General features: G+C 44.1%; 7 protein-coding genes across 7 annotated transcripts; 2 read left to right on the top strand and 5 right to left on the bottom strand.

Moving 5' to 3' along the window:
• Positions 1–32,053: 32,053 nt before the first annotated feature.
• Positions 32,054–41,952, top strand: LOC126561651 (semaphorin-1A). Its single transcript, XM_050217936.1, has 6 exons — positions 32,054–32,281; positions 37,285–38,028; positions 38,103–39,158; positions 40,331–40,493; positions 40,570–40,819; positions 41,901–41,952. Exons 1-6 carry the CDS (start codon positions 32,074–32,076, stop codon positions 41,928–41,930), a joined length of 2,451 nt encoding a protein of 816 aa, XP_050073893.1. The 5' UTR covers positions 32,054–32,073; the 3' UTR covers positions 41,931–41,952.
• A 4,537-nt stretch (positions 41,953–46,489) lies between these two features.
• On the bottom strand, positions 46,490–55,283 carry LOC126561255 (uncharacterized). Its single transcript, XM_050217219.1, has 5 exons — positions 52,310–55,283; positions 49,613–52,037; positions 49,108–49,334; positions 48,782–49,006; positions 46,490–48,696 (listed from the first exon to the last, which is right to left on the bottom strand). The coding sequence occupies exons 1-5, from the start codon at positions 55,168–55,170 to the stop codon at positions 46,533–46,535; spliced, it is 7,902 nt and encodes a 2,633-aa protein (XP_050073176.1). The 5' UTR covers positions 55,171–55,283; the 3' UTR covers positions 46,490–46,532.
• Positions 55,284–58,045: 2,762 nt separating this feature from the next.
• LOC126560971 (neurofilament heavy polypeptide-like) lies at positions 58,046–66,581 on the bottom strand. Its single transcript, XM_050216920.1, has 5 exons — positions 66,434–66,581; positions 60,418–60,698; positions 60,004–60,198; positions 58,119–59,719; positions 58,046–58,064 (listed from the first exon to the last, which is right to left on the bottom strand). Exons 1-5 carry the CDS (start codon positions 66,471–66,473, stop codon positions 58,046–58,048), a joined length of 2,136 nt encoding a protein of 711 aa, XP_050072877.1. The 5' UTR covers positions 66,474–66,581.
• A 1,729-nt stretch (positions 66,582–68,310) lies between these two features.
• Positions 68,311–70,002, top strand: LOC126562454 (TBC1 domain family member 13). The gene is made up of 6 exons (XM_050218966.1): positions 68,311–68,337; positions 68,431–68,504; positions 68,581–68,706; positions 68,789–69,075; positions 69,291–69,814; positions 69,882–70,002. Exons 1-6 carry the CDS (start codon positions 68,318–68,320, stop codon positions 69,994–69,996), a joined length of 1,146 nt encoding a protein of 381 aa, XP_050074923.1. The 5' UTR covers positions 68,311–68,317; the 3' UTR covers positions 69,997–70,002.
• Positions 70,003–75,372: 5,370 nt separating this feature from the next.
• On the bottom strand, positions 75,373–112,656 carry LOC126562613 (uncharacterized). The gene is made up of 5 exons (XM_050219164.1): positions 112,447–112,656; positions 96,167–96,328; positions 91,145–91,352; positions 77,272–77,467; positions 75,373–75,742 (listed from the first exon to the last, which is right to left on the bottom strand). The coding sequence occupies exons 1-5, from the start codon at positions 112,636–112,638 to the stop codon at positions 75,532–75,534; spliced, it is 969 nt and encodes a 322-aa protein (XP_050075121.1). The 5' UTR covers positions 112,639–112,656; the 3' UTR covers positions 75,373–75,531.
• A 7,988-nt stretch (positions 112,657–120,644) lies between these two features.
• Positions 120,645–122,190, bottom strand: LOC126562450 (LETM1 domain-containing protein 1). Its single transcript, XM_050218962.1, has 4 exons — positions 121,906–122,190; positions 121,448–121,822; positions 121,089–121,383; positions 120,645–121,010 (listed from the first exon to the last, which is right to left on the bottom strand). Exons 1-4 carry the CDS (start codon positions 122,058–122,060, stop codon positions 120,687–120,689), a joined length of 1,149 nt encoding a protein of 382 aa, XP_050074919.1. The 5' UTR covers positions 122,061–122,190; the 3' UTR covers positions 120,645–120,686.
• A 349-nt stretch (positions 122,191–122,539) lies between these two features.
• LOC126561768 (zinc finger CCCH domain-containing protein 3) lies at positions 122,540–124,826 on the bottom strand. Its single transcript, XM_050218081.1, has 3 exons — positions 124,073–124,826; positions 123,227–124,007; positions 122,540–123,123 (listed from the first exon to the last, which is right to left on the bottom strand). The coding sequence occupies exons 1-3, from the start codon at positions 124,807–124,809 to the stop codon at positions 122,566–122,568; spliced, it is 2,076 nt and encodes a 691-aa protein (XP_050074038.1). The 5' UTR covers positions 124,810–124,826; the 3' UTR covers positions 122,540–122,565.
• Between the last annotated feature and the right edge of the window lie 12,678 nt (positions 124,827–137,504).

The raw sequence follows: 137,504 nt of genomic DNA, 5'->3' as shown, positions 1-137,504 counted from the left end.
GTTTTCGCCTCCAGGTGAAGCAGTAGCACGGAGCAGCTCCACGCAGCCGAACATCATTAAAGCCGACCGGCAGTCCCAAGAGCTGTTTTACTTTGTCGAAATAAACATTTCAATAAACATCTCGTGCGCGCGCACGGGTTTTACGGGTTCGCACATTCTCTCTACCAGCCGATTCGATCGGTCGATCGATTTCGCCAATTAATCGGCGGCTCCTACCAATAGCTCCAATTTGTCTTGAGCGCCGACATCGCCGAGCCAAAATTAACCTATCTTTTATCGATGCTTTCCCGATTATTCCCGCATCTTATCTCATCTTTTTTTTGTGTGTCTGTACTTTTGCAGGTGAGTGGCGCATAATGGACCGCCCAACAGCAACACCAATTCTGCCGTTTGAAGCTCACGGGTCAGCTCGCAGTATAACGGACCCATCGTTCAACGCAATTCGGCTGCAAGTGGCAAGTGATGACCTTATTTAACAGCGCTTAACGATTTCGGGATGGGGTTGGCTATTTTCCGGCTACTTACCACTGATGCTTAACAGCGAATTTTTTGGTTCTTCTGGGGCATTATCTCGTCCAAGGAAGGGAATTAGGAAGAAGGGCACTGGGTACTGTTGCTGTCGCTCTTGTTGTGGGTTAATTGGTAGGGAGGGCCGTTATGTGCGAACTGACCACCGGCCTGTCGATCACTCACCATAGTGGTAAGCCTCATAACGGCCTTTTTGAATCGGTTCGTCTAGAAATCAGGAGCATCTACATAGAGCAGTTGTGAGCTAAAAGACACAATGGATCATTGTGAATGTACTTTTTCCTCCCTTCGCCTGGTACATAATGGATGTTGTAGCAGTTTTGTTTCACGTAGTTATGCATTTTACGCGGCGCGAAGTGTGCAGGGTGGATTATTTTCGGGGGCTAACTTTTTACCCAGATAGTACAACGACCTAACCTTCAAGCCCGGATGGGCACCGATGCGATCTTCAAAGTTAAAGTCAGTTTGGAGCAACTACGTTTGCATTTGAGGTTAATTTTAGTGTGGTTTCCACCTTTACAACCACTCGGATTGGATGCCCATTGGCGTTAATTGTTTCTGCGCCGACTCCATCGTCACAACAACCTCCGGTTCCAAAAGATCAAGCATTAACTGCTGGCGAAGACAGCGATTTGCGGGAATGACCATCGGCCATAAAGGATCCCATTAGCCAAGTGTCCATAATGGATGCGGAGGGCCATGATTGGCTGGGCGAGGTCTGGGCAGTAGCAGCTAGTTAGGTATTTTAAGATCAATCTAGACGTAATTTCATGGGTCATCATAGCTAGGCAAGGAAGCAAACCAACCAGCCACAAAAAAAAGAAGCTAGACAAAGAGACAAGCAATCGCCGAAACTGGAACGTCCCACGTCCGTCTTCTGCGGCACGAGCTTTCGTCCAAAATTCTAGACACGTTGAAGGTGGAGATACAACAAAAAATAGGCACACTTTTTCGTATTCTAATTCTCTCTCGGTACGTGCACACGCACCATTATGAGGACTAAATTGTGTTCGCAGCCCCGTAATTAGTATTGGGTGCATCGGTGAAGAAGCAGAAGCATGGGAGGGAACATAAAAACACCCACCCTTCTTGTCGGCAAGCCAGATTGTAATCTCCAGATCTTCTCCAGATGCCGCAATGACGCGTTCGTTTTTTTTTTTCGTTTTGGAGTTTTAAGGGCTTTGTTGGTCAGTTAAAATACTTTTAACAAATCATTATAAACCGACTTGGCGTGTGTGTGTGTGTGCCCTGCGAACGTGCGATCTACAATTTGTTCGTTTCTATACACCGAAACCGATTCGATTGCTCGGATAAAGAATGAGGTCCCCTTCCGTGAGCGTCATCAGTTTAATCTTGAAGAAGCAGGATATCTACCACCTTTAGAGGCGAATCGTTAGATTGGAGATTGAGGATGTGGAAGAGTTTCGTATTTATCGCAAGATTAGCGCTAGAGGGGGGGGGGGGGGGGGGGGGGTGTTATTCATCGATCGCTGCTGTTGTCCTGCGATCGCGTCGCCACACGCGAGTACGTAAATGTGGGCTCAATAATTGCTTTATAATGGGTGTAAAAACCCCCTCCTGGAACCGGGAAGCACTTTTCTTTCGGATGCCGCGCACATGTTTGGTGTATCCAAAGATTAGATGTTCTCTCGTGTGTTGAGGAGTGTGTTTCAGTATTATATAGTCCCCACTGTCGTTAGGTTTCGGGCCAATGCGATGGCGGAAGTTGAAGCTGTGTGACGCATCGCATCGTGTGGAGGATTTTTTTTTATTAGACGACGATGATTTCGGCAAAGTTAAGGTTGGAAGGGATTATGTTTTACGGATTTGTATGAAAAGGGGCGAAGGAAAACAGCACTTCCCACTCTATTTTATGGAGGGAGCTTTTGCGCTACGGGTTGCTTTTAATTTTGAACGATACAGATTAAGGGTCCCAACTGATAGGGTTACCGATAGCTGAAAGATCTCGTCAGCTTATAAGTGCGTATTCTGGTGTAAGCCTCCGAAAAGCACCCATTACTCATACCGGTGGACAAAGATTTCGTCAAGACTATTATTATTGCTAGCGGACAGCGTCAAGTACGTGCACGATTGATGGTGGAGGTCCCACACGGGGTTCACAGTGTACATCAAGTGCATTAAAGTATGCTTTTTTGGTTGGCACATGAAAAGTGGCAGGTAGGGTAGCATTGACAGTCTCACTGTCACGGGGATCCCTCCGCGGCAATGGACTGCGCACTTAACACGCACTTGGAACGAGTCCACTTCAGCTTGGAGCGGGTTGAGTCTTGGCGAGAATCGTAACAACCTGTCGCAAAATCGATGACCGCACCACCAAACGCCTTCTCATCGCCAGATCGTCAGTGCGTTATTGACATCGATTGACAGCCGCGGCACCGCGTTCAAAAACCCGTCCACAAAATCGGCTCGGATCAGTACTGAGAGTAGTGTAGTGGTTGGTGATTTCTCGTTAGTTTTTCCGCCATTTTGACGCGGCCGGTGGTCGGCTTAATTGCGGGTGCCGAAAAAAAAATGGTGGATCAAATTTCAGGGACAATTGTGTATGTGTGCCTTTTTCTCGTGCATGCATACATGGTGGTGCGAGTGTTGGGTGCGCGAATTCGAATGTTTTTTTAACCCTCTTCTGTTGGGTCGTAAAACACAGCACGTAAAAACGCAATTGTCCAAAAAGTACAACCAATACACGTAGTGAAGAAGAAGACTTTGCGAAAATGTGTCGATGTGTGTGTACTTAGTTTTTGAAGGGTAAGTAATGGTGAGTGAGTGTCTTGAAATGGCGACACCAGTGTAAGGTAAACACTCATGTACAACCAGCGCAGAAGTTGGGAACGATCATTACCAGCTAGGGCGATCTAGGCGATCGATATGCAAACCACCATCTACGTATGTCGTGTCTTGATGTGTGTGTGATGCTTTGTCGCCAAAACTAATGGCCGATAATCGAAACGAATCGGAACGTCTCACCACCGTGACTGAAGACAATATTTTTTCTGTTGAGAAAATTTGACAGCAATATAGCTGCAGTGGTCCGCGCCCGGACAGCAGTGTATAGGTAGGGGGTCGTTTGCTCACCGTAACTGCCAGCATATTTGGCCATGATTAATTGCACGTCGTTTTAGTGCGGAGACCTCGCGAGTTCTGTGGGTAAAACAAATACCCAAAAAAAAAAAGACAACAACAGTCACCGATACGGTAAGAGCCATGCCGCTCATGCTGGGAGTGCGTGGTTTGGGAAACCGTGTGATCCCTATCCTACCAAAGGTAGCACAAGGAAGCACACCGAAAGCACCGAGAGCACTGAAACGTTGGTCGGCATGCGAAATGCTGCTCTGATGCTACTCCTCAGGTGCCACCGTGGATCGAAATCTCCCCCCCTCCCATCTGTCAAGGCAAATGTCAGCTGAGAATGTTACTGCTTCTCGACGGTCGCCACCGTTAAACTGCATAGCGACACACGGTGGCACATTTTTCATTTACCCTGCTGGTTTATCCGTTTCATTGAACAATACAACAGCTTCGCTCGCTGTTGTCGGGCGCGTAATTTAAGCAGATTTACGCACCACACGGCGTTTTGATGTTTGCACCGGTGCGCACCAACAGGCCCATGGGAGGATTATGACATTCGAGCTAACGCGCCCCTCTGTCTGTTTGCCGAGTCTTCAAAGAATTGATCAAATTTGTTTTACTGTCCGCCGCCGCAGCGTTTGTTGGGTAGATTTATTTGCAATAACAATCCGTTTTGCCAATATGTGACTTTGGGATGTTGTTTTTTATTTTCGTTACTGTTGGGAGAACAGTGTCTTGGCAAATGTCATCTGGCTAATATAGGGGGGTCCATGTGTTCGGAAGTCAAAAGGCAATCCAACCCAATCCACACGGCATACAAGAGCAAACAATAATTTCGCTTAATTATGTGCCTGTTTTCGACAAGACACATAATAGCCAAAGCACCACAATAGCACACTGTACACACATCTGTTATTTTGAAGGAATGATACTCAAGAGTCTGTAGTTAGTGGAATGAAGAAGACACCCATTTCTCGACATTGATCTTTGCAGGAAAGCATTATTGGACGAATGTTTGCGGTTTCCATGCTTCGCATCTGATTGGCACTGCTCCATATGGTGCCCTGTTTGGGCAAAGAGGCCATCATTTCTAATGCAAATATTATGTATCAAGTTCCTCTCCACAGTTCCTGTCCATCCTTGCTCTATTTCGCTCTGCCAGCAACACGCTAGAGTGTTGCAAAAGCGGATTACTCCGTAAGATGCTGGGCGTAATGCCTTTAGCAGGCTTCCCAGAGCGTGATAATGCTAATTTCGAACGGAACCAACAACTTTACATAATTTACGTATTACGTGCCGTGCTGGCCGGTTTCTTCCTGTCCGATCACACACAGAGTTAAGTGCGTGCGTGCGTGCGTGTGTGTGCATGGAAATCGTAATCATCCTCTACCGGGTGGTGATAACTCACCCTGATACCGGTTTACCACGGGATATACAATTTATTCGCGTTCGTACCGAGAAACGAGCTTTCCGCATCGCGCAATCAAATGATCCGTGGAAATGGGATAAAGGTGTTTGCAGCTTGTTTGCAACTTCTAGACATGCAAAAGGGATGAAACGTGTCAAAGCCGCCGATCACGCAATAGCAGCGGCTAGAAGATGAGCCCGACGATAAGTGTGAAACGCGAGCCTGCAATTGAACGTGTGGATGTATCGAGGAAATTGAAGATATCGTGCTCTCGGTGTCGGTGTTCTCGCAAAGCCTGGAACACCTGGAAAGCTTTCCAGCACCTTTTCGGGCTTACCGGTTGTGGTTTGATAGTCACGTCAAGCGTGGGTAACGGTGTCTAGTCAACGTGTCAGCGTAAAAAGCTGCCGCCTCTTCTCCAACCTCACCTCACAATGACTGGGGAAATTCTGACGATCGCCAAGAAGCGACCTGCCCATATGGGTTGCCGTTTGGAAGGTTTGTTTGCAGCAGAGCTGGAGGTGGACGAATTGTTTATTCTAGCGTCCACGGTCAGAGTCCGTTAGGCCAACATTACCTGTCAAGCCTCCGCTGCGTGCGGTGTTATGACCGGCGGGAAATGTGTGAACGCTTTCCGGCTTGAAGGTTAGTAAGTTGAATTGCTGGAGGAAGCTGAAGAAATTGTCTGATGGTTCCTGTGTGTGTTTTTGCTGGCAACTTCCCAGCATCACGACAAGCAATCAAATAAAGCGAAACGGGAAAACACACATCTGGGGGTGGGTGTAAAATCTCTGCAGGTTCGGCTTTTCGCCATCCTGCCGAGAACGTACATTGTAAACAAGACGTCAATTGACACTAAAATATTGCCCCTTGTCGGAAGTTCTCTCTTTTCAATCGGTCATTCAAATAGAACGTTTGCTAATCCACCTTAGTTGGTGCTGATGATAGGAAAATATTGTAGTGGCCCTGCCTTGACCGAGCCGAGATAACGGGTAGGTTCGTTGCAAGAGCAAAGCACCTGTCCAGCGGGAATCGCTTTGATTGCATCTGTGAACCTGCCACGACCAGTCCGTTGCGCAATCGACAACTCACCCTGCAGCGCTTAAAACGGGCTGGGAAAGGTGCGCCAAAGTTGATGGTTGTGTTGCCCACCCTGTTTTTTTTTTTTTAATTTTCGATTGCATTCCACCAACCCAGGAATCAGGTCCTTTTCGGAGTTGGAGAGTTTGATGAACGGGTTGGAGCAACCTGCTTTGATTGCACTCACTGTGTCGAACTTGTCTCGGGTGGTTAAGTGTTCGTTTGTGGCTCCGTTTTTGGCAAAAACCGTTCGAATGAACCGAAACCAGTTTTCGTTTGGCTAACCTCATCATCCTGCTCCGAGGGCAATCGGCGCAGCACTGGGAGCGCTGATGCCCTCTGGCTGAGAACGTAGCGCCTCAAGAAGTGTTCGATTTTATCAATCAACAACTTTCACACGACACGCCACGGGAAATACTGAGCTAACGGGGGATAAATGTTAAGAAGAAACATAAGTATGTCAATTCCAATGACTTCGTGGACGTGTCCGTCGTGGACAATCGAACCATTTCGCGTGCATTGTGCTGGAAGAGAGAGAGAGAGTGTGTGTCACACGAATCTTCACCGTTTATGTACGTTTGGTAAGGCTTTGTATGTAATTTTGTTACCAGTAGTAAGTCCCTTTCATAGGCGCTTTTTTGCTGGATCATTCATATTTTCCCGTAGGCCAAACGACGAAAGCACACCCCGGCCTGGTAAGTAGGTTTCCTTCGTGGACTCACGCGCGACATTACGTGCCCGGACGGAACTTGGTGGGTAAACGGAGACAAGAAATCAGCGCCAAGTTTGTGCAAGGTGCAATTACACTGCACCATTGCAGCAATCCCCGCTGGTAGGAGAGTACGGGAGGCCAATCACGTTTGACTGTCCAGCCCGGTACTGTGGAGAGCCTTGTACGCCGCTCGGTGGAAGTCGCTGTATAAGAGTTTAATTTATGTGTCTTTAGCTTTCCCCCGATGGCATCAATTTGTTTGTGTGTGTGTGTGCGTTCGAGTTTGTATGTGGGAACGTAGTTTACTTGCACTACGCAATTGGAGTAGTGGTGGACACAAGATTGATGAATGGGCGGTGTATAAGGTCGGGGATAATATGAGCTTATTTATGTAAATGCATATAATACGTAATTGAATAGTGTTTTGGGAAATCTCATTCCTTCCCGAGGGAATACGCATCGTTGCCCACCGTTAAACCGGAAACCGGGTGTATACAGGAAGCCAGGATCGATCGCAATTAAGTGTAACGGAGTTTTTCTTTTGCGTTTCGGTGAGAACTCATTGAATGGGTCAGGATTTGCATCGGTAATTGTTGATCATGTAAGTAATTCAGAAGATAAAGAAGTTGAAGGGTATAGTGCGTAATCATTAGCAACTTCCAGTCGATAACTTCCTCGTTCGATGTTCGGTAACTGGATCTGGAACCTTTTCTTCTTCGCCGCCATTCAGTCCTTATACAAACATGTCGTCTAATGGAGTGCCCGTTATGTTCAGCCCTGTTCCTGACCTATTTCGATATCTCTAAACTGGAATGATCTATTAGAGCAAGTATGTGTGCGCGTGGAATTTGTTCCAACTATTCCGACTAATTCCTTGCCAGCTGGAGATCGCGAAAAAAAATGCCATGACTTCTTTGGCGGCAATGATTTTGTGTTTTCATGGCCCATCTCGCGTACACAGCGTGTGAAGACTGTGCTCACACTGCTAATTTCTTTCGCGCAAATATTTCGCGACCGGGGCCAGTTGCCTGTCTGTGAATGCTCCGATAGTAATTGTCTGATCCGCGCTTTCCTTTTGCCTGGCTGCGAAACGAAAGGAGCGGCTCAATTTCGCGGTGCTTCGCCGATGACCAAGAGATTGTTTAATTACTTCTTTCGCATCACTGTGCCACGCTAGTTGGCGTGTGTTTGGGATGAGTGTGTGTGTGTTTTTTAAAATAGTTTATGAAGGAATGTGTATCGCTAACGGATGGTCAAGTGCCTCGAGCGAAACCGGTGAACCGGCGGCCGCTGTGAGCCACTGACCGAACAACCGAACATGCACCCCTTCGATACACTGACAACATCATCAACAGCTTTACTTTTGCTCCTTTCTCCGGGGCGTGTATCCCACGGTGAAAATTGTTTTGAAACGCGGCAGCTCTTGGAGGGGAAGATCGTGGTGAATGTGGTGATTTTACAGGTCATGTAATGTGATTGTCCTGCGATGTCCTCCAGAAATTGGATGGTTCTTTGCTGGGTTCTTTCTTCGGTAAAGATTTCTTTATTTATTCTCGCTCAATTCGTTCCGCACCAGAACCATTGTTTCTACGGCTTTATGAAGAGTGGAAAATAAATTGGGTAAATAAAATTCTTCAATGACGCTGTGGGGTTTTCCCCTGCTTGATGCTCTTGTGCTCAGGTTAGGACTGTCTCACCCTGGTGCTAAATACCGTACGCAGGGGACGTTTTTTTCCTTCTTCCAAGACTTTTCGCCGTAAGGTGCGACATTTGCGTAATTACCGACATTTACATGGCAGTGACACGAATCAGAAGACCTAAACACGTATACAAAATGGCAAAGATGCTCTCTGCGCAAAATGGTTCTTGGCCAAATCGGATGCAATTTGCATACAGGTTGTGCGTAGCACACGGTGTAGTTACCTCGAAGACAGATGGTGGACGATAGTTGAAGCGTCAGAAATTGAACGAGCATAGTTCCGGGTTTTTTTTTCTTAAAATGGAGGCGAAATCGTTAGAGACGGAGGCACCCTATGGTATAATTGCTTCGGTAAGGGTAAATGGTGGTGGTGTATAGATGTTTACGATGCAGATGCACTTTCACACACGTGGTCACGTGAGAAAGCTCTCTCACTTGACACACATGTCATGTCACTGCACTTTCAGACAGCAAGCGAAGCATTGACTCTCCCCAAATATATTGACGTAATTGGATAGGCAATTTGGGGGCCCTGGTCTCGTTGCCGATAAGTTTGCCATTCGATACCATCGAGTCCTGGCAAACGTTCGTGATAATAATGATGATGATGATGGTGTGATGCCCTGCAAAACCCTCGCTTCGTGCGGACTCTGAAACTCGATACGCTATTCATACTGCTTCTCGGGGACACGGGATCGTTGTGGACCATTTAAAGCTGCCCCGGGGCTATGAATATCGGGGCATATTGTGTGTGTCTGTAACAGGAACCATATGATATCTCCCGATTTCGCCTATGTTTGTGGTGTTTTTTTCGCTACCGTATGTTATATCCGCAAAACAAATTGCACATTGCAGCTCCAAAAACTTCACATATCCGAGGGAGTTTGTGTGTTTTTGTTTTCGGCACAGTGCTTTGGTGTGTTGTCGGTCTACGTCAAGATGGGTTGACGTTTATCGTTTCGCACCGGGTACCGTGGGTTTGAGGCGTGAATTCTTGTTTTAGCATGGCAAGCATGCTCCAAGTCCCATACCCCTTTCGGGACTGTTCAACTCATCAGAAAACGAAACAGAAATTCTTTCCCTGCTGTGTTCCGATTCGGGAGGGAACCAAGCGCCTACATGTGTGTAAGAAACGCACATGTGTGTTTAGCTTTAATTTATTTAACACCGTCAAACATGATGTGTTCCAAATGTTTGAAGGGTATCTTCACCGTGTCTGATGCAAACGAAACGAAGTTTTTTTGGTTCTGCAGAATGGGGAATGCGAATTTTTTTGGTATTTTTGGAACCGGTGAAGATCAACATACAATAAATATTGCTAAAGCATCGTTTCTGATTTTGTGCGCGCACGGATGTCCATTTTCATGTTGTCTAGTTGTCAGTATTTGACTGGATTCGATCGATGGTTGATTGTTTGCTGGCAAAATTATGCTCCAATTAATGTGACTTGACCTTACGCTCAATGAGACGGGCAATTGGATTGATTTTTGCGTGTGAACTCACGTTCTACGGAACAGCCGGACAAGGTAAATAATTTATGTTATGTCAATTTTGATAAGCGAAGGCTATTAACTGACTCCACGGGGTACCGCTTGTGTGTACTTTCCGAAACCTTGCCCTATTGTACGTTTGCTAGAAGGGATACGGGTTATGTGTGTGTGTGTGCTGTTTTCACGATCAACGACGTGCTGTCCTTGGTTTGGGGGCATGCTAAAGCGATGTTGGATTTAACGAGCATCGCACGAGAAAGACAGCAAAACAAAAAGCAATCGAATGTATAAACAACAATGCTACAAGATGCGATAGAGGAACTAAATGAGCAAAACATAAGCTCTTCCGAAACACAGAGATGGATGACGGTTCGCAACGATCCTCACTGCAGCGTTCAGAATCAATGTGATCACGTCACATCACAGCCAGCACCAACGTTGACGTCTCTCTGTCTGGTTGCGCTGCACGAAACCGGACCCATAGTACCGGGACCGGAAGTGGCAGATCAACGCACACAGAAGTGAGCGTTGATCGATGCGTTCGAGCGCGTTCGGTTTCTGTTGAGTGCGCAAAAACAAGACCAAAGCAACCTCGAAAAAAAATGCGATCGTTGTACGCCATCCACACGGGCACACGGAAAGGCGGATGGTAACAACATATCCGCACCCACTTTTATGCGAATGTAGCACCGCAAAAACGGGGGGACAGGTAGAAGGAAGTGTGTCACAGAAATCTAATGATGGACAACGGCTGCCGGTGAAGAAAAATTGTCCACCATTCATCTCGGTGCTCGTTCCGGGGCTCACCATAGCGGGCTGTAATCACCGCCGCCCGCCATAGCCGGTTGCTGAACGAGATGATCGGGGTACGATCATGACCAGTGTGTTCTCGACGAGCATCGCGAGTTTGGCGAGTTTGTGACAAGCAGTGTAGCGAGGGTTTTGAGTGTTGTTGCTGACGAGTTTTCTACATCATTCCATTCGATCCGCATCCATCGAAGAAATTTCTCGGGGCCACTCCTCTATCTATCGGCGCGCGCGTGTCCCGGCGTAATCAATCGCTCTGAATGACTTTATTTCGAGTCGCGTCGTTCAATCCAATCAGGCTATGGTAAGCCTGTACGCGAGTAGAAAACAGATTTTTGTTATTTCTTGGCCGCTCATAAATATTTATCGCGGGAACATGAATCGGGTCGACATCTCATCTCGGCGGTTTGATACGTTTGACATGTTGCGATCCGGGCGAAGCGGTTCGATTTGCGCTGTGCGACATTGTATCGCGCGTGATGTTGGAGGCATCCGAGCATCACCGCTGCTGCGCATGATAATGCTAATCCTGATGCCTGAGGTTGAACAATTTATCTTAATTATAGGAAATGTATCAGGTTGAGCGGAAAGATACCGCGCCGGTTATAGGGTTTCATAGTTGTTCGCTGTCACCATCGTCATCGCGATATAGAAAGTGGAGCGCTCTAAATCACCCAATTCTTGGGTCGCCTGAGTACGTCCAGTTGTTGGGAGTGAGTTTTTTTTAACTACGTCTTCTGGTTGAGGAGGTTTGACGACGAAGCTTTTTTTTTGCCAGCCTGCCACACTCTAGCACTGCCTGTAGATTTTGAATGTAGAAAGACCGGTTCATCGATAGCTTGAGACTGGTTCCTTTTCAAACGATGGTTTAGGTGAGCGATGTACAAAACGACCCGTCTAGGGTTTAGATTTTGTGGATCCAAGCGAAGATAAATCTTAAATTCAAACTACAAAAACGTCCGTCAACTTAAGTCGCCTATTTTATGCGGGTATACATGTGGGGGCAATATTATTCAAGGTAAGGACAGCAAAGCCAAGTCCTTGAGCGCTGGAATTCATCGTTTGAAGGATGGTTTGTTAAGCCTTCGGTCGTGCTGATTGATGTTGAATCATAAACAATCGTGCGCCCCGGTGCATTCGATGTAAACAATTAGCCTCTCCTCTCGAAACGCCTGCACCTGAGCTGTCCATTAAGAATGCAAAGATTCATATGTGCAGCGTGCCCGCTGCAGGAATCTTGGGATGACAGTGTACGTTGGCGAATGTTAATTGTCGGTTAAATACAGCTTCCTGTCGCTGAGGGTGGCTTGATTAGATGCAAAACGATATTGTGACCTACGCCAATTGTTGTCGGTCTTTATTGCGCGTAAGAACACGCTCTAAACTAATCCAATGGAATATTTAAGGTGTTATTTTCTGCCTCTGGAGGAAGTAGCGTGCATGATGGATGTAGAAGAGCACTTGCAAAAAAATATTGGGATCTACAGCACAATCATTCAATGCGTTGATGAGAATCCCTTCACCAAGTGTATAATAGTGCCCAAGGAACTGACCTTACTCGACACCACAATATCTACGCATCCAACAGGAAGGTTGGATAGGACAAAAGAGTTTAATGAATAGTTGTGTCGTGGTTTTTTGGGTCTTTTTTTGTTGGTTGGACATCGAAACTCCCCAATGGGGTTTGGGATCCGACATTCCGAATATCTCGGTCGGCGAAGGTCAGCTATAGTGACCGGGGCCGAGGGGTTTACACCGACCGCACGGTTGAGCACGCGCGCAAGGTGTTGGGTAATGCTGCCGGTCATTAATGCCCAGTCGGATATGAGGGTCACGTTGGCACCTTAGCGAACATTCCATTCTTGAAGACCTCGTGGACCTTCGCCAGACATGTCGTCGCCATCGCGATGTGTGTGGACTTCTTTCTCGAAGCAACAGCAAAAAGGACGATACGAGCTGCAATCGTAAACACCTTGCAACGAAAAAAAAAAAAGGTAGGCCCTCTGTAATGATATACCCTTTAACGGAGGATGGTATGTTGCTCCCCTGCCATTGGAAATGGTGTCGAAACTCCAGCTCGTGCACAATGCACATCCCTAGAGAGATTTAAAGTGGCCCGTACAACCAACATAACATCCCCGTCACCCGTATCGAAGGTTAATTGCTGATTGAAATCAGCTGCTGTCGAACGGGTCAAAACGGCTAAGCAGGTGATGCGGAGGCTAGCAAAACAAAATGGAAAGAAAAACATATATTTCTTCATGCCCAACTATATGTTCAATAAAATGCTTGAGACCTTCTGGGTCTACCATTGTTGTTGGGGTGCTTCGTGGCAGCAAAGTCACACAGTAAACGTCAAGTTTTTGACAGCATCCCTTCGGTTTGGTTTTTTTTTTACTGTGGGGAGCAAGTGGAGGAGCACCTCAGCAGGAATTAATGTCGTCGAAATAAACGTCGAAAACGAAAGCAATGCCACAGAAAAGAGCGCGCTCATTCTCATGAAAATCAAAACATACAAAACATCGTGGAAAAAATATATGTATGGCAGAAGAGAGGTGAAAAACAAACGTTAAATAATCAAACTGACGCGGGTCACATCAATCAATCAAGTACAACAGAACTTGGAGTGGGGCCAACAAGCAACTGTATCTAATGCGATCGTTGCAGGAGTCAGCTTTTGGCGGAACAATATTGGCTCAGCATTAGCACCAGGCACAACCGACAGGGCGGCAAGTCTTTAAGCAATGGAGGAAGTTGCACTACAAACCGTCACCGATTCTTCCGCTCGGCAAGGTGCCTCGTGAAGGTGTTGTTTGGCGAACTTTGAGGCACCAATTAATCCATCATAAAGCTCTGCGGCGTACTATTGTGCCGTGTTGGATTTGTTTTTTTTTTCTCTTGCCGTTCTTCCACCATGGGTGTTTGTAATATGATTTTTTTCGGCTGTCCCATCCAGCAGGTTTTATTGAAGCGTTAGATCAGGCTTATGATGGGGTGTTGCTGTTTTGAATATATTTTTCGGGTCGGAGATACTTGGACGCCGCTTCTCAGGCTATATTTTCGCAGTCGCGTTAATAGCTGGAGAATACGATGCGGTCGTGTTCTCTTGGGATCCAAAACCGGCCAAACCGGACCTTTGCGGGTGTTTTGGTAACCTCCGCAATAAATTATTCATACCAACGGCTCGCTGTTACACTCCTCAAATCGGCGAGTTCAACCATTAGAACCTTCCGCAAGATTGCAAATGAAGGTACCTTTCCGAGACCTGGGCTGTTGTGTTTGCCGTCAAGATCTCTAGCTCGGCTGGGTTCCCGCTTTTATTAGACGACAGGTTGATCTTTTGTCTTTCAGCGTCATCTAAAACCTGCTGCTGCTGCTGCTGCTCCCTCGTTAGGCCACGGGTTTGACAGTTTTGCGCAGTAAGGCTTGTGTCGAGCCAGACACGGTGTCTCCGCCGCATTTAGATGGTAAGGGTTCTTGACGGTCTCTCTCGCAGATATGTAAAGAGGTCTGGATTAAGCATTTGTGCGACGGTGGTGCCATGACGGCTACCTGTCCCGGCACGGAGCGAAACAAACACGGCTTAAGAATCGTTTTGCGCTGTGGGAAGAATTGATCCCGTTTTTAGCGATGCGTCATTCGCCGTGCCGGTTGTATTACAAGTAGGAAGTAGGTAATGCCCACGGGTTGCTGTCAGCTTTTGTGTGTGTTTTTTTTTTAGTTTGCTTGTTTAATTCCATCGAATGGCATATTAACTCCCAGCAACTAATTACTGATACGAATCACTCTTGAGGCAGGTAAGATCAATCTACAGGCATGTTACATCACCGAGCTCCATCGATCATTGAGTGCTGATTAGGGCTGCGTGGTGAGCGTTTTCGGGCTGGTGACAAAGTGTCTCGGGCGAGCTCAGGTCCCTCTGTTTCGAGACCCGTACAGGGGCCAGTTGATGCCGATCGATAGTCGCGAATGGTGCGCATGTTGTCCGGGTTCCTAATGCTTGATTGGTGAATAATTGCATCGCTTATTGGGGTGATTGTATGTGCGCGGCATCAGTTTGCTTGATTAAAAGCCGCTTTGGTGAAACACATCCATAAGTTGCACGTAGGGCAAGTGTGTGTGTGTGTGTGCCTTGGGTAAAGTGTATGCATTCGGCTTGACAGCATGGAATGTGGCACGTTAAAGTGAACTGGTGGTCAGAATGCACCCAAGAAGCGCGACAAGTGATGTGTTTGTGTGCTGGCAGGTGCTCCAATGCACGGGCGCTCTTTTTTGCCATCCTTCCAACCCCCACAACACCGAACGTGACTGGATCCGTACGTTACGCTTAGAGTGTGGTAATTTATTGCACTAGAACCTGTCATGGTTAAAGATTCTGCAGCGGCCAGGAGTGTGTAGTTAATGTTCGCGATTTAATCACAGTGCGCAAAAGGTAGAGTAAAGTACGGTGCGATTGTAGTGAAACCTGTTACCCTTGTTAATGCTTCAGGGGTGGCCACCCCTAGTACTGTAACGGGTATGTTTCTTTACATTTCGAGGTGAGATATAATTTGTTGACAAGCGATCTCTAATGTCCAGCGTTTAGCATATGCGAAGATAGTAGGTTTTGCGGTTGCTGGTTGTCACAGGGCTCCTATATCCAGTGAGTGTAGCGAGTAGCTTGGGGAGTAGGTAATTTGATGTCCAGTTAGCTGTTTATTGTGAAATCCGATACGGGAAAAAGCTTGTTGAGAGAAGATTCTTTTCGAGGAGAAATGATGAATAATGAATGAAATGGACGCTATGAGACTGGGAAGTAGACGGCACCGTGCAGGTGTTGAGCCTCACCACAGATCGTTCGCATGATGGATGATAGCTGGAAGCTCCGGATGGGAAAGAATCTAAAAGCTTCTATAAATCGCACCATCGGCACCAAAAGGCAAACCAGAACCAGAGGAAGAATTTCTCATCGCCATCAGACGCTCGTTTGGGACGATGAATTAGTTTGCATATTTTATCGAGGCCCACTATTTATTGTCATAATCGGTGTTCAGCAACACGGACAGAATGGCAATGAAAGATTACAATATTTTGGACATTGTTAAGCCCTCACCAGGGGCGGGGGAGAAGATTTATGTGTGCTCAGTGGGATGTTTGAATGAAAAAAACGCGTATATTACAGATCAGTAGCTTTTGTATCGAGTTTTGAACTCCGAGGACAACATCTGAATGAACACAAACAGCACACCGCTTTGCCGTGGATGGCGTGGAATTATATAAAATTACTTACATATAAAGTCGTGAGTACACGACGCACCGTACACCGAGATCAAGGCAATGTACATAAACTAATCACTACGCCTAATCCTTCTCCCCGTCGATGGATTCGATCGAATCTCAGCGTGCAGTAGTGGTGTCAAAGCGTTAGCGTTGGAAGTTTCTTGCACAAAACAGTTTTGCAGACCTCGCGCCCGGGGCAACATGCAGCTGCACCATTGTACGCAGCACAGCCCGTTGATCGGTTTCCGATGAGATAAGTCGAAATGATCGAAGGCGTACAGAGGTGCAGATTTATACCTAATCGCCCTCGGACGCTAGACCCACACACAAGTCACGCGTCGCGTAACGGCGTACGATCGCGCCACGTCGTCTGGAGTAGTTCTTGGTGTGGAGCTTCGGGAGAGTATTTAAGGCACAAGCATACAAACTTCTAAGTGTTGTCCGCTCTAAAGACACCCACCCCCACTAGTTTTGCTGGGGTGAGTTGGTGTATCGTGTGTGTGTGTTTGTGTGTGCGCGTTTTTGCACCGGACAAATTCATCCATCCATCGCAAGTACATGGCAAAGTGTAATTGGCGCGCACCTCGGATGTTGGTGTCCAAGTGTGAGTGGTGTACGGGAAGTGACGTTAGTAGACTTTGCGACTAGCGTGTGTTTACTTACGTTCTGCGTCAGTACGCATTTGACAGTTGACACTGGAAGTGATCGCAGTGGAAGAGAGTGTATTGTTCTAGAGGTTTTGGAAATGGTTCTTGGTGTGTAGAGAAACCTTTAATAGACACGTTCCTCAGTGATATCTTCCGGGCAAGTTTGAATATAAGCTCATGCTATCCAGAGTTCATGTGTTGTGTAGAGATAGGCAGCGCGTTAACCTTCTAGCTCACATGATATTGCTCGTTTCGTGCCCTTGTGTGTAAAGCGTAGAGTTCGTTACTCGAGGAGATTGATAACCGTTTTACCCCTCGGGGGCAAGGTTACTTCTCGCCATTTGTCTCGTTGCAACGCACTGTAAAGTTGAGAGTGCCAGTGGAGTGGTCCTGCCCTAACATCGCTACTCTTGTCTCCCTTCGTTTTCCAGTGTAAGTTCTAGTGTCCACAGTGCACCTCGAGAGTCAATAGAATAATTTGAACGATAAGCGAAAATCGTGGCCCCTGGCAAGGTTCATGGCACGCCACGCTACGGATAACTTCCAACTCCTCCGTGACGCTGTGTGTTGGCGTTGCGTTAATGTGCTGTTAATTTAATTGAGTTTACAAACGTACGGGAGTGCGTGCCCTTCCCCCCCCACCCCCACCGGAAAGCAGCTTTAAGTAGGAAGATGTAATGCCGACCAACCAAAGAAAAGTGCCGATTTGTCCCTGTGGTCTGTGTTTTGCGTACACCACAGATACCAAGAAGTTTGTCACGATTCAAAAATTGGAACACCATTTTCGGAACACTGTGCTCGCCCGCGGTTCGGAGATTAACCGATGATCGGGCGTCAAAATCACGAGGCACGGAAATGGCACAAAATTAGAACAATTGTCACGACGATGCGCGACGATCTCTCAGCATTTCATGCGGCCGTCCGAAACGCGGTCACAAGTCGTCCATCATCCGCTCAATTCCGGTGTAATTCAATTTACAGTGACTTCTTCATTTCGCCGCTCAACCACCGACTAAGTGACGCGCGTATACAACCCATTCAACTGTGAGCAGACCACTGTGGAGCTCGTCTTAGGGACGGGGCACGTTTTTCCGCACATTAGACATGCTCCAGTTTGTGCAATTAATTTCCGTTTTCATTTTCGAACCAATTTACATACGCTAGAGAGACACCTTTCGTGGGTGTGGGGGATTATCTTTGCTTTCCGCTTCAAGTGCCATAGCGGACGTCGGGGACCAAAGTGGGCTATTTGTAGGAAAAGGTGTGATTCGCATTGTGTAGAGCCTGTGGTAGAATGGGAATGGGATAGAGATCGCAAACCACGCTGTGGTTTCTAGCTGCTCAAGATTGACATCATTAAGTGGAATATGACAGCCAAAGCACGGATGAATTGTGCGGTTCATTCGGGCAGTGTATGTTGGAAATGGGATTTTAATGAGTCAATCAATATTTCATATTCATCCACCTCGAGCTGGGGGATGCGCGCGGAACAGTGTGCGGATTCAAAATTGGCACGGTTTTATTTCGTGTTTGACATTTGCAGAACGTTCACCGAGGGTCGTAAAATGTGTACCACCGGGAAGGTATATGGCGATCATCCATCGGAACGTTCTAATTCTGCGTTCTGCTGCTGCTGCTGCTGCTGCTGCGTGTGAGCTTAATATTTAATTCTGTGTACGTTTCACAATCCACAACCGCATCTTGGAGAACGTTCTGAGTAGGAAGAACTTTATGGGTGCCAAGAAGCTATGCCGCCAGACTCTTATGCCTTTGTGTTGTGGTAAAAAGCTTCTTCATCCCATCGTAAGAAGAATAATCTTTTAACGATTATATTCATAATTTTATAGCTCACATAAAATGTGGAATGGATTTTTGCGCAAGTCCGCGTTTTTACCGGTGTATCTCACTGCTTAATCATTTGTGACAGACGGTTAAAATGAGATTTGCTTTTATTGTGCTGTACACACTCACAAGCCTTAATGGCTTCGGCCATATTCGCATCGTGATGAAATGTTAATGAGGCAAAATCGTTTAGGTTGATACTTTTGCTTTATTCGATGTAGCTCGAGCAAACTATAATCCGGCATTTGCATTTAGAGTATGCTTTTAAAGCATGTTTTGAATCGTTCAACCTTCCGGTCGGGACAGTAGAACGCGCGAAAAACAGTGCTCAAGAGTTTAGGTGGGTGAAAATTCGTGACTAGCTTTTCCAACTGTTTTTCCTTTTGTGAAAAATCACTGTTTACATTGGTGTAAACAAGACAATATAAATCTTCGAATAAAATTTCACCATCATGTGGTAATTCAATACTCTCCCATCCTCTGTAGAACCAACCAACGCATCAGGGAATGATTGATCAGCTTCGTGTGCCAGGCACATTGCATACTGGCACCCCGACAATAATAATAATAATAATCATGACAAACATCTTCACAAGGGGGAAAAAAAGATTCATCCTGTCTGTCGCGGTCGCTCCCTTCTGCTTCCGGAACTGTGGTGCAGGGCTGTTTGAAAATGGTTGCACATTTCGGGATGTTCGGGATTGATGCACGCGGGCTTAAGTGTACGCACGCGACAAACGTATCGTGTTACAACACGGTGGTGTGCACATTTATTTATTTACGATACGACACCGTCCGGGAGTAGATGCGAGAAAGAAATGGTGCATCATTCCGTACCCGAATGCACCGCACGATCAGATAATCATTCATCTTGTCCCTAATGTCCTCGTAGTAGAGTTGAGGGACTGCTGTTGCTGCTGCTGGCGTTACGATTTTTTCGTTTCTTCATTACTTACGTCTCTTCGGTGCGTGAGCAGAATGGGACAGTAAGAACCAGAGCAAAAAAAAAAGCATCGAGAAGATTTTTTGTTTTGTTTTGCGCAATCCGAATGTCGCATCTTCCTTATCGCTTTTCCGGCTCGTCGTTAACTTCACCTTTTCGTTTTTGGTTGCCAACTTTTGTGCATTTTGTGTATGCATCGGAGGCGCAGCAGCTGGTGACATAAACTAGCGTGGCTCATTTTACCGCAAGGTCCAACGTGGCAACGGAGCGAGCGAAGGAGCCAGCAGCAGCACTGTCTGTTTGTGCTCATATGTTTGAACATTATGTTTAAATGCGTGGCACGTGCACATCGTTTGCTTCGTGCACCAGCGGGTCCAGAAATTGTTGTTGCAGCTTTACCACAAGCTTCAGGCAACGGGGCGAACCGCAAAAGCCCTCAATCCTGCTTGTGGACGAGGCAACACACCTGCCCAGTCTGTTTTTGATGCCCAATTTCTTATTCGTTGCTTGTTACGGGTAACGTAACGTGTGTCCAGGTGATAGTCGAAGCGAAAAATACACACACACGCACCACTTCCGAGCAGTCAGAAGAAAGATCTTATCTGCTTGACTTGGAAATGGAAGGACTGTTTTTTTTCTTTGGAGTGTTTAGATTTTCGTCTCAAGCTACGAAGATGGCCCCAGAGCAGCAGTAGTTCGTCGTCGGAACTGGAGCGTAGCCCTTTGCCCATGCTGATGTTTTCATTTTCGTCCTTTCCTTTTCTCGATTTCTTTGTTTAGGTTCCAGTCCAGACTGTCTGATTCGGGTTTGCCCATAGCCATAACAGTGCAGTAGCGCTCAGTGAGCGCCGCAAGAGACCTCGTGCAAAGAAAAAAACAATTGTGAGAGGTAAGTTAAGATGCTGACGTTGTGGAATAGTGGTGTGGTATAAATTCTATGTTACTAAATCTAAACCAAAAACACCGCCCAGCTGCATGCTGTGTGCGTGTGTGTTTTACCAATCCGTAAAGTAGAGTGACCCAATTTGCTGCTTGCACCGTTTCCGGGTTAAGTCGAGCTGGGTTTCTAGTCGGAAAACTGGATAAGGGCAAGGGATCTAAATTTTCATAGCAAGAAGTGGAAATATGATTTAATTTTCACTTGCAGTGGGGGGTGTTTTCGTTTGAACCGCTCGCACGAGCTGTTTTTTTGGATGAATTTTCTTTCTTTCGGGTTTTGTGTGGCGTATCTTGCCAACTTCACGCGATCGGTTGTAGAGAGTGCCAGATATTCTGCGCAATTATCAGATTATTACGGTTAATCGTGATGGAAATGGATGATCATGAAGAAGATGATGATGATGATGATGGAGGCGTGTACTCTATTGCGAAACGGAGCAATGCGCGCCGAACTGCTGCCCTCCTCCCTCGGACAAGATGGTGGTCAATCCGCGCGAAAACAAGTAGCGCATCGGAATGTAATTCGGTGTGTTTCAGTGATTTTGGAGCTTCTTCAGATGGGTAATGGCGTAAAGAATACTGATGCACCGTGGATTAAGAGATGCAGGTTATGAAGGAACGGAGAAGCGTGCTCTAGCCGGGTGGTGTTGATCTATTAAAACAACCCGGCTAGATCACTGGGTCATATGTACAGATCGTTCAGGTGGAACAGCTTTGAATGGTGGAATGCTATTTTGGGTTGGCGATGTTCGTATGGTTTATTTTACCGTTTCGTATTGGATAATTGTGGGTTTGTTGAGATGGAAGAAATAATAATTGAAATCTATGCCGCCTTAAGTAAACTTTAGCTACAAATTGAATCCGTTATCCAACAGTTATCAAACTAATATCAGGTAATCTTATATTATATAGTCTTCTTTTCCTTGGCTTAATATCTGTAGTAATTCATAGCCATCTTAATGGCTTACTTGAGTCGACTGGCTTGGGTCGCCCTGCGTTAAATGTATCAACGACTTCGATCTTCATACGGCAGGACTGGCGGGCGTGATCTAACAGGCCGCTTAGCCAGAAAGAAGTAGAATGTTAAGAACATAACTCAAACTTCATTCACGTTTATTTAAAATAATTTAAACTGTCACTTTGTATGCAGAGTCAACTGCGCTTAGTCTGTCAAACCTCAAACTACATACAAAACACCTGACCTAAGGTATCATGGAGTCCTATATAATGGACAAATACGAAATTTCTATCAGCCTTTTTTTTGAAAAACTGCCACTAATGTACACAATACGATCACTAGGAACAAATAAAAGCACTTTGTTTGCGCGTTGCCCTCCTCCAACCTTCAAAACATGTCAAATGCAAATGTAAAACATAGAAAAGGCGCGTTTGTTTAAGTTTATATTGTTAAAAATTGACAAAACCACTCTTCAAACCTCTCGTTGGAATGTTTCACGCTTTTCTACCTTGCCGTCCTGTCCTACCTCTACCCCTAATTGCATTCCGCCGCACTGCAATACGTACCTAAACGGTGCGTAATTGTTATTTGCTTTTTTGTCTGTGCAAAGCGTAGTTTGGCATAATGAATGGGGTGAGGCCGTGTGGTTTTTTTTCTACTTCGTATTCGCATTGGCAAAACAAAAGGACAATCGTGTGGGCTTTTCGTGGTTCATATCCGCCCGCTCTCTTCGTTTGTTATGGAGGGTGGTGTTTTGTTTGTTGTCTAAAACTGAACATGTCACCTTGGCAGTTGGGGAAGATAATTGGTGCTAGATGACAGCCTGAAACCGAAAATCTCAGTCGACGTAATTGGGAGAGCTTTACGTTGGTTGCAAAAATGTGTGGAATTCACCTCCATAAGCTGCGTTATTATTCGTTGTACAGCAAAATTGTCTGTTGGATAGTTTTATACGCCAAAAAATGATGTCTCTTTGTTGCATTCTAACATATCCACATCAATCTTATGCAATAGAAATACAATAAAAGGTTGCACAACCACACACACAATAAAATCCGAAACTCTCGGATTTAACCGCGCAAAGCTAACGAAATGCTAACCTCGAAAAACTCTCCTGTGCTAAATCCCCGAAGAGAAGGTTCCCGACTAATTTGCACAGCTCACACAGCACAGCCAAGCCGTTAGCCTGATTGAGGTGCCAGGTGAGTGTGGTGTGGTTTTCGCCCAACCATCCTCTCAGCATGGTAATCTAAATCTCTAAACATACAGACACGCGCGGACACCCAACACAAAACCGCCCCAACCGTAATGCTTGATGTGACATTGCTCACCATTGTGCCTCCCATTGTGTGGCTCGTCGGGTGACATTGAAACACGCGACGCATGCAATATTCAAAAGCAATCCATTTCGAAGTGCAGTAAATTTGCAACCAAACAAAAAAAAAAATCACATGACAGCGGGTGATCGTGAAAAGAGAACCGGGATCGGGAAAGAAAACAAAAATTGTCATGAAAAAAAAAGGTGGCGCGATCGTTGACATTTTGGCGCAAATAAATCCGTTATTCTAATGCGCCTAGTTTTGTCACTAAAAACAGCAGCTTTGCGGCACGATTTGGGTGGTGTTTGGTGGGCTTTTTTTTTTTCGCTGCACCACCTTTCTTTCCTCGATTTAACACAATTTGGAGCAACATTATACCGCTAGAGCGATGTAACGGGGATTTGTGTGTTGCGTGTTGGTCTTTTTTTTCTGCCAGATTGTCCCTCGTGAAGCCATGTGTGCGCTGCATTACGATCACAGCAGGGTGGGGCTTTGGTTTTGTTTTGTTGTTCGCTATTTCTCTATTATTTAATTATGGAAACAACAATCAGTCCCCACATCATGCACACACACACACCCAGTGTGTCGCGTATGCAATCCACGCATATTGCACCCTTCGAAAGAGGAGACCTGAAGGGCTAGCAGAAGCGAGCAGAGGAGTGGTGTTTATGTAAATAAGGTTAGATCATAGCGGCAGTTTTGTATGCGACACCTGTACGCGCGCTGTTGACGGTGTTCTTTCTGATGGGCGATATTGTTTCATGGGGATGGATCGCCTCGATCGATCATCGCCGGTGGTGAGAGTGAAAGAAGCGAGTGAGGCCGTGAATGAAGAAGCTGAAAATAACCCTAAAAACGGGGAGGAAGGCTTTTATGCGATGTAAATCACCTGTCGACATTGGCCCGGCGTCGGAGCATCATCATTTTAATGCATGGTCATACTCGCCCGTTAATGTATCCATTCGCCCAATGCGTGGCGAAGTGGGAGGGGCAGATGTAAATAAATAATGCGCCGTCAGTTTGTTTACCTCGCGCTGCGTTTCGATTCGGAATCGATTCTTAAGGCACACATCGTCTATTCCAGTCAATTTCTCTTTGCCTGAAGTTGCCTTTCGAGAGGTCTTAAGCGGGTAGGGGTTTGCCTAGCCTTAACCCGGTAAGGTAGAAACAAGATATGAAGCAACTAACAAAACTGCCCATTAGGAGAAGCTCCTCGACAAGTTTCTGTATGCAACATGCCTGTTTGTTGACTGTGGCTGGGTGCATGTTTGATTGAGCATTTTTGTTGTTGTCTTCGAGACCCCTTCGGTTGACATTTATCGGCAACGTGCCTTGGCGAGTAAATCGGTTAATTTTACAGTACTGCGGTGCGTCAATAATTATCTTTACACTTGAGCCGCAAAATGGCCATTTTCACATGGCGGCGGCGGTGCGTCGTGGTAAAAGCGTGTTTTAATTTAATCGGAAACCACCGGTGCTGCGCTGTCTGTTTGTCGATTTGCTTCCAGCAGATGAAACCTTACCGGGAGAAGAACTAGGCAAGCAAATCTGCATGAAAGAACAATAGAACCGCGCACCAACTACATCCGACAGGTGACGTACGCTTCGCTTCTCAAGCATGCGCCTGTCTTGTCTAATTTGCGCATAATCATATGTGTACTTGGGACGCGATTCAACGCTTCACGCAGATGTCGTATGGGTATTTATTATCTTCCATAAGAGATGCTTGTGGATGCCTGCAGTAGAGGGTCAACCCAACAAAGTGTTTATTGGCTAGTGGCGTCGCGAGAAGCGAAAAGTAATAAATACACCCAATAAACAGCTCTTACCTTCTCACGCGACACCTCAAATCCCCCCTATCTTTACGTTCCAATAGGAATCCACAATGGATCCACAAGAAGGGAGGAGATCGTTGTTTAGGGTGAAAAGCATGGCGGGATTTTCACGGTCGCACGATCTTCGGTGGTGTGGTGGGCATTGTTTTGTAGTTGGATGAGAAAAAAAAGAAAGGAGCTCAAAAAGAGTGGGTAAATTTATGTTTTGACGCACTACTACGAACCGGTAACGTTCGGTGCGCACCGTCTGATCTGATGCGTTTTCTGTTAGCTTTCGGAATTGTATGGAAATGTGTTTTATGGGGCGGATGGTTGTTGTTTGACTGTAGCGTTGACATGGTAAGCATTTGTCCAGCCGCATTTGATGAAACAGCTGGGAACAGATAATTAGGTTATTAATTAGATAGACATTTGCTTTGTGTTGGGGTAGGTAATCATTAAATAGCTACAAGGAAGCCTAAATGTATGCAATCGTGATGCTATTTTATTGTTGAAAATTTTAATTCAGCTTTTAATTAAAAAACCTTTCAATAACAAAAGTAAAGGAAGCGAGCGCCTTAATGTATGCAATCCTAATGAAATTTAATGTCTATCAGGCTGAGATTAAATAGAAAAGAATATTTTTTTCCAAATTTAAATCAATTTTTTGTAACAGAACCACTAAAGAAACAAATTATGACGTAGATCAGTATATCGCACAAAAAAAAAAAGAAAGCAACCGGAATGGCTAAGAAAAACGGCTCAATGAGCAAATAGTTGATCGAATGCCAACTGTGTCAGAGCTCTGTCCCATGCATCTCATTTCCCAACCTCTTTGGTACGATCGATCGGAAGCTGGATTTGTGTCTTTTCCCAGCTCCAATCCCGGGTGGTCTGCCAGAAAAAGAGAAACAGAGCGGTGAGAATGTGTCTGTAAGCTTTAATTCGGCAAAGGTTACCAGACAGTATGATCACCTTTCGTGTTCCGCCGGTGCTGCTGCTGCATCCCTGGTGCGATGGAAAATGGGGTGTTGCTGGGGTGGTCTATGAACTATTTTTGGACACACAGAAAATTCGGTCGTTCGGATGTTGTTTCGAGCCCGAAACGAAACCGGCATGCACACAATTTGTATGCCTTTGTGGCTGCTGCACATTCCGACCCCCCCCCCCCTTCCCATCGTTATCGACCAAACTGTTTGTGGTGGAAAGGTTTTTCTTTTTTATTTGACACATATATTTTCGGTGTGATTTTTCCACTCGATTTTTCTCTCATTTTTGCAAACATTCATTCGTCGTGGCCTTATTATGACGGCTAGAATTCAAAGCGGTTGAGCAGTATACTCAATGGTTCCGGTTTAGTTTGGTTTCCTTTTTTTATTTTGTTGTCTGTTTTCGAGAAGTGGCAATAGAATATTTTATATTTCAATCCAGAGAAAAACCTAAACCAGGCCATTAGGGCAAGTGCGGGTTGTGCGGATGGAATTCAATCGGCACTCGGGGGAACACGAACAGCAACAACAACAACAAAAAATGGGAGGCCGGAACGCTTCAAACGCTTCGGCCTAAAATTGGAAGTGATCCGTTTTTCAACACGTTCCCCATCATCATCATCATAAATCAGGAAACCGATGGATTTTGGGAAGGGGGGAGTGGGGGTATTGTGTCTCTAGGGATGAATATGAGGGAGGTCATAATTTAGTTGGTAGAAGTTTTGAATTTGTTTGAGGGCAAGAGGAGCAGCAAAAAGAAGAATTCAATTTAAATACGCTGCTTCCCTGCTGCGGACCGTTCGCTTACAGGTGGCACACTAAACGGGCATTAAATGGCAATAAAATATAATGAGTCGTTTAACGAACATACGATATGGGGATGGAACGTTTTTTTTTTTTCGCTTTTTCCGTTTGTTTCATTTTGTTGAAAATGGCTCTCCAAGCTGATGAGAGACACTGGAAGATAAAGACGTAACACGATCGTGTGCATTTGCTGGCAATCGTTAGTAATAAAAATCGTTATTATTAAAGCTGGTTATTGAATAATTAAAACCGGCACGAAAGCTCATGAATGTTTGGGCGAATAAAAAAAAGAAGGTAAATAAACGAAAACTTTCTTCGCGATCGCATGTTACCGTGACATTGAACCGGCGGTTACCAACAATTTAAAAAAATAAAACTCGAAATTATGCACTTTGCAAACATTTTACATCACTCTTTCCCCAACCCTTTTATTCCTTTCCCCAAAAAAAAAAAAAAAAAAAAAAAAATCGGCTGGTGAGGTTCATTGTACTTGGCGGGAAAAATAGGGAAAAGCACTGATGTCTTTGTTACGCTTGCCACAACACTAACGATATGGCCTTTCCCGGTTGTACAAATTATCGTAACCGAAAATAAATAACCAAAAAAAAAAAGGGCACGATTAAATGGCGGAGCTGATATGGCCGGTCGGAGGGATGCACTTTTCGGCAACGGTGTCTAACGGTGAAAGTGTGTGTGTGTGCTGGGAGGGAGAACGTCACGAAGATGTTTTATTTGTTGGCTTCTTCTCCCCCCGTTTACTTGGCGCCCAGTTTTGCATCTTGAGACGTGTTTATATGCTAACGTTTTGTAAGAAACAATAACGTTACCGACGGAAGGTGGTATGGTTGTTGCGTGTGCACACACCATTGGAAGGGTGTACAATCGGTGGGAAGCTTGTTGATTTTTTTTTTAGTTGTTTATCATCTCCACACACACACAAACACTCGCTAGACAACACAACATCGCTTCACTTCTAACGTTATTTTATTATTAGAGTTACGCAGCTCATTAATACCCGACCGAGAGAGGGACTGGCGCTAGTAAAAACTCTCCGCGAATGTCTGTACGGGCTGTAAAACGTAGCGTGGTGGTCCTCCTCATCGTGCAGCATGCATATATGCCGGTTGGTCGGCTACAAAATGGGTAATATGGAAGCTTGTTACAGCAGGGATTTCTCTTGCAATTGTGCGGCGGCGCACAGGTCAATAGCGTGGTTTAGTGAACCGTGAAGGAGTTAAACAGACAACAAAAAAACCGTCCAGTATAGTTACTCATTAAATGTAGCCGGTAGTTAAACGATTGTACGCCGAAAACGGCTGCATGCAGTGCCGTGATGCTCGTACGATGGGCAAAAGGCAACGAATATTAACGTACCTAAAGAAGAAGTTTCGTGCTGCATCAGGAGAGTTTTTATTTTCAAACATTCGTTTTGGGTCGGCTCATAATAAAACAAAGTGAAGGTGATCATCATCATCATCCTCGCCGATCGAGACGCCGCATTAAAACGCAAAAATAATATGCAACGGGAACTGGGTATGACTTTTACGGTTGCCTAAAGGTTGAAAGGGTTTACTGCAGTGGAAAGTATGGGGTTTCTTACCTATTTTAGTTCAATAAAAACTCTGTCATGAATAACTATTCCTTTAGTGTGTGCGAGATTCGAATACAAAGCCATAATTATAAAAAAATCATCTGATGGCTGGTTTTTTTAATAAAATTCAAAAAGAAACATGTTTGAAGAAGATTTCGTCGCACCATCTACAAAATTGAAGACAATTAGATCAAGGCTAGAAACGCCTGCAGCAGTACAGATACAGCTCAATGTTATCAATTAATTTAGCAAAACAATACGCACGATTCAAACTTATCAACACAAATTGCAAATATTCCTGCAATAAATTGGTGCAATGAATCTGCACGCTTCACAACCAACCCTTAGTAGCAGTCACGCCAATTCAACTGGAAGCGTCGCGCTATCGACGACCCAGCTATCATAACACACACATGCATATAGGGAACATAAATTTAAATTACGCATTTGTTCTGCATTCATCAGCGGCAGGGTTAGAAACTGCAGCACATTGTGTCATCCATCCCACCCTAGCGCGGCTAGGGGTCAACCTGTCAAGTGGGCCAGAAGGGATTTTCCCTACACAACAAAAAAGAGGGTTCGTCCCTTTCGATGTGCACGTCGTATCAAATTAGCATATTGTTTTATTTGCAATATAACAACACGTAAAAAATGCACACCAGGTTATGGCTCTCTTGCTGGCTTCATCGCCACAGCAAAACGGTTCCATGAAGAAGATGGATGATACTTTGTGTGCTGCCGGATGCGAAGGAAAATCCCTTCGGCCGGCAAGAAGCGGGAAAATGAAAAAATGGGGATAGAAAAGGTAGCAATTTTTCCCACATGCAAATACTGCACCCTAATACACCTAGCCTGAGAGCACACAAGAAATGACGTAGTTCTCCCCCTTGCTGACGGTTGTAATCCCTGGGATGTAACGAATGCTAATATCGAATTTAACATTCTAATTAAAATGCACCCTAACGTGGACGTTCCCCTTTTGGAAAAAAGGGTTGATTGAAGCTAAAACCTAAAACCCGGAGAAGCCTGGAGAGGCTAAGAACATGAACTAAATGCGTACGGTCTCGTGTATTAATGGCGAAGACGTCTTTTTTTGTGGGAAGTTTGTAGTATGTTTTTATAAGTCGATTAACCTTTCCTGATCAGGAAGAACGGGTGTTGTTGTCAGCAACATGTCGCATTACACGAGGAAAAGGTGTTAAGGGGTTGTCTTCTATAGAGCCTTACTCTGCCCAAGGAGAAATCCTCTACAAAGGCTATACCGTTGGTGTGCTCCATTAGAATAATGATAGCTTCCGTTGCTAGACCTGCGCCTGACATAATATTAATTTACTTCTGTCACTTGTGCAGTTTGTTTTGGAATATCGGGGAAATCGTAATGACGCTGTGGTTTGTCAAAGTCCTCAGTATCCCTTCTCGCTGTTCCCTTGTAGTACAAAGTAATCCGGTTTAAATTTTAACTTTTCCTGTGATCTTAAGTGGAATATCGGATATCATCTTTCCACACATTGTCACAATTGGTGCACATGGAGTTCACGGTGCGTTTTCTGTCCACGCTAAGTGGCAAAACACTTAAAAGGGGTTTACAGTTTGAGGTTAAGGATGTCGGTCGCGCGGGTTTTGCTTTTCCCGGTTTCCTTTACGGCCACTAAAATGACTCGTCTGTTTTTACCGCATGCACTTTCAGGCGTGGGGCATGTGCTTTCGACACCGCCGACGAAGACGTCGGATGGTGACACAGGAATCTTTTTGTTTCATGGCCAAACACCGGCTCGAACACGTGACGAGTTCCACATTCCCATCGGCGGTGGTTCGGGGCTTTCATTTTTCAAGTGCAAGCACAAACTAAGCTGTAAGCATTTATTTTTCCGTCATTCCGGATCGACCAAACCTGGCATCGGAAACGCTATTCGCTAAGCTCCGTAAAGGGTTGTACAAAAGAAAAAGCCGATGCAGAGGAAACCCTAGAAAAGTTCTGATAGTACTAACTGTAAAAAAACTCCTCAGGGGAGAGAGACAACACCACGAAAGGATGTGTAAGGGTTATACTTTGTGTGCAAATGTCAACCAAGTGCGCCAAGTTTACCAGCTCCATGTGAAAAGGTCAGACGAAGCGTGATTTGTTATCGATTAAATGAATAATATTACCCCGAAGGGCGTTCGGTAAAACAAGAACCAGCAAACAAAGGATGGTCAGATGGTTGGATCACCTCAAAACGTTTAGTTTGGACGCGAAGTTGCTTTCTTTCTCGACTACGTTGGAAGCAGGTCCGCACATCGCACACGTGACATCAAATCGAATGTAAAAAAAAGCACACTTCGAACGTTCCCGGTGGGTTCCAGTTTGGAAAAAGACATGCTGACCCACTTCGATGGCGGCCAACCCACATTCGGTGGCCGGAAGAAAGCAAAAAGAAGGTGGTACACGTTTACATATTTTATGCTGATGAGCGGCAGTAGCACCACTGGCTAGACGTGTTTTTTGTGTGTGTGTGTGCTTCTTGTCCGTGAAATAGGATGCATTTTCAGCATCACTTTTACCTAGCCTCGATCCGAACCGAACCGATCGGTAATTAATGCTCACTGACAAGTACCTTCGCCGCGCCAGGTTGTGTGTGTCCAGCAGCGGATGTGTGTCTGGACGCAAGGTTTTCGAGGATTTCGAGAGAGGCAGAAGACTTAAGTACTAATTTTAGTAGCGCTTTCTTTCCCAGTTCCGGTATGATTATTCCCGGAGAGTGTACCAGTCTGGTCCACTTTTCAATTTTCTTGCTGGTGCACAAGACTAAGGGAGGTTAAAAACTGAAGTATCTAATGATATACTCATATGAATGGTTTTTTGTGACTTGGATCGTCTTCGTGTGCAAGTAGGATTTGAGGTTAGCTTGGGGGGGTTTTTTTTTTTGGTGGACGGAAGCATAGGAAGTAATGAACATGGCACAATCCATAATTCGTTAATAGCTCTTTCCGAAAATCGAAGTGATGGATTAGGAGATCTCTCTGTGGTCACAAATCGGGTGATCTCGTTTTTCGACCGAACAACCCTTTTTTGATCCAAGCATATGCTTTGTCGTTTCATTGTCCCTTTTTTAATCCAGCTTCTGCAAGCTACCGCTACAGTTGTTTGGACCAAGACAGTGAGCTGAGGTTTATGGTTGATTGTAGTTTACGATCGGTAAGACACTGCTACAAGAACTACTTGCTACAGCATTCCAGAGGCAGCTTAATCGGCTTACTGTCACAGCCGACGATGGTGGTGACTGATGGAGAGTATTCTTTTCGACCGATAGACATTCCCGTTGTTAGGTTGTTTGTCTGCAATCCATGTAAGGACAAAACGAGGTACAGAAATTTCCGAACACACCTTGAGCTGAACGAATGTATATTTGTCATGAACGCGTACTCTGTGTTACGCTGATTGGTATCGGTACACGAGTGATACAAACCTTCCAGCTTCGAACATTTCTTTGAATCACTAGCTCAACTTGTGAGCTATGGAAATAGGCTTAGGGCTCTGTTTATATTTCGTCTTTGGAAGCTAAATCTGTTTCGTGTGCTTGAAAGTGGGAGGGAGCCCTGCTTTTGTAGTCGATGTATGGCAACGATTTAATGGCACTGATTGACTTCCTTAAATCACACCCAACAAAATGGCAAATAAAGTCACATTCCGCATGCAAACAAATGGGACACTACTTAGGGGCCAGGGCGCCAAGCTGGTAGCTTGAACAACAACAGTCTGACAACTTAACGCCACCATCTAATTGAAGTTTTTTGTTCCTTATTTACCCCCCTTTGCAGGATACACCGGTGCACACAGGTCGGAAGGAATGGAGGCATTCAGGCGGTAACGTTTGCTCTGGATATTAGCTAATGATCGTGACTTCCCCTCCGGCGTGGAATTTTAACCTCCAGTAGCATGCTGTCAGTTTTTGCTGTCTGTTATACGAAGCAATAACGTAGACCCTTAGCAGTCCAGCAGTGGAAGGCCCCAGAAATGAGTGTGAACTCGCATAGCGAAGAAACTACACACTAACCGCACAAACTCGATCTTCTGTACGAGGACAGCGAGGAAGAACGAAACCGCGTTCAATTGTACCTGCACCATCGTAAACGTCGCACGAAGCGGCACAAGTCCCCGTTGGTGGGGTTGCCCTTAGATGTCCGATCCGATACGTAGCGGCAAGTGCAGTGAACGAGAGGAAGAACCACACAGAACAACTAGCAGCAGGATGGCGCAACGGAGAGAACAGTTGCTGATGCACCTGACGAGAAGCGTTCTAGCGACCCTGCTCATCATCAGTCAGTGCATCGTGCGGATTGACAGTTGGGTGCCAGATGTCCAGAGCAAGTTACGCATCCCATACGGTAAGTTTGGTGGGCTGCAACGAGAGCTGCAGGTCGATTTATTGCTACAGCAACCTTTGGTTACACATATTCGGGTACAGTTGGAGCTGGAGAAACCTCTAGCGGCAGCAGCGTGACAAATGAGGCGACTAAACTGACGTGTTGAGTTGGTCGATGATGGGAGCCCTTTCAGAAGGATAGGTGCATCAAGAAAAGGCAGGACACGCTTATTTGGTTTCCAATAATTTTAATTAATTGGCGTCAAAGGGAATTATGCCCAGAGATCCTCTCCCCGGGGCCGAAAATAGTATCAAATGACAGAGCTCCTAGGGCCGGTCTAGCCGTAGGGGAATTGCAGTTTAAAGTTAAAGCCATACACCATAAAATACCAAGCTCCATGGTGAAGTTGTTAGTTGCGTAGGATGGAGTTCATATTGATTGTGTTTAGGTGGGTTGCATCGTATGGTGCGAGGGTTCTAGTTTTTACGACGTAAGGGTCTGCCGAAATGTTCGAATTCTCATCATAGTTCTTCGTGTTGTTTTTTTTATAGTCTATCTCCCCCTTCGTTTTAGGAAGTACTTATTAGAACGTTTTAATTTTACGAGAATTGGACCTGGGAGTTTTATTTCTTTCCCGGAGGGAAACGAATGCTTTTAGTTGTCACTTTACTTGTGGAACATCGGCACCGAACCGGAACCAGTGTTCCAACGGGACGAACGGATCGTGTTGGTGATGTTAAATGTCGATAGAGTGGCAATTTGTGTAGGGTCTAATTTCACTTACGTGACAATTTCCAATCAACCCGGGCACGGGTTTTGATACATTCGACGCGCCGTTTGCGTGTTGCATTTTTTTCCGAAGGTCTTTGTCTTCGACGATCTTGTACCATGACCGTGTACGTATGAGCATATTTGTTCAGGTGTGGTGTACCCGACGGTTGACAGTGGAACGTAATGCAATTTTCGGTTAACCGTTATATTTGTCCATGTTAATGAACCTGCTTTTCTCTCTCTCTCTCCCTGGAACTATCCCTTTCTTCAGCTGTCCCCCATAGTTACCTTGTGGTGTGGTTTTGGTTAGATCCATAATTTATGTCCCCACAAAATGTCATCAGAGTTGTTGGAGTAAAGAGGTTTTGCCTTTGTGATGTCAGCATTTCAGGCGTCGTTCAGGCTCGTTTGCATCGATCCTTTCGCGCGGAGTCACTGCTCACGTCCAAAATACTCCGCTTTCTATTGTTTATTAACAGCGCAAAACTCTCTGATGGCCGGCCTACAAAAGAAGGGGAAAAAGATTTGTAAATATTTGTTTCGTGTTCGTGTGCCACGTTTTAAAATGTGTATGAAAAGGAGAAAACCCTTTCTGACTGACCACTCCTCTTCGGTTCGATACCGATACCTAAGCTGGGGGATCACCGTGGTTGAAGGCGGAGAAGACCATTGGGGTTTGGGAATGCGTTTGAATTTTAATTAGTTTCGGACAGGCCCCGGGTGTTGATCCATTATAGGATACACACCAAAAAAACAAAAAAAATAACAATCCGTCAAAACATCAATACAAAGTTGTGGACCTGAAGAGATCCGACCGAAATTCATCTTACTGCCGCTTGTTTTAGGAGGTTAATGGCTACAGTTAGGCAACGTGTCTCGCAGGGCTGGCTCGTTTGCGTGCATGTTAGCATACATATTTTGACACTGATCGTGTGGGATAGTGTACCCCAGCTGCTGGTACACAAAGGGGGAGTAGATGGGACAAAAATAATACATGAAAACCGCAACGGCACCACCGTCAGAAACCAAAACCCCTTTCGGCGGGTGGTAGTACACTTCGAATGTGCGGTTTTTGCGCGCCTTCCCCCGGGGGCTGCATTTGTTTATGTGCGCAAAGTGGCGCGGGAGTGTTTTGGTTCTCGCGCACAACTTATGCTGCAAACAAGAGTGGTATAAAGTTTCTCTCGAGGGCAAGCGTGATTATTTAGTGCGTGAAGAGAACAACACAACCTAACTTCACATCGTGTCACGCACGGTCGTAGGAAGTCGTAAATCGGAGTGCTGGGGATGGGTTTGTACGTATCTCAAACACTTGACTCAATCCTTCACCGGTGCAGGCCGGTTGTGCAATCTGGGAACTACTATTGCTACTACTGTGCTGCTGCCGACGACCGCGTGTGCTGCTGCTTCCCTGCACAATGGTACAATCGGTCGCTGGGTTTGAAGCAGTGACACTTGGTCCACCGCAGACAGATCAACGGACAGGTCTGGGAGTAGCGGGAAGATTTGTGGTAATGGTCCATTCCAACAAACACACGAGTTGTGCTGAATGTTTGAAGCGCCAATGAAGTCAGATTCGTGAAATCCACAAACAACCCCGCGAACTGCTACAGTGGTCCATTATGGTGAACGGATTGAAGGAATCATATGTGTGTTTATACACACGGGGCACACTCAGCCTTTCTTTCATAACACCATTTAAACTGGTTAGATTTTGGAAAGATTTGAGAGGGAGAGTAAGAGGAATCTCTCATGTGCTGTATGTTTGCTGCTACACCAGACACCCTTTGCAATGTTGTTTTTTTTTCGGGGGCATTTGAGCGATGTTCGCTACTTTTGCATGACCGAGTCGTACATCAACCGTATCGATTGTGTGTTACGATCGATGGCGCGTCAATCGCTCGATGTGTACGTGTTTATCTATTTACTCTAGCCATATCGAAAGCCCTTCAATGTTGACACTTCCCCACACTCGGTTGGGTCATTGTGGACAGGTGCGAAAGGTAAACACTTACCGTGAAACTGTCTGGTGTAACGCCATTTCGAATCCGCACAATTTCCCACTAAAATCCCGTCAGCCAAAGATAAAGGTGTGATATATCGCAACAGGAAATCAGCACTTTATTTCAATGTCTTTTCCCGAGAGTTCAGAAAACACAACAAAAAAAAAAAAAACTTGTGAATGGTGTGGCTTGGTCTTGTGGGAGGGGAGTTACACTTGAGGCTAATTGTTGACAGTAGATTCTGGAGATGAGACGGAATAAGATAAGATTTGTCTTCTGTCGTTCATTAAGTCATCCAGTACTCAGTAGACGAAGAATACCTGCGGAAGTATGACCCAAGAGGTGCATGAAGGTACACACAACAACAAAAAATACATCCCACGAGTTATCATGTTGCAAGAGGAATGATATATACTACACCGTAGATGAGCTATTCATCATCATTCCCATCAGCCCGGTGTAGTAATGCAATTTTATTGCTCTATTCTTACCGTTGGACCATTTGTTCTGATTCCGATGAGAATGCAAACGTAAGGCCTGACGGTGGTCGTGATGACCTCATTATCAAGTCCATGACGTGAGAGCGGTTGTTTAGGCAAGATATAGTGGCCCCAGCTCTACAGCACACCAGAACTACCTAGCTACACTGGACGTGGCACGGGGTGTTGAGATGTGATGGGGGAGGGGGGAGGGGGGGTGATAGTGGAGGCAAGAGAATGGTACGACGAGGGACATCATACGGGAACTTTGAGGATAACTCGAGCGGGGTGTAGACCGTGATGCTGAGAAATGACTATCCCCTAGTTTCTGGATCACTCGCCAGGTCTGAAGATCTGATGTGGGTCACGTGATGGTAGGCATGAAGTCACGGTGTTCTTCAACTTAGCCTAAACCAGCCCTTCATCATACACACTCTTGGAGCGTTGGGTTCTCCAAAGCATTGAGAAATTCTCCATCGCTGCCTTTCTACTTTCACCTACAAGTATGAAAACAGCCTAGACACAGCTCTTCCACGTACGATAGGTTTTTTGAGTGCCGTAAAATTTGATTCGACTCAACCGGTGTTGTATTAGCTGAGGGTTCGCACGGGTTCTGCTACGATCGAATGTGATTCCACGACACACGGTACACGGTGAGAAAGAAAGATTAAGATAGAAAGCAAAATCAAACAGCAATGGTAGTCATGGGACTCCTGCTCCAGAGTGTCGTGTGTTTTGCGGGGAATTGTCGTCATCCCGACCGGTTTCGGATAAAATTCCTCCCCATGCCCAACCAGTGGTGTGACTGTCATATCTCATCTCTCGACAGAGATCCAAACGACTCGTCTTCAACCTATACTCTCGCACGGGGGTCACATCTTGGAGGTTTGTTTAGCTAAATGTCAACGGTGTGTGGATGTGATCGGTCGCGACAGGTCGATTCGACTATCTTTCCCTACAGCAGCTTCTACGTGCATCGGTACGTTTTGACTCGATCGATTCGCTCGTACGACATACATGCCACCGGCTTCGCCCTCCTCTGTTGGACTATGTCAGCTTTTTTTACCGTTTTGTACCTTGTATCGCGCCGTATATTGCTTTTGGCACGCAACCTGAAAACCCGATGGCCATAAGAAGTGAATACTAATCACTGAGACTCCGTGGCAGTACGTGGAGTTGGTGCAAGTTTTAGGTTTTGCTTTACGCTTCGCCATTATAAAGCAGAAAAAAACCAGTTTCGATGAATATTAATATTTTGTATCTATTTTTATTTTCTTTTCTGGATTTTCGGCAAGCATTTGATTTCTGTTGGCTTCGAAAAAAAAACTTGGCGCATCATAAACATCACGCTCAGCAAACGAGAACGAGGACTCGTAAAAGCTCATCTTAATATTCCTCTGATAAATCGCTGCAGCTACCCGTAACTTAGTCTTCTTTAGTGCTTTAAATTAGTGACACTTGAACTATAGCCGGGTGTTATCGATGGCGTTTGCCGCAAAATTTGACACCGCGTGGTGTGTTCCATAGCTCCCCAGCGCATTGTGTGTGGCGGTCATTAATTTTTCGCGCCTAATCTTTTGCCCATTATTCGCATAGTTCACCAGATATTCTCGGACCGACCGGAAATGGCATGCGGCGCTTGTGTTACGTTTTCGTTTTATCATTTTTATATGCCATTCTAGAAATGTTGTGGATTATGGAGGGTCCAGTAGGTTATTAATCGATTTGTTTGCTAATTTAATGTGTTTTATTTTTATTTTCGCTTTTGCAGATGCTACAGTGCCGTCGTTTTTTGGCAATAGCACCGATTACTTTAAGTTGCTTGATCAGAATGAACACACGTTACTCATCGGTGCCCGGAATGCGGTGTACAACATCACCATCGATCAGCTGGTGGAGCTGCCCGGACAGCGGATAAGTTGGCCGTCGTCCGATGCACACCGGGAGTTGTGCACGCTGAAGGGAAAGCACGATCAAGACTGTCAGAATTACATCCGCGTGTATGCACGGGTTAACGCGAACCGGATAATGATTTGTGGAACGAATTCCTTTAAACCACTGTGCCGGTACTATAACATCCTCCCCGGCAATGGTTCGGTCGTGTATGACAACAATGAGCTGGAAGCGCAAGGACGCTGTCCGTACAACCCGCAACACAACAGCACGTACGTGTACACCGATGGGCAGCTGTACTCGGCAACGGTAGCTGACTTTTCCGGTGCCGATGCGCTGATCTACCGGGAACCCCAGCGCACGGAACAGTTCGATAGTAAGCAGCTGAATCAGCCCGCGTTCGTCAGTGCGATCGAGTACAACGGGTACGTGATGTTCTTCTATCGGGAGGTCGCGATGGAGTACATGAACTGTGGCAAGGCGATCTATTCGCGCGTGAGCCGCGTGTGCAAGAACGATAAGGGTGGCCCGTACCCGTTCCAGGACAGGTGGACTACGTTCCTGAAGACACGTCTAAACTGCTCCATCCCCGGAGAGTATCCGTTCTACTTCGACGAGCTACGTAAGTATTGGAAAGGGAAAAGGATTCGGAAGTTATTTGTGTATTCTATAAAATTGTATTTATATCTTCAACAGAGGCTACAACGAACACGATCAGCGGCATGTACGGTGGAATGCGCAACAAGATCATCTACGTCATCATGACCACGCCGGAAAACGCCATCGGAGGTTCCGCAGTGTGTGCGTTCTCGGTGGAAGACATTATGGAAGCGTTCGAAGGACCATTCAAAGCGCAGCGCGATATCCACTCCAACTGGCTACAGGTACCGCCGAGCTCGGTTCCCGAACCCCGACCCGGCAAGTGTGTGGACGATAGCCGCACCCTTCCGAAAGCGTTGGTAAACTTCGTGAAGACGAACAATTTGATGGATAACTCGGTGCCCTCGCTTCACTCGCGGCCCGTCTTTACACGCGTCAGCCTGTACTATCGTCTATCGGCGATTGCAGTCGATCCGCAGGTAAAAGCCCTGGATGGCAATCGGTACGATGTGATCTTTGTCGGTACGAACGATGGCAAGGTGATCAAGTTCGTGAACATCCTTTCGGCGAACAGTTCGGACGATGTGCGTACGGTGGTAATTAGTGAGACGCAAGCATTCCCACCCGGTACGAAGATTAACGAGATGACCATCTCCAAGAAGAATTCCGCGCTTGTTGTGATTAGCAGTGGGAAGATCATATCGCTCCCACTTCACAACTGTAACGAGCATAGCTTTAAGACGTGCCGCAAGTGTTTGGATTTGCAGGATCCTTACTGTGCGTGGGATGATTTGAATCGGGACTGTAAGCCGATCGAAGAGGTTCATGCGGCCGGTGCTTCGATCGATCAGTTCTACCAGCGGTTGGATGGTGAGCGAATTGGTGAGATCTGTCGCAAGTACGATCATCAGGAGCCGACGGTTCACACGTACGAGGATAACGATGTGTACACGCGTGTCGATGGTTCGGGTGCGGTAGAAAAGCCGGACAAATCGTTCGACCAGCGTAATGTGCTGATCGTCCATTCGAACCATGGGACGGTTTCGTCTGTCGGGCCGGAAGATATCGACAACGAAATATCGATGTCGTCGATGGAAGGTGACGAGCTTGCTAACCGGATCATCAATACGCATCAGTACCATCATAAGCCAGGTAAGTCCGGTGGTCGAGGTGTGGGGGGAAGAGTTCTCGTTATCGGGTTAACGGTGGTTGTGGTGAAGGTGGTGGTATGGGTAATGATTGATGACAACCGAGCAGCTGATGATAAACGACTTTAACCTGATTGCAGCGCGTTATCATCTATAAAAGGTGTGTGAGGCGTGGTGTCGTTTCTACGGCTTGTTGTTTAATTTTTAAACCACAGCGAAAGCGCAAATGTGTCAAATGCGAAAGACACTTGTTATTGCTGTGGTTCAGCAGTTTGGAAAAAAAATCGTTGAGGGTGCGGTTTCTTCGCTACTTCATTCAAACTATGACGACGGAAGAAGAAGGTGGTCCTATTTAACTTCGAAGTTTTTTTTTTCGGACACATAAAAACCGTGCGATTTCGTATGTTGTGAATGAAGGAAAACGTTTTCGTATGTTTCTTGCCCACCCGAACAGGGACAGCCAGGGTTGGGTGACCGGCTAACCGGCTGTAGGTTTGTTTTGGCACGGTGTGTCCCACTTTTTCGGATGGTGGTGGGTGCATGCTGGCCTTTGAGTTCATGTAAAGGTGTAAGAAAAAAAATAATTGTGTCCTACGCTCATGCACTTGTCCGCCTCTGTTTACAATATTTTTTATCACCTGTTTAAAGCGTTTTGTGTGACTTTTGGTTGTTGAACTTATTTTCGAAAAAAAATTGTTTAATGGGTGCAGCTAAGTGAGAAACTTTTGCCTGGTAGAATGAATAGCTAGGCTGTACGAAATCGGAAAGTGAAACGTGCAACGACTGCATGTTTATGATGTGCATAATGCAATTTGATTCCGCATCTCGCGGTAGTTCTTAATGAGGTCATGTAAGGGGGCGTCCAAAAATTACGCTACTCCATTATACTCCACGTATACTCCATTTTATGACCCCTTGGTCCAACGTCCCATCGTTTTTTGGTTCATATATATTTTTTTATAGTAAAAAAATTACAGAATTATTAATTCATAAGTCAAACAGTCAATTAACTGGTATCGATTATTGATTTGTATGCAAGTCTCTACCACCGGTCCGCCCCTTTCAGTAATATTTACAATAAAAAATTTAAAAAAAAACTTGACAGTTTATTCAAAAAGTTATGTTTAAGCGAAATTCACTAACGACTTTTGTTACCGGTTTTGTCTTTCGTTTCAGATACATTCGTAAAGGATAACTTACAATTTGCGGCTAGCAATTGGTCCGTGTTTGCGGTGATTCTGGTAATAACGGCAATGGTCGGCATGCTGGCAGGATATATGGTGACGCGAAGGATGAATAAAGGGCTAGCAGGATGCGAGCATCGTAATCAGCTCAATTGGTGAGTTTCAATAGATTTGGAAGGTCTTATTGTGGATTATATTTATTATCTTTTTCTTCTATTTATATCTCTTCAGGCACAGTGGGAAAAGCCTTTCGATGCTGTCGCAAAATCGGACCAGCGGTAAAGATGTAAATCTGCTAATGAACACCACAAACCAGTACCACACACAGCAGCAAGCGATAGTGCAACAGCTACAGCAGCACCATCAAAACAACTGCAAAGACAATATCGATTTCGACTACAAGGATCGAAGCGTCGAGTGTAAAAACTCAACGGAAAACCTCGAGAAGGACATCAGCAAAGGCATGGGCACGCTGCAGAAGGTGAAAAAGACGTACATATGATTACTGTACTACTAAAAACAGCAAAAATATCGTAAACCTGCGAAAACTCTCTCCTTACTTTCGGGGGGATCTGGTGCGTGAACCGGCGTTGAGTGTCATCATTCTTTTCCTGTCTTCGTTTCTTAACGCGGGGATCTGGGGATGCCTTCCTTCATGTGACTTACCTTTTTGCGTTCTCACATCTATCTATGGAGAGGGATAGAACGTGCTGCTACCACTACTTCTCTACAACGTGCGGCGCTTTACATCTTGGTGGTTGGTATATAGATAAAAAACAAGCCTCTATCTGTTTCGTGTGGGATTGTCTGTTTTTAACCAGTGCTCTCTATATATACTCATGTGCATGTTGTGGGATAGGGCGGAAAAAAGTGTGTGCGGGATACAGAATCTCATAGAGATTGGAGGGACGGCTTCATTCCGGTCCATTCCTAGTATACCATTCGAAATCGAAGTACAACTAAGATCATCAAAATTTGATAGTGAAGATATAGGAGTTATAGGAAAGTTCGGTTCGGATTTGTCACTTGCTCTTGCTTTTTGTTGAGATTTGCTATGGTGAACGGAATGGAAAAATGTTTCTTACTTCCTAATTTGGAGCTCTTCAACTTCTTAACGCATGCATGTACTATTATGCCTCACTCTTTCTGCTAAGTTCTGCTAAGTCCTATAACTGCTAATCTGCTAAGTCCTATAACAACATCTGGCAATAACAAGCGATAACAAGCGCTTCCATGTTACTGACAACACACAAAACGAGAAGGAAGCTTCCGTCCAACGATTGTACTCCTAACTTTAAGATTCTTTCCTTCTCAGTGGATATAAAACACCTTTCTCTATGCTCTTTCAATGTTTCTACCATCTCTTAAAAGCTACTGTCTGCTTTAAAACAAAAATTGTTCTCTCTCTCTGTCTATACAGAACAAGCAGTGAATGTCTCGCAATACATTAACAATTGCCTCTTGTCGAAAATGGCATGCTACTAATGAAAAACAAATTGTACAAGAAACACCAATTTTTTACACCAATTTTCTTTTATCCATTCCGTTCCCAACCAAAGCAGACGCGCCACTTGAAGACATTTAAACCGTAGAGAGATAGAGGGGGAGACAGAGAAGGGTGTGTGCAATTGAAGAAGAGGGACACCGAACCGAACAGTTCAACCTGCGTTGAAGGAACCGTACAGGTTGCTTCGTACACTTCGTAGTCAATGGTGGGGCCTCGTCCGGGAGATCTGTGTATATAACCGCATGCATGACCGTAAAATCAAGCAACCAATAGAGAGAGAGAGAGCGAGTGAGGCAGCTCGGCAGTTTTGTAGATTATGCTTAGTGTGTAACGATCACCAACTCTGCTTCAACACATCGCCTACCCCGAACGAGTGTTTTCAATAATGACACGAGAGTGAGACTGTGTGCCTAGCACAACAAGAATCGTTTTTATAAACTTGATCCGTAACCTGTGGAGCGAGGCCTTTCAGAACGATCGTTTTCTTGGTTGTCCTTTAGCAACGACGAGCGACAGAGAGTCGTCCTTAGAAGTGCCTCCAATATGTTTTGTAGCAAGACGCTACCATTCCAGTACGCGTCAAATATCGAAACAAACGAAAAACTAAAAAAACAAGCATCTAAATAATTATGTGCAGCTAATGCGGGTTTTGGTGGGATTTTTTCGGATCCTGCTCTCAGTACAACCCCGGGCCCCCCTTTATGTGTCGTAAACTTATGCGTTCCAATCAAAAACTCGAGCCGAGCTCGTATTGTGTTTAAGGATTAAAGGTGAAGAATAGAATCGAAAATGTAAAAAAAAAACTGAGCCGTTAGAACAAAGAGAATCAACATTTTAAATCGCAGAAAGTGGATAGGACGATTAAAACGATTACGATTAAAATTGCATTAATCCTGTCAATTGAGGTGCAGAGTGCAGTATGATAATTGATCTTTTGTTTTTTATTCATTACATTAATGACAATTTAGTTAGCAGCTAATAGAGATGATAAGGATAGGAAGCATTGTACAGTAGAGTCGACGAGACGATCGTTCCAATCGTCGATCGTTAATTGTAATGAATTGAGTTAATTTTTTAAAAATAAATTTAGTTGCAGCTTGAGTTAGGTGTGTAAGAATTGTAGAAAACGAGCCACATAGTGTTTAGGAAGTCTAGATAATCGAATGTTATATGTCGACCATATAAACGCTCCGGTACACAACAACCTTGAAATAGCTATGAAACGAACTAGATAAGCCGGATAAGAATTATGCAATGATTTACATCTTTGTACAACTGATGATCGTTATTTTATGTTGCTCAAGAGAATCTCTGTGTTTTTATGACATCGTAACTGCAGTGAATCGATACGAAAACACACTTTTGTTTTACAAATAATACTCTCAGAATATGTTAATGTGATTCCGGCGAAGCGCGTGTACGAAACAGTTTTGTTTTTATTTTTTTCGCTATTATGCAATTTTTTTTATTTGTTTTTCGTTTTTGTAAAGTTATCCCACCTTATACTTTTTTTTTAATTTGTTCATTTTCTGTTTACGACACGTTTGAAAATAAGTTCGAAGATTAAACATGCTTGAATCACACTGAAACATAATAATATGGAACAAACATACAGCTAGTAACTGGTTAGAGTGTAAAGCAACAGCAGAATTAATTTATGCCACCGACCTTACGAACAGAACAGTGTTTCTTTTTAATTTTTGTTTTTAAATCTTAGCTATAAACTGTATTGCCTCATCAAACCTCCAACACTGACATACATGCACACGATCGTTGCAATATTATGGAGCAAAAAAAAAAAGAGGGTGTGAGTGGATGAATGAATGTAATTTAGTTTAAGCATTGCTTGCAAGCGGACGATAACGACGGTACAGGCGAAACAATGTGATAAAAATGAGTATTTTAATTATTTTTTTTCGAGCCTTTAAACGTCTTTCCGTGTGTATGTTTTGTATGTGCGTGTGTGCTTGGGGATGTTGTATGAATGTGTGTACGCGTTCGTATTTGTTATATTTTATAGTAAAAGTAACTTTAAATCTAAAGTTAGCCTTAGCAGCAGCAGAGGATCCTAGCGAAAGAAGAAAAGGCCCACAATGAAAAAAGTAGATAACACTATTTTCACAAATGGACGTACACACACACACACCCAATGCAAGAAAGGTGCTTGTGGTGTATTACAGCTGTGCTGTCAAACAAGATTCTTATTTGCTGAAGTAGAGAGATAGAAAACAAAACATCTGTCCGATTTTGTGCCTGTAAACGAGTAGAACCAACAGCAATATTTGCAGGAGCAATAGAAACCATTTTCTTAACTCGGTGAAAAAAAAAAGATATGGTTATGGCGACAGTTAAAGTTAGCATGAAGAACAACATAGATGCCTGGCGATAGTGATTAGGTAATATAAAAAGTGTATGACGTCTATAAGTGCGGCAAGCAGTTGTGACAACTCGAATCATATTGTACATATATACTTGAACGATCGAAATAAAAAAGTGAATAAATCTCAAACGCGGTGTGAGTGAATGAAGCAAAAAAAGAAAGAAATGGGAAAGTAAATCATTGAATCCGGGATCTGAAAATCTGTATCCAAGAAGAATCAAAATTCAGGATCTACGATCTGAGTTCCGTTATCCGAGAAGACGTCCGGGATCGGAGAAGATTCAAGATCCGAGATTCGGGATCCATGATCCGACAGTATTCGACATCCTGAAGACCCGCGGTACGGGATCTGAGATCCGGAATTCAGGATACAGGAAGGTGGGATCTGAGTTTCTGGATTCGGTATCCAGGAACCGGAACTAGAGCTACAGAATCAGGATTGCGGGATCCGAGGTGATCCGGGATCGTAGAAGATCCTAGTTCCAAGATTTCGGGATTGAAGAAGATCGACTGTTAACTCGCACGACAGTGGCCAAGTTTTTGTGTTTCCGCAATAGTGGACGATAACTGGCGAACGAAAACGAGTGCACCGAGCAGTGACGACAAGAACCAGACAAGAGATGGGATCAGGAACCTGGGTGCAGGTATCCGAGGTCTAGAACTCTGGAATCCTGGAACAGAGTTTCATAGTCTGGGATTCGGGATCAGCAATCCATTATCCGAGGAGAGAATTCGGGATCCGAAAGAACCGGGATTCGGGATAATCGTATAGACTCGGGATCCGCGATCGGACAACAGAACCGGAATCTAGGGTATTGTGAACAGGCTTCAACATCTCTGATAGTGAGCGATATACATCTAATCATATTATCGAAAGTGACATAGAATTAATCTACAGCAGACTAGGATCAAAAGGGCAAATTTTCTTTCCATTTTAAATAAAAAACCAAAAACCTCCCCAATCCATCGTTTAATTATCAATAATGCAACTATATATTTTCTTTTCTTGTAAAATTACACATCCACTTCCGCAAGTGTTGTTCGAAGTGTTTCATACTTTCTCTTCTCTTTCGTACCAAACATAGCTGATAATTGACGAAGAAATGGGTGAAACATAAAACTTAAAACAAAAACAGAAAACAACGAAATATTCAACTAGACAATTGGGAAACTCACGGGCTTAACGGCCTCCCTGTAATAACGTTCGCGGACAGGGGACACAACTGTCCAAATAAATCATGCCTTCATGACTTTTTTATTTCGAATTTCGTTTGATTTCCTATCCATCTCTCTCATTTTCGAATCAAAGTACCGTATAGGATATGCGTGTGAGCACATGTTTCTGTGTGTATGAGCGGGTCATCGTGTTAAAGGGATAGTCAACGTTTTTTATTGAGGTTTTCGTAATTATTAAATTAATGATAGCACTAAACTATGACTAGACACAAACTCTCGCCTGTTTCTTCGAGAAAGCACAAGCATTCCTAAGGCATTATTCCAACCCGCGGTTGCAAGTGTTTTTCGATGAAACGTTTAAAAAATGAAACGGAAAACAGTAACTAACTGTGTTGTAACTTATAGTTATTGAAAGTATCAACAGAAAAGACAAAAGTACAGTGGCAAAACAAGAAACATCCGAATGTTATCTTCAAAGTGATTAAAGAGACGCAAAAGAGGGATACACAGATGATGAAATATAAGCAACAAACGGGTATAGTAAAAATCTTCACATTTTCGTTGAAAGACGAGTAAGAAAAATCTGGCAGCAATTATTTGTAAAAAGAGTAAACAGGACAACATTCTGATGTACTAGCGTACTCCAATGTTTTGGGCTGAGGGTATAACTAACCAAGCTTGCAGTGGACAGGCACTATGGGATGTGCTGAAAGAGGTTTATGTGTGAAACGGTATGTGTGTAAAATGCAGCATTCTTGAATAGAGTAGAATGACAGTTAAAATTGATCGTTTTTTCGTTAAAATATTAAACTGATCATGCCACATGACAAGAAAAATGACCTTTGCAACAGCTTTTCTTTGTCACTATTAAAAAGTTCCAGTGGTGATCAGTGGTGATCAGAAAAACATGATGTTTTGTATTGCAAATTGCATACCTTTAGGTTTAGTAAAAAACAAAAAGTGTATCTGCATGTATTTTTGCGTGCGTCATGTGTGTGCTAAGTACTAAGTGTACTATTTATGCCATAATATTTCGCTGTGCTGGGGAAAAAAATGGGGAAAACGATTGTATCAACAATAGATAGAAATTAGAAGATCCAACACAAAACACTAAGGCGCATTTCAGACATTCTACGCACTGCTACCATGCCCGGGAGGGCTAAAGTAATCCCAGTGATGATGATGGACAGCCTTTTCACCGCTCATACCGAGCGCCATCAATCCTGCCACGATCACAATCAGTATGATGATGGCAATGTGCAGATCGCGCTTGTTTTCGTCCTTGCTGCTGGCACGCAGCATCGCCATCAAATCATCGCCAGTCTGCCGGATCGAGGACCCACAGGCTCGCACCAGCTGTCCACCGAGCGTCGGGATGGAGGGTGGTTCCGGTGAACGGGTACCGTGTCGATGGCGACGGTGTTCCCGCTGGAAGTCTTCCTCCGACGTTGATTCACGTTTCGAACGATGGTGACGACGACGACGCTGCGGTGCGAGTGGGGTCATGCCGAGATCCTCATCCGAGGGAACACCACGCATGAGGTAAGAGGCGGCAGCAGCAGCGGCAGCTGACGATGGTGGAACACCGTGATAAGCTAGATAGTCCGGATGGTAGACGAATGGGGTGGCGATCGTTGGTAGAGGAGGTCTTATCGGAGGTTGATCTGTTGGTAGGGTGGATGGAGTTGGCAAAGCTGCAGCACCATCTACAACGTCTACAGAGGGGGCTGCGGGGACGTGAACGCCATTAGTCGGAGTCGGAGATGCAGTAGTAGCCGGTTCTTCCAATTTTGTGACTGCTTCCTGCTGAAGGACGCTCTCATTGACAGTCGAAACTTCTTTAGGTTCCTTCGGAGCTGCTTGGGCTGAGGCAGCCTTCTGCTGCTGCAGCTCAGCCTCTCTTTGGCGTGCCTGTTCCGCCTCTATCGCACGCTGTATTTCCAGCTCACGCAGTCGTTGGTGTTCGAGTTCCCGTGCTCTTTGCAGTTCCATCTCGCGTATCCTTTGCTGTTCGAGATCACGTGCCCGCTGCTGTTCAACCTCTCTGGCACGCTGCAGTTCCAGTTCGCGTGCCAAATGAAGTTCTCGTTCGCGTTCTCTTGCTCGTTCCAGTTCCTGCTCGCGCTCTTTAAGCAGCTCACGCTCCTTTTCCCGCTGCAGCTCACGCTCCTTCTCCTGCTGCTCCATCAGTAACTGTTGCTGCTGTTGGGCCACAAGCAACTGTTGCTGTTGATTCTGTTGCTGTGCTAGCAGCATCTTCTGGTGTTCTTGCTGTTGAAGAATCTGCTCCTTCAGTTGCTGTGTTTGGAGCAACTGTTGGCTCTGTTGCTCCAGCAGCTGGCGTTGCTGCTCTTCGAGCTTTTGCTCCTGCAGTCGCTTTTGCTCGTCGTGCTGTCGGCGAAGATCTTCGAGCTGTTGCTGGTGCAGCTTGTGTAGCTCATCAATATGCTGTTGCTCTGTCGTACGCAATCGCTCTACGATCTCCTCAATCACGTTGGGTGCGATCTCTACGCTGCGCGTGGGTTCCGGAGTCGTCGCGGAAAGTCGTCCATCAACGGAGGTACGTGATGATCGCATCGCTGGTGTGCGAAGTGTGTTGCTCGCTTCCACCGGACGAATCTCATCCTCGCGCGTTAAGCTGTTGGTGCTCTTGCGGAACCGACGCTCGAATGTGTCCGTTTTGCGGGGTTCGGGTTTGCGTTCGTCCGAGACATATTTCTTGACCAGTTCGGCAATGTACTGATCGTCATCAAACTCCTCCAGCGGTTGAACGGTAAGTGACGCCTCGACAATGGATTCGTGGTTTAGGGACGGTGTCGATACCTTCCGTTCGATCAGGATCGAAGCCGGTGTTTCCGGCCGGCTTCCCGAGCGTGAGGACTTGGGCCGCTCGGACAGTGCCTTTGCGTTTCCTTCACGGAATCGGTTCAGTGCGCCCTCTAGCTGATCGCCATCGTGTGCCCGAGCTGCACGCTCCGTCACGGCCGCTATTTCTGCGTCCAGTCCGAAGTCCTCCGAGACGGGATCAGTTTGGGTGGCCGTCTCGACTTCTTCGATGGATGAGTCGTGCACTGGGAGCACCATTCTTTCGGCTCCTCCATCCAGATCGTGATGATCGCTACCGTCCGGGCGGCGTGGTTTACGCGTAGGACGCGGTGGAGGTGGCAGTGGACGATCCTTCATCTTGCTCGCAACGTCACCGGAGTGGAGCGGAGGTTTAGGACCGAGTGGAGGTGCCGGTGCGATCACGTCCTCGTACTGTGCCACGTCGTCCTTGCTAAGACTGGACGATTGTCTGCAACGGAAATACACAGGTGAGTACAATGGACGGAACTCTTGACGCGTTTTACCCAAACTCTTCTAAATATGCGAATACTTACAATTGCTGCTCACCGGTCAAGCTAGTGACGGACTTCCTGCGTGGTGGACGGTTCGGATTAATGGTGCTATAGTTGCGCTGTGGCCGAACGGGTGACACTGAATGATGGTAGTTCGGTAGCGTGTTGAACTGCCGCGGTGGTGGTGCATCGAGTGATCTGGTCGACTTTCGTCGTCGAATCGGTGCCGGTGGACGTGGTGGTGCTTCCTTGCGAACAGTGGCATAACTGGGTGCATTCCCGTGCAATGTGTGGTGCAAAGCGAGAGAAGAGGGTTAAATTAGTACATCATCCATCACCGTAAGTAGTCATCGAGCGTACACACTTACCCATTTGATTCGGAAATTTCGTAAGAATATGAGTCCCTACCTGGGACGGGCGCTCGATCGATAATGCCTCCAATCAGCGACTCTGCACCACGTGATACACGATCGTCATCATCGAGAGCTTTGGAAAGCTGAGAGCGCGAGCGTGTACGTCGTGGTGTCGGTTCAGGGATCGTACCAAAGCTTTCCTCCCGAGCGAGCGGTACTTCCGCACGGTAAGCCATCGTAGTCTGCGAATTAGTGGAATCAAATAGAAGGAAGAGAAAGCGATGGAGGGGAAAATAGAAGCAAACCAAACCATCCAGTTGTGACATGCAGCCCCGGGTGATGATCGATTGAACATTAAGGTGGAGAAAAGAGAAAGTAAACAAACGGATTAGTACACAGTGTGAACATGCTTGGTATAAGACACCTTAGCCCCATGTCACCCTTAACCAAACGCCCACTGGGAAGGACCTTGGTATGGGAAAGCAAAGGGAAGAAGGTTGGAACTGTGCGATCTGGTTACCGTGGGAGGTGGTCCGGAGATGAAGTTATTGGAGATGGACTTGCCGACGGCGAAACCACCGTTAGTGAATGATGATGGTCCTACGTCCGATGGGGTCACATCACGGAAGCGCTTCTTGCGGTGGCGTGTTGGTGGCGTCGGTGGAACAACCGTACCGGCCAGCATGGCCTGTCGTGGCAGGGAACCACTCAAGGCTGCCGAGTCATCGTCGTCGTCCATGTATCGGGCAGCTGCTGATTGAAGTAGCTGTGGCTGCTCACTGCCATACTTGGTGCGCTGGCGATCGTAAAAGCCAAGATCTTCCTCCTCCTCTTCATCCTCAAGACCATAGTCTTGATCGTCCTGGGGGACAGTTTGATCGATCGTTTTCTTCGGCTTACGGGTCGGACGATCCGGTGGGAAGGTGCGATAGAAATCGGTTCCCTTACCACCACGGTACTCATCGGTGTAGGAGTTCTGCTGGTTAGAAACGTCATCCGATTCGAAGCTTGGTTGATAGTATCTTCGCATACCATCCTGATCGCGATCGAGCTCTTCATCGTAGTAGTCGTACCGGTCCATATCAGCCAGCGCATTCTTCGGTTGGCTCAAACCCTCCTTAATGGCGGAGCTGATGTACTCGCCCATCTGGATGTTATCCTTCGAGATACCCTTCTGACGCAGGAAGAATTCATCGTCATCGATCTCCTCCAGAACACCCTTGCGACGGCGCACACTGGAGCTTCCCGAAGATTGGCACTCTTGGTTCGTATACGGTGTTGACGATCGACGCTCCAGCTCCTTTTCGGTGCGCTGCTTGCTCAGCTCTAACAAGTACCGAGCCTGTTCGCGTGCTTCCTGATCGATAGCTTCCTCTTCCTTGGCTACCAGCAGACGTTCCTCTTCGTCGAGGAAGTCCAGATCGTTGCTATTCATGTCGATGTTTTGGCGAATCTTTTGACCCAGCGAACTGGCCCAGAATTGTTTCTCCTCTTCCGAGGCAAGATCGGACTCTTGCCGCTCCATCGGAGGTTTACGCTTCAGGAACTCTTCGTGTCGAGCTGCGGAGAGCAGATGGATTTCGCGATTCTCTTTGTCATATTCCTCGAGCTGCTTTTGCTCCTCAGTTACAGCCAGCTCAGGACCCTCGAACTCAGCTCGTTCGAGTTCTTGGCGCATGCGTCGCTCGACAGAAGTTTCCCGCTCATCCAACTCACTGCCGGTGTACTGCAGGAAACGGTTGCTCTCCGTATCTTCCGACTTTTCGGACGTCCAACGCGATACCAAAGCAGTGCCCTTGGGACGCGTCGTCTTTGCCGATTTGGTAAACTCAAGTGGTGGTGGTGTACCGGCACGTACACTAGCCTGACCACTGGGAACTGACTTTTGACGCTTAAACTTATCGAAAATGCGTGGATACGTGCTGAAGTCGGTATAGTTTACCTTGGTGGGCGTTGTAGCCGAATCACCCATCATCGATGCATCCGACGGTGATGCGGCACTGGTCGCACCGGATGGGGATGGTTCCTTCATCGATTTACTGCGTGCTAGCTTTATTTTCGCAAAGTCCGACTTCATCTTGCTAAAGTCGGGCTTCTCGGTAAGGAACTTGGGCATCTCCGGACGCTTAAACTTCGACATGTCGGGTGTCTTCAGCTTCGGCATCTTTGGTTTGGAAATTTTCGTAAACTCTGGACGCTTAAAGTCAGGCTTCTGAAGCTTCGGCATGTGTATGTTCTTAAGCATGTTACCGGATTTGTTACCACTCTTGGCGGGAGTTGCTTCGTCTTCTGCAACATCGCCGGTAGCTTCTTCCGCTGGAACAGAGGATCCTTCTGCGGCAGCTTCTAGAGTGGACGGTGGTTCCTCATCCTTGGGAACGGCAAGTGTAAAGTCCAGCTTCTCCAATTCAGGAGTCGTTACAACCTCCGGACTTGCTAGTGGGGCCGAATCTTTGTCCTTCTTCAGCTTAATGTTGGACATCTTGTTCTTAAAGCGATCCGTCTGCTGGATAAACTTCTTCTGTAGCGTTTTACCTCCCTCTTGGGCACGTGCCATCGCTTGCTTGCCACTTTCCTGTGCCTTTGCCATCGCCTGTTTGCCGCTGGTCTGAGCCTTTGCCATAGCTGCCTTCATCTTGCTGGTCTTCTCGCTCTGCGGTTCCGATGCAACAGAAGCAGCCGCAGCTCCTTCTGCACCTTCTTGGGCTGTTGTAGCGTCGGATGGCAGGTTAAAGTAGCGATCCTCGATCGACTTCTGAAGCTCTTCCATGCTGATGGTATCGCCCTCATCATTGCCCGGCACACGAAGGAACGATGCGTTGGAAAGCTTACGATCTTGGCCGTCTGGTTGCTGCTGAGCCTTGCTAGATACGGCCAACAATCCATCCTTGGTGGAGGATTTGCTGGCATCGTTAGGTTCTCCGATGGGCTCGTACTCGTGATCACTAAAATCAGAATGCGTGAAAGTGAATATTATTAGCTATAGATAGACAAAAATAGGGAAAATCAACTGATGCAAAGCAAGCAATAAGCACACATTATTCTCATTATGACTCTCAATAGAATATCGATTAGATCGTACATTATTCAGATAATAACATTTCAATTCCAATAATTGTTGAGTAAATTGCATGATCGCAATCCCAGAAATAAGCTCTCGAAAATGGAACACTTAAATGAAATAAGTTGCCTTACCCCGAACTTCCCATTATCTTACCGATGATCGTACTGATCGTATCCGGGAGCCGTTCTTGCCGTATCACCTTTTGTCTTGTAGCGCTGCAAGAGCGTAGAACTCTCGAACCTAGAGCTACCGGCTTCCAGGCTACGCTGGCTGATCGATCTTGGCTGTACTCCTGCACCAGCAGCTGATCCCGGTGCTGTGGAGGCACTCAATGGACGTGGCGTGTATTTATCCAGCAGTGAAGGGCGCATTGATTTACGATAGTCCAAGCTACCCTGACTTCTGTGGAACTCTCGCGAAGGTTCAGATGTCCCACTGCTGATCACCTCCTGAGATCCCGCCTTGGGACCATAGCGCTGAAGAAGCTTCGACTGTCTTGGCACAGAGGAGGTTGATCCATTTCGATCAAGGCTCTGGTGACTGTTGGATAAACCTCGGGCCGAGAATCCTAGTGCCCCTTGACTACCATAAGGTGTGCCACCGGAACGAGGACGTCCGAGAGATAAACTACGCTGGGCCGGTGGCATCTGCTTGGAAGCAGCCACACTGTAGTGATCCAGATGGCTGGCAAGATCGATCGTTTCTTCTTCCGGATGTTTAGACTCCTCAGTGGCAGAAGAACTCGCAGCACCCGTTTTGAGTGCTGCCGCGGACTTCTTCTTCTCATCCTTGATTCGCTTCTTCTCTTCCTTATCTTTGCGTTTCTCTTCCTCAAGTCGACGCTTTTCTTCTTCGCGCGCACGTTTTTCCTCCTCTTTGTGCTTCCGTTCCTCGTCCTTACGACGCCGATCCTCTTCTTCACGGAGATGTTTTTCCTCCTCTTTATGTTTGCGTTCTTCCTCCCGGCGACGACGTTCCTCTTCCTCGCGCAAATGTTTTTCCTCTCCTTTGCGACGCTTTTCCGCATCATCGTTTGCACGCTTTTCTGCGTCTTTGCGTCGTTTTTCATCCTCTTTCAGGCGACGTTCCTCTTCGCGCTGTCGCTTTTCTTCGGCAGCCTTTAGACGTTTTTCTTCAGCGTCTTGCTGTTTCGATTTGCTGCCCACACTACTGGTGCTGTGACGAGAATCGATCGAAGGGATGGGAATGGTTGACAGTTGCTGTTGTTGCTGTTGCTGCTTCGGAACGAACGAAGGATGGTAGGTGAAGTCACGCTTCTTCAGTTTGCGATCCGGTGGGATCGCTTCAATACGCTCGTCTTCGTCTAGTTCGGCATCAGTTTTCATTGCCTGGGGGATAGTTAATGCGGCCAGCTGTTCAAATGCACTTGCAAGCGTATGCTTCACCGGATGATGACGTTGTGCAGCCAACTGCTTCATTTCAGCCCGATCAGTAAACTCCGAAATCTCCAGCTCGTTGGATAGATTACCGGTGGAACCACGGCCACCAAGATGCTGCAGATCGGTCATGCTACGACGACTGCTCATGTCACTGAGCGGTAGCTGTAAGGTAGCAGTCTTTGCTAGCGTCAACGTGCCCTTGGGCGATTGTGTCCAGGTGTTTGTCGAGGTCTTCGTCGTCAGTGAACGGGGATGATCGTGCGATGGAGGGTCAGGATTCGAAGCGCTTCCGTAATGATCCATGCGATCTCGGGTGCTGAACAATGGCGGTGATGGTTCTTTCGATGATGATACGGATTGCTTGACGGATGGTGCGGCGAGTGTCTTCGTGATGGTGGGAATGGCTATACTCACGATGGTTGCCGGCGGTAGTACGGCCGCAGCCGCCGCCATTGGCTGCAGATCTTTGCGCGCCGGTTTGACTGGAGGTGTCGGTGATGGTTTTGAAGCTGGAGTTGGTGCTTCAGCGGACGGAGTAGTTACAGGAGCGAGAATATTGTTTGCTCTACCTGGTGGGACCTGCAGTGGCTGTGTCTCAAAGTGCGGTTGCTTACCGACCTCTGCAGAAGCTGGAGTTGGTGGTATAATACCCACCATGGGTAGTGGTAAAGCAGACGCAATGTTTCCTACCACTGGTTCGCCTACTGCCGACACCATCGGTAGTGTTTCGGGTGTAATCGGGTCTGGTTCCGACTCGGTCGATAGCATTCTCTGGGAGCCTCGCTGTAAGCCTTTCCTGGGACCTCCGCGCGAAAGACTCGACGAACGGCTGCGAATGTTTTGATACTGGTCGAAGTGATCCGTACCATAGTCGGCAAACTCGCTCTGTGAAGCAGCCAGACTCTGCGACACCGAAACTGGCCTTTGGGCCGCGGTTGGTGGGCTCCGTAGGTTTTGCTGGCTACTGTAACCTGCTTGCCCACGGCCAGCCTCCAGGGCCTGGTTACGATCCAGCGACTTACCGAACCGTGGTGTATACTTCGAGAGCAGCGAGGATCGTTGAACACGCTCTGGCTCGAGACTTCCACCACGGGAAAACTTTGTTACCGGCGTGCTCTCTCTACCAGACAGGCCTGTAAATTCTTGCGAATTGTTGATCGGATTGTAACGCTGCAGTAGTTTCGAGTTTTCCAAACTCTTCTGGCTGCTGTAGCGCTGTGGTTCGGTTTGTGAACTGAGTCCACCCGTTTGCGATGATGTTTCAAAGTCCTGTGGCTGATCGTCTAGCGAGTTCGGCTGGTGGTAGTATCGACGGAGCAGCTTCGACTGATCAAGACTACGCTGACTGGAAGACTTTTTCGGTGATTCGTAGAAGCTACCAGACTCGGGCCGTGCGGATCCGCTAGCGCCGTGGCTACCGAGTGGTTTCGGTGTGTAGCGCTGTAGTAGGGACGAGTTCTGTAGGCTGCGCTGACTCGTTGACTTCACGATGTTGGGCGGAGTGTCCAAGGCGGGGCTAGTCAACGGGTCCTGAGAGCCTGCTTTCGGTTGGTACCGGCTCAGCAGCGATGAACGCCGCTGTGGCGGCTGACCGTTCAGGGCTTGCATGGACATGGTTATGTGATGCTGTCTACTCTAGTTCGTTACACTTTCACACTGCTTTTGCTCTTCACACTCAGATGCAGGGAGTAGGAACAGTTCGTTTGCTAAAAAAGAAAACTGATGAGCATGCTAAGAAAACTGCCAAATGCCGCAACTAAACGCAGAGCAAGGGAAAGACACTCTTTGCACCGGATGGATCACACGATCAAGTGTGATCCGTTCCTTAAATCATCTAAAAATCTCCTTCAAACTTCAAAACATTGTAAGAGTTTTGTGCAAGAAATTTAAACAAAAAAATAAACCCTCACACACAAATCACTCAAGGATGTGTGTTCTTTTGCTTGTTCGCAGCTATTTCACAAATATCTCGTACATTAATTCATCACTAGACTGCATCACCTGGGGGATGGCGCACTTGTTCGCGGGATACAGATTGTCCGCTATTTTCGTGCCCAGCTTAAAATTTTCTTCACACTGTCTTCCCTTCAACACTGCTCCTTCCCTTCGTCGGTGGACGACATGTCAACCGGACAGGGTTTGTCGGGACTTATTTTTGGATCGTTGAGGGCAGCTCTTGGTAGCGACCACCACAACATACAAACACACACACGCGTAAAACGTACAATCACACACAAAATCTGCACTTAAAGATGTAGATCACTCTCTTTGTGTTACTTTAACGTTCCCCCAACTAACACGAATAGGTTTTGCATATTTCACTCTTTGTACTCTAAAAGTCTTTTCTTTCCTTCAAGAGAATCTTGTTTCAAACTAATAAAGGTGTAGCTTTAGGAAACTTCACTAACTTCAAGATATATTTTTATATGAGTAAGAGGCTCGAGGTAGGTTTAACGCTGGTTGGGAGCAGAATTTATCCCACGTAATACAAAGAGACTGAAAATTAAGCTTCATTTAACGGACACACTTAAACAATTAGCACTACTAAACTACTAACGATGATCACTACAAATTGAAGCACATCACTGACTGGGATCGGAGCAACATCCTATGCGACCGCAACGAATTTCAACTCCCACCAGGTGAACGTCCTCTCACTTATGACACTAAAGCTCTATTTACTTGACTCGTAGCAAGCACAACTGACCGGAAACAAAATATCGTACTTTCAATGCAAAAGTATGGGAAAAATGGAAAACGTAGCACAACCGTAAATAAATAATAGCGAAAAAGTAGCGGCACGGAAACGAAACAAAAAAAAACGATCGGTTCGAAGTAAAATAAAATAAAGACGATCGCTCAGTAGCAGCGCTGCAGCAGCCCCGTCGTTGTTGTGAACGCCAACATTTTCCGTTCGACACTGGGGATGTGGCTCTGGTTGACGTAGTGCAAAATTTGAATTGCCCGAACACCGGCCAAACCGACTACCCCATTCTCACTTTTCCTCTCTTCAAAGCACCGAAAGAGAACGGATGAATGCGAGGGAAAAAAAGAAAAATACACACACAAACACATTCATAACACGTACCGAAAAAAGATCAACCACCATGCGCCTCCATCGGGGTTTGCCTTTCTGTTTTTGCCGCCGGGATCAACCTCGGTTTGTTGTTTGCCGATCGTGTGTTGATCGAATGTGCAGGCGCTATATTTAAGATGTCGTGCCAACGCGCAAAGTGTAGCTCTTCAACCGTCGTAGCTCATCGTAGGTTGTTGCGGCAGTGGTTTGAAGTTGTAGAGGATACACCAACACACATACATTACTCAAGAAAGAACGAAAAAAAAACAAGAATGCTTTTGGGAGATCTCGCGAGGTGATTTAGAAGAGAGATCTGGGAGAACCATTTATTGGGGAAACTCATTTTTCATACACACAAACCATATTATGATTGATGAAATGAGTAACATAAACGTAACGAGGTGTGCTCGTTTACATTGCCTCCTCTAGAGGATCGAGTGCTTTGACAGCTTGGCTCTCTACTCTGAGTGTATTAGTATTTCTGACAGAGATATTTTGTTTCTCTTTTATTTTGAGAAATAAGAGCGAACTAAGGGGGGAACTGATTTCTATAGAATATTGTTTAAGCAATAAAACAGTAGGACCTCTTAACGGCCATTCTACATTAATTAATTACACCTGCTCAACAGTCAATCGTCCAACAATCTCTGCTTTGTTGTTCGCAGCCATCAATAGTTTACATACCTCACACTCACCAATATCTGCGGACTTGCAGGTTAAGCAATTCGCAGTGTCTGTACAACGCTGTACATGTTTGGTCGCTATTTTACTTCCATCAATCTTTCGACTGTCGAGCGTTTACAGTGAACATCGTCCAAATGGATGTCATAAGGTAGTTGGCATCGTTCCAACTAAGGGTGAGTAGTTGAGTCATGTTTTGCATCCCAAGACGTTTTTTACTCAACCAAGTTAACGCATCCCCTTTAGGGTGGAAGCATGTCAACAGTTAGTCAAAGTGAGGAGGTTCGCTCTCAAATTTCGTCCCAGCCTGAATTGTCTCATTCATAACCACAACCATGAGAAAGGGTTCCTTAAAACATAGGTCATAGGCGTGAGCGCCTAATTTGCAATGTGGACACATAAATTCTACCGCTCACTGAATACATATTGGTCGCTCAACCACGAAAATAGATCATCGGGCTTTTACTGACCGTAGGATACGCTTGCCTATTATTAGCGAACGTTTGCATGCAGACGGTTGAATCTAATCGGTCCCGGTCGGTAGACAGGAGTTTTTCGCACTGTCTTTGCGTTGACGCAATCGCAAACAAATTTTTGCAATTTTAACTTGCTTTAGATCATTTAGTATGCTCTAATATCTTGCGTGACAAATGTGCTAGGAAAGGTACAATTTCATGAAAAAGAACGCGCTATTCATCTTGATCTTGAAAACGGGCACAAAAGCATAGACGACTAGAGACGATTACACGATCTACAGCACGTTGATTGCAAGCAGAAGCGCACACGAAAGCATCTCTTTACGTACCTCATTTTTGACCAACGAGTGTCAACCTTCGGTTGCTCGGTTTCCACCACCGGAGCGGCTTCCGCTTCCGATTCTACAGCAGCCTGTGGGGGCGACTCTTCTGCAGTCGTCTTTTCCGCTTCCATCAGTAGATGCTCTTCGGCGGGCGTTAGCTCTAACTCTTTGCTGCACTCTGCCACCGGTGGTAATTCTGACTCCTTCAGAGAGTCCTGCTTTTTGCACGGTGTACCGCCATCGATACTGCCTGTATCGCTTTCTTCCGCTAGTGTGCTGAGATGCGTACGGCGAGCCTCCTCGTCGGAGGACGTGGAGTCGATAGAGGATATAGGTGCGAGCAGGCCTTTGTTTGCCAACTTGACCGGTTCCTTTTCCCGCTCGTCTTCGGATGATTGCTGCAAAATCTCGTCCAGATGCTTTCGCCGGCCGAACATGTCGTCCACAAACTTCTCATCCTGCAGTTGGAGCGATATCTTGATCTTGTCGTTACCCAACATTTCTCCAATGATTGGATCCAGCCCCTCTTCCTTGATGTGTTCTTGGCGCTGCAATTTTGCATCGCCAGCAGATTCCGGAGCAGCATCCTTTGTCGGTTGCGGTTCAAAATCTTCAATATCTTCGTAGTGATGTTCCTTCTTTTTGCGAGGAGCTTTTAGGGGTGGTTTTGCTTTTACCGGGACGATCGGTGACTCGAGAACTGGTGGTGGTTGTTCAACGACAGCCACAGTTTCCGATTTTGGTGGTTCAATAATTTCATAACGATCATCCTCATCGACTGGGGCAGCCATTGGTGGGCCAGATACCTCCACAACCATGATTTGCTCCTCCACCGACTCCACGGTACGATCTTCTGGATCCTTTGGCAGCTCTATAATCTCATCCGGCACAACGACAGTACTCTTGGAGGCTTCCGTTTCCACCGTCACCTTAACGATCTTCTCCTCATCTACCACCTCAATCACCTCATCACTCGGCTGACGCACAACGTAGGCCGGTATTTCACGATTATTCAGGCGAGGCGATTCCCGCAGATTGAGAATTTTCTGATCCGGAAGGCTGCGAGGTTCCGATGCAGCCTTCTTGCGGCGCAGCGTGTTCATTTGCACGCGGGCACGATCGATCTGTCGATCAGCCATCGATTTCGCACGTTCCAGCGACCGGCTCACGAAGGTGCGCGTTTTCTTGCCCTGCCGTGTGAGACTGTTGCTAAAGCTACGAATAGACGGATGCTCGTCGAGGAAGTGTTTGATCTCTTCCCGAACGGAATGGCGGCTGCCCGATTCGGGTTCGTGGGACGCAGCGCGCTTTCTACTGCGTCTTGGCGATTGTGGTTTTGGTTCGCTTGGGCCAGCCTCTGCGTCTTCGCAGTGTCCATTCGAGGTGGCCGGCTGATCGACCTCCATCGGATGATCTCCGGTGGTACCGTTGGGATGTTCCCCATTCTGTACCTTAACCTTCTTTTCTGCCAACACTTCTTCCTGCTCTACCGCTTGCTCTTCGCCCTTTCGTCGACGATTCGCCGAAGGTGATTCCTGCGACAGTTGGGCTGCTTCCGCACCTTCCTCCGGATCTCCTTTGTACAGATGCGTCCATGGATATCCTCCCTGTGGAAAGTGACGCGTTACAAAATGATAACATTTAAGAAAGAAAAGGGTGTGATTAGTTTGGAGTACCAGTGTGCGAGCGGGTTTCGGCAGGGGAAGCATTTTGACTCTATAATGAATGCCCGGTTAGTGTAAGCAGCGCAGATGAGTAATTATGGACCAGAAGTCCTTCATAATGGAAGAGAAGCACAATAGCATACCACGGCTAAAAAGCAACTTTTCGATGATTCTTTCTGCTCACTGAAAGCGGACACTCAAATTGGCCGATACCTTACATCGCTTACCTGTTCCTTGGACTTCTTAACCTCCTCCCAGAGGTAGGTCTGCGGTGGCACCATTGGCTTATCGCCATGCTCTTTCGACTCAAGCGTAGAGTCTTTGTCACCGAGTGATTTGGCAGCGTCCGTTGCTTCCGCAGGCGATTCCTTTGGTAGTTCAGGTTCCTCAACGGATGGATCGGGTTTCAATTCTTCTTTAGGCTCCGGGATCAATACTTCTTCAGTGGTAACGTTAACATCGGAATCATCAACAGAAGGGATATTTTTTGCGACTTCCGTATTTGGCAAGGATTCTTCTACCAGTTGTTTGATAGGTTCGTCCTCTTTGTTCGGTGGCCTACTTACCGGAGGCTGTGGTTCAACTGTTTTCTTCTGCTCCTCCACAGACACTTCCTCCTCTTCCTCCTCTTCCTCTTCCACCTCCTCTTCTTCCTCCTCTTCCACTTCCTCTTCAACCTCTTCCTCTACTTCCTCCTCCACACCGGTATCTTCCTCCTGTGAGAGCTTCTTCTTAATTGGAACGTTCTTCTCCTTCAGCGTGCTCTCCAGGTTCCCAGCAAACGAGCTCTTATCTGTGGTAGACTTTTCCGATACTGCCGCAGCAACAGCAGCATCCGAAACAGCGGTCAGCTTGGCTACGACTCCAGTCCGCTGTTCTTCCAGTATGGTCGTTTCCGGCTCTCCAGGACTGCGCAGAGACACTGTCCGGCGGGATAGGGATGAGTTGGGTAAGCAAAATAAAGAATAACATCATTAGTATCGCTTATTGCCAACGCTAATTGGTTTTGCGGATGAGAAGGTGTCGAAACGTGTTTAACACGTTTCAGCGGAATTGCGACAGGTATGTGATGTGCGAATGGAGAAGAACTAGCACTGCGGGATACACGGGTTGGTGTGAGGCGAACGTGTCGAAAGTGAAACTCGCGCCTTGACTGATATTAAGCGAGGAAGATGAAATATTGTGGCAGATAAATGTGTGTTGAAATGGGGAATGGAATTTATGCTACGACTCGTTAGCTCCGTAGTTTGCTCTCAGTTCTGTTCGGTATTGAATACACATTTCTCATCGGTTGAACAGCAAGTGCTAATTCCATTAACACTGAGCACTTGTCGATGGGCTATTTGAGGTGGCAATAAACATCGCGTTTAACTAACAACCGATGGGTGAAAGGCACATGAAGCGATGATGGAGGTTTGTGATGGAATGGGAATAGCAAATCAGAACGTCCGCACATTAGCTATTCGCTCACATCGCGCTCGGCTCACATCCAAAAAGCACATCAAATCGACCACAATTATCACTTTTTGACACCGGAAACTACCGAAAACTTATAGGAACTGTAGGTACATTTGCGAAACGCATGGACTATCCGTAGCTTGATAGTGTTGGGACTCATGCTTGATGCTGGTTTTTGGAAAGAATAACAAAGCGAAACATTTATGCGAGGATTGCACGTCTGGCTTCGATGCACTTTGCAGCTCGTTCTCGCACTGGAGCGCCCTGAGAACGAGCTTCCCCCCCCCTCAAAAAAAGGTGGGAGTTTGTTTTAATCTTCTCCGATATAAACAGAGCGAACGTTTGCTCTCAGCATTGCAACTGACGTGTCGTGCATCCTATTCGAACAGCCGGCATTTCGGTCCTCCATGCTCTCCTACCCAACTAGTTTCTATGGTGCGCTATGCGCATGATTGTGGTGAAGCATTACCGTAGTTTGCCATTACGCCAAAGAACAGCACGATCATTTCATCTCCAGTTGTGGCTTTACGAGCAAGATTGTCGAATAAAGTTGATGTGGCGGGCCAACAAACCTCTCACACCGGGCGAACACGTGTGTCTCTTTCTTCTCTCACTATGGACTTTTCTTGGCATGCACGTGCATGGCACAGGGTTACTCGCGATTTTAAATGGAATGCAACTTTGAGGTCTGCAATCTTTATAACAGTGACCAACAGCAAAATAAAACACCTTCTCTTGCACTGTTTAACAATTAACACTCTTTCTCCTAGAAGCGGTCGGCGTACGCACGCACAGCTTCTAGACCAAACCATTCACACTGAGCACTTGAGCCGCATCGGGATGGCCGCCTAATGCGGGGTAGCTAAATATTTACATAATGATAAACTCTGCCAGTATGCGTGCGAGATTTAAATGTTTCCTTGGGCGGTTTTTTTTTGTCTTCTTTTCTCTGTTGATGGTTGTGGGTGTTCAGTTGAAGCAACACAGCGGCCACGCAACACACTGAAACACGGTTGATATTTTTGGACAGATTCCGACAGATATTCAAACATACAGCACACCGAACTTCTTGTGTGTGTGTGCTGTACGAAAATTTGATTCTTCAAACCAATCTTTAACTACACTCGCACGATAGTGGGAAATTCGGTGAAGTACATGTTCGAGGATGTCGCTTTCCGCACTAACTAAGGGTGACGCACAATCGGGCATGACGCGTCCGTCATGCCAGAGCATCCAGACACGTTTTAGTGCTTCCCGTTCGATTTTCGCTAATGGCGTCAATTGACGTATTCGTTCGTAGGTTTTTGTTGAGGGGTGTAAAAATAATAGTCCACCACCCCGGACAGGGAAGAACGTTACCGGAGCGGTACTTGCCGATCGACTGATCGGCGATCATGAACGTTTGCAAGAATAAGGTTTAGTTTGAGAATAGTCTCGCTTCCGGAAAAAAACGCTACTCCACCCAAACAAGACTGACGAACGGGAACGAGTTACGGATGCCGTTACGTAACGCGTCAGCAAAGGGCTTTAAGGCGGCACCGTGCTGAGAAAGGGAAGGTCATGGATTTGTTGCACGGGTTGTGCCAAAATGGTTTTGGATTTTTTTTACCTGCCTGCCATGCCAAGCAGTTCCGCGTTTGGTGATGGGGTACGAGTTTGCCTGTTCCGTACTAACTGTCCTTGACGCATCCCTTGCATAGTGGTTGTGGTCGGGAGCACACACTAGAGCGAGCGAGTTTCCTTACAATCCCGCCGGATGGGTCTGTTGAGACAATTTCGTTCCCCAAAAAGCGACTGAGTAATGTGTTTGGTTATTTTTATCGTGTAAAGACATTACTTTACTGGTTTTGTCTCCTTTAGAGCACGATCATGCACTAAAGAGTGGTGGTAAGCTTACGCCGGTAATGGATCGTAATGATTGTAATCAAAACTTTACGCATTTTTTGGTGACACTGTTGTACACGGAACTGACAATAAGAATTCGTATCGAAAAACACTTCTGTTGGCGAAAGCACGTTGACTGAATGTACCCTCTCTTGGCAAGAATATTTTCTTCGTTCATCAGAGTCTATCAGACTACCGGAAGAAGTCAGACGCGAACCAACCCCACAGATATAATTTGTTCTACCAAGCAGAACCATTCGACAAATTGAATGAAACTGTTCAAGTGTAACGATTTCTATCATAGAACCGATAATCTCTCTAAAGGGCTTGGTACACACATGGTTAAATGCAACGTACGCCTTTAAACTAGCTGTTCGGGATTGTTTCAATGGATGTCGAATTTCGTTGTGGGTTGTTTATGCAGCACGGGATCATTTATTGGTTGTCAGTGCTGTCAACCGGTAATAACGTTCGGTACATTATGGAATATCGGATGCGATCATCCGCTTGGCATGTTGATGCTCTTGTTTATTGATACATGCCGACCGGATTGGTTGTTTGTGTGTTGCTTGTTAACATGTTGCAATGTTTTTCGTTAGACTTACGATAGTCTGACGACTATAAGTCACCGAGTGCCAGCGAAATAGTAGCCGTACTGATACAAAATAGAAACAAGAACTCTTAGGACTCTTTGATAACAGAAAAGAGGACTATGGAGTTGGGCGCGTCTGTCTTTTCTTCAATTGGACTGGTGAGGGCTATCCGAAACTTGGGCTTGAAAACACTAACAAGCTGTTTTTAGCTAAAAAAATGTTGATTTGCGCAGGGATGAAGAACAAAGAATTGATCGCACCTTTGAAGTCGTTCTTCGACAAACTTCTCCACACTAAAAACCTGCCAATTCGAACGAAGCCCAGAATGTACATATGGAACCTTCATAATTCCAGCGCTCACATACGCCTCTGAGCCATTAACTTTTTATAATACTGACAAAACCCGTCACGCTCGTGAGGAATATGTTTGGAAAGATTTTTAGCCGTATTTTTAGAAGGACAATAAAGCTGTCTGTAACGGTGATCTTACCAAAGTGCACCGCATCGCCAGGCTCCTGGTCGTGTCATGAGGATGAAACCTGACAAACCAGTTGGTAAAGTCCTCCTACCATCTACATTGACAGAAGAGGCCTGCAGGTCCTAAATTTTTCAGGAATGATGCATGTGTTGATGCATCCATCAGATAGGCTACGATTTTGGAGTAGACGACGGCGCTGGCTAAGTTTTGCTAAACTTTCATTGATTAATTAACTTTTCGAATATTTGCGGAATGTGGCAATACCGTCACCGAACTTCGCCGAACACGTATATTGAGAAGGACTTAATTTATGGATATCATATAACTTCCCTGCACTGTAAGATGTCAATTTAAAATCGTTTAACACTCCTATTGTTTGTGAATTAAACGATGTAAAATTGCTCACCCTAATAAATTGCAGATTCGTGCCGTGCATCGACAACACTCTCTAATGTATAGCCCATATCAAGACACACGTTTCTCGCCGAGGTCAAGGTCAATGCAAGTCTCATCGATAGACAGTCGGGCATATTTTATGTGCAGTCCTAGCCTTCGTTCGACATAAATCACTGCACGATTCATGGTGACATCTCGAACACCCGCTGGGCCGAGTTTTCTCATCCATCCATCCCAAGCACATTGCTACCGATGCTGCTCGTCGCTAGAAATGAATGAACACATTTTCATGGTCCTTGGGCGAATCGATCTCAACCAGATGTTGGGGTTTTCAGTTTATTTTGATACGAGCTTCAACGTGACCTCGTAAAACTGACAGAGATATCTCTGTTTTTTTTTTCTACGCCTCTGCAAGCCATTATTTATTGACAGAGACACGAAAACAAAAAACGATTTTCGATGGGTTGGTTACTTTTTTTTTTGCTGAGACGATTTAGTCATATTATTTAAAAAAATACTAAACAAGTTTTACGTAAGTTTAATCGTTACTTTTACGATGCTGTACGACCGAAGCGGAAACTATTCGTGGAAACAATTCCCTTCGAGTTTTCAAGCCCCAAGCCCTCCTCACAAAACTATTTACTTGCGGATGCCTTTCAATTACGGTTCCAAGTCGATAAATTCCTAGATCCCGTGCTCGTGGTGTAAATTCTATCAGCGCAGTTTCCAAATTTTTAATTGTCGCCCAACCCGGTTCGCTGAGAACGTAAAAGACGCTAATTTTAGATGGAGTGTCCCTGATCGCAGTGACGGTACTGCTGGGACTCGAGGCCACCAACCATAGATCTTGATTGCTTCGTTTTTTTCCGCCCCATTGGTGTTCTGTGCGGTGTTCGCTGCTCTTGTCGCAGCACAAACTGCAGTGATTTGTGTACCGCACGCACCAACAAATCTCGGATCAAACGAAACGATCGTACAAATCTCTCTTCGGCTGCAGTTTTCCAACCTGGATTGCATTCCTTTCAGCAGCCGACATGTTAAGTGCTCCATCTTTCTTTTCTTTTTGTAGGTGGGTTAATACTATGAGGCGTACGAGACCAGCGAATGACATTCTCTGGACGATTCGAGCGAAAGAAAGAGATCGTTCCGGTAAGAAAAAAAAACATTACCCAACCTACATAAACTGTGTCCTCTGTCGACTGTATGATGTCCAACACTACTGCCTTGCTGGCCGATTGCCTACACGATTTAACCTCCGTTTTGTGCGAGATCACTGCCGTACACCGGTTGGACCGGATAAATATAGCCTTCGGTTGGTTGTGTAACGGCAAAGGATGACACCGGCTTGCGTCGATCTTGAGTGGACCGAGAAGCGCTCAACCTAGACAGCTGAGGCGCTAGTGTGCGTTTGTCTATGGCTAATGGGGGTGTACTTCCAACCAAAAACCTCACGAACGTGTATGTGTGTGCATGCGTATACGCTAAGTAATCGGTAGTCGAACTTATTAATAATGTGCTGATGCGAGATGCAACACGGAGGATGTCTACCGTCCGACCCATTCCGGGCCTGTCCATAATTACCCACAACAACAGGTGCCACGTACAGTAGCAACTGGGCCAAGGAACGCTTCTTGCGCGATGGAGCCATATCGTGTGATCTAGCGAGCAAGCTCGTTGGGAATATGGTCGGTGCATTCGATTTAAGGTCACTGGGACAAGCGGGAAAAGGTCTTTGAGGATCTTTTGGAGAACTCATACAGCTTTATTGAGGAGGGGAAAAGCGGGAAATTTAAGCATTTTAAAAGGGCTTTCAAACAGAGGTCGATCTTCATCCCGGTGTGGACCTACCTTCTGCGGAGTCCTGAGAGGATTTCGGGTCATTTTCCATGTTTATTTTGTTTTCATAAATTTTACACTACACACACATACACACTCGGTTTGCCACGGGATGCCACAGTCCCATCGGTGCACGATCTGGTTATTCCCAAATTAACCTCACTTTCTTTGGTGTCGTTTTATGGCTTGCTCGTGGATACTACGGCTTCACACTTGTGATGTCACTGCAATCGGGTTCAAAGCTTCACCTTTACATTCGCGGATCGTCCCGTGTGGAGAGGTTTTTTTTTCTTCTCGTGTTTCGCTTTCGCTGAACTTCCGATCTACTCGCTCTATTTATTAAATATATACTTCTTTCCCTTTGCAGCGCTACTCACTTATTTCTTATTTTGCAAGCACTGTCGGTATCGTATACTTATTTATAGCGAAAACTCACTAGCTGACGCATCGGCTCAGCTTTTTATCCGTGTTGTTTTCCCTCGAGTTTCGAACACGCTACGGGACCTACGGAAGAAGCACACCGTACCAGTTCTCTACGTATAATGCCAACCGGGTTACTGTTGCAAATTGATGGCGTGTCACTACGAAGCCAGAAATTCTTGTCAGTGAAGAATTCCTCCGTGAACACTGTTCGATTTCCACACTCACACAACCACACAATCGATCGCGTCGATCCTGTTCCTAAAGATCCTGTTACGGGAAAAGATCCGATCCGAGAATTATTCTAATCGATCACGGTCCCTTCCCGAGCCGTTGTTGAGTATCGCGATCTGATCACGGACTGGTTTGATACGTGGACCTACCGTTCTCTCGGATAACCGTGCGTGCTGTGCGTGAGCACCTGCTACAACCCACACGATCGGAAGGGAGAATGTAAGTACGCCAAGCGCAACCGTCACAGGAAGGGATGCAATCGAAAACGGAAAATGCGAGAGCGCACAAAATTGCAAAAGGAGAAAACTGATCGCAAAACAAAACTAAAGTAAAAAAAAAACCGCGGAAATAAAAGCTAATCGAACCCGAGGAAAACAAAACGGGAAAAACTGGGGACCCGATCGCGCACCGCCCGTCGGACGTGTACGTGAGATGTAAATCTGTGCGCCAGAAGAAACGCAATGAGAGCTTGTACGGTCGTTCGAAACTGAACCAGGGGGAGAATGGATTTTCTTCCACCTTTCTTTGAGCGAGAAAAGCACAACTACCATTTCAGCAAAGGAAAATGCTCTCGCCTGATTCTTAAGCGGGAGATCTTTTCAACAAACGATTCGATGTAGCTAAAACAATATTCTCTTTTTGTGCGATTCTCTCACGAAAATCATAGAAATTGTTTTCTCATTCCTAGAAAGCGATCACAGAAAAAATGTATAATTATTTAGTTTTGGTTTAAACAATCTGCAGCTGATGTGATATTTATTTGTAACGATGCCTTCTTATTCTCTATCTCATTTTTAAATTCTAACGTATTACAATATAAACTTTCTCACTTTAGCTAATAATAAACTTACTAGCAGTAAAAAAAGCTTGAAAAAATCATAAATTATCTCAAAATAAAACAACAATTTTCAAATATAACCACGTGCCCCTTAAAATCGTCCTTTTTTGTGTCTATCACTGTGCCCGCAGCATAGATGGTTTGCCTGAGTTTTTTCACCCGGGCACTCAGCTGTCATGCTGATGTTATGATTTTACAACACAACAACAAAGCCGTAAACAAATCTTTGCTTGCGATGCAATCTTCTGTGTGATAATAAGCGCTGACAGTGAGAGTGAAATTTTTGGGTTGCATTTTTTAAACACTGTTTTTTTCTCTCCTTTGGTTGCATACTTTTACGTGGGTGGGAACAATTGGCATCACTGTCTGCATGACGGCGAGTGCGTGTGTCGGTTGGTTGTAAAATGTCGCTGTACAAAATACGGTACACGTTTGAACCCTGCTCTGGCTGGGCAATTTGTTGAGACGATTGTGATTGGCAATTACCTTTAATTGGAATCTACCGTTCCCTTTGTAGTGTGGCCGATCTGGAGAACATTTTGGAGCAGGATGAGATTGATCTGAAAGTGCTTCGCAGCTTCTGTTTCAATGGTAAACGCCCACTAGCGAATTTGTTTTCTCATTGGGCTACCCACTTGTAATGTTTTGTTTTGGAAATTCGTTGCAGGCATTCCGGATTGTAATGGATTCAGATCGCTCTGTTGGAAGCTTCTGCTGGGCTATCTTGGTCCGAAAAAATCATCATGGCCAACGAAGCTAACGAAGCAACGTGAACTGTACAAACAGTTTGTCAGTGAGTGTTTTTTTGGAAGAAAATGCTCCGTAATACCGTTTTGATTCGAGTTGAACTGTTTTATTTGTTTGTTCTATTCCAGAGGAAATGGTAATATCGCCCGGTGAGCAGGATGGTCCCGAGTGTATCGACCATCCGCTGAGTGACGGTCCGGAAAGTAACTGGAGCACCTTCTTCAGGGATAACGAAGTGTTGCTGCAGATCGATAAGGACGTACGTCGCCTGTGTCCCGATATATCGTTCTTTCAGCAGGCAACCGAATTCCCCTGTGAGTTTGTGAAAGAACGCGAACGAAAGCTTCATGTACGAGTCGCGCCGACAACGCTCAGCTCCGCCAATGTAGAGCGAAAGGGTATCGGCATGACAAAGGTAAGCTTATCTGTGTCCCATAAAGCTTGCACGCCTCTTTTAATACGATTAACAATTCCTCACAAGCGTTCTGACTAACTAACACCGTCTGTTATTTTTCCCTCCTACAATCACATCGCTCCAACAGCAAGTAGGTCTAACAAATCGTAGTGATACGTCTTTCCACGGTCGAGCATGCGACCAATTTTGTACAACACTTTCCTTTCCCTTGGTAGATCAATCTCATCACAAAGCGAGCAACGGAAAGCTACGAAGCGATGGATGCCGGTCAGGAAGCACACTGGGAGGTTGTCGAACGGATACTGTTCCTGTACGCGAAGCTTAACCCAGGCCAGGGTTACGTGCAAGGCATGAACGAGATTATTGGACCGATCTACTACGTGTTCGCGTCCGATCCTCATCTCGAGTATCGCCGGTACGCCGAGGCGGACTGTTTCTTCTGCTTCACCGCACTGATGGGTGAAATAAGAGACTTTTTCATCAAAACACTGGACGAATCGGAGGGTGGCATTAAGGGCATGATGGCAAAGCTGTCGAATCTGCTGCACGAACAGGACGCCGAAGTGTGGAACCGGTTGCGAGACCAGGAACTTTATCCGCAGTACTACAGCTTCCGGTGGTTAACGTTGCTATTGTCGCAAGAATTTCCACTGCCGGATGTGTTACGCATCTGGGATTCGGTTTTTGCCGATGACAAGCGGTACGATTTCCTGATCAAAATCTGCTGCGCGATGATACTGTGAGTGTGAACCTCTGATCGATTGCGGGATTATTGCTAAATATGTACGCGTTTTTCCCCATTACAGCTTACTACGGGAACAGATTTTAGAGAACGATTTTGCGAACAATGTGAAGCTGCTACAGAACTTCCCAGCAATGGACATTAAACTCGTGCTGCGGAAGGCAACCTGTCTCGACTAGCGGTTTCGTGCACACGCGTAAGCAATCAAGCTTTGGATGACCTCTTTTTTTCTTCGTATATAATTATTTTTTTTATATAAAACATACACTCAACTCGTTCCAAATAAAATAAGAGCGAATGCAAAACGTTCTCCCTTAGAACTCAGCCTCCCATGGAATGGTTGTTTCGGATGGATGAAAGAAGAAAGGCCGGGTGTTTTTTCGCTTCAACAGTTGCAAACAGTTTTCCTGGGGCCAGCAGTAGTAGATTACGCCAGGGTTTTTGCCGTTTGCAAGGTGCTTTACTTGCACAAATGCACAATTTGTTTGTCGGTTTATACTTTTTACTTTAAATTGCCCTTTTTGTGTGCTATCGCGCACAGTAAAGGTACATAATTTTTCTTTTTTTTTTGCTTACTAGTTAGTTGTTTTGCGTTCATATATCTTTTTGAAAGAATCAATGATCATTATATGTATATATATATGTATGTATATATATAGTTGGTTTTTGTTCTTTTTTTTCTTGTTGTTGTTAGTAATATTGCCACGCTATACTAATAAGTAGTAAGTCTTTTAATTTGTTGTTATCTTGCGCACGAATTTGTTTTGCTTCTTTGTTATCTCATTTCTATTACTCATTTTCTACGCACTTGAAGTTCAATTATTACGCTTTTTGATCTAATAACGTGTGTTTGTGTATGTTGTTTTCACCATTTTTCTGCTTGCTCGACTCATTTTGGTATGTGTTTTTTTTGTTTTGCTTTAACTACTCGGTTTGTTTCTCTTTTATTTCCTCCCCAATTAGTTCCTGCTAAAAATATATCGGCAATGACTCCCTTTTTTGTATATATGCTCTCACTTACAAGCTAAAAATGGGTTGTTTTTTTTATCTTCTCTCTCGACTTTGTTTCAGCCATCGCTTTAAACTGTCTTTGAAATCCATTTTGTTTTGGTTTCCCATCTTGAACCCGTCACACGAGCTATGATGTTCTTTCTTTTTTATTCATTTCCATTTTTTCGGTGTACTTTTCATCTTTTTAAAATAACCATATGTTGCTTGGCTTTCTCTCTTTTGTGTCTCTAATTTGCTCATTGGTCTTACACGTGTTTTTTTTTTTTGCAACACATTTGATTATCATTTCGATACTTTACTTCTTCTCGCACACCTTTTCCATTCCTTTGCTTCTGTTTTTTGTTGTATTTCCTTTCCTATCTACGCTTGGTTGTCTCCGTTTTGTGTTGTGCTTTTAAGGGTTTTTGGTTTACTGTTGTGCTCCGCTGAAGGTTTTGTAGTATAATTGGTTAACTTGTTTTTTTACTGTGAATGTCGCACGTTTGAACCATTTTCCTGTTTTGATGAGTGACTAAATCGATCCGCCCATTTTAGTTTTACCGCTTAGAATAGTGTGATAAATTTGTTCCGTACTTTCCATAGCCTAATTGGTGGTGGGATGTGTTTGTGCTTCGATTTTTTCTTGTTTGTTTGCTTGTGATGCTGAGTGTGGGTAGATTTAACTATTGTTTTATTGACAGTTAGTACCCGGGTTTGGCTCTAACAAGAAGTGTAGGGATAAAAATTGACATTTTTCTTATTTTGATGATGAGACTAACGTTTGCATTAAGAAATAGATTGATTTTAAAAATGATTCAATGTACCATTGTGTCCTAATCATCTTTTTATGCACACGACAAATTTGTACCGTAAATAGACGAGGAATTATAGCAGAAGATTTGTTGATGCTGTTGAATAAGTCCCGGAGCAGAGAAAGTAGGAAAATAATGAGGTTAAATCCAACAATCTAAACAGTGCAAAATGTCCTCCACAAAATGGACTTTTTTACACAAAACTTACCGTCCGTGTCTGACAGTTCAGAAGTTGTTCATGGGAGAATAAATTAAAATAAGCAACAGACATGTCAGGACCGAAGAGACTACAAACTAACCTCAACGGCGACCGATGTGTCTGTGGAAGTCTACATTGGAGCTCATTATTTAAACATACTGCGTCAAATACGGATCAATATTCGTTCAATTTCTGTGACGCTGCTGAGGACCGGAAAGCTTCTTGAACGTAGGATTTGAGCATAACTGAATATCCAGGTGACATCCACAACATGGTGACGAGACGCAACTGTCCATCTGGCAACCTGAGCAGCTGACGTGTTAAGACCGTAGAGACTCCAAACTAACCTCAACAATGATCGTTGTTTTGGTGCAATTCTACATCAGAGCACCTCATCAAATCTCAGTGCATCCCAGATGGAGATTTCCAAGGCTCCAAAAGCCCAAAACACGAGCGGCAATATTTTTATAGAATGCTTGCACGTAGGATGATTCGAGGATTGATCCATTGTGTTATCTGTCTATTGTCCTAATGCAAACGTTCAGCCTGAAAGTTAAAGAGCCCTCTTCACTAGTCTAGTGGGGATAAAATTTGGTAATGATTGAGGGTTGCTATTTTCTGCTTACTCTTTAACGTCCTCATCTACCATTGGTGCACGATCGCAAAGAACCGGGTTTTTGGTGGTGATTTGTTGAAGAAATTTGAGCAAAGGTAAGGTCCAACAGGTGGTAAAAGGTTACAACAGATGTGCGTTTTGTGTTTGTTTCCTTTTTTTCCTTTCCCGTTTCTAGGTATACACGTGTGGTTGAGTTCTGTAGAAAAGTAAAACCAAACAGAAAAAGTCAGAACAGAACAGTTCTCACTATCTAAGTCTTGGGAAATGTCTCACTACTGGTGTTGTTGTTTTATGCTTTTTTTTGTTTGTTTGCGTTTGCTGAACACGACCAAATTCGATAGGAATATTAGTATTACATTAGACAGGGATTTGTTGATGGGTTTTCTGTGTCCTCTAAACGTTCTATAAATCATTTTTTTCATTTTCGCATAAGTTTATCCTGCATTTTATCTACGCCTTCCAGCAGCACTTCAGTTTTCTAACTGCCAGGATGCAGAGAAGGTAAGAGATCTGCATAATATTAGTTTCTAATTATCAGTTCTACATTTCGGTATAAGGTTTACTGTTGCTGATTAGCTTACTCTACTCTTAAGGGTGCAGAGAGCATAATATGGTTCGAGAGCGAGATAGAGAGAGAGAGAGGTGTAAATTGTTTTGTCATTTTTGCTTGATTTTATATATACTTTTTGCTTTCTCTTTTAAGTTTCTTTATCTTCTAGTGTGGAAAGGTAGGTTAGATGCAAGAGTAGTAAAGATTGTGTGTTTGGGTTGCATAGTAAAAAGAGGTTAGATACGAGAGTAGAATAGAATTGTTCCTGCTATAATATAGAGTGATTGTAGTAAAAAACGGTGATCATTAAAATTCGAAACTGTTGCGAAAAACTAAACCCCACTTTTCCGTCCGTACCTCGTCGCACTTTCGCGGAAAAAAGGTTATGGAAGGTAGATTTATATAGTTGGAAACAGGGTAGTTTTGGTGTAATTTTTCAATTTTATCTTACGATTGTTTTTCAATTGTTTTATCAACTTTAATGTTTCACTTTTTGTTTCGTTCTTATCCTTTTCCTAATCACTACGAGCTCAGAGTTGTTAATTTTTTTTGTAGCCTTTTTTAAATTCTTTTTCTTTTACTTATTACTCTTAATTATGGAAAATTCCAATTTTCTTGCTTTTTTCCAACAAATTGTAGTTTTTTGCAACATTCCTAAAATCAATTTATATTGCCTTTTTCATATATTTGCTTGTTTAATTTTATTTCGAAATCTCACCGGATTGCACCGTTGCCTGGCAAGCTTGAGCAAACCATAATGAAATCGTTTGATTTCTTTGGCATCAAACAGCGTGCACATTTTGAACAAAAGTCGACAAGCGTCCAGATATTCAAGACTTTTTCCCCTGATCAGCAACAAACACGCATATTCAAACACACTTCAAGCGAGCATTTGGAGAATCATTTACCTGAAGTCTTTATTTTTATTTATCGTTTTTGCTTCGTATTATAACTCTGAAAACTGCGCAACAATATGAACAGAAAAACGAAAGCTCTACATCATTTCCTGCCCATATGCTCGTTAGTTTCAGTTTCAATTGCGATAGCAAACATGTTTGCAGCACATAAAGGAACCCCACTCGAACGTGTGAGTAGTCCGTAAAAAGGGTTAGTATACCTGGCTGGAAATATATGTACATGAAGTACAGTTCAATCGAAGCGCGAGAGAGTATAATGTACCAGTCGAGAAAAAGAAATGTTATGAAAAGCGACAAAACGAACTCTTCAAAAAGCAAAACATCCGTAGCAAGGCATCATCAAGCAGTGGTTGGAACATGAACAAATCAACAACAACTATTCTCACTGAATGATAGGGCAGAAACGCAACTTCAAACGGAAAGGTCACATACTACATACATACTTTTCAAGCGTCATCATTATCGTCGTTCGAGTCGTTAGCTGCTGCTCGTTTTGTGCGATCCAAGATCCGAGAAAAGTTTGGTGCGCGCTACTGAACCTCCTACCGAAGCCTGGATTCGTTATTCGATGCTTATAGCGCATAGTTGAATAACAATTGTTGACAAACTTGTACGAGCTCCGGCAAAGTTGGGCATCATCAAGCGAAGGTATTTGGGAATCTTAACTCTTAACGGCTACGGCTTAAATAAAAGAAGCTCTACGCAACTGACACGACTGACGGACTGAACAGGAACTAGCAAGATTTTGAACGATCTTTTTCTTCTTTTAACGAACTAACGGAACGCTTTTTCGGGACCACCGGCGTTACACTTAATATGCGCTGTTGGCCCAAAATTTAGCTTACATTTCTTAACGTATTTTATATAATTTCACTTAACTATCGTCACGAAAAACCGAACGAGCAAACTGCGAAAACCCTGCCCATTTGGGATGGCACAGAGATCTTGCAGCACAATGCACCACCACCACAACCACCATCTCGCAACAAGTTTTCTGTACAAACGTTAACCGATCGTAGTAGTAGTAGTAGCAGTAGTAGTAGGCCTATTATATGTATATGTATACTACACAGCAGGAGTGAGGCAGTGCCGCTAATGCCGCCCCGTATCATCATCAAAGCAGCCCAAAGTCTAAAGCGCACGCGAAACTGCCACGACGGGATCACAAAATGGTGGTTATCTGGGCGGAACCGGACGTGTAACTATTACCGTCGCCGATCAGATTCTGCAGATGTTGCTGCGGCAGATGGTGATACTGCTGATAGTGATGCTGCTGGTGCGTATGATGATGGTGATGATGGTAGTGGTGATGCTGTTGCTGTGGATGTGCCGCACCCGATATGCAGGTGATCCGATCCGGGACGATCGAGTCCTCGAAGTCACTGTTACTGCTGATGGTACGGTGGTAGTGTTCTTTCTGCTGTTGCGAGGACGTGGAGCGTTCGTTTCGACGATCACCACCACCGCCGCCGCTGCCACCACTACGATGGCTTGAGGAGTAGCTGGCCACACGCCCTATCGAGTTGCGCTCCTTGGAAGTGCTCGTACTCCCTCCTCCTCCACCTCCGCCACCGCCACCGCCGGAGTAGGAATGGTAGTAGTGTCCCGATGCAGCCATTCCACCCGATTGCTAGGTGTGGGTAGAGTGCGAGTGTGCCACCGATATGGACGTGGTCATCGCGAACGGTCCCTCGTCTTTGCGGCGCTTGTCGAGGGAATCGTACAGCGGGAACTCACAGCACAGGATGAACTTGAGCGCACGTGGTACCTCAGCATAGATTGCTGGGGGGATCGGTATGAGGGGTGAGGTGCACGCTTTGTATTTTCGATACTCGAGATCACTGTTGATTAATGTGTGTGTTTGTTTTGTGTCGTGAGAAATAGAAAGAGAGATGAAGAGAAACATAGAGAGGATTTAGGAAAAAAGATGAATGAAACAATCACACTCACAGTACATAATTTTAATCGGGTCCCACCGAGAACATATAATCAAATTGCGATATTATTTTAACTCATCAAACCACACTCTTAACCACCCTCAAAACTTCTCAAAGGTTTTTACATGCGTTACCTATGTGTCGCTAAACATCACATTCCCATCACTTTCCGGTAGACCAAACACGTCAACCACAACGAGCCACAATAAATAAACCAATCATTTCAATCTTAAACGCTTCCAATTTGCTTCCTTTCATAAAACACCGGGTCCAGCGCACAATCGTGGCAATAAATCGACTACGAAAAACAACCACCCGGATTCCAATGCATGTACCAGTTATGCTCGTTTTCGGTGTTTATCGCGTTCATTACGTGACCAAAAACTTCGACCTAAAAGGCTTCCCATCGAAGAAAGAGAGAAAAAGAGATGGAGAGAGAAAAAAATCATAAAAAGAAGGAAGCAATTCCTTCGCATTAAACCATCTAACTAGCGTGACCAAAGCTGTTCTTTTCTTGCTTTCAACCAGGCAAAAGTAGTTATCGTTCGATTGGTGCTTAGCACGCAATGGAAGCGTTCTGCTCCCAAAACCCGATACACTTTTACTTTTCGATACAGATATGCTACTTCCGAAAGACAACGCGCGTTTGTTTTGCATATTTGTACCGCCGCTAGGCTATTTTCGACACAAAGAGATGCTTTCCTATCGTGTCGTTTTATTTATCTGTTGTTTTTTAAACTGTGCCTACAAGAAGAAATGATTTCTTTTTTCCTGGAATGTTCATTTGTGGTGAAATTATTGTGGCCAATTCCAGGCAGCGACAGGCGGCAGTGCAGAGATGATTCTTTTCATTAGTGGATTTATTGTTTCCTCAGGAGGAGAGGTTTTTCTTTTTCCGACCACCTTTCACCTTGAAGCCAGGACCTATTCATACCTAACTCAAGTGTGACTCGGAAAATGTCAACATCTTATCTACGCCTTAGCGCGATGGAAAACCACCACTATTTGGTGTGCTTGGTGTTCGGTGCAATTCCAAGAAAATGAAATTCATTGAAAGATTACGTTCCTGCACCGGGGTTAGAAAATAATTTACGACATCGAAAAACATAAATCGCTTGTCACTCGCAATCAGTGTTTTCGGATGGCTGGCCCATGCCCGCCCCGAAGGGAAGCGAGAAAGGTTAAATTAACGCACCAGACAAGCTGACGCCTGCCACCGTTTGACCCATCGCAGGAAAGTGGGCGAAGTGGGACGATTTTGTCAAGAATCAACGCCTCGTCTCATCGAATTTTTCGCACACTATTATAAAAATGTGTTGTCCCGTAGCTTTTTGGACATTTGTATTGGTTTGAACTTTTAAGCTTCATTGTTTTTTTTTTTTTGTAACAAGCGATAACGGCGTTTCTGTTTGTGTTTGTGGCAAGATACTTACTCCCGATATTTCTCGTCCGCCGACCGTTCCCGAACCGGTATGCCGGACAGGAAGAGAATGATAAGGGTCGTAAAGATCGGCGACAGGATAGCGACCCATTCGATGCCCTCGATGACGTTCAGCGAAATAACGAAGATGCCCCACCAGATAACGATCTCGCCGAAGTAGTTCGGATGGCGTGACATCCTCCAAAGGCCTGCATGGAACAGAAAGAGAAGAAAGACAAAAAACGCGGTTAAATGAAAGTAATGTGATGCGATGCGGAAAAATGAAACGAAGCCTCCGAACTTTGAGCCCCCGGGATGGATTAATTTAAGAGTGGTGTAGATGATACCGAAGGCAGAGACAGAGTTGGCTCGACGGGATATCGTAATAGCGACAAGACACGGCAATGACGGAAAAGATGATACAAATTTTGAACGATTCAACCGATCGATTGGAAAGGGAAAAGGGATTGGGGAAAGTAAAGAGTAGAAATTATTGGAAGGGATGCGTGTATATTGGGGAAAATGATAGCCTGCAATGTTGATAAGTAAAGTGTGATAAAATCCAATAAATGTCGCACGTGGCAGGTGGTTTTTCCGGATTATTTTGGTCCCTGGAAGTGTTGGGGTTGGTATGAAAGTTTTGTTGCTTTTAAGCCAATCATTTTACCATAATTAGTCTAACAAATGCATAATATTCGCTCCAAACCTTAAAATAACAAAAATTGAGTAAGTGAAAACATGTGCGAAAACTTAAAACAGTTGGGGTAGAGTTTTCAAATTTCCATTCTGATAGCCATAATTAAAATAAAAGGGAACGAACCTTCCTTTTTCTATTTAAGGAAGGCAGGGTCGTATTGCTACAGGACCATTTAATCATAATCGGTGCTGACCTTCAAACGGCAAGACCGGGGTTCATATCCCATCCGGACCGTCCCCTCGTACTGAAGACTTGACTATCCAATTGCATGGTATCGGCAAGTCTATTAAGTCATTCGATGGTCGGCGTGACTTTAGGATCTTTAAGCCAAGAAGCAGAGGAAAGTAAAGTCTGTCTAGCTAAAGTTGAAACACGCCAAGGAAGTCAGAAATAGCAACTCTCAATCCCGGCGGTTTTGATGAATTTTTAGGGTGCTAGTTGCCGATTCCATAGTGACTCCGGTCTTAACATGGTAGGATCACGGTTCAAATCCCATCCGGACCGTTCCTCAGGAGTCCAACTGACTATCCAACTACGCAGTATCCAATAGCCTATTCCATCAAGCTAGTTATGGCTGATATGGCCGATATGGCCTACGGGTCGTTAAGCCAACATGTAAAAATATTATTTTTTAGTTTTCGTTTGCGCTCCTTTCTAGGCCTAGGGCATAAAAATTAGAACGTATATACATAAATCATTATTAAAAATGATGGCAAACAAAGGCACCAGATGATTAGAAATCTTTACATTTAAATTTTGCTTTAAAGTATGCCTATTAAGACTATTTATAAGACTATTTATGTAAGAATAACCATAGAAAATTAGCTGCGATTTCACAAATAATAACTTTAAAATATCCATTACAAAATAAACGATGCAAAACAACAGCAACAATCACATTGTTGTTCACCCAATCCATCAGGGATGATTCATTGAGCTGGAATGATGTCTCAATTTGCTAATCACAACCTTAATTTTTCTCTCATTTCTCATTCGCCCCGCTTCAATCGTCCACTTTTCTTCCATGTCCAGCCAACGAAGAGTTATTGCTTCAGTTCATCACCGGAATACCACCTTTGTGTATTGCTTTAATTTCTCACCGTCACTTCCCACAGATAGTGGGCCACTGCCAAGAGCGCATCACACGACACGGTTGATGGCATAACATCATGCATAAATATTGCTTTTGCTTCTTCCCAGAGGGCGGGAAAAAACCCAACGACAATCCCACGAGTGAGATAATACCATAATGAACATAATGCAGACAGCATAATGTTCCATTAATATGCAATTCTATCTGATTGCTTGTATTTTTTTAATACATGAATATATATATTTATATTCCCATGTCACTTCTGCTTCATGCTTTTTGAAAGTAGCAGAGAAAAAGTGTATTTGTTTTTACTCCTTTTTCACACGGAAACGTCTTCGGCGACCTTCATTTGATCCTTGCATTTGTTTTTTTGCTCTTCTCCTCCTTCATTTCTTATGGATGGACATGATGGATGGATTGTCGGCTGTAGACGTGAGCGTAAAAGAATATTCGCATACCTTGAGTGACAGATACGATACTAAAACTGGTTAGCGCCGCAGCGAAAGCATCTCGGTGAATATTCCTATTTTCGTGACAACCCACGACTCTCACTGTAGGAGCACTGGTGCGAAAGTGAGAAAGAAAGCACTAATGTCTGTTGTTCCGTACTTTTCCGGCTCACTGCTCAACAGTTTCCCCTGCTGAAACCCTTTTACCGAGCCGGTGGATTACGGTTGCGGTGTATGAAGGACCGATATAACTATGCACAACCCAACTTCAAGTAAGACGTCGGTTTATGCAAGGATCTTCCACTAAGCCGAACCGAAAGTGAGCACACACAAAAAACGGGAGAAGGTCTAGCGTACACGAACACGAATATCTATTCACTGTCCGCAAGCTTTCATTTAATTATCTTCCGGCCTCGCAGTACGTGCGGACGGCTAACCCGGGAGGTTAGCCAGGCAAGTCAAGATGTAAAGTGTTTCTTGGGAATCCGTTTCCCCGGGTACGCCCGTGGAGCTTGTTCGCTCGAGTGGAAAATTAGGCACTTGCAAAATAATTAAAAATCACTTTGCAAAGAATGCAACGGTTCAGTCGCACCGGTCCGTGAATGGTGAAAAGGTGATCTTTTGAAAAGTGAAGCAAACGGGTTTGAAGCAGTTGGGCCAAGCTCGTGAGTAATTACTTTTTCCGTAATTCGCAACGATGAATGCGTTTCGAGAATTTTATTTCTGTGTAATGCAAATAGAAATAAAAGCAGTATGGACTGTAAAAAGCTGAGTGCGAAAATTGTATCATTGTTTTCTTTTCTTGAAAATTCGACTAAGTTTTAGCTGGGTTTTGACTAAAAGTACGTTGATTAAAAACTGCAATTTAATCAAGAAAATGATTTCATATGAATTACATTAGAGTTTGGATTCTAAAGTAGAATTTTGGCTTTATTTGTAATATTCTCATCCAGCCTGTGAGTAAATATTATATACAACTCTAATATATTTTATTCAAACTTTATGTAAATTTACTTTGCATTATTTTGTTCCCCACTGCTCGGTTGTTTAAAGGGCGCAATTTTATTTTTCAACATTTCCTTGCCATCCATTCCAATCAATGTCCTTTCGGTTGTAGCACGGCAAACAGAATCTGCCCTCTCCAACGGACAAGACTCAATTTTGATTTATGTTACAAACCCATGTCCGGATAAAGCTCCCAGCCAGCGTGCTGAGAATCTCCCGTACAATACATTGAGCTTCAGCACGACATGGCGCACGTTGTCTGTCCTTCTTGTTGCGCTTCATCCACTTCCCCCTCACAATGTCATGCCGGCAATGGAAACACAATGGAACGCTTTTTCTTACTCTGTCTGTATCGGGTCTCCGCCAATGTTCCAGTTTTTCTTAGCCCGCAAACCATTCCACACAGACAGACGTGTGTATGCGTACCCCTAGCTATGGAACATTGCTGTCCTTGCCCTTGACTAGATTCACCGTTTTCACCGAGCAGTTTAGCAACACGACAGTGGCAAAAGGCTTGAAGGAAATATTTCGTGGCACAGAAACAGATCAGTGCCAGTGGTTCGCTGTGAGTGAACAAGGCAATGGATGTAGGTTGCGGGTGCTCAAACTTTACGGCCTACCGTTGATTGGGTATTGGCCTTTGTTGTAGGTCTTTTCCGGCAAAAAGAAAACACCATCCGAAAATCAGTGCTACCACGACGGGGGAGCTTCCCAAGGGTCTGCAAATGAATGATTTATTTGATGCACATAGGATGGTGGCACACGGGGAGAAACAATTCGGACGAGCAGTTGGATGAAAAGTCAAGGGACCCGGGGGTACCCTGACTGGTTGACATTTTGGACGGTCCCGTTGCAAGGGCGATGAGCGTCTAACATTCGTACCTAGACCCCTGATGACATCTACCTTTCGCCGCAATTGTAAATTCAAAGCAGTAGCAGTTGTTTGGTGTGCTCCAGTGCTACCGGTTCGCTGTGAAGGGCAAGTTCACGAGAGTGTGACCGCAAAATGGAATGTCGAACGGTGTACTTCAACCGACAAGCACGATGGTACATCTAGTTGTTGCTAATGGAGACACCTGGTAGCCCCGGGTGATGGTAACGATGGCGACGCCTGGTGTTTGACAGGATGAAGTGGCTGTACGCGTAGCGATTTATCCACATTCATCCAGTCCCGTGGGGAGTATTGAAGGTTTAATGAGTGGTATCACTCTTTGCTAAATCGAAATGTTCCACCACCCATCGGTCCTTTGGTGCGTACCACACACGCACACTCTTCAGCAAGTCATTCAAACCATAACATTACGCACACTCGTCACATGGTGCGGATGGTGACATATCGTTAAATAGAACAGCGAAAAGTGCCAATTTAGGTGGATTATCGGCATCGGTTTCATCCCTCGGGACGCACCATGGCCTTTCTGCCCTCCCAATCAACAAAAACGCATCGAAAAGAGAGGACCCATTTTGGTGGATGATTAATGAAATAATTATGCAAGGCAGGCTCTCGAAGTTGGTGTGTATGTTGTTGCTACCGGTCGTAGCCACGCATCAATGGTTCGCGTTTGGTGTGTGTGTTTCTGTGTGTGTATGTGCGTATTGATACAAGCTAATGATTACCGGTACTAGAGCACACAATGGTATTAAATAAGCTCTAGGTGATGGTGTAATATGGCACATCGCCACAAAATTAATGTACGATACGTTATCGAAAGCGTGTAGCCTTAATTAGATTATATCCTGCTTGATGATTGAGCTGCTAGGGTCACAAAATATTACGTGAATACATCATATCAGCCCTTGTGAGAACCTCCTAAATTGCCGTTACCAAATATTTGTCTTCTTTTCCACAAGATCGTACAGGAAAGTTATAAAACTATTTGCTCGTTTAATTTCATTTATATTGTTATAAATAACAGCTATGTAAAATTCCTACCGTTAGTGTAACAATCTCCATTTTCTTCAATTTGTTGAACAATGTGCTCATAAACATTATCCATTTACGTCACAGTTTGCCTATGATAAACTTATCCTCCCAAACAGATGCCAATCTTCTATAGCAGGACAACAAGCACAAGAGGTCATCATATTCTTCCATACTTGGGTTCCACTTTACTTCTCTCAACCATTGTTTATGAACACATTCTTTCCGAACAACGTACCTAACGTCCACATTCTCGGTGGATGGGAGTGAAACGAGCAGTGGTGAAGATTTTGATGGAAAAACAAGCATGCTCTTGTGCTGCATCTACATCTATAAACACGTGTGCAGTCAGCTGTAACGGACAGCCAGCCAGCCGGCAAACGTCCAGCCAAACCCCAACGCATACTCTTAGATGCAAAAGCCAGATACAAAAGTAGTGGACGTTGCTGCATCTGATGCTGCATCATACGGTGATAGTTGTTTCCATGCCGAAGAGAGTCGTCGTTTTTTCATTAAAAATAACTTAGAAAATTAAATATTTACTACAAGCGACTAGGCGTCTCCATCGATGTTTTTTGTTTATTTATTTTCATCTGGAAAAAGGAATTAAGAAGAAAAGAAAATTCTTCTCACCAATTCAACGCACAAAATATCAATATTTAACCTCTTAATAGTGACAAACATATCCCAATCGAACGCTTTAAAAAAAAGAGTGGGGATACCAAATCTCGGCAAATGTCTCCTCCACACTTTAAACCATCGATTGGAAACCCACAAAGAAGCTTTCCATTTTACAGCACCATTCCGTGGTACGAGAGAAAGGAATACGATCGTCTGCAATCTAATGCTCATCAGCCGTACCGAATGATGGTGTTTGCATTGGGCACAAATAGCATAAGTAAACATGTGGCCCTCCACCGATACTCGACACCATTTATCACATGCCGCCGGTCATTGTCGTTTCAGTCATTGGAACGTTGAGGAAGCACACACAGACTCATACAGACTCATCAAACAATACAAAAAAATTGGATACAAATGGCTTCGTTTATCATGTCCTAGACTGAACATTGGGACTAAATGAAAGCATTGCAAACAGGAAAAAAAACATACACACACAAAGCAGTACCAATGGCAGTAGGAGATACGGTTCCACCTTTAGTGCAAACGGGACTGCTTTGGCACGATGCCACATACAGAGTGACATAGTATGTGCGCTAAATTTTTCAACAATCTTGTGCATCCATTTCGGTGTTGTTTTTTCGGTGCTGCTCGCTTCAAACGAACAAATAAGCTGCCTCACGGCCTGTGCGAAGCGAATGACAACATGACAACGGAAAACCGACCGTGATCCGATTAGACCGTGCACTGTGGAATGGTTGTAAGAGAAGGCACGGAGAGAAAGGATGCACCTATTTATTGGATCATAAACGAATGGTGCTGTTATTCGAATGCTTCCGCTTCGTTTACCATGGCGCATAGATGGTACGAGTGATCGATTGCAACATGCCGGCAAGCACGTGCAGCCATCGCCAAATGCACGATAGATGGCTACTATTGCAATGTTTGTAAATCCTTCGGAGCGTGCAAGAATGGAGAACGAGTTGTACCATCGAGAGGGATTATTAATTGAACGTCAAACGATAGTCAGTAATTTATGTAATGACGCATATGACGCTTAATTGGTCGTATCGATGCTCTGGCATCAATAGGAGAATTGGTTTATGGTGCTTTCGTACGTTATTTACGATGCACGAATTAATAGTAGCTTTTTTCGCGTTACATGTTACATTGAAAGCTTAAGGCTGTGTATTAGGGGCAAAATTGAATCGTTATACATTTGTTTTTTAAGGTTTCACTTGCCAATTGGCATATTTAAAACACCATTCAAAGAACGTTTGTATCGCTTTTAAAACGTAACATTCTTGGCAAAAGTCTGCACAGACCTTCTGCACCGGCCAGATTGCATTAAGCATTCAGCACCCCACCGGAAAGTGCCATCCCGACAGACAATGACTTTGATTGCACAATGGGCAGTCTTATTACAAACTTCATCGTACTGACATTGCCATTAGCATAATGATAATGTACGCTCGAGCCGAGTACGTTCATATGTAAGGGTGAGTGTGTGAGCTTATTTCTGCATCCTCTTGCAATGCAGTTTATTTTTTGCCTTTTTTTTCCTCGCACCCTGCCATCTCCAACTGTAGCAAGGCCTTTCGTGTTCACGTTCAATCGTAAGCCACGCAAGAATATTTGCTTTGTCGCATGGTTTCCATGTGAGGGAGCGTTTGAAAATGAACTTCCTGTTTAAATGGTCGTTTGCACTTTTAGACGAGAGAGAGGGAAAAAGACTCGTCTACATAATAGCTACATTGTACCGGTGAAGTCATTAAAAGTATGAAGAGAACGGGCAAAAACTGCGTTGAAATTAATTGATGAACTACTATACTTTGAGTGAATGTGTTCATAAGGTTAGCAGAAGCTGTACAACAATCCAATTTGGATTAAATTGATTTTTCTGATAAATGTCGTTGCTGTCTAAGAGAGCAAATATTGTAATATTTATCATCACTTCAAACTTCAATCTGAGGTAGGATTTTAAAAAACCAACGGATCATTACGATAGTTTTTATATATTTTTTTTAGTAAACAGGCATGGAAATTATGAAGCTTCGTCGCGTGCAGAAGACTAAAATTTCGTGTAGATATCTAATCTTACAAGACCGCTTTTCAATTCCATAATAAAAGAACACCAAATTTTTTGTTCAGATGAATTTCAAATTTGTTCATATGAACAAAATTGCTTTATAAGGCGAATCTCGCTTATCGGCAGTCCACAGTTCACTTCCTGGTGTTTCCGACTCGAAAAGAGAAGCAATGAAAGTTTCTTCCATATTCCTGCTGCAAGTTGCTTGACTCCAACAGCAGTAGGGACTCTTCCGAGAGTGGTCAAACTGCCTAACAACAACCAGATAAAGGTAGAGTATTCAACCGATCAGTATCTTCAGACCACAGGTTGGATGCGCGGTCCAAAGACGCATACAACGATATGCGGAACTTTCCGATCGGACCAAAATTGATCGAGCTATCGAAAAACTGGGCGTTGTGGAGGAATCGGGTTGTAGTGTTCTGCAAAAAGATGCGCAACCTCAAGACGCATCCAACGGTATGCCGAGCGTCCAGATCGAACCAGGTATGAATGAGTTATCGCCGATTTTCCATGGGAATGCTGCTGGCAGAATTCCCCCTCACCCTCTCCCGGTGTAGGAAAATCCCTCTTAGTTCCCTTTAATATTAAAGAACCATGTTTTGGAGGTGTTTTTAAAACATACTTAAAGAAAGAATTAAAAATGAGACCAAAAAAACTTAAAATTGAAAGACAATATTTAAAAGGGACGGAAAAATATTTGTCGTGACGGAAAGAAATAATTTTCTAACCACTTTTAAAATTGAATTTTGATTTTTTGGCCGGCCCGAGCTACCTCCTCGACTGGTATGTTCTCCTGTTACTCCTGGTTGAATTTTGCCGCATAATTTCCGGATTTTTGCCACAAAAATCCGACCAGGAGCGACTGGTAGTGACAGGAGAGCATGACTTCGAGGAGGTAGCTGGTACCGGGCCAAAAATTCCAAAATCAGTTTTAAAATTCAAAGTCAGTTTTAAATTTAGGTTGGAAATTTTAATTGTGGAATTCAACTCGTAATTTTGACTCGGGATTTTGAACCTGATTTTAGATTTTAAGTTTGGATTTGGAATTTTTCGGCCGATACGAGCAACCTTCTCGAATTTATGCTCTCCTGTTACTACCAGTCACTAGTAACGGGGTACTACCAGGGGAACTAAGGGAGGATTTTCCAAACACTCCCGGGAAATTTTGCCAGCAGCATTCCCAGGGAAAATCGGCGATAACTCGGTCATTCCTGGACTGATCGGGACGCTCGGCATACTGTCGGATGCGTCTTGAGGCCGCGTATCTTTTTGCCGAACACCTCAACCGGATCCCTCCACCCCCTGTCCAATTATTGTGAAAAACAACAGCATTCGTGTCGAAAATCGGCGATAATTCGCTCAGATATGGTTCGATCCTGGCGTCTGGCATACAGTTGGATGCGTCTTGAGGCCGCACATGTTTTTGCCGAACACCTCAAACCGATCCCATCACACCTCACCTAGTTATTGCAGAAAACAACAGCTTTCACATCGAAAATCAAAGATAAATCGGACATTCTTACCGTTGGATGCGTCTTGAGGCCGCTGAACACCCCAACACGAACCCTCCACCCCTCACCCAGTTATTCCACGAAAAAGGAGCATTCTCATTGAAAACCGGTGATAACTCGCTCATTCTTGGTCCGATCTTCGCGTCCTGCATATCGTTGGACGCGTGGAGCTATCGCCTTTTGTGGAGCACGCCATCCCGATTCCTCCACCTCCCGCCCGGCTGTTCTACGAATAAGGGGTTTTCTGCGGAAAATTGGCGATAGCTCGCTCGTGAATTTCGGTCCGATTTCTTTCAACACCTCATCCCGATTCCTCCACCCTCCCGCCCGGAAGGAGGTTGCTATAGACAAGCTGAATCCTTGTAGTTCTTCATCGTGCCACTGGGGAAGCTTATACGAGACAACTGACGAGACAACTGGGCAACTAAATGAGGCATAGATGAGGCTCATACTCGTTTCATAACTGTTTGGGGGAGAGAAGGGGCGTTAATCATTCGAACGCTAAAGGAATCCTCTAGCCGGCACCAAAAATATCAATTATCAATTGTTGCTACAAATATCAGCACCAAAAAACTAAAACCAACAAGATAATAATATTGATATTTCATCAAACAGCAACGGAGATGAAAATTGTTTCAAAATATTCTTCATAATATTTAACATCTTTTCAGAAGCACATCCCGAGCAACACCTGTGACCTCGTATTTCATCTCACAAGATCACCCTCAGTATTAGGCCAATTATTCGCTTACAAATCCCTCCCATCAAACCCATATCTCGTCTCATACAGCCAGTTGCCAGCGCTAAACGATACCCAGAGCAGATGAGGCTTTGACCCGGCTTCCGTGGCGTGATTCCCTCGACTGACAACATAATCGTTTAAAATCTAAACCGCTCGTTAATGTCAACCCGTTGGGTTGGGGATATACTGCTACTCGAGTAGTGCTCCACTGCTGGAAGTGCTGGCTGCATACCGGTCGGGCTTTTCCACGACGGTCCGGGATTTCATCGCTCAACCCGTCGGACCGTCCATGGGAACGACCGGCTACAGGGCACTTACAGCACAAATCGATCGAGCATCAATTGTATCCGTTTGTAAGCTCACATAACGAGGACGGTTCGTGGCTTCGTTCGCTATCTCTAGTGGGACGATCCTTCCGACATGGCTCAGCTTTGATGAGGATTGATTTGTTTGATTTGAGGTGTAAATGAGGCTACAGGAAAAAGGGGTTGCCGGTGAGAGATGGATGAGGAAAATATTGAAATAAATTGTATCGTAGCGAATGTATATGTGATGAGCACGTAACACCATTAGGGCGGTCGTTAACACGATGAAGGTTCGAAATCAAAATACGATTTTTCCTAAGCTGCACCACTCAATAAAAATATTATTCCAAGCGTGGCTAATCCAATAAGAATTTCAAAAATATACTGCGCATACAATTTTCATGAGAATTCGTTTCAAGTTTTTTGTCTTCTTTTTCAACAGTAAATAGAATTATGCTAAGCAAATGGTTTGTTTTTCAAATTCCCTTGTAGATAGAAAAATAATCTTCTCCACCAGAATGTACACAATCACAAAAATTTTCCTTTTATTTTAATACCCCAAAACCAACTGATGGGTGTCCCTAAACCGTGTGCGAACACCTTACGACTCGAAAAGGATGAACCATTTCTCCATAGGTCAGAATGTGCGCCCGAGTCCCTTGCGGTGTGTTTCTTACGCAAGCTCGAATGCTAAGCTAGCTAGTATGATAAAATCCCATGAATAAACCGACGGTTTGGAAAGTGCGCCGGTACATCGAAATGAGAGGAATCATTTCACAGAAACACATCCCTCAATTTGGTTCAGCCATGGCCAGAGCTTTTCGGTAGTATCTTGTACCTACCGTGCCACACGGATACCGTAATCGGATTAGTATGCGAGATGCCACCGAATGGTAAATATTGATCCACCGATCCAAACCATCTCTGTACGAAGCGGGGACAAAAAATGGAGCGCAAAACCAATTTCCCAGAAATACGTACAATCCATCTTGCACCGTTTTTGTGTTTGCGTGTGTGTGTATGTGTATGTATCTTTGCGCCGAATTACGGTTCAAATATTTTCGGTACAATGTTTTTGTTGCCTTTTGCCTCGCGTTGCACATTGCGCCTACCTGCCCGCCATTCTCTGGCTGGGGCAGGGAAAACACGATCATCCCATTCGTTTCATGAGAAAAACTTTCGAGACATATCTTGAGCCTTTTTTTCGATGGAAAACCCCTTACTTGTCCCTCTCCTTTTCTCTGTCTCTCTTGACTCCTGAAGAGCAAGAAGGTCGCATTATGCATACTACCCATCGGCGTACGGTGTATCAAAATGTGAGTGTGTGTGCATGAACCGAGAATGTGTATACGGTTGTAGATCAGGTCGTCTGTAGCGTATTATGTGCTGCCTAAAGCCGATGCGACGCATTCAATTATGTCGTTGGCGTACAAATTGTCCAGTGCTGATGAGACATCATCATCAGAGGCGGTAGAAGGCGCCTCCCAGCTTCAAGCCGATGACTTGGCTGTGGTTTGTGGCTTGATTGCTCGTTTTTCGCTCGCCTGATTAGGCATGCTTGATTGGTGTGCAAACAATTCGGCAGATGTGGTGAGGCCGTATGCTTTCACCAAAAGCCAAAGTGTACTCTTTCAGGAAGGCAGTCTTGTGTCGGAAACGGTTGCGATAAATACCTTGCTGCTTGAATGGATGTTTCGTTTATGCTCACAATTGTTGCCTCTCAGACTTGCGCATTCATAATACGAGTAAAATTGCGCCAGCATCATCTTTTAAATTTTTTTTACACTGCCAAAGGCCTAAACGTATACAATGTGTTCATGCATCCAATCTAAATTAGATGTTTAATTTGCTTCACACCAGCTGACGCTCTTTAAATTAAAAAAAACATTGTCATGTAGATTGCATACTTTCAGGTGCTTTTTTCAATAAAGCTTTCAGGGCAGAGCATACACTGCTGTACGTTCAATAAAATAGAAATTCCTTTATCTCCTTCATGCTCATGCAAAAAAAAAAAACAAACACAAATAAAAAAGTAACCTCATTCAGCAAATTGATCACATTTTCCCCATCAGCACCGATAATGGACGTCATACCGTGCATGCAAAGTTCGCAAAAACGGTTCCCATCTCACGGGACATTAATTCGCACTTCCCGGAACCAGGTAGAACTCATTACCGATATTAAAATTACGACGCACGCAACGCAACATCGACGGACTCAATATTCCACATTAAAAAAAAAACAACTCTTCCACGCCTGCCAACCGTGGTGCCGATGACAAGCAGCACGACCAAAACGATCACAAATGAAATGTAAATTTTTAACCTCACAAATGGTCTCGGTACGGTGCTCTATCACGTCGCGAATGGAACAGGTTTTTCTGTTTTTCCTTTTCGACTGTTGGGACACCGTTGTAAAGCAGTCAAATTTATGAAACTCATCACACGTCGCTCACGCTCGCAGACTCGCGATAGCTTTGAGGTTTGGCAGCTTAAAATGTAATTTTTAAATAAAGCAGAGAAAGAGAGAGAGAGATACGTAGGACCTAAAAAGGTCACTAATGCGTTCTTGGGTCACGTTGCTGGTAGCAGCAGCGCGAGACGGCCGTGTCCGTGTTTCATGATGAGAATTTCAAATGCCGAAAGAAGCACCACGAATACTACCGTCTGCAAACGAGCCAAACGGGTCGGTCTCTTATCGGGTGGTTGTCGGAAGCAAATCATAAAAAAGCGTGTCACAAATCGCATTGTGCTGATGAGTGAAGCTTTCAAAGTCTAGTTAAACCCGGCACCGACACTCGTTTTTGGCTTATGAGCGGGCTAGAACGTTCCTCAAGGAAACATCTACCAGATTACCAGGGCACTAAACGTGGCAAAGACTTTCTAGTGGTTGCTTATCTCGCTGATATCATCCGGGGATGGTTTGACGATCGTGCACTACGTCTTGTCGCGGGGAACTCTCGTCACAGGGAGCACCGGGCACAGTTTATGGTTACGTCGAAAGATTAATGACGAGGAAGAGAAACGAGAAAATGAGGGAAAAAACAACCAAGCTGTAGATGCCTAAAAGACGCCCGACCAAACGTTTCGCGTCGTATGTCGCAGGGTGATGAGCATGACACCGTTAAAGTGGGCACTAATGAACGACCGGCCGACCGGCTAAACATTAAACCGAAGGTTACACCACCCATTCAAAAAAAGAAAGAAAGTCCTCGCCTTTCCCTGCCGAAGGTCAAGTAATTGTGAGTATTACAATCCACCCCAGCGTCGTACAAGACGACCACGAGAATGAACACCGTTTGGGGGGCTGACGGTTGAATTACAGCAGAGAAAAACACAACAAAGCCTACATTTAGGCGTCGAAAGCGATTTAATTTAACTCCTTTTTATGCGAAAGCTCTGCCTTTCTGTCGGACGGCTACCCCGGGCCGCAGCAGCAAACACAACTTACCATCGTTGCAAAACTTGCCCTGATTGATCGGGTCCTGGCGGAAGGAAAACTTCTGCAGATCGGCGTACGTTTCCGCCAGCAAACCCGTGATGAACATGCCCGTCCCGGCCGAGTCCAGCGTCGTCATCGTTTTCGGTGCTTTCGGGTACGAGTGTCTTGGTGAGTTGATGATAATGACTGGCAGCGATACGACAAACACCCAGACGGCCTGAAGAGAGGGAGAGAGAGACAGGAAGAAAAGTATTAATGGAGCTGTGTGTGTGTTGAGCATAAAACATTAAAAGCGATGGCCATAGAAAAGCGTCGGCGTGACGAATGACGAATAATGAAACGACGAGCTGGAGCTGTTCGGACGATGGAGCGTATTAATTAGTTACCCAAATTGGGGGAAAGCGTATCATTCTAGTACAAAACCTCGGGAACAGTTGTCATGTGGACAGGAATAAGAAAAAGAAGGAAATGAGTTGGAACCAAAATTGTCCCACGGAAATGACTACAATGGTGTCTTTAAACTGTTTCTTTCTCTTCTACCTCTTGTACTGGTTGAATTTTTATACAAAAAAATGATCCTCATCCAACGTACCGAGCTGTTTTAAAGCTGTTGGAAGCGTTTTTCTTAAGCAATTATTTTCCCTATTCTTTCTCACACACACACACATACACACGCATTGCACGCTTCTCTTTCTCTCTTTTGCTAGCGGAAAACTTTTCATCCACCGTCAATCATCCACCGTCCAAGGGAGAAGCGGAACAAAAAGCGAACAGAAGAAAAGTTTTAATTTCTGCGTGAATAACTTTGGCACGATGTAGCTCGAAAAGCGGAAAAAGTTTTCACAAGGAAAATGGCTCGCTTCTCATTCACACAAGATTGAGGAGTTTGGGTGTTTCATTTCATAATTTGCAGCACCGCATGTGGTAATCATCGCCCCGATGATGATGGTGCTGGTGAGACGAGTAGATCGGTGTATCGGTTGGCCTGTTTGTTTACTGTCGAACTGGTTTGGATTACCACTCACCCTAGGGAGTGAAGGGGCCTTTCTTGGTAGTAAAGATACAAGAAATATATGTGATTTAAAATCTCCCTGGAAAACTTTGCCTTTTTCCTTCTGGGTTTTTTCTATTCCGCTTTCTTAGATGTAATGAGGTGAGCTTAACTGTACCGTTGTCGGTGTAATTTATCACGTTTGCTTCATTTGAACAATGTGGATTAAATCATCCGGGCTTTGTGTTGGAAATGCGTGTAGCCAGAATAATCCTGCTAATGGTTATTATTAATTACATCCGAAACTTTGGCATGATCTTAACATTGCTTCCGAGAAAATGAGTTATTTTAATTAAAAATAATACCGTTGGGTGATTTCCAACGATGAAAAACCTCGAGAAATTTAATTATTTCATTTAGTTTCTTATCGAACAGTGCGTAACCTTAAACTCAAGGTTAAAGTTCAAACTTAAACCATCAAAAATATTTTCTATTCGAAGCTCTTTTAGGTTTGAACTTTTAAAACCTGACAATTATTTTATATTTTATTTTAAAGGCCGCTGAAAATAGGTTCAATGTCAATTTTGATTTGGAATAGTTCCTTACTCCTGTGTGATTTCAGACCGAAGAGAGAGGCTTCCATACCTGGCAGTTTGATGACGAAAAGGAGGCTACAAAAATTAATTATTTATGCACTTTTGTGTACAAATTTTAGAAAAATAAAAGTGGAAAAGTTTTAGCTCTATTTTTCTTCAATTGAGTAAATCTTCTAAAATGTTTTGCATCACATTTACATGTCTAGTTTAACAACCACAATTAGTGATGTTTTATCCTGTTTCACTCATTAAAAACCACGTTGAAAATTTATCTTTTAGGATCACTCTATCTCATGCATTTAATTTTTCAATTTCAATTTTTCATTTAGTTTAAATATGAAAATATTTTTACATTATTTATTTCATATTTTTTCACTTTCATCTTCGTTAATCTGTATATACATTTCTGCTGAATTGCTACCCTTTTAATAAACATTTCAAAAGAGGTCAAAAGTTCATGCTTCTGGTATTGCTTGCCGAAGACCTTCCCATTTCTAAGAACAATTTAATATCGTGCTTTTAGTTAGTTCCTATAATTTACACCATATCAGTAGGAGGTAAGGGAACAAACAGGAGCGAAGCCAAAAGGAAAATGGGGCAATATTGCCACTACTTTGCAGCTCTACAATTGATGCAAAAGTTGCACCAATTACTATGCAACTCCCAGCTCCCATTAACTGTATACTATGCCGGCATTTATTTCCATACGAAACGTGTTACTAACAGCACCCACTAATGGAAAGTACATCGTCCCACTGCCGCTACCGATGTGCTATTGTTAGGTGAAAGAAAAATTCACCTTTCCATTCGGAAGCGCGTGTGTGTGAGTGTGTGGAATTTTCTTTTTAGTTCATGTGTTTGCTTTAGTCTCACAGCCAGAAAATGCATACGGTGGCGCAATATCACGCACGTGCGCTACTCGTAGTAATTACCCGCCGCTGGGTGGTAAATTATTTATACACTTTGGCTCAATGCACGGATATGCTTCTATTCTTTGCCCTGAGTGTTACGTTTGCGTGACCATTCTCCACTACTGCACGTTATCTTTCAATCTGGAGGAAGCCGAACCAGAACGCTGCTAGAACTGTCCGAGTTCTAGGGCGGTGGAAAGCTGCACGCTGAGGATGTTCCGATCGGATTATGTCTGTAGTTCATTTGCATTTGAATCTAAAACTGGTTCGGTTCGGAAGAGTAGAGCATTGTCTCACAACGTGCCTGTGACTGCCAATGCCGAAGGCTACAAATCGCTGAAAATTAGTTAAATAATTTATGGCCTGCAAATGGCTAGCTCGGCACTAAACAACAATGCAACGAACTTAAGTTCAAGTCCCGGAAATGACTGAGTAAGTGTGTGCTGTAGCATACTGGCTTAGTTTGAAATATTTCTTTCCTAAGTATTTGCACCGGCAGAGTATGCGTTCAACCTTCTCCAGGAATTGAAACACATTTCTGGCAGCCAAAAACAACCAAGACAGGAAATGCCCGACGCTATAAACAATCCATTATGCTCGGCTGGTAGGAAAGCTGGGTTAGGAAGTAGACGATATATTTGTTTTCGTTATTTTGCACTTTTTGGAAGCACCTGGGACACCAGCTATTGATCCTTTTCATGCTTGTATATTGGAAGATGTTTGCCCAAAATAAAGCGTATTAAATAATGTGCTGGTGCCTTGATCCGTTTGACATGACGTATTATAACAGGAAGATTGTTTTTTTTTAACCCTATTCTTGTGTATAAATATATAATAAGGTGAAGTAGTAAATCAACCAACTTATTGCAATGGATTGAGGTTCGGAAATTTTCGACTGAGAAAGGATTGTTGCTGTGGGTCATCAATCATTTTTGGGTCTTTTCCCCACTAGATAATACGATATTACGAATAAAGTATTCAATCCTGATATCTTTTTTTAATATGCTTAGTCAAAAAACTGTTTGAAATCTATTAAAACTAATTTTAAAATTAAATTCCAAATATTTACTTCACTATCGCCAAACAAACGCCCATTCCTTGCATCACAAATTATATCACAAAAACAAATACAAAATTGCTGTTCCGGAAAACACTTATTTATGATTCTAATACATTGTGCTTCCTATATACATATGTCGTACGCAGCCACCGTGCTGGCAAATGCAAATGAAACTAGTCATCGTTGTGCTTACGAATTTATTGAAATAGCGCTCTGTCAAAGTGAACGTTGTTTGCTCACGATCGTCAACGAACCCACTCATCCTGCTCGGGCGGTAGGGTACATCGGTGTGGTTGCATTCCCGCTACCATTTGCATTATTGATCCAGCCCCAGCAGTAGAACAGTGTTTGAGAACACCTCCGCCTTTTTTTTTCTACTGAAATTGGCTCCTCTAGTAAGTAACATTGCATTACTGATGTTGGTGCTTCGCGATAGGTGGTTTTCTATTCCACGCGTCGAACAAAATTAATTACACAAGAACAATACAGACTGTAGGCGGAAGATATCTCGTTCATTTCAATCAAATGGAAATGAAAAGTCGGGGTGAGCGATACCGTTCGTAGCGTGAGCTGGGCTGTGTTTAGCTGCTTCATTTGCTCGTCAACATGCATACAAGTGTTGAGCAAATGTTTACTCGTGTATCGATTACTTTTAGCGCTTTATTTTATCCTTACGAAAGAAGGGAAGGTACTAATTATAGCTTTAAAGTGCAAATGAAACATGCATTAGGCGAGAAATCGATGTTGCTTTTTGGATAAAAATCCTCCAGATTTTCTGTTACTGATAATTTATTTTATTTATCTAATTTCCTTAACATACTTCTTCTACTAAGCTTAACGACCTACTTGGCAAAGCCGACTATCGAATGACTTTCGAGAGCTATCAGTTATTAATAATTGGATTATCAGACTTCACCACCGTGAAACGGTCCAGATGGGATTTGAACCTACGTTTCATCGTGTGGAGACAAGCTTCGCTGTTGTTTCATTTAACATTATTTCCCTTTCTTCAGAAGCATCACACGCAAAACTTCTTACATTGCAGCTTCTTACATTGCAGTGAGAAAATCCCATCTACTAATGACGCCTAAATGTAGCCAATCGCATCACACCAATACAAATCCTCGATTTATGAATCAAAATTCCTACCCGTTAAACAGTGCGGCCATAATCTTGGACTTTCCAAAATAATCCGTTTCGCCTCTTCCCGACAGACATTGCGAAAAAATCGGACGAACCGATTTACAAATTGGTCGACAGTTGGAATCGAATGGAACATTCGTTCGGCGCACGACTCTTATCGACACAATGAATGTCACATAAAACGCTTCATTGGTTCTTGACCCGAAGGTGGAGGAAAAAATACAGTTACATTGTGCCACACCGGCCACGAATGGGATCGAATGGTAAAATAAAACATTGAAGCAAATTGTACGGGCACACGCGCACACATACACATACACAGTGACTCACCTGAAACGTCCAGAAGACGGCGAACCGGATCACATTGCGCCGATTGTCCTCGAACTGCTTGTCGCGTCCGATTTTCACGATCCGATAGAGCAGATAGCCGGATAGCCGAGCTCCCCAGAGGCACACGAACACCGTCACCATCAGCTGCCGGCTGTCGTAGGGCTGTAAAGGGAGAGAGACAAAAAAAGCAAGACATTCGAGAAGCATTAGCACACAGAAATGGAGCAAAACCTGGAACATTCAACGGAGGAGGGTTTTTTTTTTCTTCGAAGATTTAATGAACTGGACACAGCGCTGCAGTCGCCAGAAGTTAATGGACTGCTGCTTGGGGAAGATATTATACGATCGGTAAAAGAATCTGGAACGAATCACATCCTTTTAGATGCACACACACACACACACAGGCATGCATTCACTGAAGAAAATTAACGATTTTCCCATACCGCCCAAACAAGACGGGGACGCTTAATGTGTCCCATTAGCAATTTCCTTCCGTTTCGGAAATATCAGCACAACATCAACATTCAGGCGACGGTGACGTTGTTTGCCACCGATCCAACCGATAACGTATTTAATAAAGTCATTTTGTGTTGCGGGCATGGCTTATCGGGAGCAGTGAAGGGAAAAAAAGGAATAAAAATGGCTTATACCACCGCCGCCTGGGGCATGATGGTTGGATAAAATTCGCATCTAATCGATCGAACATTTTACGGCGTCCGGCGATCGGCGTAGAAGTATGGCTGCAAGCGAGGACAAGATAACGAAGCTTCCGACACTATATGCTTGAAATATCAAAGACGGTTATTCGCCGTCGTTTGTAGTGCTTCTTAGAAGCTTTTTTTCAACATCCACACACTGGGGTAAAAAAAAGCTTCAGTACACATTTATGATAATCGATGGTAAAATATTAGTCTAGCTCTCTAGTGTGCTCTTCTTGCCAATGTTTATGCATAAGGGAAAGGATGTGTGAAACCGAAAGAGGGAAAAACACACGAGCCAAGGACTATCCAGAATAAACAGCAGCCAAAGGAATGGTTAGAGGGGTATGATGATGTCTTAAATCCTACTTAAAACCATCCTCAGGAATGGCTTTTGACTACACGCTACATAAATAACCTTAAAGAATTTGCAACTGCTAATGTATGTATGATTTTTGTGTGTGTGTGATTTAAGAGCGGAAGTACTATGCTGATTTGAGTCCGTTCCAAGCTGGGAACAGAATTAGAAATGTGTGCAAAAAAAATCTTCAAAACGTGATTTCCCTTTGCAATTTGCCTACATTTAGGCGTGCCACTCGATATCACCACGAGAAGACTTAATAAAATAATTGAATACACTAACGAAACTTTGTCCACGATCCAACCGATAATAGGTGCTGATCGATTGGAACTGTTTTGTTAGGTAAAGTTTTCTGGCATAGTTCTCTTGCCTCACACGGCCATTTCTGCACTCCCAAAACCTATCGTTAGCAGCTGCACATTGCACATCGCTAGACCCGCATTCAACAAGCAATTGAACAACCGTACACCGTTTTTTTTCTTTTCCCCTTTTGGTAAGTGCATTAGTCAACTGTACTACCTCTTGCTTCGCCATTTTCCCCGGGGCTGTGAACAAGAAACTTTAATTTGAGAAAACTTTTTCCATGAAACTGGTTTTCATTTTACGTCCATAGCTGTGTGCGCCTTTTTTCTGGGTCATCTGGTCAGACATAAGAGGACAAAATAAAAAAAAAACACACACACACACAAACTAAGAGCTTAATAGAGAGAGGGTGAGAGATCAGAAAGTACCAGCAGACAGGCAGCATCGACGGGCGTAGTGCTTACAGAACAAAAGGAAACTTATCCTCCACTGTTGTGCGGGTCTTGGACGGGCACTTGTTAGAGTATTCACACCGGGACTTCTTTTGTTTGGTTGCATCAGGTTTTCTAAGCACTGCTTAGTCCTCTAGTGGTGACAGAAATTTATGAGTGTCTGAATGTTTTTTAGTTTTCTGTCGTCTCAAGTGTGTGAGCGGTCATTTGATCATGTTGAACAATACAATAGAATCAATTGATGGTGGATAATATAAAGTTTCTTTGAGCGAAACAAAAAGTAAATTATGGTGCTCCGATTATCTTTTGGTAGATATCAAACATCCTAATTTTGTCTGTCGGGTACATTTGATTCATTTCGTTGGGAAGCAGATAATTTACTTTTAGATTCCATTGTGGATTCCAACAATCAAACGCCAAAATGTATGCAATACTCATGCTTAAAAAGCTTCTGCCACGATAGCAATGCATTATGCACGAAGACTAATTAAATTTCTTTCCATTTTCAATCTTCTAATCAACATCATTTACATGAATCGGTCTCGAGTTTCCAACCAGACTTGTGGTATTAGTATTTAATTTTCGCACATTAATTATTCATCTCAAAATATTTTCCCCTTTACATTAGTCCGCAATTTTATTGCACTGGATCAGTGCGATCGATATTGGATAAAGTTTTAATTCTTCGTTTCGTAATAATGATTGCAGCTGCCTGAATTGATATGCAGCATCGAACGCTTCTCTCACCCTACACGTTCCACTGCTGACCCTTACGTGAGTTGACTTAATTAGACCATTCAAAAGTCAATCGACTAAATCCGATGAACCGAAGCGACTAAAAACCGGAAGCTAAGAGCCGTCACACCAACAAGCGAAAGGCAAACCTAACCAGCTGTAGTAACAGGTCGCAAACGGTGGCGAAAGATAGATTGAACCTTTAGAAGCATTGCATGCACTTCGGGTTTGAACATTTGGTACGTGACCGTAGGAACACTCTGGCGCCAGAAAAGAACGCTTTTACCATGGGACTGTGGTACACTTTAGCAAAGAAACCAGATTTGATTATTCTTCTTTGCTTGCTTTCAGCTTGATCTGAGCAGGAACAAATCGTTTCAAAACAACAACAAAAACATACCCACAATAGCCTGATTAGTAGTCAACGATTCCACCACTTTTCGTCGACTTCGCCGAATGTTCTTTCTTTTCTTTTTTTCGTGGCAATCAGTCAACGGACACGAAACCTGAACAACCTGGCCCCGGAAGGAGTTTGTTTTGAAGTTGTTTTTCGGAGCTTTACGATAAGAACTGGAGCAGTAAGAGAGAGAGAGAGCTTTTATTTCTTCCAAAAATGAACATACGACCCTAGACGACGACCCGTGTCCCGTGTCGTGACCAAGACCTGGGACCTGAGCGAGTCGTTCATCAAACAAACAAACGATTCCGAGCACCTGTGCTGTGTCCTCCGGGCACTGTTATCTTCTTGTTGGTGCTGTTAAGCGTTGGTTTACCTACTGAAAACACGACGTGACACGGACGTGAGTGATAGTTGCCCTCTCGCAAGCACACACACACACACCCACAGCCAGGACCCAGGCCAACCTTCGCAAAACTTTCTATTGGCACGAAAGGTTCGGGAACGGGAGTGTGTATGCTTTCTTCAGACAGCCGGGAAGTTGTCTGATTGTATTCGGATCACATCGTCAGCTCACTGCTGTTGGTGCTGTCTGTCTTTCATCTGTTGCGCTGGAACCCGTATGAGGGGTCAGGGGGGGAGAATACGGATGGGTCTTGGGGCTAGGGAGGATAAGTTTGGATTTCCTGGAATTCCCATCCCCACTGGGAAATGGTTTCTGAAACGCTAATCAGCATTTGAATGCAACACCATTTCCTTTTGTACCAGCCGCTTGAATGTTGCCGTCACCGACCGACTGCCGTACGAATGAGCAATGAAGTTTGCTTCATTATAAAATGATAGACAAATGCAAATGCAAATGGAAGAGTTTGAAGCTTAAAATGCCGACGGTCGCGTGAATGTTACCGTGCGATAAAACGGTAAATTAAATTTAAACTATCACGAGTAGGACATATTGTTTGCAGAAAAAACGAGACATTCATTATCGATTGTGCTTTACTGAGCTTTAAGAGAGCCTTTTTTTTTGGTGGATAAGTTTCTAAAAAGTCTTAAGGAATTTGAAATTGTTTAAAAATTGCATAAAATAAGGCGTTTTGTCATTAAAATGCTATAAATGATCATGGGATTTGGCTTCTAATACACTTATTTCATTTGACATTGATAACATTTGTCTCATAAACCCATTAGTCGTTTCGAATTAAAAGCTCTCATCAGACATAAAGCAAAGCCCTCACCTTTAATTAATGCATCCATTTTGTTTCTCTAATGTTGTGTAAATATTTCCGACACTTTTCCTACTTCCTTAGGAGAGCAGGTGTCAGTCAGGATAACTGGTATATTGAAAACATTTATTCAATTATGAGGTCACCGTCACCCGTACGACCAACGAATCTGAAACGATCAACGTAACTCAAGCTCTCCTATTACACACCGGCACCGGCGTTGGTATCCATTTACCTGCTTATTCATCATACCTCTAGACGCCACTGGAAACCGGTCGGTGTGCTTAAAAAAAACCGTCATATCAAGAAGGTTGTTACGTTCTATCGAGACCACCTAGAGCATACTCGTGCGAGTGATATGGACATGAGAGTGAAGGCAATCTTGAGCGTTATTTACCTTTTACTTGCAGTGCAGATAAAAGGTTTGCTCTACCCACATCTCACCGGGCAAACAATATTGGAAAGTACAGGTTCGTCGCGCAGGATTTCTTGACCCGGACACTCAATCCTCCTGGCACGGCCACCGTACGATAACCAGCAAAAACCACAGCAGACTTACGTCAGCTTTGTGGGATTGGCAGGGAAGCCAAAATTTCATAACCAACACTTCTGTGTTGGTCCTCGGTTGCGAACGTATCACCTCACCACTAAGAAACTATCAAACAATAACGATAAGAGGCTCCTTCTGCTACTACTGATGCCACTACTACTCAGGTGTTTGTTTTCCCCCGAACAAGAATAAAAGGATTGTCTATGTGTGCAAACAGAAATCCCCATTTAGGGCGGTGATTTCGTTCTTATTAACAAACATGCTATTTCGCATCCGTGCCATGGAGACAGTCCTTCGTAATCCAATAAAATTCCTAGCTCATCCTCTTCTGGTGCGGTAGTATCGTTAACTGGTGAAACACCTCCATCAGTACACCACTCTCGCAGGAACGCATTCATGCACAAATGAACAACGCGAGTGTCGGTGCTCCACACACGGTGTCCGGATGACTTACCCTGGTGAGCTTGCAGAAAGTGTGGCACACTATTTATCATCACACGAAACTTGGCACGTGTGTGTGTGTGTGGTTTGTGTCCATGAAACCATCGTGTCTTTTATTTATAGTGTTGTGTTGTGTGGCTTTGGTTGCACATCAGGACCAGAAAACCTCCAAGAAAATTGAACCAGCGCTTTTTGGAACTGAAGTAAGTCCTCTACGCCGTACGATGTGCGGTTGAGCACCGCACAGTAGGAAAGAATTCACAGTAAAGCAACATTTTGCTACCATTGTAACATTCCATCCGTTTTCGTTCCTTATCCAAACGAAATTTTCGAGGATGGAAGAAACTCGGCTTAAGGCCGAATCACCACCTCACCGAACACCACGACCCATGGAAAGGATGATTGATGATGAGCCACCGTTGCCACGAAAAGCTCACTTGAACACAATCCCTTAAAACCTTTCCCCAAACATGTACTGCTCGCTTCCGTAGGCTTTGATGCTTTCCCGGCCTTCAAAATCGTTCTGTCAAGGATATATTACCCGTATCTTGCTTTGTATGGTGGCAACCATTGTGGTACTGCTGGATTGAGCTCTATGGGATCTCTCCGACGACGAGTGCCTGTGACGACTGATAGGACGAGACGGGTTAGACGTTGAAAAAAAAAAAGGAAGGTCACAAAATGGATAGTTAGCGCATTGGCAAAAGGCTTGCAGTGAATGAACGTGAATGGTACACCGAACCTGACGAGCTCAGTGTCGAGTAGTTATGGTCGATCCGTTTCGTTCTTAGCGACGATCCAAAAAAAAGGGGCAAATTCGTGAAGAATTCCTTTGACTTTTCTAAGCTTTTTTTTACCGTACTAGGTGCCTTCTCCATAGGGACAAAAACGTTGATGGTTACCCATTTCAAGTCTCGAGGATGTGGATGGGCAGGACATTTCCGTTAATGGCAGCGCTAGGACGAATCGGTACGACTGTTCGTCGGTTGACAATGCAATAATGCTAGCGTGTATAGCATGTTTGCTGGCGACTTCCGTGAATCCGTAAAGCTCCGAGACAGGACACCAAAAGGCATAAAAAAGCACTCCACTAAGAAGAGTGTATTTATTCTTCTTTTTTTATGCTTATAAAGCTAAGAAAGAACGAAGAGAAAAAATGTACAGCCACTAGTGGTAGTGTGTAGTGTGTATTGGGGTCAACACAAAAGTGCCATGCCAAGTGGCACACAACCTTCATAAACCGGTAACTCCCGGTAGCAGGGTGTAGCAGTAGCAAGGCTTTTAAGCTCGCTCTCTCTCTCTGTCTATCTGTGCCTGGTGGACGTTTTGTTTCTTGTTGTCTAGGCGTCTAGATGCTTGTACCATTATGGGTAGTTTATTTACAGGATGTGCTGCAATTTATACCCACGCCCCACGATGAGTGTTGTCTGTGACCTGCTGCTGCAAGTCAAACGTAGTGTCCTCGTCCGGTGAACTTCACTGAATGTGTGTGTGTGTGTGTTTGCATGTTCAGCGCAAAAGTGCTGAGCAGTGTTTTTATGACAATTTTGAATGTCCACCAAGGTGACTTCCGATGCATTAGGCGCGGAATCCTTGGAAGCAGGTACATTCCATAAGGATGGATAAAATAAAAACACACGTCACGAGTGGAGTGGGTAATTTCTTTGTTATTATTTGACATTTGGATTTTTCTTTTGAAAAATATTGCATAACATATGGCGTTCAGTTATAGCATTTACGTTACAGAGGTTTATTGAGTGTCTTTGCTATATCAAAGGAAAATTTCGTCAGTATTTCTGTATACTTTCTGCGTATCTCGAATATTACTTGTGCCAAAAATCATGAGGAACAAATGAAAATATTATTCGGTTGGAAAGGATTTACTCGATCGAAATGGAAGTATATAGCAAGAACGGCGATATATACAATTTCCATCGCAATTTGTCAAAATAAACCCTGTAAAAACTAATATTGTACAACGATTGCATAACTTATGGCGCGTCGTTATTAAAATTGATCCATAAAGTATGCAATGTATGGCAAAAGCACTTAAAACTTGATATGATACACTACTGCGTGTACGAAGGCAAGGTAATCAACTCAGATTGCATGTCCTAGTCGGTACGGTTCGGTACACAAACCAAAGCAAAGCAAGAAACAAACGGTCCATTACGATAATTTGAACGTGGTTATTTACCTTCTCTATTATTGCTGCTCGTAGCTCCAAACCATGGAACCTTGAACGTCGAGCTTCGTCATAGTTAATAGCTGCATCTGCTTCTTCAAATAGGAAGCTTCTCGAAGGTGCAAAATCAATCTATATCGAATGGTTGTAATATTTATTGCAATTTTCTTACGAGATATTACAGCTGTGCTTGTAACTTTTGCTAGCAGCAACATCTTTCCTCGTGTGTATGAAGCTCACTTCATCTCTTAACGTCCCTGCCGTTACTGTACATTAACACAAACAAAAAAACCTTTGAAAAAACGAATAGTACATGAAACACTCCAGCACCGTGCACCACGTGCACCTTTCCTTCAGCTGAAACCAACCTGAAAGCTTGCTACCGCCCTTTTCCTGTTGTGTTTCCCATTTCCATCGCGGTTTCACACGGCAACCGTGTTGAACCGCGAACGTGACTGACATATCGATAGGGAAGTCACACGAAACAAGGCCACCACCGACGACACCTCCAACGGACCCACGCCGTGCGTCGTAGCTTAAATTCTTGGAACCGTACACCGCCATTTCGGTCCTTGGTAGTAATAAAGGTAGAACATACAAACATATTTCTTTCTGGTGTCAATTTAAAGGACCACCTCTCGTGAGAAGTGGCATGTGGAGTGGAGCTGTGAAGCAATGAGAAATGTCTCAATTCGTAGACGTGAAAAAAACCGTTAAATTTCTCTTCTATTTCGGAATTTCCCTCGAGAGAATGACTTTTGATGATGTTTTTTGTGCTTAGTCGTTTGCTTATTTTGAAGTCAGCAGGAAATCCGACTTTTCGAAGGCTTTCCCACTGTCGTATTGGTGTATGAATATTGTACAACGTGACCTTTGTGCATGCGATTATGTTTGAAGTTATATTTATCTGAATTACGTTTCGAAGGACCGATCAAAGCGAAATATAGCTATACTTGAGTTTCTAATGTATTTGCGTTGACTGTTACCAGTGGGACCACCACTGAGCCTAAATCAAGTTTGTAAGAGACAAAGACAACGGTTTTATAAGAATTCAGGTTCGGTTTTTAAGCACAAGATTTAGTCTTTAGTTGGCATTTAGATTTAGTTGTATTTTAGTGCAAAAATGTAGGAGCTTTTAACGAATACACCCTCTTCAAAATTTGTGCCACAAAGGAAATTTAACTCTAATCACCTTTTGGTGGATGTAGCTTAATAGTGGACGTGCTTAACCACTTGACATTTCTCCATAGGTTCGCTTAATACGTCGTCCAATCCAACCCTGTCGATGTACATCCCAATTTCTCCCAACAACACGTATCGATGTGACGACGTGACGAAACCATTTTCTTAATGACATACCGTACCGAATTCCGATCGGATAACGGTGCTCCGAAAACTGGAAACCATCACACAAACACCAAGAAATGGAAACCCAGCCTTATATAAACGACTTCTCAATCCTTCCAAGTGTTTACACCGCCAAACCTCCGTCGGTAGGGAAAGACTATTGACAATTCATTTTTCGAGTTTTCAAGCGCCTTCCTCTCGGACGTGATAATAGGTGGTTGGGCTAAGGACATTTCCATTCCATACTACTAGAACTTCAACCCACAAACTTCATCCACGAACGAAGACATCGAATACTTCCTCGATGACAATTGATGAGCTTTTGTAGTGTTCGCTTCGTCCGAAATCAAACCCTCGAACCGAAACTTTGGTAATGGAGTGGATCTTGACGAGTCACACGAACTGAGTCGTAAATGTGATTGGTGAAATTCTTGGAGCGGTTGTGCAAATGAGTTTGAAATGATTCATTGCAGAAACTTTCGCCCGCATTGTTTTGCAGCTGTTGAGATTCAAACGTTCGGCTCGCAAGGGAAGGAAAATTGTGACGCAGGGATGGGTGGCGATAATAATTTAAGTTTTGCAAAAAAAAAAATCAACTTCCGAGCATAGAAATTGGATAGAACGATATTGTGCAGTGGAACGGATTTGAATTCTTTGTGTTTTAAATTGAGAATTGATATGTTAAAGTTGACAGCTTTGTCAAGGAAAGGGAAAAAAGGAATGCTAGAGCCATCAAAAACTCAGGGCACCCTTGAGGGTGCACATGAGTGCTCATGGATTGCAAATTTACGAGGCCGTTTGAGCTTTATGTAAGAGCGTACTTTAAAGCGCATTATTTTAAGAGTAGAATTAGACGCCAAAATGTATGCAAATTACAAACTTTCTTTTGCTGACAACCTTCTAAAAGGTTATTCAATGTTAAAAATGATCAATATGCAGATCAATATGGTTGTGTAGCATCCGCAAAGCTTTAGGTCGAATTTGATACAGGCACCAATGTTATAACAGTTTAATTAAAATTAAACAACAGTCAAAACATACTTTCTTCATAAACTCCAGCACAGCTACAATACGCTACCTTGTCTCACTCCAAGAGGCCAACATAAATCCTTCAAACATATTGCCGCACACTGTTTCCGGCGAGCATCATTACACTCATTGCTATTTAGTAACGCTTGGGGAACCTCCCAAACCGTTCCACCACACCAACCTTGAAGTAAAAACTGGAGTAACGCGGGAGTACATCCACTTGCTTCGAACTTTATCGATTTAAAAGGATCTACACTCCGCACCACATTAGCCTTTCGGGACACCACCCTAAAGGAACCGCTCCGCATCTGATGAGCATACGTTCCGAAAATAAACCGATCCTTTGGGGGCTGACTTCTCCTTCCCGGATGGTTTTTGACTGCATTGCAGATGATTCTCCACCGGCTGCCAGGAGAAAAAAGTGCTGCTGCTGCTGCTGCTGCTGCTTTGGTTTGGAGATTTTAAAGCCACACCGAGCCGGGGCGTTGTTGTGCGATTTAGACTTGAGCTCCCCCACAGCTCACACACACACACACACACACACTGCAACTGTTTCAGGCGCCTTCTTTCGGTGATTCACACAAATTTCATTTAACGCCCACCCGTCCATTTCCCTTTTTCTGTGAACTGTCCTGCACAGGATGGTGAACGTGTAAGGTAAGTTTGGCTGTGAACGATGCACAGTTTCCCACTCGTTGTGTCTCGAACTCGAACTGTGGTCCGGTTCGGCCCGTAACCCTCACACAACCACCAGCCAGCATTAAATACCGTTTGCCCGTGTGAGTTTCACGGTAGAGTTACGAGACAAAAGGGGTGAGCGAGATTGGGGCGTGTGAGAGATGAAAAGAAGGGCAACAATTTTCAAGGACGCTTGCGAATGTTTCCACCAACGATAGCACACAAGAAAAAGCTTCCCGTGCGAGCTAGTTGAGAAGATGAGATTTTGCAAAGTGGAAAAGCGAGGGCCAGAAAATTGTATAGACACATTAGCAAAACTTTGTGCTTGATAAGGGGGTCTTGTGTGTGTGTGTGTGTGTGTTTAATTTAGTTACAGAGTTCTCTTACATGACAAGGTCATTTAATGCATTTGTTTTTTAAACAGGCCAAATTTCAAAACTGAATTGAAACGGCGAAAAAATGAAATAAAAACCGGATTACGTCTTCAATAATAAACCGAGCGCTTTATACGTGCAATAAAATATTCATGCTCACCCGCTTGCAACGGCTAATGAAACCATTCCTGCTTTTTAATCAACCCCTAAAGAAGCTGTGATGAGGTTGGGCGTACAAATGAAAGACAAAGCCAGCCAAAGATGAGGCAAAAGAAAACAAAACGGCACACCAATCCCTATCCTAAAGTAACCTTCAATTGAAATGATGCTTTTTTCCTGCTTCGCCTTCTTCTTCCTTCGCTTTTATCCTTCCCCCATACAAACCTTCGCCGCCTCCGAAAACGCCCGCCTGTAAGACGCCAAAACCGACAATCACCAAACCAAGCCGGAAGTGTTCGTGCCTTTGGACTGTGCTTCGCGGACTCGAACAATAAAAAACCTCCCATACCAGCACCAACATTAGCCGAAACGGCTCAGTTCCGGGGTGGGTGTTGTGTTTGACCCAAATCTTTATCTCTTTGTTGTTGTTGTTGTTGCGAGCTACTCGATGGTATAGTGCGTACACACACACACACACAGGCAGAAGAAAATACAGTGGATAAATAGTTTCCGGAACAAGCGAAACTCTTACCTCGGCGAAAAAAAAAACGGGAGTCGAACCGACAAACGGATGCTTTACCGTTTCACACAACACCACAAACTTTTCACCAGTTTTAGTACACTTTTCCCGGGGCTTTCTGCTCCCGTCCCAAAAATACGCCACCACTGTTAGTATGCCGAGTCTTTTTTTCCCCCTCCCTTAATCTCATGAATTATTCAGACGCTTTTATTTGGTCGGTGATTCCGAGAGTGAGCGAAAATCAAGAAGCGTTTCGCGTTGTGGTTTTATTCAACAGCGAACTGGTTCCTTTGACACTGCTTAGGGAGATAGTTTTTTGTGTGTGTGTGTGTGTATGTGTCTAACCTCTGTATCTGGTATCTTTTCGACCCAGCCACATTAAGCAGAACTGCACAGCAGTACAACACCACCTCTCGCAGTGGTTAAATGGAGAAACACGAAGGACACATGTGTGGTGCAAGCGTGTCCTCTTCCAACGTTCTGGTGGCGTAGTACAAACAGTGGAGTGTCCCATTCTTATCGCTGCTTGGGACGCACCATCTGGCCAGGGACAAAAGGAGTTTTCCAAGCACACACACACACACAGAGAAACACCGCAGGACACGGTAAAAATTTTTGCTAACACTGCCAATGATGCTGAGCCGTGCACTGGGCAGGACATCGGTGACAATGTAAATTGGATCCGTGAGGCGATTTACGCAACCCAAATTTGTCTTCATTGCTGTGCTGTGTTTTCTTTAGGTGAATGAATGCAGTAGTTAAGAGACTCCCGCAACGGTCGGTAACTAACCTTCATCTGGTTAGTTCTGCAGATGAATTTCGCTACTTGGCGTGACGTGAAACCTCCTCCTACGACACTCAATTTCACACACAAACCAAACTGTACCTTTTTGTACAGTCGGAAGCGAAATAAGCTCTCAAGAGTATGAAACAATAATAAAATAAGGTAATTTTATTATGCTAATAGCATAACTAAGGGCCCTCCCTGCACTATGCGAAAAACGCCTAAATGTATGCAAAGAGCAGCACATATTACCAAGGATGCACATTGTGTTTTCAGTGTGATCAAAAAATGTTTGGATTAATGGGAAGGAAATAAGGTTAAATTTGAATTAAAATCCCCTTTCTTGATCTCACGAGCACCTAGGATGTTATTATTTATTCTCGATCGAGCAAAAGTTGAGCATCTCCTTCGATATGTCGTCCATAGCCCTTGACTCAGTAGGCTTTGTCGATCTACTAGGTGCTCTTAAAAAGAAGCCGAACATTCTGCATGTCACGTCTTTTATTCAAATGTTCGTTTTAATTCACTTTTCACAATCCACTTTTATGAATCGTATTTTATGAATGATTTTTTACCACAACGAAAATACACACTCAAAGTGCTGTACACAAAATATTCTAGAGGTGGCACTCTTTTACCATCAGTCAAAGCGTAATTAAAACAGCAGTTAAACCGAAACAGACTAACATAGCAATCGCGCCTAATAGTATGCAATTGGTAAAGCAAATCTTCAAGAATCTTGCTTTAACCATGAAAAACTCTCTCCACTAAAATGTTTTAGCTGGTTTGCTCCTCTATTTCAATGAGCTATAAAAAGGAACAAAAGAAATGTATAAAAACCTCACAAAAAAACAAGCAAAACTCTATCTTCACATTCGTCTCTATTTTTTTGCAGAACACAAATTTAACCACACCTTGGCCACAGATACGCCTTCGGTGGAAATAAAGGCTTACCCAGCGCGTTGCCCTTTTTTTTGCTGCTCACCAGTTCACAGCCACTATTCCGTCTTTGCATTATTTATCTGTGCATTCGCCATTTGCAACAGAGTATGGCGAGAAAATTCATTACCTTTGTGAGGCAACCGTGCGATAACTTTGCCCGGTCCCCTGGAAGCAAAACGTGAAGACTGATTTTTGGCTTTGTTGTTTGGTGTGAAGCTTTCGGGGTGTGTGAAGAGAAGCGAAAAGTAACTTCGAACCACATCTTCTGTGCCAAACAAATGGTGCAAGTAAAAAACTCTTAGACTTGGAGTTTGAAAATGAAACTTTTTTTTTTTTAGCTCCTGGGACATTACTCTTTCATCCGCTTTTTGGCTGTATTTTGTGTGGGGAGTGAAAAAAAAAAACATACAGACGAGTCTTGTCACGGTGAGTATTTATTTGCTGCTGGTAAACTTGGGACAAAGAACCAGAGCGAGAGTGAAAAAGGAAGATTTATTTAAGGCAATTAAATTTACCATTTTTGCATTTGAAAATCGCTCTAAATACTTTCACACTAACGTAATAATTCTATGTGATTAATAAAGAGCTTTAAGACCTCAAACCATGAAATATTCATGCCAAATAAATGTTATAGTCAAAGATTGAGTATAAAATAAACTCGTAAAGCCCTGTTGAGTTAGACGCTCGTTCGATTCAATTTGGTTTAATCAACGCACTTTTTATTTATTTACTACTCTTCCCATTAAAAATGAGCCAAATCATCAATTATGACCGTTCCCAACGACCCATTACAAGCTCTAACTCTTCCTTCCTTCCTGCGTCATCCTTCCCATACCCAGAGCGGAAATATTGTAAACCGCACCACCACAGCACATCACAGCGCCGCCTGTTGCATTCGAACCACAATCGTACTGATACATAAACTAATCATAAACTGCACCCTGCACTGCAACTTCACGACGGCAACGATGCCGTGCGATAAACGCCACCTAACCGCGTTATGGTGACACGCTTCATAAAATGCATCGTATGCAGTTGACACGAAATTGGTTCCCAAATACCTATCTGATTTCACCCCGGGATCGGGCACCATTCACCACGCGGATAAGGGAAAACTGATCGTTGCATATGGCACGGGGCGCACGTGTGGTCGTAATATTGATTTTTATGCTATTGCTACCGAAGCGACGGTGCTTGCCTGGTGCACTTTGGGTAAATTGAGTTTTTACCGCAACGAGCTCCTGCAACGAGTTCAAGCGCTATGTGGGAAGCGTGTGTGTGTGTGTCAATGTGCATTACAAATTGTAAAAAGGTTGTTATTTGATATTTCAAAGTGAAGGGAAGAGAGACTTCCTACCAGAAGTTTTCGTATACTAGAGTACGAGAAGGAGAATTATTTCTTGCCGACAATATGCTGGGTATAGCTAAATTGCATTCGGTTTATCATATCTTCTACGTATGTTGGATGCAACTTCCTGAGCAGGAAAGTTTCACGCAGAATGGAAGACATACTCACATGAATTTAGTATGTGAACATATCGGAGGGGGTGCATTGTATCGGAAAATGCTGTCGAAAAGCAACGACAACGTATGATGTATGATAATATTTAACTAAAAAGCTTTTGTCCTGTAGCTGATACTTTAAAAGCATACTTTCAACGTTGAAGAATAATAAACATCAATTATTGATAGCCGTATAGGACGGTATAGGTTTGATTTTCAAGAAATATTAAAGGCTTTCAACTTCATTTTGCATACTATTTATTTTTTTATTTATTTACAATTGATTATGACGGTCCAATGCCGTATTGTCAACACCGCTTGTGTTGAAAAAAAAAAATTACAATCATATTGATAAGGCATTTCCTCCCTATTATTTGCCTTATCCCGGGCATACTCGGTTGTCATTTTGCATACTACTTAATTCAGAAAATAAAATGTCCAGTATAATGGCCAGTGTCCTAACAATACGGCACTGGACCGTCATAATTAATTATAAATAAATAAATGGCCAGTGTCCAGTATAATGGCAGCCTTACATAATCGAAACTAGTTTTTGCATATGTGTTTCGTTTCGTTTTATTGAAAAATGATTCAAATAGATGTTTCAAAACCATTTTTTAAACTGTTTCAGAGCTTCTTTGGCAATTTCAACCCAAAACAACGATGATATTATACCTAAACAAAGTTGATACCACCTTGGAATGCATTGTACGTAGTTTTAGAGCCTTGCAAAGAGAACGCGATTTCAGTTTGGGCCTTCCAGGGCCTTCACTGTCCATTTGGACAGCCTAAATTAACTTTCCGGGCTGGGTCGCCCGGTACGATTCTAATGACTTGGCCAGCCCAACGGAGCCTGGCAAGTCTTATTCGCTACACGATGGTAAGATAGTCACCCCTCCATCGTTTCGTCAGTTTTGTTGAGTGCTACGACTTTAAAGGTTCTGCACAGTCCCAGCTTCGTCCGTCGTGACTGATTTTTTTGAGACAGATTATGATCGGTTGGCAGCCAGTAGGAGCCTTCCATCCTGCTATATATGCTAAATAGATGCAGAGATGGTAGGAGTGTAACTGCTGTTATGCCATCTTCTCAAATATTTGTCGTATCGCGAAGTTCTGATCAGTTAATGATTTTCCGTTTCGAAATCCTCTGATAATTTCTAACTGACTCTTCGACGAATAAGATAAGTACATCTTGTACAATCAGGAAGAATGCCATGCAGATGATTTTCAACTCCGTAATACCTTGGTTGTTGCTGCACTTCTTGTGTATAGGATTGTCAAATTAAATTTGATTAGCCCTGGCTTTGTAGTGATGTGCGTTCCCGCATTTCACAGGAGTAGATGATCCTAAGATTTAAATCAACTTTTCGTCTTTCCTTATTAAATGCACAACCTCAAGAGCTCTTGCGCTGCCGTCGGTGATTTCCTTGATATAGTTTATAAATGAGCTTTTATAGCGTAACTATTTTGCTTGTACTATACAACTGCTTTGCCGCTATAGTTTTGCGTTAGGAACAAAATAAACAAAATTAGCAATAATGTCAAACATTCCGCAACGCATAAAAGAGACGTAATTCGGAAAGTACAGTATTTACTCACCTTCAGCGCACGATCGATCTGCCCGAGAAAGAACGTCAGTAAGGCAATGATGATGAAGTTAACGCCGCCGGCAAAATCGGTCAGCTTGTCAAGCTGAAAGATGGCAGCGATCAGGAAGAATATGATCTGCATCACAACCGTCACGATCGCGCTGATCGCGAAGTGATCCTCGTCCAGTACGTTGACGGCCATCGTGCCACACACACACACAGGCACGTACTCTTTTGCTTTGTAATTATATCACGTTCGGTTTCACCTTGAACTTGCAATCCTAGCCCCTTATTAGGCTTTACCCTTGATATGGGTTTTACCCTAACACAGATAAACACACACAGAGCAGCTCACCTCAAAGCACTTTTCACTACACCGAACGACATACGTTTCATTGCACTTCGGCTCACCTTCTCCAGCTCGCTCCCAACTAATCTACGGTGTGATCTCACGTGTTTGATTGATTTTTCCCCTTTTTTCTTCGATTTATCTTTTTCCCCCCCTTTCTCTAACACACTCTCCTTTCTCCGCTGTGTCCCGCTACCACACGGCTCACCACACTACACTACACCACTTGACTACATGGACAGCAAATATTTCGTCCATTTGGCGCGGATATTTGCTGGCTACTGGCCAGCCGTTTTGCTTCTCTGTTGGGTGAGTTTTTCACCGGCACGCGCGTCCAACCCACTGTCCCCACACGATCACGGCAATCTATTTATGTCTCACCATCCTTGTACAGTATGAGAGAAGAAAAAAACCTCGCAAAAACCGATTCGATATTGGATCGGTGGGGAATGGGAACAAATCTTCCCTATCGAACAGCTACCACCGGGTGTAGGGGTTGGATGGGCAAACTGTGGGGTTGTGGGACGGTTGTGGGGGGGGATTTTTCCGATTTCCGACTCATTTCGTGCGCTGTCGGCCAAAGACGGCGACGCAAACCATACGGGTTGCCGTTTGTCGCTTCATCGCACGGTGCTTGAGCGTCGGATCGAACGGGAAAGCCGCCACACCGTGCCTGTATGTGTCGAATTATGTGTGTCGTTTTTTATCCCCCCTCGAGCCGTGTTTTAGCGTTTCCTTTTTTTGCTTCGGTGTGTTTGTTTTGTATTTTCCAAAACAGCACAAAACTTGAACCGTTTCACTATATTTATCCCTGCGCTGGGTTTGTGTACAAGCGTGTACGTTCTGGCTCTGCTCAACTTTGCTCTCACAGCTAAACGATGAAAAAAAAACTGTTCTTTTATTTTACACACACACACACGCTGCAAAAGAGAGAAGAAAAAAGAAAACAATCAATAAGGCTGTTTTTGCAATCATTTTTCCACCCCTTTTTTTGGGGCGAGGATCGAAAGCATGAAAATGATCAAACCAAAAATTGCAATTTACTCTCGGAAAAAAGGAAACGATTGAGGCGGAGGGAGAAGTGGGTGGTAAAAGATGAAAAATATTCCCATAAACTTCACGACCGTTCCGTTAAATTTCCACTCGCACTCAGTAAAACAAATTATCACTTCAGTAGTCTCTCCATCACCGCTCGGCTACCCCACCCTTCAATCTCACATCTCATCTGTTTACCATGCCGAGGGGGTCATGTTTGCTCAATCTCTCTCGCTAGTGAAATTGTTTTTATTTTGCACAATCCAATTTTCGTTTCTTCGTTTTTTTTCCTCTTTCAAAAAATATAAATGAAAATTGAAAATGGTTCGTTTGTTCATTATAGTATTCAAATGAATGCTGACCCTGTTGAGATCGTTGGGAAACTGATGTGTCAAATGCACAATGTATTTTTGCATTGAACTTTTGGAGCGATAATTCCCACACGCTCGTTGTCTCACTTTTGTGAAATTATTTATTTTTAAAACTGCTGCTAAAAAATGGTGGAAAAAAAACTATGAATCCCCGTAGATGTAGATGAAATTGAAAATAAAATAAACGTTTATTTAAACCATCTATACGAAAACGAGAAACATAAAATTATAATCCCTTAATGTCGTAAAGCACCACGTATACTTTGCTGATCCAAATCCGAATCCGAAGCTTGTACAAAAAGTACAACCTGAACAAACGACCATGCGCCTCCATTAAGAGGCAAACGCTTTTTCGGTACATTTTGCTACTCGCGGGTTAAGGGTGGGAAATAATTTATTTCCATAAAGCTTTTCCCATCGCCACTCAGTTATGCCATCGAGTTAGTTTTAATTATCCAACCGACTGTTTCCCCTCCCTCCCTCGCGTCGTTCGTTAATAACATCGAAACGAGTTTCCTCCGAACGAAAAAGGCTTGCACGGCGTTTTTTGGTTATTAATTTCTACTCCAATATCTTCTCCAACTCTCTGGCCGGGCCGGGCTCTTTGTGGTTCGGTTTTGCGTTAATTATCACACCGCTAGGAGAATGGTCAAATTTATACGTTTTCCTCGCTTACTTGCAGCCTCGGGAACGGCACGATGAAGGGCACCAGCGATGCAATCAATTTGCAGCTGCAGCAGCATCAGCAAACCGGAAAGCGCCAGCACACGACGATCTCTAATTAATCTCCGCTCGGCAGCAGCATATGCTAATGAAGTGGTCTTACGGTATCCCCGGACACACGACAAAAAAGGGGGCGAGAGCGCAGCAGCCGAGGGTGGTGAGATGAAAATTCATCAAACGATCAGTACCGTTTGAAGTGCGCGTGCTGTCCTGCTTGTTTCTGATTTGTTATCGCGGAAACGCGAAGTTCAAGTTCAAGCACTGAAAATGATCCCTGCTGCTACTGCTGCTCCTTTCGGTGGAAAATGGTTTATGCCGGGGTTTTTTTTCGAAATTAAAAGAGTTTTGCTTTCGTTAGAAGAAGGAAAGAGTTTTGTCGTTGAATTGAAATTTATTATTCAGCAAATACTCCTCCATTGGAATGATTCGTTTTGATAAGATCTTGAGTAATTAATTTTCAATATCTCTTCTCAAGATGAGAAAGTTTTGTAATATTTATATCATCAAAGAATAAAAGGGTTGCTTTTTAATGGAATGGAGCGCTTCATTTTAATTTTTAATCATAAAATAACATTCAACTTTAAAGAAAGTTCCATCGGGTAGTATGAATTCGTCAAAAGTATTTTGTTTTTGTTTAAAATTCTGTGGCAGATTTGATATTGAACGAATGTTGAAAATCAAATGATCTTGGTCACCGGTCTTCACACGTTAGGACCGTGGTTCAAATCCAATCCAAACTGCTCCACTGTAGTACGAACTGACTGTCTAACTACGTGGTATCAACAAGTCTTGTAAAACAATTGATGAAAAGCATGAATTTGCAGGTCGTTAAGCCAAGAATAAGAATAAGAAGAAGATGAAGATGAAGAAAAAAAACATGGAGGAGGAGTTTTTCTCCAATCAAGTGTCTAAATTTTGCTAAGCGTCAGAACATAGCTTAACATTTCACGTAAATGCAGCCATTTAGGTGCTAATGAATATGACGAATCATTTTTACACTTCAACTTCAAAATTTAACTTTAAATGTATAATCGCCTCTGCAAAAAATATTGTAAAATGTTATCTGTTTATATTAAAATATGGAAAAAGAATTGCGCAAAATGCAGCTACAAATATCTAGGAAATTATTAAATAATTTGGTTTTTTTTAATTCAAAATAAGCTCTTAAATTTTTTTGCATTACCTATCCTGCATACAGACTATAAAACCTTCGTAAGAAGCTTACACCTTTTAAAATAATTATAAATCAAGCGCTCCCGTCGCATACACATTTGATGTGAGGGAAAATAATAATTACACAAACTCGGATCATCCTTACGAACCGGGGTAGGCAAAGCCATCCCTTAGATGTGTTTGTCCCTTGCACCTGACCAGAGAGAATCCCTCCGGCAATGTAGAAGAAACGCAGCAACTAACGCCACCCGTATACCGTGCATCGTACGAGGCACAATGTTTCCGAACGGTTGTGTGGCCTAGTGCGGCTGGGCATCTGCCTCGTTTAGCAAAGCTGGTACGCACGATGCATAACGATGCACATACACATCGGTATCATATCCCGGTAGTCGTACCTTGCCAGCAAAACGTCAAAATAAATAAATACCAAGTCCAACCGTACGGCCTTGACTCGGTTTCAACGGCGAGGGAAAACCGGACGGTTTTCGCCCATCGCCCGGCTATTTACATAGGCCAACCTACTGGACCAGCAGCAGGCAGCTAGGCAAGCTCAAAAACCTGGCAGGAAATCAAATATAAGCTGTTGCGCCTGCTTGTTTACCTCGGCTGTTCTCTCGCTCTCTCTCCCTCTCTCTCTCTCTTTCTCTATCTGTCTCTCGTGCTTTTGCATTCGGATTACGTGTGCTCTTTTCACTCATTATTTCTATCCTGTTCTCTCTCCCTTTCCGTCCTACATCTGACGCCAATACAGAACGCTATCATCTGCTCGTAGTATTCCATAAAAGTTTAGCAAAAAAGAATAACTCATTGAAAATAGATTTACTTAAAGTGAAACCTTTTTCTTTTATTTTGCTTCTTATTTTCCCACACAAGAGCATGGGATATAAAAAGCAATAAAATAACAATTTCCCCGAAACAACACCATTGAACTGCGGGAAATCGAAAATCGTTCTCGCACCGTGGGTGCACCGTCGTTGTCACACACTGCTGGCCGGTAGGGAATCTTATTTGTCGGTTCGACTACCGTTCGCGATGGGTGGCCTTCAGAAACGTACCTCCTTCTTATCCTCCGCCCCGCCAGCCTTCTCCTCTCTGCCGACCAATGACACAAAGCGATCGATCGGAGTCTAATTAAAATCTAAAATGGAACCATTTCCATCCGCGAGCCCTTACCGGGTCAACCGCGTCCATCGGATGTGCATTGCACGTAAATTGCACTCGGCATGTGGTCCCGTGGACTCTAGTCGAGTCATGTCGTGGTAAGGTGGGACTGCCTTTCCCAAGGCAAGCGCGTCACATGCGTCACACGTCCGAGTGTGGTCGTTTCACATGCTTTTTTTTTCGTCTGAAATTCTATTGCTTTTTTAAATCCGATTCACTCGCTAAATCGCTGTGGAAAACATTTTTCACCGTTAGAATTAAATTCAATTCAACAAACCCCTCCCAGACGGAGAGGATTCGGATTCACGAGCACCGTTATCCATTCCCAAACTCAATTCCAAGCAGCAGAACGAATGATGCCGCTTGATTGAATTAATTTCCCATCAAGTTTTGGGAGGGAAAAGTTTTCTCCTTTTCCGGGGCAACGTGTTCGACACACACACACACACACAAAAATTGGACGAAATTCAAAAGTCGCCCCTAAAAAAACTGCCCGACGGGTTCTCACTCACGCCATTTCAGTCGATCTCTTGAAACTATTATTTTCTGCACCTTTTGCAAAACCTCAGCTTTTACCCATCACTCCCCCCCTAAACCGGAAGCTGCCATGACCGGTCAATTTAAATTAGTTTCCGCACAATAATTCTATTATTCACTCTTCCGGCGGTCATTCGACGTTCGATGGTTTTTGGTGATAGACTGGTGGAAGCGGTGGCCACAAATACGACACACAAAGCACGACGGCACGTTTGAAGCGTGAAGTGTATTTCTATATACGTGTGTGAGTGTTTGTTAGTGGCTCACTGAATGGTACTATTTTTACAACCCCTTTTTCCCTTGGACGGTCAAACACACACTGGTTGCATGGTAGGGGAAAACGGAGGGAGGAACCTTCCACCGAAAAATTATACGTTGCGTGTACACCTATCCAACAGAGGTGGAACAGGGTTGGACGTTTTTCCGGATTTTGCTCATAAAATAGCAAACCACCAGGCGCCTCCATCGCCGCACCACGTGCACCGGACCAAAATGCCATGTTTTGACAAACCCGAACCGAAAGATCGCGTGTACGGCGACACTTGCCATCAACAGCTTGCTTACGGGGTGATTGAATGTGAAAGATTGAACTGGGCAGTGACGTATTTTTGTACCACCGTTGCTGCTACAGCGGAATTGAGTTTATCTGGCTCATATCTAAGTAAAATAAGCATCAATTCGATGTTGTTAAAATTTGAAAGAAATTGATCATATTTACAGAAACAATTTAAACGATAAAATATGCCTTTCAAAATGACACCACTACAAACCATTCGTCACGCATCGTTAAAGCCTCCACATACTCAAATATTGTGGGAACACTGCACAAAAAAAAAAAAACAAGGTAAAAAGAGAGCGAAATTGCAAAGGAGCGCGGTCCGCAAAAAAAAGATGGATGACAGAAGACACGCACCAACACACACGCACAGAAGACGAGCTGATAAACGAGAGAAATCGCGCGCGCTCTTGATACGAAGGTAGACCAACGTACTGCTAGGTGGGAAAAAATGGAAAAACAAAAACTACCCTACACAACAAGGGCACAGCATCAACCTTATTCGGTCCTCTACAAACTCCTCTACTCACTATACCTTATTCTTTGATGTTTGGAAGGGACTACGGGGCAGGAGGAAAAGAAGGAAGCATCCGCGAAACAAAAATGGAATGCGAAGGTTAGCAAGACCAGACCAGAGTAGGAGAAAAAATGCGCCTTAAAAACACACAGAAAAGGAAAACACCTTTAAAAAAATCTTTTCACATTCAAATACGTTCGAGAGCTTTGCTGCTGGGTTGTCCTATTGCTACAACATTGCAGTAAACGCTAAATGAGGAGCAGCTTTTATCACGGACACTAATTTTAATCCCGTTTCCCGTAGCTGCCATGTACCTTGCACGGACACTATTCTGAACCTGCTGTTGCTGCTGCTGCTGGTGCTGCGAAAAAAAACGGAACACCCGTGTGGCGGCGACCAGTTTCGTGCGCGTTTGCAAACCTTTCCTTTCACTGTCAGGGTTACGACCGTACGAGACGAACACTCGATTGTGACTCTTGAGCGCGGAGTCGCGCACAAAACGCACGCTAACGTACAGCGAACGATGCGAGGATGTGTTCGCCAAAAAAAAAAAAAAAGGATACCGAAGCGAGACAGTCAGTCTGCCAAGGTTTTGCTATTGTTCGTGTTCGCTGTTTCTCTCTCGTTCTCGGTCTCGGGGATTCCTAGGCTCGATTGCTGCACAGCGGGAGATTAATGTGTGTGAATTTTTTGCTCCAATGGAGACGCATGGTGGTACGTCAGGATACTACAGCGACGCATTGCTTTATAGAGAGAAGAGTGTAGGACGCCGAGAGAGAGAGAGAGAGAGGAAATGAGATTGAGAGCATAATGATGCGTGAGAGTTGAGCGAGAGAACTTATGCATCAACTAACTATGGAGAAATGACAGCCAACTGTATTATAGGATGCCGCTAAACAAGATCAGTAGTATGATCCTATCTTTTTGCTGAAGTTATCTATCTTCAGCATTTTTTTTTATACATAGTTTTGATGCATATAATGCAACTTTTAAATCAATAAGTGTTATTTTACAAATGGGTGGTGGAATAATGCAAGTTTCTTGTGGAACTATTTATTTGGAAGCATTCCCTCTATTCCATCATAGGCATCATACGTAACTATATGTAAAAATATCTGTGAAATTTATACATGTTTTTTAGTACATATTTTTATATAAATCAGCAATAGAAATCGCTTTCTAACACTAGGGGATTTTAGAACCTTCGTCTCAAAAGAGATGAACAGTTTATCTGCACAATGTTGAAAGCCTTCTCTTCTCTCACATCGTATAGCAACGTGCAGCATTTTTCACCTGCTGCTGCTGCTGCAAACTCTCTGTTTACGCCCGTTTGTACAAAAAAACCAGAAACAGTGTTACTGACTTCATGTCCAATTGGGCCGAAAAAAATATTAGAAAACATTTTCGGAATTTTTGTTCTTGAATATGTACTTCATTGTTAATCACCCTTTCTTAGTGTGGATATATTTCACCTTTAAGCTTTATAAGTGATATAAGAAGACAATTTTAAATGTGGAAAAGGTAATAAAATATTGTGAAAGAAGTCATGCAACAGATAACAACCATTTGTTAAAGTTGATATAAAAAAGAGAGTAAAAATTAACAATTACTTGTGCTGTGCACGTCTGGTGATTTTTTCTTTTTCGAGCACAGAAATATTGTACTTTTTTTACATGTAGCTCTTGCACAAACCTACAGAAAGAAAGTATCCGAAACTCGAGGTCTTTTTATGATACGATTTTTGTTTCTCCCTCTCTCAATTAACTTAATCGTTCCTTTCCCACCATTATACCGCGAACAAATTCATTGTCCCGCATTGGCACCAATATCAGTGTATTAGGATCCAATTACTCGTATGATTATACGTTAGCAAAATCGGAAGGTGTAGCAGCATACTGATACAATCCTCATCCACAACCAGTGACACTTTGACCCACTCCTGCAACCAATCGATCATGCTTTCCGCACTCATGTTGTGTGCATTTAGTCCCCGGATGTAGCAGGCGTGCTTGAGCGATTCGATTGGCATATTGTGAACGCCACCCTCGCGCTTAATCGCCATATCCATGTGATGTACTATGTAGGCTCGTTCGCTTAACCGAAACCGCCGCAGCAGTCCGGCATGAATGTCGTGTAATCGGCAGAGATATTTCTAGAAAACAAAAAACCGAAAACGAATCATTACAGGTGTACTTTGAAATACAAAAAGAGCGCTGTTAGCTACACTTACCAGATGAGATGAGGATAAACTGTTCAGATGAAATGGCGGCCGTTGGAATACTTCCCTTACGTCCAATATTTCTTCCGACGTTGGATGTAACCCACTGCCCAGCAAACCCAATATATAGCTAAACTTCTCGTACGCCGGATCGTGTGACTTTTTCAGTGCGTCCAGCTTCGACTGCATGCAGCGAAATACGCGCCGATTGTACAGGAGCCGATTGCGTAGATCTATCTGAGCGAAATCCACCTTCTGCTGTACCGACCAGAAGTGAGACGTCAGTAGCGTTCGAGGGTACATATAACTGGAGGGAAGAGAATGACCATTAATCGTTTGGTAAATTAAAGATATTCGAGGCCTTTACTTACGCTAGAGGAAATATCACATAATTCGCGAACGGTAGCGCCGATATAAGCAACACCGGTGCCACCTTTTTCATATCCCGTGGCATCTGATAGTACAGCTCGATCTCCTTCCGCGTCAGGCACCGCAGATCATTGTCGTGAGAGTAAACGATTTTCGTGATTTTGACTAGCTTCTTCATGTCGTTGAAGAAATCCCGAACACCGACAAGAAACACCCGGTAAACGTGTACCGCCGACGGGAATTTCTTCTCGATTACCTTGTCATAGTTTTTCACGTAGTCAAAAAACCGTGAAAACACGTACCCCTGCACGTTGCGCTTCACATTCTCCCGGCTGTATTTGGCTGCCAGTCGCTCTTTGGTGGACTGCTTATCGTTGCTGTGAAGAAACAAATGGGTGTGAAAATTAAAATTTAACTTCCCGCTAATTGATTGCACACAATTGTCTCCTTTTTGTCTTACTTGTCCTGTTTCGGGATCTTATCTTCACCACCGGCAGTGCTCTGGTATCGTACCGCACAACGAATCGCACTGCTGCCCACGAACGATACGGGCTGCCGCTGTTGTAGCACGTGCTGCTGATAGCGGCAGAGTGTTCGCAACAATGTCACGGACATGGTTTCAGCGGCAAACCGGGAACGAAATTGGAACTGAAGTACAACGCGCTTTTTTGTCTATATTACATCATTTTTCTTCCCTATATTGCGAACGACAACACACTGCACAGCCGGCCGAATGTTTATCTGTTTGACAGCTCAGTACAGTGCGTGCCGGAAAAAAAGTTACACAACATTGGTATAGTGTAAGGTACCATTGCACGAGTGCAATGCTGGGGCACCTGATATGTCCGACCGCTTCGAAAGAAAGTGATATAGCGGGAAATTCACTTGTCCCAACATTTGCTAATAATAAAAATGGTATTCTATTCATACCGTGCTTTATTTCATTTCGGAATTAGATAAATAATTGGAAAGCAAACAATAATAAATTGCCTTTTTTAGTTTACTTTTTGTTTTATTTATTTAAAAGAAAATCACCCTCATTCTTCATTAACTTAATAAAAAACATTTTTTCTCTAGCTTTTGCGATCTTTTCAATCAATGGTTTAGCCAAACACAAGGCTCAGATAGGAATAAAAGCAGGCAGCGTACCGAGCGCTTTACGGCGAAATACCGGAGGTCTGGCATCCTCTTCGGCCTCAGCTTCATCTTGCTTCACATCGTCCAGCGTTGGTTCCGATAGGCTGTCACACGCTTCGGAACCAACACTATTAGCAGCTGTCGGTTGTATACTTACAATTTGGTCACTTACGTCCACCGTGCGTTCTGCCGACTGGGTACTGATGTCCTCTTTGTATCTTTGTTTCATTTTTTCCACTTCACCAAGCATACGTTTCAACTGGTTACGCTCACTAGCACTAAACTCACCCGTTTTATCGTCGTTTGTCATCCGTGATGATTGTCCTTCGTCCTGGTAGTATCGTACAGACGCTGTCACGGTCGGTGTCTGTCGTGGTTTAGGCTTTGGTTCTTCCACTTCCGGCGATGCAGTCGTCGTTGATGGGATGTCAGCTTTTTTACCCTTGACCTCCTTCTTCCCGTGCGGATACGGACATCTAGTACGGTCACATTTACCCTTCTGCTCGAACTCGGGACATTGAAATACGTGTCGATTGGGACACTAGGAATGATAATGCCGGCAAAATATTCATGAAAGAAATTAAAAAAATAACGGGTGAATTAAACCGTCACCAAGACAATATTTCTTCTACAATTCTTATTACCTTGTCCGCTAGTGCACAAAATCCGTTCAAAAATGCATCACAAATGCGCTCCTTTTCGCTCACTTTCTTGTGCAGATAGGGACAAACGTCACGCATGCAGCGTCCCTCGAGGAAAAATGTGCAAACGGGCATCTTTTCGAGAGACACGTCGTGCGACAGTGAGCATCCGTCGAGAATGCACTCACCACGCAGAAACTTCTGGCAGATGCTGACGTGCTTCGGATCGTGCACCTTAGGGCATTTGCCACGCTGATGCGCCAAACACTTCCCCAATCGACGGTAAATATGGCACGGTTCGTTACATTTCCTTAGCTTGCTCGCTAGCACCTGTATGCTGCGCTGTTTGGCCATGCTGAGATGGTTTCGTGTACGGTGATTGTCCGTCCGGATAAAGATACCATCCTTGCGCGCTTTGTACGTTAGTCCACCGATGTCGATTCGGTTTAATCGTGGTTCCGGTGCGAAGGGTTTCGAAGTGGCCGCTGCTTCCACCGTAGCATTCCCTACGGACCGTAGCTTCATACCGTTACGATCCAATGCAAAGCGCATTCCTCTTATGATCAAAAAGTGTTCTTTGGTTTTACGGGCAGGTTTGGGTGGGGTTGTATGGCCTATTGATGACGGAGATGGTGTAACGGATTTTTGTAACTTATTCGTCGAAGAACGATATAACACCCCATTGATGTTGACCAGCACGAGCTGCTTGTTTTTCGAAGCATAAGCAATGGAACTCTTCCCAGGTCTGGGTTTTTCGGGACTTTTCAACATCGGGTTACGTTTACTAAAAACAATTTATTTTTGAAACTTTTTTGAACATATATTTGCATCTCGTTTAACGTTACTTACAGTTTCAACAGCTTTGGATCGGTGATGATGACCTTCTTGGGCGTAATTCCATTTATCCTCGACAGGGCATAACGCTTGACAAAATTCAACTTTTGTATCGAGAACCTTCTTAACGTTGGTGCGACCCTTCGATCGATTCGGAGGCTTTTCCTTTCTGGCAGTGTACTTGCGAGCATGCGGGGCTTAACATTTTCCAATCCCATCACGTTAGGCACACTGCTACGGACAAGCTTGTTCTTCCCGATCCGCACCAAAGGAGCAAGCTGATGGTTGGTGCTAGCTGCTGCTGCTGCTGCTGCTATTGGTGCTACTTCTCGTCCTATCGATTTTGCAACCACAGCAACCTTAGCATCATTCGTGGATGTAGTGGCACGGACTAACTTTCTTCTTGTGTTTTTTATAATCGGATTTACTGTCTCACTAAATGTGATTTTACTAGGGGATGCGGAAGTAGTTCTCGCTACCACGGGTAAGGAAGTTGTGACGCGGGATTGCGAAATGGTATTGGGTACTGTTGTTGTTATTATTGGTGGTGATACCTGTTGAATTCTTAGCTTGTCCAGAAAGGCAGGATTCAGGTGTATGGTGCTGTGGTGGGTTGTTTCGTCTTGCTTTATCTCTGGCCTTCTTAGCATTCCGCTGGACGACAGGAACATAGGATTAATGTGCGCTTTTGCAAACTTTGGATTAATAAATATCTTCGAAGGCTGTTCTGCTGCGTTCGGCTGGGGTTCCATGGTTGTGATGATTTTTAGTATGTTCGAATGCGGATTTTTCAATCGTTTTATGGCCAACGTTCTATTGAGTTTAATTACACTAGATTGTTTAGCTATCACAGACGGAAAATTGGCTAATATAATATAGTTTTAACACACGAAGTTAGAAACACAACACAATGCGATGAAATAATACGTAATTTGTGCATGTGTCAGTGACTACTGTGACACTTCCAGGCTACGTCGTTTATGTTGATGACATTCCAATTGGAATTTTTAAGCGTTTGGGCGAATGTTTTGTGCTAACACCAATTGTTTATTGCTTAAACTGATTATAACTGTTAATTTTACTATCAGTTCAATGTTTATAAAATATAAAACTATCACATGAAGCAACAATCCGCGCAACAGAACTGAACTTGCATATTGTAAACAATAACGACAGCTGTTTTTTGAACTATGGGTAAATATCATGAAAATAACCTTTTTTTAAATTTGATGTATTTATATTTTAAAAACGTTTAGATTCGGCGGCAGGGTGGTCTTTACTGGCAGGACCGGGGTTCGAATCCCATCTGAGACGAAAGAAGTTATGTTTTTATTAAATATTTTTTTATTGTTGCTTTTTCATCATCTGTATTGATTCTGTTAGCTTATGTCTGGGTTCTAATCTAGTACAAAAAACCAAATATTGATCCTTGTTTTTTTTTTTAATTGATTTATAGAGGCTTTTAAATCTCTCAGACTGCAATCGCCTCTCTCTAATTCAATAATTGTCATAGGTTGTTGGTTTCAATAAAATCCAAAAATTTCTTTAACAAAAATAAGAAATACAAATGGGGATGTTCATAAATTACGTTAACCTCGAAGGGTGGTATACACCCTAGCTTTACGATTCGTTACACAAGGAGTAAGGGAGGGTTCGAATCCCATCTGAGACGAAAGAAGTTATGTTTTTATTAAATATTTTTTTATTGTTGCTTTTTCATCATCTGTATTGATTCTGTTAGCTTATGTCTGGGTTCTAATCTAGTACAAAAAACCAAATATTGATCCTTGTTTTTTTTTTTAATTGATTTATAGAGGCTTTTAAATCTCTCAGACTGCAATCGCCTCTCTCTAATTCAATAATTGTCATAGGTTGTTGGTTTCAATAAAATCCAAAAATTTCTTTAACAAAAATAAGAAATACAAATGGGGATGTTCATAAATTACGTTAACCTCGAAGGGTGGTATACACCCTAGCTTTACGATTCGTATGTTTTGGGGGTTTGGAAGGATTCTAAAAACCCGATTTTAGGTTTTCGTAATTTATGGACGGCCCTTATCTGCCTAGAGTGTATCAGTCCTACACGTGCAATTCAATTCTACGGTACGCCATTCCTTAACCTTGCGTTTAATTAAAATAAGAAGTCCTTTTCACACCTAATTAAGCACACACGAACGGGTTAACAAACGATGGGAACATCCGGGAACAATATAGACCCCAAACAACAACAAAAAATGGAATAATACACGAGCTTTAAGGTACAGATTGTATAAACAAACCCATACCCAGTGTTGACGCTTTCCAACACATACCCAGCAACCAGGAATAATGTCCTTGCCATTCATACACTCCACAGGATGTCCAAAAGGCCCCGTATTCACAGGCCCACAAAACGATGGATGCGTCCGGTGTCGGTTGTTCTAGCGGCACAAAAGGAAGATCGGAGACGTACAGGAAAAGAAGCAATGTAAAAACAACACAGGTATGTGTTTTTTGTTGTTTTTGCTGTACCAAGTTCCGGACAGGTTGAAGAAAGTAGTACAAGAAATAAAAAACAGAATCTAGAATCAATTTAAACGTTTTTTCCACTCCTTCTGGGAGTGACGAAGCCTTTGGAAAGAGCTTTGGCCCGCAAAAACATCATGTGCGAAGAGAAGGGAAGTTATTGCCATTGAACAACGAGGATCAAGACGGAAAGGATCGTACCGTTCGTGCAGGAAGCAGGATCATTATTGTGATCACCGCACAACGGGTTTGCGTATGGGATTTGCGACGTTTTAATTGTTGTGAGTGTTTTTGTTGCGTCCCTTCCGGTGTTATGGTTAGCGAATGGATTGTGTCCTTCCCACAGTGGCAGGACACGCTAAGGACACATCCGCATGGCAGTGTAAATGGAATTAATGACCAAATACGAAACCCCCAACTGCCCAAGTGGTGAATCGCTACATTTGCTATGAAAAGGATGTGTTTTGTTTACATTCCATCTCTCCAGACACACAGATGGTGCATCAAACGGTTTGATCCTTGCAGGAAGAAAGCACAGCAATGACAAAGTGTCCGCGCACACACATGTCTTATTGCCTTGATCCTTCGGTTTACGACTTATCTTTCACCTTCCCTTATGACTCGCTATCCTTCATCTTTGCATCTCTGCTTTCACTGTGTGTCATGCTTGGGATCACCTGCCCCTCCTGTGTTTCCTCCGTCGGGTAAATTCTTCCCAAAACAGGAAGAACCGTTTCCCGTCCAACCCATACCTTTCGGTAAGCATTTAGCTTCGGCTTTGTTATGCGGACTAATTATAATTACAAAACAAGGATTAAACTGTCCCAGCCATGAATGGGTCCCATACCTTACCGGGCTGTCCACCGGCAACAAAGAACATCGTAAAAAAGAAAGCGATAATACGTTGCGGAAAAAAGGAATGGACAACCGAAAAAAAATGAATAGAAAGCTTCCTTTCTTTTTATCCTCACTTCATCCGCTGCCGCTTGCAGCCGAACGCAGTCCTTTATGGATGCGCGTGGATTGGCAAGGATAATACACGCCTTCGCTTCCACTGGGATGTAACATGGAACCGCCATAGGTGCCATCATGGGTCTTGTGGTTCATGATTTTGCGTTACGTACGCTAATTATACACCGGAAAACACATCGACTTTTGTGGCAGGACAGTCATGGCACCGTAGTAAATCATTTGTCAGACGCTAATAAGTGCTAAAAAGCCGTCCACTCACTTCCGGGAGTGTGATTTAGCTTGAAAAGTGCATCCTGTGCGTGTGATTATCTAATGCTTCACGTCGTGAGAGAATCGGACTGCACTTGGTGGACAAATGATGACCGTTGATGAAAGGCCTACAACCATAAATAGCTGTCGTGTGATGGAAGCTTTCTAGCCTAGCCAGAAGCAAAAGCATAAAAGGAAAAAATAATCCTTGAACAGGAAGACTTACGATCGAGAGAAAAGCAAAGCATGGATTTTTTTTTCTTTTTATTATCCACCTTTAATGCCACCGGAACCGCAGCGCTGGGACGATAATCGTGCTCAATCGATCATGTTGACAATTTACTATGGGAACGAAGGGCACGTATCAAGGTGTTTGCTTTTATTTGTGATCAAAACAAGTCGATCCCGATTAGGAAAATCAATTCGGTAGCATCTAAAAGCGTTTGGGCCATCATGTCCGGTAGCTGCATATTTTTCTATGCTTTATGTAATCCTTCCGGGAAATGGTTTCGTTTCGTTTTCTCACTCATTGGAAGATCATTTTTATTTTGGAACCATTTGTAGGTTTATTTTGTTCTTCTTCAATGCTTCAATTTGTTACGTTTGTGATTGTACAATGTTTCATCAAGCCAAAGAAATAAGCTATTTTACGCTTAATGTTGTATAGTGCGTCACTTGCTCACAATATATTTAATTTTTGCCGGTCCCACCGTGGTGAAATATTTATTTAGTTCAAACGTGGTCCGGGGATCCGGGACTGAGAGCATTGCCCGAGACCGGGGCGACCTAGCTGGTACGTATAAGGTTCACCGACGAGAGGAACGTTGGACAATCGATGGAGCCGTTGAGGAGTCCAACAACAAAGGCAAGTCTGGCCCGTTGAATGCGTTTATCTAGCTGCAGCAACTTAGGGAAAAGCGTTTAGCTCTACGTTAAATTGCGTTGAGTTCGTGTCAAAGATCGTGTCGAGGAAGGCCACGCACGCGTTCTCCATGATCGAGCTGATCCTCGAAAGACAGCCTCGTATCAGTGAGCACGTCTAGATCTTTGACACAAATGTTCCTCTCAAGAATCCGATTGTTTAGTTGAAGAGTTCAATGGTCCATTACCGTACGGATTTGACGGAAATTTTTGGCCGTATAAATAGAATCAACCTGGTATCCAGCGTCCAGTGATTTTTGCCTATTACTAACAAACTGCACTAAGCTTGTCGTTGTCGACCTTTTTGGGCACAAAACCGTCTGCTCGTACGATATACGCTCATGTAGCTGCGTGTTGAGGCTAGTAGAGGCTCGTGACCCAGAACCTCATACACTTTAACAGAGGCTCACAATGATCTTATGCCAGGATAGTTTGAAACCTCATTCTTGCAGCCCTTCTTGTAGATCGGTGTTAACCATGATACCTTTCAGGAGGTTGTAAAAATACCCGAGTCTATTTAATGCTATGAATATTTTTGCCAATACAGGAGCGATCGTCGCTGAAATGCCATCAGGTCCCAAGGTTTAAGAACGATGGTTTAAGACTACCAATAGCATTGACAACGAATTTATCCTCAAAAGGTGTGGCGAATAGTTCTAGACAAACTTTTCTTGTTTCTAGACAATTTTGTGAATTATCCGAAAAACATAAAAAAGTTATGCTTCTAACCCAAACAGACTCTGACCGGATGCTGTGTGATAGTTTCGCTTGCCGGAAATGAATCTCCGGTGCCATTTTCCACACATTCACTTCCGTCCTGATTCGTTCTGTTTGTTTAGGATGCACAAAAGAATTAATTATTTCATACTGCACGTCCTGCCAGGCTGTGTGTGCGTGTAATTGAGTACAACCGGCCATGGAAAAGGAAGTTGCAATTCGTGTGCAATTGTTCGCACTGGGTGGGCTTGCTGGTCGGTGTAAATGGGAAAAACCCCGCAATCCAGAATAAAATTGGCCTTTCGAAAAGCCGAAAAGATCACTTTTGGCAACAGAACAGGAAGCAAAGCGCTCCGTTTGACGAGCAATGATTTTACGACTTGCCATGCAGCTAACTTCCGCATGCACATTTGGTGTTTTCTGTTGGGCCATAGTACTGCTGCAAGGAAGGAATGCACATGTGTCGTTCCCTTCGGTTTCCTTCCTACCGAACGCAGGTTTAACCTTTTTTTTGTCTCTTTATCCTCCTGTGGCGACAAAACGTGACACAACACAATGCCACGGAACCTGTCCATGAATTGCTTCCGATAGGGTATTCCTTCCTGAGCCTATTGAGTTATAAAATCGGACTTTTGTTATTGGTTTGTTGGGGTCGAATAGGTACAGAACGAAGGGTACATCCTTTTTGATCATTGTACGCCAGCCGACCAGGAACAAGCAAAGCGGAAACGGAAATTAGTGTACAACCCGCGCGTTCGCGATCGGATGTTTATTTCCGCAGTTTGGGAAGGAAATGGAATGGCTTCACGTTTAGTTTTACTTTTTGGTTTCCCTGTGACATTAAGAGAAATTTGAGGGCAAATACATCGATAAACTTGAGCGGAAGACTCGCCACACTACATGATTAATATCTACAGCAGTTCATCAATCCAAAACGACTTCACGCCCAACTTTCCTTTGAAACGAAACACGAGCAAACCGATAAGGAAACCGCGTGAAATGTGACACTTTTCCAACAACGAAAGGATACATCGGCCCGTATTTTTTCAATCCTATGTTTCGCTTTTGTATCTCATTGCGCCGCCCTTCTATTCGATCCGTTGGTAGGTGCTACTAACAGGGGTTTATTTTCTAACCTAACAAGCCTAAAAGTGTGTCCTTCCTAGAGATCCTCACCATCTGCACAAAGAGCAAAAAAAAAAAAAAAAGGATCGTACTGGCTAATGGGTAAATTATGTAAATAGACGGCTGCATTTCGAGGAACCTCTTTCCCGACGCAAACACACTTTTTTTTTACTGTTCCACGGCCACGTGCAGCTGCACAAACGAACCCCACGAGGAAAAGGCAACAAATCACGGAAAGATGATCACATCCTGTGAGGCACGATCGCGATCGCCGGCCCGGATAAGCGGGGTTTTGCCTTAAATTCAAGCATTTAATTGAATTCTACTCCCGTGTGTGGTTCAGTTTTTGTTCCTAAGTTATTAGGCAACAGGGTGGCACATTCCACTCCGAAAACCGACGTCAGCTTGTGGCCGACGTCAGCATGATTCAACACTTTCATGGAAGGTATAGAAGCTTTTGCGGCCAAGACTGTATCATCCTTTTTCCTGCCCTGATCTGATCTACCCTGAGTTTCCTGTGTTTCGGGGATTCGAGGCAAAGTTTGATCCTTTCGCACAACCGGATGAATGTTTTCAATCGGTGTTGAAAAACAAATCCCAAACCGAAAAAGGGATGCTTTTTGCTTCGTCTCCACAGCACTCGATTTTGGTTGATTTTTTAAGGAACCATCATCCGTTTCAAATCGTCATGGTTTTGTCAGTAAAACGGATGAGCGGATATGTAAAGAAAAATACATTTGACTTGTGGATTGTGTTTTACACAGGACACATCAGTTTCGTTTACGGGTGCGTTCTCTTTGCTCTAGCTCTCACAGAACACCGTCGCCCTGCCCGTTGTGGACAAAACGTGGGCAGGATCCGCTATCCGGGTTCGATTCCGGTCACAAAATAAATACAAACACATGATACGATACCTCATGCACTGGATCGATACATCCTGACCGACGGATCGTTGGAAAAAAACAACAACTAATCTACGCCACCCTTCCCTAGACCACAGGATATCTGTATGGTGGGCGTGGACCAAGCGGTCCTTAAGAGACAATAGAATACCCCGTGCGAGAAGTTGTTTGCGATCCCAAATCTACGAAACCACGGCACATGGTAACGCGGACACGATCGGCAGATGACGTTCCAACGATCGAGCAGTCGTTAAAAGGGCTGATGCTCTGGGGATGGTTTCATGTCGATGGGTAAATATAAAATTCTCATATTTCCGTTCGGTCAAGCCTGGTAGGGACGGATGCGTTTCGTTTACAACTCAGTAAAACTGTCAAGCGTAGGTTTATTACGGTGGTCTTGGTTCGGTTCTACCGCACACGGACAATCTTAAAAAGGATACAAATTTTAAAGGAGCAACATTAAAAAAGTGCTTGTGATTGAGCATTAGGAAAAACCCATTCAGTTTATAGGTTTAAGGAAAGTTTAACGGTTTGTTTAATTTTGCTACATAAATAAAGCAGACGCTCATTAGCTGAGAATACTTGTAAAATGTAATAAAAACTCCACGAAATCGCCATAAATATTGAAGTAAATGTCATAGAGAATTTTGTTTTGGTTGCTCATAAAATAATAAAAACAAAATAATAAGCTTTGAATTTACTAGATTTTAGAAAAGATGCCCAAGCCTTCCCAAAATAAATTATTATTTTTCTTCTTGGCTTAACGACATACTCGGGTACGATTGCTAGACTTATTGATACCACGTAGTTGGATAGCCAGTCCTCACTACGGGGGAACGATTCAGATGGGATTTGAGCGCCGGTCCTGCCGTGTGAAGAGCAAAACACCGTTGTTGCCTCTGCCTCTGATCGCCCCTAGAAATTTTATTATTTAAAATGAGAACAAAATTCGTAATGTATTGATTTTAAAGGAGTTGTAATACTCAATCAGCTGTTTTATTCCAGAAGTGTGCGTGAAATCATTAGCTTTGACACAGTAAAGTGATGGTGATTTTCGCATAACAATCAAATATTTTGAAAAATGTATTTATTCATGACAAAAGGGTAAATTTTTTTTGGTATTGCTATTAAATATTAATCAAAAGACATTCAAAAAACTTTAAACAATATCGATTTTGTAAAAATAAATCAAAATGTATTATTTTTCCAACATACCGTCTAGCCCATAGTGCAGTTGTTAACGCAATCTCTCTCTTCCCACCGGTTGTGCCGTTTCGCTCACACGACGCGTTATGCGGACAAAACTGGTTGTGCAGCATAAACATAGCTTCATTCATTCTTTCATTCTCAGAAAGTAAACATCGGTGAAAACTCCGACGATCGTACGATTTTTTCTCTGGCCTCCGGCGGTAAAGATCGCGTCTCATTGCGTTGCGTCGTGTGTGTGTGATCGTTGCAAATTTGTGCGCCTGCATAAGTGTACCACAAATCTTCCAACTATCGACGAAAGTGCTGCAGTTTTTGTTTTACGTTCGATGCGAAGGTCGATCGATCACGTGCTACCAGAGTGCGTTTGTGATTATAGGTGCTGCAAAGTGTGCATTTTGTATGAGTTTTGTTGCGACCCAATCAGTGTGATCTCATTACATTACAACCTTGCGAAGCAACCGGCTGTACCTTGAAGGCAACGAAGAAGCGAAGGAAAAACCTTCCACAGCTGCTACTCAGTGAAGTGAAACGGAAGAGCAGAAAAACGCCGGAAAAGACATCCTCCGAGAGAGGATTTTGTAACCGTTGTGTGTGGTGCTTTAGCGTAACGCATTACGCGATCTTACCGATAAGACGGGATCGCTAGCAACGGATCTTACCTGTAAAGCGAGAAGCGGGCGAACAACCAAACAGGCGAATCTTGTCCAAAGAACCCCAAAAGAGCCAGTGCGAATTAATCAAGTTCTGGGAAGTTTTTACCGCCGACACTGCCAAGTTAATACCCCGGAAGCACTCACCTGTGAACTAATTAGAAATACGATAATCAATTTGGTGAAGAAGTGAAGGAAAAAAATACACCATTTCATACTCGAGAGTGTTCCGGGTTCACAAAACTTCTTGGTTCCGGGGATATCGTGTTACGTGCCACGTGTGTATCCAATCCCTCGACGCGTCTTGGCTACGGGGGAAGTGTTTGTTGCAGTGCGAGAGAAGAAACCAAACTTCAAATCTTAAAAGTAACAGGGCTCTTACCGCTCCAAACATCTGTCACTTAGACATCGGAGGTTGTACAGTGAAAGAGTGCGTAGTGCGTTTCAGAAACAATCTCAATAATCTCATAGCAAAAAGGACCTCAACTGTTCTCAGCTGGCTGGCCAAAACAATTGCATCCCATTTTCGTAACAGCCGGTAGATCGACAGACAAACACCACCACCGACCAAAAAAAAAGTGAATCACGTGAAAAGGGCACATCAGTCGATCGGCAGGCATTAGAGAAAGAGAGTTGCCGTCATCAAGCAACAGCAGCCGGTAGACGTTGGCAGCAGTTTTGGTTTGTTCTTCTACGGTCGTTGCATTTGTGACGCGGCACGTGTGCGCACCAATCTCTCCGGTTGCGTCGTGTTTCCTGCATCATCAGTTCGCAGCCGCATTTTAAAGCCAGAGAAGGTTTTTACTGATTTATTCTCGATCGAACCGGAAACATCTGCAACTGAACCGTTCGTTTTGCAAGCCGAAAAGAGAAGCAGCAGCAGCCTTGCTCCTGTTTGATATTTGGCGACCCTTGTGTTTCGCAGCATCCGCACAAGTCGAGGTAAGTTGAGTTTTTGCATACTAGAGGGTCACAGATGTGATTTAATGACCATGGACTGTATAACATTTTGATAGAATTCTTTTGCAAACTTACATCTTAAACATGTGTATGTTTAAGGGATTTAAGGGATAGAGCTCAGCATCTTCTACATGACTTAATTCTCTGATCTGCTTCTTAGTTTAACGACCTCTAAGGGCAGGCCGACCATATAATGGCTTACTAGGCTTAATGATATAAACCACGTAGTTGGAAAGGCAGTCCTCCTTATGGGGGTCCTACCGCTCTAGATAGGATTTGAACTTGGGTCCTGCTTTGTGAATATCGGCGCCGCAAACGATTCAGCCACAGGACACCCGACCATCATTTGATTTGAATAGTTACGTGTCATAACTTACATTAAGCCGAGTTCTAACAATGTATCACACATTTGAACTTAGAGGCGAAAAGTTTGAATTATTGGACTAACTTTAGCTGATCTATATAGGAGTCTAGATTATCTAGATCTAGATGGAGGAATATGCTACCTAAAGCTCTAGACAAATTTTCGTAAATGTCTGGACACAGTCGAGAAATTGTTGCAAAAAAATTATTTCAACCTCGATGTTAGGAAGTTCATCTGATTAGACTGCGAAATTGGTCAATGCCCTGACTCACTTAAATTTGTAGACCTTTTTTCGTCGTCTTCTTCTTCTTCTTGACTTAACGACCTCTAAGGTCACGCCGGGCCATCGAAATGGCTTACTAGACTCGCTGAAACCACGTAGTTGGGTAGTCAGTTCTCACTACAGGGGGACGGTCCCCGGATGGGATTTGAACTCCAGTCCTGCAGTTTAAAGACCGGCCCAATCGGGCAGACCTGTTTTTCGTTATCGTCGTATAACTAAAGCACCTTTTACTAAAAGCAAAATCTATGATTCATTACTAGTGCCAAACGTGCGCCGTGAGTTGACTCACGGCACCGTTTTGCTTGATAGCGCTCTACACACCACAATATAAACGCACCGTGCACCTTATTTTATGGGATGTAATTGGAGAAATCGACGTCGTACCTCCGTACACTTTCGATCATCCGCACCCTTGCCCTCTCTTCGATAAGATATTGAAAATCGGCATTTGATTTCTTACTGACGTCGCAATAGGCAAACATTTCTTGTCCGGGCATCCCACAGGTCGATGATGACGCGCGCACATCTAAAATCAGAAATTCCACATCAATCCAACATTGGGGGGCAAGACGAGTGGAACTGTGTGTCGATACGTTCGATGCCGTGCCCGACAGTGAGCACCGAATTGCGGCAAACAATATGCAACGCCTGTACGCATGCTGTATCGAGCAGTGTGGAACATTTCGCTTATTTTCGGCCGTTAAGTTCTCACTCCGAGGAAGGCCGAAAATGAGCACAAGTTGAGTAAATATTCGTCTTGAAACCGTTGATGCAGAGCAGAAGAAACACACATGTGTTCTGTTCGGTACTGTTGGTTGCAAATGCAAAAAAAAAAATCCCTCCACAATTGCCGGGCTTGAGTGTGTTTGGAGGGCGATAGTCGCTCTTTGAGTTTGGTTCGATTAGAACTTTTCTCAATTTACATAAGTAAATGTTCTCCATATGTGTCCGTGTGTGTAGCTTTTGCTTACTCAATCCAGATCGGTTCCGTACTATGATTTATGAAAGCGAAACGAACATGGATTAGGGTTCCGCTGCCTGACGGCAACCCCCCCGGAATGGGTGAAGTTTGTCGTTTGTTCTTCCATTAGAACCGGCACCGGAACTGTGATGTTCGTGCATAGAGGAAGGTTGGGTAGCAGCCATCGTCCAACGTCCCAATGTCCCTATCTGCTTCCCGGTATGAAACGGAAACCGAAAACCATCCGATTCCCCGAGCCCTAATAAGTGGCCTCTACTTGCGTAACTCTACTTTTGACAAGAACACTCATTTACTCCCTCGGGAGGTTTTTTTTGTTCCACAACGAACCACCACCACCCGAGTGCCCGAATATATTGGGCAGAGGGTGCCTTGGTGGCGTAATGAGAAGGTGAAGAAAATGATCAACCCCACGGGAACGCCCTTCCATCCGGGATGCTTGTTTTCGACGCACGACCTTTTTGATCATGATTTTCCCGATCGTGGCTCGATGCGGCGCGGGTTAACTTTTCCTTCCAGCTTCAATGTGAAGCTCGGAAGGTGGTAAAACCCGACGCACGCCTAGCTGGTGTGTGTGTGTGTGTATGAGTGTACCCGCACACTGGAATATGTGATCCCCAGGGCAATAGGCCCTGCTTAATGAGCAGGAAATCTATTATTAATTTACGAAAACTCATGCGCTTCTCATCTGGGTGGAGTGATGTGGGCGATTCCCGGGTGGGAAGGAAGTTTTGCAATGAGCATATCCATTGGCTCTGCGGGAAACCGGAAGTCGTAGTCAGTATTGACGATTTGTTGTTGATTTGCTTGTGGACGCAAATGTTGATGCAAAGGCAAATAAGATCAGCAAAGGGGCAACAGGGGTTAGGAGATTGATTGGTTTGTTATTGTTTGGTATATTTGATTGCTCTGTTTTAATTGATGCCTCAAGAACGTTTCCAAGATATCCGTTAAGATATGTGTATGAAGGGATCTCTGCTATTTCAATATTTAATAGGATTTTTGAGAAGAGGCGACAGTGGTTCTGCCGATCTTCACACGGCGAGACAGTTTAAAATCTGATCATCCATAGAAGAAAAAGAAGGAGAAGAAGAAGAATGTTAGGATGTTTAAAATCCGAATAAAAGATCATTCATCTTCGGAGGTTCTTTTATGTCTCTTTTTCGAAGTTTCTATGTCAAAACGTAACTAGAGCCCGAACATAAAACCGCCATACGTCACACACGTGTGACGATCATGTCTCGATCATCTCTCGCCATCAACAAAATCTAATTAACTAACACACACACACACATACAAATAAGAAATACAAAATTAATCACTGCACAAACCAATTTCCAAGAGGAAAAAAGATGCTATTCGAAGACAAATTCAATTTAGATTTCTCTTAGATCTTACGACACGATAAACTAAACCTCCGTCCCAGGAAGCCGCGCGCAACCGGAGCTGGGGCACGAGTTATCTGAGCACGCTCAACGCGCACAAAACGCTCAGAAAATGGGGAGGAAAAAGATCATTTGAAGCATCCGTCCGGTGCGACGCGTAAGTCTCGAACGATGGAAAACTCTATTTCCCGCATCCCGCGCGAAAAGGGCAAAACCCTCCAAAAAA

Source organism: Anopheles maculipalpis, chromosome 3RL (assembly GCF_943734695.1).
Source record: "Anopheles maculipalpis chromosome 3RL, idAnoMacuDA_375_x, whole genome shotgun sequence".
Classification (NCBI taxonomy): domain Eukaryota; kingdom Metazoa; phylum Arthropoda; class Insecta; order Diptera; family Culicidae; genus Anopheles; species Anopheles maculipalpis.
The sequence above is the reverse complement of the archived record's forward strand: the minus strand, read 5'-3'. Positions and strand labels throughout refer to the sequence as shown.

Coding starts and splice junctions, on each gene's coding strand:
- LOC126560971 (XM_050216920.1), bottom strand. CDS start 66,473: ATGGAAAATGACCCGAAATCCTCTCAGGACTCCGCAGAAG. Junction 60,199..60,417: donor AAGAGGAGGAAGAAGAGGAG/GTGGAAGAGGAA, acceptor TTGATCCCGGAG/CCTAAAGAAGAATTGAAACC. Junction 59,720..60,003: donor TTAAGAAGTCCAAGGAACAG/GTAAGCGATGTA, acceptor CACTTTCCACAG/GGAGGATATCCATGGACGCA.
- LOC126562454 (XM_050218966.1), top strand. CDS start 68,318: ATGTCGCTGTACAAAATACG. Junction 68,338..68,430: donor ATGTCGCTGTACAAAATACG/GTACACGTTTGA, acceptor TTCCCTTTGTAG/TGTGGCCGATCTGGAGAACA. Junction 68,707..68,788: donor ACTGTACAAACAGTTTGTCA/GTGAGTGTTTTT, acceptor GTTCTATTCCAG/AGGAAATGGTAATATCGCCC.
- LOC126561255 (XM_050217219.1), bottom strand. CDS start 55,170: ATGTCCATGCAAGCCCTGAACGGTCAGCCGCCACAGCGGCGTTCATCG. Junction 49,335..49,612: donor TCTCCGGACCACCTCCCACG/GTAACCAGATCG, acceptor ACTAATTCGCAG/ACTACGATGGCTTACCGTGC. Junction 49,007..49,107: donor GAAATTTCCGAATCAAATGG/GTAAGTGTGTAC, acceptor GAATGCACCCAG/TTATGCCACTGTTCGCAAGG.
- LOC126562450 (XM_050218962.1), bottom strand. CDS start 122,060: ATGTCCGTGACATTGTTGCGAACACTCTGCCGCTATCAGCAGCACGTG. Junction 121,823..121,905: donor AAGATCCCGAAACAGGACAA/GTAAGACAAAAA, acceptor GTTTCTTCACAG/CAACGATAAGCAGTCCACCA. Junction 121,384..121,447: donor TATGTGATATTTCCTCTAGC/GTAAGTAAAGGC, acceptor TCTTCCCTCCAG/TTATATGTACCCTCGAACGC.
- LOC126561768 (XM_050218081.1), bottom strand. CDS start 124,809: ATGGAACCCCAGCCGAACGCAGCAGAACAGCCTTCGAAGATATTTATT. Junction 124,008..124,072: donor GATCCAAAGCTGTTGAAACT/GTAAGTAACGTT, acceptor AATTGTTTTTAG/TAAACGTAACCCGATGTTGA. Junction 123,124..123,226: donor TTTGTGCACTAGCGGACAAG/GTAATAAGAATT, acceptor TATCATTCCTAG/TGTCCCAATCGACACGTATT.
- LOC126561651 (XM_050217936.1), top strand. CDS start 32,074: ATGTCCGATCCGATACGTAGCGGCAAGTGCAGTGAACGAGAGGAAGAA. Junction 32,282..37,284: donor CAAGTTACGCATCCCATACG/GTAAGTTTGGTG, acceptor TCGCTTTTGCAG/ATGCTACAGTGCCGTCGTTT. Junction 38,029..38,102: donor GTTCTACTTCGACGAGCTAC/GTAAGTATTGGA, acceptor TATCTTCAACAG/AGGCTACAACGAACACGATC.
- LOC126562613 (XM_050219164.1), bottom strand. CDS start 112,638: ATGGCCGTCAACGTACTGGACGAGGATCACTTCGCGATCAGCGCGATC. Junction 96,329..112,446: donor AGATCGATCGTGCGCTGAAG/GTGAGTAAATAC, acceptor CTCCCTTTACAG/CCCTACGACAGCCGGCAGCT. Junction 77,468..91,144: donor GGGCAAGTTTTGCAACGATG/GTAAGTTGTGTT, acceptor TGTTCCATGCAG/GCCTTTGGAGGATGTCACGC.